At 36.8% G+C, this 144179-nt stretch overlaps 1 long non-coding RNA gene across 8 annotated transcripts; it reads right to left on the reverse strand.

Moving 5' to 3' along the window:
• Positions 1–16275: 16275 nt before the first annotated feature.
• LOC101708199 (uncharacterized) lies at positions 16276–105591 on the reverse strand. 8 transcript variants are annotated; one of them, XR_015453065.1, is made up of 9 exons: positions 105470–105591; positions 102832–102883; positions 99209–99315; positions 97079–97133; positions 87630–87670; positions 87134–87320; positions 57648–59155; positions 53421–53495; positions 16276–19979 (listed from the first exon to the last, which is right to left on the reverse strand). It is a non-coding gene; the product is annotated as an uncharacterized LOC101708199 (long non-coding RNA). The 8 variants fall into 8 exon arrangements; XR_015453066.1 differs by lacking the exon at positions 105470–105591 and adding an exon at positions 99467–99615 and having other exon boundaries at positions 102832–103196; XR_015453061.1 differs by lacking the exon at positions 105470–105591 and having other exon boundaries at positions 57648–57790; positions 59046–59155; positions 102832–103186.
• Between the last annotated feature and the right edge of the window lie 38588 nt (positions 105592–144179).

Genomic DNA, 144179 nt, shown 5'->3' on the forward strand with positions numbered 1-144179 from the left:
TCCAAAATAAATGCATCAACATTCTTATTTAGCACCACCTGCAAGAAAAGTCTATGGTCAGCGTTTGGGCTCAATAATGTAAAAATAAAAATTATTAGTTGGGAAATAGGTTTCAGGATCAGGTCTACAGAGGATAACCATAAACAACAAAAAGTTCCTCTTGGAGACAGATTCTTCAAAACACCTCATGAGCTTGCTATATTTGGAATTCATGTACTAGCTTAATTCCCCTTTGAGTTACACTCATTTTTCTAAATCAAATAGCTTTCAAATACAAACTCAACTTCATAAATTATGGAAATCTATTCTCTATCAGCTTTTCCCAACCAAAGTTCCACTCGAGAATAAAGCCTCACAGAAAATGATTTGAGTGACCATTTTCTCAATTCTCCTAAGAGAGGTACTTAAAGGTACTTTTCTAGATGCAGAGAAAATAAGTTAATTCATTATACACCACGGTTACTTTAAAGCACTGGGACTTAATTCTCCAGCAAACCTTGAGAAAGTCTTCTGGATGTTTCAAAGACCATAGAAATTTCATTATATACTAATTTTAACAATGTCACAAGGTTTTTTTGTTCTCAAATATTCCTAGTATAACTACCAGTATAAGAATTACTACTAGAAACAAGAAGAAGGCAAAAAGCAATTTAATCATACTGCTAACTATACACCAGTGTTGGTACTGACCATTTAAAGAATACAGTAGCAGTATGATTATAATCATATGATTTCATAATCATTTTGCGATTATGAAAACTAAAGAGATGACACATAAGCTAACTAGAAAAAGTCAAATTTGAACTTGGAGCTTGTGTGAGTCTTACCCATCAAGAAACAGATGAAATTGATTTTCCTGAGAAAGATGTCAAGGAGTATTAAGAATAGAGAGCTGATATCATGGAGGGGTTCAATACACCTGCTGAAACATCAGGATGGAGAAGGAGATCAAGATGGAAAACAGATTGGCTAGTGACCACAACCAAAAAGTTAAAATACAAAATGGAGGAAAATTTCAGAAAGAAGGCTAGGACTCCAAAGCCAGACAGCAATGCCATTCAGACCAAACACCAGGTACACTGAAAAGGCTACCATATATCAGGGTTCCAGGGCAACAGTCCAAGTGAAAATCAAAGAGGAGTTTGCAATGGTCACTGGATCCAATTTCTGTCTTGCAAGGAAAGTATAAAGCATTGAACAACCAAAGGGGATCAGAATATGCTATCCTGAAATGTAGCACTGTGATTATTTTAGCTGAAAGCTACAGGAAAAAAGCAGATTCAAGGAGAGCTTCCTGACTGTCCACTTTACTACCAAAAAGCAGGGCATAAATTTCCCATGAGAAAACTGCCCTGCCTGTACCAGGAACAGGACATATTCTTATTGCAGATGAGGGCGTCAGTGCTGAGATGAATCTATCCAAACCTATTAAATAAGCTTTATCTTTCACTATTCTCCCTCCATTATTTCCCAGTAACTTTCCCTCAATTTATTGCCCATATCTCAAACCCTTTTTTCTTTTTTCTTTTTTTTAATATCTCCACAATTTATCATTCATTGTTAAAATGGTATATACCCTCTTGGGCCTATCCACATTTTGAGGTCTTCATTTTTATATATCAATGTCTTTATATATATAAAGTAAAATATTAAGAGCAAATACAGTTTTAAGTTTTTCTCATGTTAATCAGTCTTTGGTCAGTTTGAGCCCAGCTACAGAAGCTAAGTAGGTAAAGGAAAATCTTTACTCATCACATAATCTTTTGCCATTTCCACACACAGCCTACCCTAGTCTTCTTTTGATGCTTAAGGGATAGTATCACAAATATGAATCTTCAAACACACCTTACAGGGCATAAATAAAAATGAAAAGAATGGGACAAATCCACCCAAAATATTGGAAGTAGCACCACATTGACTTCAAACTGACTACTAGAATTAAAAGCAGTGTTCAACTCACTGATTGACTTTTAAAACAAAAGAGTACTGTATATGTGTTACATTCTCTCCTCTGTTGAGGGCATTGTGGGTATTGAGGTTCAAGAAAAAAGTTCATGTCTATGGAAATAACTGTTTCCCTTCTTATCTGGCAATTTCTTCTATCAGTTTTTTCTCCAGATAAGGTCTTGTTTCTAAGATATAAGAAAAAATAAAAATCAATTAATTTCTAAAGAAAATAAAGGGTCTGAATGCTCCAAATGTCAAAATCAAATGTTCTAGATAGAGACATCCAGGAAGAATATTGCCTCTCTCCATTGAAAACCATTTCAATGGTAAACTATATTATTTTAATCCTGAGAGACTCGGGTCTAATTTGTTTAAAGTTCTGTGCAACATTATACATAGGAGTATTGGATATCATGGACAGGATACTTTTCCTTTTGTAAAATATTTTATTGGATGTAAGTTTTCATATATTAAAAGATGCATCATTATTTTGTGCATCAAACATAAAAGAACTAACAAATAAATGGCAGTTATTTAAAATATAAGCAAACAGATTGCTGCTTTCTACTTCAGGGCTTTGCTACCTTCTGCCTGCCAGGAACTGTTTCTTCTCTGCAGTGCCCCTCTGGAATGCTACCCTACCTTGGAGCCAGTAAAACATGAACTGAAACCTCTACAAACTGCTACTGAGTGAAGCTCAGCCAGTCCCAGCACCCAGAAGGAAGCTCCCCTGCTACCATACCAGGACCCTAGGGCCAAGAAGGTGAGCTGGTCCCAGCACCCAGAAGGAAGCTCCCCTGCTGCTATCCCAAGCTCCTAGGGCAGAGAAGATAGCCGCATGGGCGCCAGAAGCACCCCCCACCCATGGAAATGAGAAGACACGTAAACAAGTCTCAAAAACAGACTTCCAGATTACCTAAAGCAACCCCAAAGGGAAACGAGATGGAACACTCTGATACTGAACCACCTGGACTCTCTGAACTGGCAACAAAAGAGGATCTGGGAAAAATGAAATCAGAAATAATTACTCAGATAACACCAAAGATTTTGCTCATGGTGCAAGACATGATTAATAAATCTAGAGAGCACACAGATTAAAAAAAAATAGAGGATCTGAGGAACATGATGGAATCCCAACATAGGAAACAAATGGAATCCATAAAACAGATACAAACAGATTTCCAAGAGATTAAAAACTCCATCGAATGTCTGCTCAGCAGAATGAACCAATATGAGGATAGAATTTCACATATAGAAGATAAGATTGCAATTAGTGAGGAGGAAAAGAAAAATTGCTTTAAAATTGTAAGGCAACATGAAAAATCAATCCAGCAGCTGCTAGACAATGCAAAGAAGAATAACATAAGACTGATTGGAGTCAATGAAGAAACAGGAGAGAGAGCAGATGACATAAGAAAACTGTTCACAGAAGTGATGGCAGAAAACTTCCCAAGGAGGGGAAAACAACTTGACATACAGATAAGTGAGGCATATAGGACTCCAGCTAGCCTTAATCAAAAAGAAATCTACACATAGGCATATAATAGTTAGGATTCCAGAAATCCAACAGAAGAACAAAATTCTACAAGCAGTGAGAGAAAAGAAACAAATCACATACAAAGGAAAGTACATCAGAATTACAGAAGACTTCTCAGTCCAAACCCTCAAGGCAAGAAGAGCTTGGAGTGATGTATTTCAAGCCCTAAAGGAAAACAGCCTCCAGCCCAGATTGATGTACCCTGCAAAACTATCTTTCAAAATTAATAGAGAAATAAGATGTTTTCATGACAAAGAGCACCTCAGGAACTTCATGAATACCAAACCAGCACTCCAAAAAATTTTAGACAATACCCTAGGAAAAGACAATGAGGATCACGACCCCAGGAAACCCAACAGAATGAATCCATTGGGAGTGACAAATTAAACGCAAAGGGGGAGAATCCAACAAAAAGAAAAAGTCATGACAAGGCTTTTAAAACTTTCAACTTCATCTCCCTAATGAGTGTATAATTCAATCTTATTATTGTACTGATTAGTATTTTTCTGATTCTAGAATTGCACACCATTCCTTGTGCTATACTGGCTATTTATCATCTTCTTATGTCTACATTTTAATTGGGTTGTCTATTAATGAGCTCTAAGAATTCTTTATATATCCTGCTCATAGGTTACATGCATTGTAAATACGGTCTGTTTAAGGACTACTTTTCATTTTAATGATGTCGTTTAAAATAAGTTCTAAATTTTGATGGAATCTCATCAATTTTTTTCTTTTATGCATCATGTTTTTTATATCCTAGGTAGTTCTTGCCTAGCCTGAATTCATAAACATTGTCCCTTATAATTTCTTCTTAAAGTTTTATACTTTTAGGCTTTCTTATTTAGGTTCATAGATCCCTTCAAGTTATTTTCATGTATGGAAAAAAAAGGTTGAGGTTAATTTTTTATATACGGATTCCAGGTGTTCTAGTGCCATTTGCTGAAGACACTATCTCTTCCTCGGTTCTTGAATCGAGTTTATATTCTATAAAATGCTAATGTTAAAAAATCTTTCAAAACTCAGTGGACCATATATGTGTGGTTCTATTCCTAGATTCTCTGTTTTATTCAAATGATCTATATGTCTTTCCTTACACCAACACTGCCTTGATTACTGTGGTTTTAGAAGAAGTCTTAAAATTGGGTGCTAAACATCTTTCAACACTGTTTTTGTTTTTGTTTTTGGCTTTTCTGGGTCCTTTGTACTCCTATGTAACTTTTAAATTTCAATATCCAATTCTTCATTTACAGCAAGTATGCACAGACCTGAATTTTTATATATACCTTGTGTTTTCTAATCTTGCTAAATTCAAGTGCAAGTTCTAGGGGGTCCTAAAGATTTCTTAGTATTTTCTCTGTAGATGACCATTTCAACTACATATAAAGATTTTGCTTCTGCCGTGCCAATCCTATCCTAATTGTGTCATTTTATTGCCAGGCTAATTTGGTTTAGACCTATGTTTCAAAGTCTAATGGACAGATGAAGAGTAGGCATATATGCCCTTGTTCCCCACTTTAGGAAGAAAGCATTGTATCGTCTCCATTCATAGAAGGAGTTTTTGTTGGAAGTATGGAGTACATGTCTTTGATCTGTTGAGAAGGTTCTGTTCTATTTCTAGTCTCCTGATAGCTTTTACCATGAAAAGCTGTAGGATTTAGTCCAATACTCTTTTTCCAACTAGTGACAGGATCATATGTCTTTCTCCGTTCCTCTGTTAAAATGATTACTTTTGGGGGTGGATCTTCCAATGCTGAACCAATACTGCCATCCCTATAACAAAACCACTTTCTACATACTGCCAGATCTGACTTCTAATAGTTTGTTTTGTTAAACAAATTTCTATCTATGTTCATACTTTTTTCTTCTATTATCTTTATCCAATTTTAGGATTAGCACAATGTTGCTTTCCTAAAATGAGGGGAGAAGTGTTCCTTCTTTTCTCTGCTTTAATTGTTTGATATAATTTATCAGTTATAATGTTTATGAGCCTGCTGTTGTCATATAGGTAGGTTTTCAAGCTAGGAATATACTTTCTTTAATAGGTGCTATTCAAGTTTTATATTTCCTCCAGAGTTAGTTTCATTAATTTGTCTTCTAAGTTACTTCTTAGAAGTTGTCAAATTTATTTCAAAACAGATTTTTGTAATATGCTTTCTGTACCCTTTTAAATTCTGTAAAATCTGTGGTAATGTCTCCTAGATCTTAATATTGTAATTTAAAAAATGTATAACTGATATTGTGTAACAGGAAGAAAAGGTCTAAAAGAACAGGGGAGTTGGGAGGGGTAGGGGAAGGGGAAGGGAAAAAAGGGAAAGGAAAAAATATGAGAAGGGGAAAAAAATGAAAACAAGGTCTTTGCAAATAGGGAAGGGTGGAGGGGGTGGAGGGAGGGCAAGGAAAGGGGAAAAAAAATGAGAACCAAGATACTCATGTAATGGTACAAGATCCCAATGATGATTGTAACTGTATTGTATACCTAAAATGTACCAATAAAGTTAATGGGGGGGGGAAACAACAACAAAACAAAACAAAAACAAAAACAAAAAAAGTTTTTTAAAAATGTATAAGCAACCACAAACTGAAAGAGAGATTTGCTTTTAGAGATGTTAAAATGTGGGAGAGAGGAGGCATCTCAGAGAAAATGAAATGTGACAACTCTTTGTCTTCACTGCACCTGCTTATATAGCCTACATACCTCAAGGGAGTTCGGGAGTTACTAGAAGTATAATTAAAATATACAGTTAATGTTTCAATTTTTAATTTTAATATAGTAAAAGACATGTTGCTATTTTCTCCCTCAAAATACTCTCCTTAACTTCAAATATTCTTATCTAATCATTCTTTCCACTTTCTGAAGCAGTTTTGGAAGTCTTTTTTCACGAGTGTGTTTATGAGATGTGATAGACAACACAGCCGCTAAGCACGTTCCAACAGAAAGGCAGACTCACGAAAACATGACAGTGTGTCCTCATCTACCTTATTTACCATATCTGTTCCTGTGTGACTTCTGGCTCTTCCCCAAAGTCAAAACCATTTGAATGAATTTAGAATATGAAGGCAGCCACAACACAACTAAAGACATTCACAAAAGATGACTTTCAGAACTGCTTCAGAAAGCATCAAGAATGATGGGAAAAGTGTATTCAAAGTGAGGGGGAGTGTTTTGCGGGAGATTAATGGCAATGCTACTTTTGCTGTAATTTTTTTTTATTTAACAGTCACCATATGTATCCATCACACCTTGTGCCTCTGTCTACTGCTTACTAGGACATCCCTGACAAGGACCTAACACCACTGCTACTTTTTCCCACTTGGAATTAGGTCTCATCCCACAGAGAATCATGGATTGTGCTCTGTAGACAGGAATTATTACTCACACTTCACGGAACAGAGATGCATTCAGATTAAGGAGCTTCACTCATCCGAGGTCATACCGTGCTGTTAGAAAAGCCTACAATTTCTTCCTCACAGTGCAATATTTTTTCCTTTCTCAGTTCCCACAATGTCAAGTCTGGAAGTTCCATAGAGTGTTTTTCTAACCATCTGGGGACCAGGGAGCGCCACCTACACTTCAGATTTGTTCCCTCAGTTCATGCATTTGTGAACACCCAAAGTATCTCAGGCCTACTTTCTCCGGGATACCTGCTCCCAGCTTTCTGCTGACCTTGCCTTCCTCCACTGTGAGCCTCCCCTATTTTACCAGCCAGGAAGCAAAAGTAGTCAAAGCAATGGGTATAGAATTTGCATTTTCTACTTGAATAATTTCTGAAACACACACACACACACACACACACACACACACAGTTTTAAGAAAAACAAATCTCCAATCTGAGTATCTGCTTTTCCCTTGTTGAATTGCAGAAGTGACAGCAACACTATAAAAAGGGTACAATTTCATGACCCCAATGTGCTTCTCTCTCTAGAAGGAAAAAATTAAGCACATTATCTTTTCACTGCTCATTCCTTGCCATAAAAGGGGTGCTTCACCAGCAAAACCAGAGCATTCAACCTACAAAGGTTTCGAGAAGAAGATTTTTTTAGAGGATGATTGCTTCTTGAGTCAAACCCTTTTTTAGCCCCCTCTCACTGGTTTTTCAGAAAAGGAGGGAAAGAATGTATAATTGGTAAGAGGGGTATCAAGCAGTATCGTAGGCATCATGGCTGCCTCACTGTGAGGATACACTGTCTTCCCCATTCAATAACAGAATATGCTGTAGAGTCTTATAACTCCTTTGGCCTGGGGGATGTTAAGCCAGGCTCATCAAGCACCATCCATGTGGAAAGATATGAATACATTTTTACCTGGCACATACATATTTCCTCTGCAGCTGCCTCTGTAGCCTTGCTTCCTACAGACTCATGCTCACCTTAAGCAAACAAAAGGAGAGAGGGAAAATAAAAGGATGGATTTTATTTGAAGAGCAGAGAAAAAGAGACTTCCAGTACCTGAAAAGATTCCAGCATGAAAGAGTGTGTAGAATTCTTAATATGTTTTATTTTGTTTTGTTTGTTTTCTCTTGGAAGATGAATTTTTAAGTAACTTCATTTTAGTAGGCCCAGCCAAGGCTTGTGATCACTTTCTGTTCTATTAATTGAGAATGATCAAATACTTTATTTCGATCACAACTTCATTTTAATTCCATTTTGGTCCAAAAGCACCAAACCCTTATGCCTATAAAGGAGTTATTGAGGCTTATAGGTGGAAGCCAAGTAAAAATACAAATCATGAATTCCATTGCAACACTAATTGTCAGATTTGTGTGGAAGACTCTAATTAAATCCCATAGGAAGAGAACACCAAGCAGTGGAAAAAGAAAAATCAGTCATTGAAACAATTCTGCTAAGAGCTTAAAATAGACACAGAAAAACATCCTAGAAGTGTTGTGGGGTTTTTTTTCCAGGCAAAGATAAGAAAAATTAAAAGCAGAGAAATAGAGTTGCACTGAAAATACCGAATCAGCCTGCTGCAGACGGGCAGGTCTGCGGACACAGTCCTGAGGTTGCCAGTCGCACGAAAAACACCAAATCAGGCCACACCCCGGCAGCAATCCACTGGACCCCCATCCCCGGCTCCTTTGGCCTCTTATCTTCATAGCCACCTGGTTCCACACTACAAAGACACAGAGGACACCGGACCGCCAGACCACTGTACTGGAGCTAATCAAGTTCTCAGCATTTAAAGAATTCCTGCCCAGATGTAGGGGCTTCTGAGCCACCATCACACTGCTCCTAGTCCAAAGGAAGGGGCTTCCAGGCCGCCAACCATCCTGCCGCTCCCGGCCCAGAGGAAGGGGCTTTCAGGCCACCATTCCTACTGCTGCTCCTGGCCCCTGGCCCACCTCTCCCAGCTCAGAGGAGGTGAGCCACACAGGTGCCAACAGCACCCACCTGCCCCCCTCCCCAGTCAAAATGAGAAAACATGTAAATAAGTCTCAAAGCCAGACTTCCAGGTCACCTACAGCAACCCCAAAGGGAAATGAGATGGAACACTCTAATACTCAAATATCTGGACCCGCTGAACTGGCAACAAAAGGGGATCTGGGAAAAATGAAATCAGAAATAATTTCTGAGATAACAGGAGAAATTGTGCTCCTAGTGCAAGACATGATTAATAAATCTAGAGAGGAGCTGAGAAACATGATGGAATCCCAATGCAGGAAACAAATGGAATCCATAAAACAGAGGCAAATAGATTTCTAGGACATGAAAAACTCCATTGAAAGTCTACACAGCCGAATGAGCCAATGTGAGGACAGAATTTCAGATATAGAAGATAAGATTGTAATTAATGACAGGAAAAGAAAAATTCTTTCAAAATTATAAAGGAACATGAGAAATCAATCCAGCAGCTGCTAGATGATGCAAAGAAAATAACATAAGACTGATTGGAGTCAATGAAGAAACAGGAGACAGTGCAGATGACATAAAAAAAACTCTTCACAGAAGTAATGGCAGAAAATTTCCCAAGCAGGGCAAAAGAACTTGACATGCAGATAAGGGAGGCATATAGGACTCCAAATAGCCTTGATCAAAAAAAATCTACACATAGGAATATAATTGTTAAGATTCCAGAAACAGAACAGAAGAACAAAGTTCTACAAAGCAGTCAGAGAAAAGAAACAAATCACATACAAAGGAAAGCCCATCAGAATCACAGAAGACTTCTCAACACAAACCATCAAGGCAAGAAGAGCTTGGAGTGACATATACCAGGCCCTAAAAGAAAACAGCCTCCAACCCAGATTGATGTACCCTGCAAAACTATCTTTCAAAATTGATGGAGAAATAAGATACTTTCATGACAAAGAGCACCATAGGAACTTCATGAATACCAAACAAGTACTCCAAAGAATTTGACACAATATCCTAGGAACAGACATTGAGGATCACAAGCTTAGGAAACAAAGCAGAATGAACCCATCTGGCATGACAAGAAATTAAATCTAGAGGGAGAGAACCCAACAAAAAGAAAAAGTCCTGGCAATGACAAGTCAATATGTTTCAGTTATAACCATCAATGTTAATGGTCTCAATTCACCAATCAAAAGAAACAGACTGGCAGAATGGGTCAAGAAACAAAATCCAACAATATGCTGCATACAAGAAACACACTTAATTCAAAAGGAAACTCATAGACTCAAAGTTAAAGGGTAGAAAACAATACTCCTTGTGACAGGAACCTGAAAAAAAGCAGGAGTAGCTATCCTCTATGCAAACCAAGTAGATTTCAAACCAACACTGATTAAGAGAGACAAAGAAGGACTCTACATCCTTGTAAAGGGAACAATCCAAGAGGAAGAGATGACAATCATAAATATCTATGCACCAAACACTAGTGCACCCAACTATATAAAACAAATACTAACAGACATGAAAAGTCATCTATGCACTAATACAGTTGTAGTGGGGGACCTCAACACCCCACTGTCACAAATAGATAGATCAACTAGACTAAAAATAAGTAATGAAATACTAGAACTCAATCAAACTCTTGAACAAATGAACTTACAGATGTTTACAGAGTGTTCCACCCCACAAAATCAGAATACACTTTCTTCTCAGCTGCACATGGGTCATTCTCCAAAAGAGACCACATACTCACACATAGAACATGTTTAAGGAAGTACAAAGGAATTGAAGTTATCCCCTGTATATTATCAGACCACACTGTGATGAAATTGGAGATCCATAGCAAAAGAAACTCAAAAAATTTCATAAACACGTGGAAATTGAACAACACACATTTGAATAACCAATGGGTCACAGAGGAAATTAAAGAAGAAATCAGACAGTTCCTTCAATTAAATGACAATGACAATACAACATACAGGAATCTATAGGACACAATGTAAGCAGTCTTCTGAGGGAAATTCATAGCAGTGAATACACATATTAGGAAAACAGAACAAGCCCAATTAAACAACCTGATGCTGAACTTCAAGCTTCTAGAAAAAGAATAGCAGGACATCCCCAAAGCTTGTACAAGGGAGGATATTATAAAGATCAGAGCAGAAATCAATGCAATGGAGACTAAGAGAACGATACAAAAAATCAATGAAGCCAAGAGTTGGTTCTTTGAAAGCATGAACAAAATTGACAAACCCTTAGCCAACCTTGTCAGAAAAAGGAAAGAAAAGGCCCAAATCCATGCAATTAGGAATGGAAAGGATGAAATTACAAAAGACCCAGCAGAAATCCAGAGGATCATCAATACCTACTTTCAGAACCTATACACCAGTAAGATGGACAACACAGAAGAAATGGACAGATTCCTAGATACATATGAATTATCAAAGTTGAATGAAAAAGACCTAAAAATTCTAAACAACCCAATATCAATCAATGAAATTGAAAATGTAATTAAAAACTTATCAACTAAGAAAGGCCTGGGCCCTGATGGCTTCACTGCTGAATTCTACAAGACATTTAGAGAGGAGCTACTTCCATGACTCTTTAAACTCTTCAATGAAATTGAAAGGGAGGCAATACTTCCAAATTCATTCCTGGAAGCAAGCATAACCTTGATCTTCAAACCAGAGGAAGACCCAACTGAAAAGGAGAACTATAGGCCAATCTCACTAATGAACATAGATGCAAAAATCCTTAATAAGGTATTTGCAAATAGAATGCAGAAGATCATTAAGAAGATCATTAACCCTGATCAAGTGAGATTCATCCCAGGGATGCAGGGATGGTTCAACATACCCAAATCAATCAATGTAATACACTATATCAATAGAGCCAAGGACAAAAAACATATGATTGTCTCCATAGATGCAGAAAAAGCATTTGACAAAATCCAACATGTATTTATGATTAAAAAAAAAACCCTACAAAAAATTGGAATAGATGGTCTCTACCTCAAACTGATAAAAGCCATTCATGAAAAACCAACAGCCAATATCATACTAAATGGTCAAAAACTGAAATCCTTCATACTAAAATCAGGAGCAAGACAAGGATGTCCACTATCACCACTCTTCTTCAATATAGTTCTGGAAACATTAGCCACAGCAATTAGACAAGAGAAAGAAATAAAGGGAATAAAAATAGGAAATGAAGAAGTCAAATTGTCATTATTTACAGATGACATGATACTGTATAGAGAAGACCCCAAGAACTCCACCAAAAGTCTTCTAGACTTAATAACCAAATTCAGTCAAGTAGCTGGTTACAAGGTCAACACAAAAAAATCAATAGCTTTGCTCTACACCAATGACAGACTCACTGAGAGAGAAAAAAGGCAAATAATTCCTTTCACAATAGCATCCAAAAAACTGAAATACCTAGGAATCATCCTAACAAAAGAAATCAAAGAGCTCTTCTCTGAAAACTATAGCACTCTGAAAAGAGAAATTGAAGATGATACCAGAAAACGGACAGACACCCCCTGCTCCTGGATAGGAAGGATTAATATAGTGAAAATGGCCATACTTCCAAAACTGCTGTATAGATTTAATGCAATTCCAATTGAGATCCCAGCAGCATACTTCATGGACCTTGAGAAAACAATCCAAAAATTCATTTGGAACAAGAAAAAACCCAGAATAGCAAAAGCAATTCTAGGTAACAGAGACATGGCAGGTGGTAGCACAATCCCCAACCAAGAACTATACTACAAAGTTACTGTGATAAAAACAGCATGGTACTCGCAAAGAGACAGACCTGAGGACCAGTGGAACAGATTAGAAGATGCAGAAACAACGCCAGACATACTCAGCCATCTCATCTTCAATAAAGGAACCAAACATCCTCACTGGAGGAAAGATAGCCTCTTTAATAAATGGTGCTGGAAAAATTGGGCTTCAACTTGCCAAAGATTAAAACTAGACCTATATCTCTCACCATGCACTAAACCAAAATCAAAATGGATTAAAGATCTAAATATTAAAATAGAAACTCTGAACCAGTTGGAACAGTGGTTAGGTAGAACTCTTGAAGACATAGGTGTAGGAAAAGATTTTATGAACAAAACCCCAGGTGCCTGTGAACTAGCACAAACAATCAACAAGTGGGATCTCTTCTTATTAAAAAGCTTCTGCACAGCAAGAGAAACCACCAGCAGTGTGAAGAGATAACCCACAATGTATGAAAAAATCTTCACCTGCTTTTCCTCAGACAAAGGTCTACTATCTCAAATCTATAAAGAACTTAGAAAGATAAGACATCCCAAATTTAAGGAGCCAATCCAAAAATAGGCATCTGAAATGAACAGATATTTCTCAGACAAGGAAGTAGAAATAGCAAATAAACACATGAAAAAATGTTCAACATCACTGGTCATTCGAGAGATGCAAATGAAAACAACCCTGAGATTCCACCTCACTCCAGAAAGAATGGCTGCTATCATGAAATCAACCAATAACAAATGCTGGCGGGACTGTGGGGAAAGAGGAACCCTGCTCCAGTGCTGGTGGGAGTGTAGACTGGTGCAAGCACTGTGGAAATCAGTATGGAGATACCTCAAAGAACTAGGACTGGAAGTCCCATTTGACCCAGCTATTCCACTGCTGGGGGTCTTCTCCAAAGAATTAAAAGAATCATACCACAGTGATATATGTGCGCCCACGTTCATAGCAGCACAGTTTGTATTAGCTAAAACTTGGAAACAGCCCAAATGCCCATCAACTGGAGACTGGATAAAGAAAATGTGGTTTTTTTATAAAATGGAGTAGTACTCAGCCATAAAAAATGAGAAATTAGAGATATTTATAGCTAAATGGATGCACATTGAGGCAATACTCTTAAGTGAAATAAATAGGACACACATGTATAAATACTGAATAGTTTCTGTGGTGTGAGAAACTGAAAGTGTAAATGGAGACTAAAATGTATGACAGGTAATGTGAAATAGGAAGAAAAGGGGCAAAGGGGAAGGAGGTGGGAGGGGTAGTGGAAAGGAAAGAAGGGAATGGAATTAATATGAAAAATAGGAACAAAGTCTTTGTCAATAGGGAGGAATGGAGGAGTTGAAGGTAGGGCTGGGCAAGGGTGAAAGATGGGAACCAAGAGAGATTATGTAAAGGTGCAAATTTCCAATGATTAATATCATTATATTGTATACCTAAAATGTACCAATGATTAGAATGAATAATCGATAGTGCAAAATAGGAAGAAAAGTTCCAAAGGGGTAGGGGTAGTGGGAGGGGCAGGGGAAAGGAAAAAGGAAAAGGAAAAATGCTGAGAAATGGAAAAAATGGAAATAAAGTCTTTGCAAATAGGGAAGGGTGGAGGGGGTGAAGGGAGGGCTAGGAATGGGGAAAAAATAAGAACAAAGATGCATTATGTAAAGGTACAAGTTCCCAATGAGAAATGTAATTTTGTTGTATACCTAAAATGTACCAATAAAAGAATTTAAGAAAAAAAAAGCAGAGAAATGTTGGGCTAGATAATAATATTCTAAGCATCTGAAAGGTAGCATCTATCAAAATTTTATGAGATGTGCTAAATTTATTCCAGACAAAAATCTTAATTGACTGACTGCCTATTAGATTGTCTTTATTGTCTTTCATCCTTTACAGGGCTGTCACAGGAAGATTCCTCCTGCTCAACAAATCGTGGAAGATTCTTTAAAAACCCCGGAGAAGAAAGAGATTGGTACATCAACATAATCCGTATAGAAGAAAATCCCTCCTCCAATTTACTGATGACAACCACCAAAAAGATAAAAAAGAGTGCTTTTGAGATGCACTTCAAGAGAACACATGGTAAATTTCCACTAAACACAAAAAACACTTCCCAAAAAGGAAAATCACTAAACTTAAATCTTCAGAAAATTGAAAAAGTTTCTCTCACCTGACAGAGGCAAAATGCTTTTTATCAAAAATATGAAGAGCCATCAAAGTCATATTCCTCATGATTCAGATATGCCAAGATTAGTGAGGTCAACTCTGCAATTTTCACAAAAGTGAAATATTCAAAAATCACAAACATTCTCCAAAGTCACCATGCCAGGTTTCTATCCAGAGCCATTCTCCATTCAGACCTGAGCAAAGATACACCTACTATGCTCTCCTCTACCCCATACATGGTATTTCAAGATTGGCTGGGATGTGATGAGTATGAGAAGGGAGAGCTGGATCCAACCAGTTCACTGGGCTCCATTTCCTTCTTGCCCTGTGCTCTGGGAAGCTCCCTTATACTACCCAAATTCCCCCAAATGGGTACAATGATATTTGTTTTTAAAATTCCATGTGCCTTGTGTTTTCTCCATCTTTCTTTCCCTGTACATAAATACCTATGTCATTATAAAGCAAAATGAGCTCTCCAGACCCAAATGGTCTCACCTTCAGCTCCACTGCATCTTATCATGGGACCACTCTTCTCTCCTTCTCTCAAGTTTTACTGAGGAGACCTCCCTCCTCCTGGAAGAGACTAACATTTCCATGAGAAGATCAGCCTTAGTGGGAATGATGCTATCTCTCACGTGAGCAATGGACATTTTCTTCTCTAATGCTTTCCCCTTTTCTGTATATATAAACACATAAGATTCTCCCACAGGAAGAACTTACATCGTTCCCTCTAGGTTGTATTTCTTCCCATATCTATCACCCTACTCACCAATTGTTTCACAGTTTTCAGTCTGTGTCCCTCAACAAGCTAGCTATTATTGACTACTCACAGAGCTCTTGCCCACATCAGCCCTTTACTTTTTACAATACAGAACTCTTTCCTTTCCTCCTTTCAGCACCTTCTCTAAGAATCTGTCACTTTTTCTGTCCCTTTGTTTGGAAACTCTCCTTTGAATTTCATAAGGTTTTGTCTCCTAGTTCTCCTCTAATTTCTCTGATTACTTGAATCTAAATCAGGAGACCAGGCCATTATTGTCATCTTTTTGTTTATGAACCTAAAAAGACCTTTTTGTTCAGAAACCTAAAATGACTGACTAATGAAGTTCAATAAATATGCCTGATTCATTCTTTTGACCTTTAAACTTAGATGTATCCCTGTAATTTTTTTGGCCAATGATGTGTGAGTGAAAATAAAGTGTGTCACTTTCAGGTAGAAGCCATAGATGTCTCTATGCAATTCATTATATTCTTTTACTTGTCTTCTGCAATACTTTCAGCAAAACTGCAGAGGAAGCACCATGAGCATGGGTTGTATGGTGAAATAATGCAGAGAAACAACCCCAGCCAATCTATATGCAATATGAAGCATGAGCAAACCAGACTGCTTTTTAACCCAACATATTTAGGTCTATATTGAATACTACATTTCTGTATTAACTTTCCAGGTGCTGGAACACAATGTCTAACATTTACAACTTAGATGAAGATTTGGCTCACTGTTTCAAAGACATTCAGTCCATGGTCAACTGGGAGGGTGTGGCAGAGCAAAGATGTTTAGTTCCTAGCAACCAAAAAGCAGAGCAGGTGAACAGTGCCAGAGAGAAAGTGGCAAGGAACTATATACAGACCCACAAACCATGCCTTCATGACTCACATAGACATACCCACAAGTATATTCCAGCAATACCTTGAGCAGATCTCAAAGCCAATAAAGTTGACTTTCTGCCTTAAACACTATAACCTCCACCAAATCTGGTGGCCTAAATCCCATCTAATTAGCTTGCTAGCTCTTGTGTTCATATTAACATGATCCAACATGAAGCAGTCTGATGGGGGGGTGCATTCATTTTCTATAACTACATAACAAACTACCATGAGTTTAGCATCTTGAAAGAACACCATTTATTACCTCAGTTTCTGTGAGTCTAGACCCCCGGAAATCCCTGACTGGGCCCTGTGCTCAGGAACACCAAAGCCTGAGATCCAGGGGTCAGCCAAGGCTGTGGTTTTATCTGGTGATTTGGATTGTCTTTCAAGCTCATTCAGTGTGGCTGGAATTTTTTATCTCGTGGCTGCAAGACTGAGACCCTCAGCTCCTAGAGTCGACCGTTCCCATTGGAATGTCCATCCACAAAGTGGCTGCATGCTTTCTTCCAGGCCAACAGACAAGACTCTTTCTTCTAAAGATACAACTTCTAAGGCCAGTCCTACCCAGAACAATACGGTTTTTTATTAACTGCAAGTCAACTGATTAGTGACTCGAATTACATATGCAAAACTCCCTTCACCTTTGCATATAATACAATCCCAAAAGTGACAGTCCATCATAGAACAGGTCCTGGCAATCTTCAGGGAGACCACATTATACAAGGGCATAAGCTACTGAACTCATCTTGGAGTCCTGCCAACCATATGAAGCCCCATTCTTTCTTCTCAATCTCATCCATTAGCTTTAGCTCTTCTTGACACTTTATTGATTGTTATGGTGTAATCTGGAATGCCCCCTCAAGCCTCATGTGTCCAGAGGTAGAGCTTGTGGAAGATGATCGAATCATGGGGGTACTATACTCATCAGTGGAGTCATCTACTGCTGAGTTCAGTAGCTGAGTATGCTGTTAGGACATGATCTGGAAGGCCTCTCTCTCTCTCTCTCTCTCTCTCTCTCTCTCTCTCTCTCTCTCTCTCTCTCTCTCCAGCTCCTTTTCCCTCTTCTCTCCTGGCTGTTATGATGGAGCAGCTTTCTTCTGCCACACCCTTCCCTCATGCCTTCCTTGCCTTGGAACAAGCCAGCTGTGGACTGAACCCTTTAAAAAGTGTGACCAAAAATAAATTGCTCCTCCCTTAAATTGTGATTGTTGGTTTGCCCTGGTGTCAAGAAAGTAACTGAGACACTTATATCACTCCCCCCCCACTTAATTGCATAGTCTTTTCTGTCTACTATGAGAATCTCAATATTTCCATCCTTTAGTCCTGCAACAGCATTCTCCTCTTTTAAAAACCTCCCCTAGGACTGCCATTTATATGCAGAGACTGCATAAAGTGCCCCATTTCATTCTTCTTTTGGAGTCCCAACCACATACACAAAAGGGCATAAATTCTTACAGTCTTTACCTACATACCACATGTAGCAAGACAATGGAAGTCAAAAGTGATGCACCAAAGCTCAGTACCTATGAAATGCCAACATGAAGAGCCAGGTGCAATGTTTCAAAAGAAGTACTAACAATAGGTTTCCTAAGTTAACAAACTTTCCCACAAAAAGAATGTGAAAGAGCGAGAGAGTTGGAATTGTAGAGGAATATTTTGGTGACAGCTGTTTCATAGCCTCCAGCCTCCTTTCTTGATGATGAGAGTGGAGGCTTTCTATTAACCCCAAGCCTAGTGAGAAGGCATTTGTAAATCACTGGGAAGTCTCATGTGCTTCTGCAACTGGACACAGAAGTTTGCACAAAACCCAAACCTAAGGAACCTGAGGTAGTCTGGGCGCACAGCTTACAATAGTAGCAACCAGGAGAGAACTTTCTTATTCCTCTCATTTCCTTCTAAAACTTCAGAGTGGCCTGAAATGAAGTCAGAAAGTGAAGGAGAAGTTGCCTAAGGAAGAGCTAGGGAGGGCAGATTAGAGAAGGTGAGGACGTATCTCTGAATGAATATTGAAATGTGGATTTGGACCGGGCACCTTAACTTACAAATAGAGGCTGTTTTATTTTTTCTTAATGTGGTCATTGGACTTTCATAACCTCAAAGTAAGTGAAAAAGTCATGTAAGACTCTAGTTTTTACCCAACGGTAGAGAAAAAGTTTCCTCATTGAACAGATTCAAAATGGAAAGTGGGGACAAAAATAAAGTTGTTTTTAGGGCTCTCCTCCATGAATGATGTTTGGCTATGTAATATGTACTCATCTGGCACATCTATCTCTTCTTGTGGTCGTAAGGTCTGTCAGGAGCAGGCTATGCTGCCAGGCACCAAGTAAGTCTTTAAGAAATACTTAATTTTTAAGCCCAAAGTCATACATTAATATACGTTTTGTTATTTTTATTGAGAACCAAACTATGGTATTTCTTGTCTTTTCTGAAAAGAAGCTGGCCAGATCTTAACACACACACACACACACACACACACACACACACACACACACACTTCTGTTTTATTGAAAGGAGTCAGTACAATTCCTAGAACTCCATGTGGAGCCATTTGCTTCTCAAGCAGACAATTCTTGATCTTGAAGTCAAGGCTGCACTAAGCCTCTCTCTGGAGCAGTTCTATTCTGATACAGGTTTTGTGGCTACAGGACTGAGCCCCTCAGCTCTTAGAGTCCACCATTACCACTGGGAGGTCCACAAAATGGGGATTCAGGGGACTTCAAAGTGGAAGCCAGAAATGTTATAAAAATGTGCTCCCTGTAACTCACTGTAAGAGACCAATCTACTTAAGATACAACATTTTTCAGAGGTCTGAGTGAAGAAAGGAGGAAAGTAGGTGTCCCCAATATTCATTGCTTATGTTGCAGCCATTGTGTCATCTATAAAGCCCCACTCCAATAATTGAACCTATTGAATAAATAAATAATGGGCTAATTCAGCACTCACAAACAATTAAAAAAAAAAAGTCAGTATGTGTTTCAAAAGTGACACAAAGGAAACACATTTACACACAAAGCCAATTAATATATACACACATACATATATTAGGCTCTTTCATTATCATTATCTTACAGATGAGGAAACCAAAACTCATAGAGAACAAACAACTCTCCTAAAGTTGGGTAGATATCAATTGGTGAGGCCGAGTCCAGAGCTCATCCTAGCTCAACTCCGGAATCCATACTGTCAATTGTAATAGCACTCTATGAACTTACAAGGCCTTGGATCACCCTGGGACTAGAGCAATGCCAGCGAAAATAATGGGATCACAAGGCCAGGTGAAAGTTTAGTGTGAAAAAAGGAGACGGAATGCATAATTCCTCAAATATGCCATCAAGATCATGCTCCCTGCCACTGTGTGGGGTGGCTCTTATAGAAAAATCTTTCTCCTTGCTCCCCCTCAACTCCAACTTCTGCCTTCATTTTGCAAGTGACCACTCCATTTTTCTTATCCCTCAGCCACTCCCTCTTGGTGCTTATCTTCTATCTTTATTGTACTTCTGTTCCCATATGTTGTATTACAGGATGTGCTTTAGATACGTCTTTGTCAGGAACATCTGAAAGGCAGAACCAAAATATATAAGATTAATCTCATTTAATTGTCCTAGATCTTGGCTCAATGCTGACACATAATAGGCATCCATAAAATAAATTAATAAATAACTATGAGGCTATTAAAAGTTAATACTGTAATGAAAAAACTAACTTATTCAAATGAAAGCAACAGAGAAGAAAAGGCCAAATGTTGTACTTAGGTTAAGATCATAATCATTGTCTTAATCCATTTTCTGTTGCTGTAACAGAATACCTGAATCTGGCTATTTGTCGTGAATAGAAATTTATTTGGCTTATGAAGCTAGAAAATCCATGAGCTTGGTGCCAGCATTTGGTGAGAGCTTTCACATATTATCCCATGATGGATGATAGAAAACAGAGATGGAAGGTAGAAAAGGGGTCAGGAGGCAGGAGAGGGTCAAATTTACTTCTGTGAAGAACACACTCACCCAGTAACTAACCATTCTTGTCATAACAACATTAATCTCTACCCTCATGACCTAAATACCTCTTAGCAATTCCACTTCTTGATACTGTTGAAGTGGGGAACCAGTCTCCAATGCAAGAATTTTGGGGGATACAAGCAGAGACCCTTCACATTGTAGTTAACAGTGAGACTCTATAGGCTTTGGGACAGGAAATGACATGCCCTTCAGTGTTTGGTGAGTTGGGGTCGACCCTGGCTACAGCATGGTTGGGAGGCAGAAAACCATCAGGGAACTCACTGATTAAAAAAAAAAAAAACAGACCAAGTCTCATTAGTGCTAAAATTCAACTGGCTTTATCCTTTTCTTGAGCGTCACACATAAGTTTCACCCAGTCCTAGGTTCAACTTCTGGATATATATTATATGGATATTAATTATATATATATATGTATATTAGTAGACATCAACATTTCTGTCATTGCTGCCTTGATATCCTGATTCAATAATATTTACCTTTCATGGTTATTTTGACTTTGGGGAAGAGCAAGAAGTCACATGGTGCTAGAACTGGTGAATAAGGTAAATGAGGACACACTAATGTTCCTGGGAGCCTGTCTTTCTGCTGGATGGCACTCGACGGCAGCAGTCACTGTATTTTTTTTTATCACACCTCATAAACACACTCACAAAAGTGAATTTCCAGAACTGCTTAAGAAAGTGGCAAAAACTATAGGATAAGTGTGTTGGAATCAAGGGGGAATATTTTGAAGGAGATTCATAGGTTTGTATCCTTTACGGCAATAATTTTTAAGTTAAATATTTGTCTTATTTTTATCACCTCATATGTGTGCAGATATATAGATGAGGAAAAGTTAAGCACAATTATTTGTTATATGTATTATAATTTGATCATCATGACTCTGAAAAATACTCTTTTATTATATTTATTCTATAGAGGGCATAACTGACTGGTCGTGGTTACTCAGCCACAAATAGTAGAGGCTGCACTAGATGCCTGACAACCTCTCTCCAGAGATGAGGATTTCTACCACGGTACTACATTGCTACTTGGATATCTCACAGGCATCTCAAATTTATTTCCAAAAAAGAACTCTTAATTTGCTCCATACTCCGAACTCATTCTTTCTTAGCCTGCACCATCCCAGAATATAGCACTATAATATCCTAATCACTGAAATAAATAAAAAACACTCATAATTCATTCTTTTATTAATATTACCCCTCTCCTGCATAACTGCTAGCAAGCTCTGTCAGTACTGCTTTCAAAATACATCCTGAATGCCTGTTCCACTGGTTATAAAAACCTGTCCATTCTCACCTGACAAAACCAACTGAATCTAGATCAATATCCCTGTTTCTTGATGTATTAGTCAGCTGTATTTTTCTGGAACACAATATAAAACACTCAGATCTTAAAGGCACAGAGGCTAAATTTGACTCATGGTTTCAGGGATTCAGTCCATAGCCACTGGTTCAAAGGCAGAAACATGATAGCCAAGGGGCCTAGCAGATCAAAGCTGCTCAACTCTTGGTGACTGGGAAACAGAGTGAGGAAACAGGACCAGAGAAAAAGGGGAGGAGACAAGATACGTACACAAAGGTTATGCCTCCATGACCCACCTAAACACACACAGAGATACAGTGTACTTTATTAATCTGATGGCCAGCTTCTAAGCCAATCAGGTTGACAATCTACCTTAACCATCATGTTTGTCCTGTGCAATCTGTTCTTCACATAGCAGCCAAAGCACCATTCTAAATATTGTAATAAGTCACATCACCACTTGTTGAAAATTATTCCATAGCAGCTCTTGCTTCTCTTGGTCCTGACCAGTGGCATTTAGTTTTCTCATTCCCTAGAATGTCCTTCTTTGAATAACTGGTTTCTCAGCTACTGTCACCTTTGAGAGAACTTCCATGACTACCCTGTCTAAAGAAGCTACCCATGCCAGGTACTTGCTATCATACCATAATCATACTTACAACTTCTGTCTCCAATTGAAAATGTCTTCTTGGTTCTGTCTACTTTTATATGCCTAGGTATTCCAACTAAAATTAAATTCACTGAATAGTGACCTTTCTCCCCCTCTCCCTCCTCCTCCTCCTTTTCTTTTTTATCTCCTTATGCCCAGTAACTAGAACAGGATCTGGAGGTGATTAATAAACATTTGTTGAATGAGTGCAAGGAACACTGACCCTGTTCCATATTCTTTGTGTAACACAAGGTAAAAGATTTGGTCTGTACGATCTATCCCATACATTGGTCATGGAATTGATATAGTATATGGTATATGAAGAGCATATGCTGCAGTGTCCATGTGTCAAGAATTCAGTTGTTTTCTGCCCCTTCTTAAATGCACAGAATGTGTATCCATGTGTTCTAATATTTTCTTTATTATTTTTTCTACAGCTTACTTCTGTTATCAATAATCACCTCTCCTGCTTAACCAACAGTTCTCCTACATGATACTTCATTATCCCTTGTTGTTTTACTACCATCTGTCCACCATGAACTGTTGCTGCTCTGCCACTCTGCCTCAGAGGCAGCCAATTATAGACTGAAACTTCTATGAACTTGAGGATGGCCAAGTTAAGAAGATAAGCCTCCAGGAGGCGTATGGAACACGGTGAATCAGCCTGCTGGAGACAGGCAGGTCTATGCACACCCTACCGAGGTCCTGAGTCATGTGGAAGACCCCAAATCACCCCACTGCAGACAGGCAGGTCTGCCCACGCCCTACCGAGGTCCCCAGTCGTGCAGAAGATGCCAAATCACCCCTCTGCAGACAGGCAGCCACCTGGTTCCACACTACAAAGAGGCAGAGGACACAAGACCATCAGACCAAGGTACTGAGTTCCGCTGCTCCTGGCCCAGAGGTAGGGGCTTCTCAGCTGCCATTCCACTGCTCCTGGTCCAGAGGAAGGGGCTTCCCAGTCACCATCCCTCCTGCTGCTCCCAGCCCAGAGGAAAGGGCTTTTGGGCCACTTTCTGCCCTGCTGCTCCCGGCCCAGAGGAAGGGGCTTCTGAGCTGCCATCCCACTGCTCCTGGTCCAGAAGAAGGGTGTTCCCGGCCACCATCCCTCCCGCTGCACCCAGCCCATAGGAAAGGGTTTTTGCGTCACCATCCCTACCGCTGCTCCAGGCCCCTGTCCCACCTCTCCCAGCTCAGAGGAGGTAATACATGCAGGCGCTAACAGCCCCCTGTCCCAGACAAAATGAGAAAACACATGAATAAGTCTCAAAACCAGACTTCCAGATCACCTACAGCAACCCCAAAGGGAAATGAGATGGAACACTCTGATACTCAAAAACCTGGACCCACTGAACTGGCAACAAAAGGGGATCTGGAAAAAATGAAATCAGAAATAATTTCTCACATAACAGGAGAAATTGTGCCTCTAGTGCAAGACATGATTAATAAATCTAGAGAGGAGCTGAGGAACATGATGGAATCCCAACATAGGAAACAAATGGAATCCATAAAACAGATGCAAATAGATTTCCAGGATATGAAAAACTGAATTGAAAGTCTACACAGCAGAATGAGCCATTGTGAGGACAGAATTTCAGATATAGAAGATAAGATTGCAATTAGTGACCAGGAAAAGAAAAATTGCTTCAAAATTATAAGGGAACATGAGAAATCAATCCAGTAGCTGCTAGATGATGCAAAGAAGAATAACATAAGATTGATTGGGTGCAATGAAGAAACAGGAGAGAGTGGAGATGACATCAAAAAATCTCTTCACAGAAATAATGGCAGGAAACTTCCCAAGCAGGGGAAAAGAGCTTGACATACAGATAAGTGAAGCATATAGGACTCCAAAAAGCCTTGATCAAAAAAAATCTACACATAGGCATATAATTGTTAAGATTCCAGAAACACAACAGAAGAACAAAGTTATACAAACAGAGAAAAGAAACAAATCACATACAAAGGAAAGCCCATCAGAATCACAGCAGACTTCTCAACACAAACCATCAAGGCAAGAAGAGCTTGGAGTGACATATACCAAGCCCTAAAAGAAAACAGCCTCCAACCCAGATTGATGTACCCTGCAAAACTATCTTTCAAAATTGATGGGGAAATAAGATTCTTTCATGACAAAGAGCACCTTAGAAACTTCATGAATACCAAACCATCACTCCAAAGAATTTTACACAATATCCTAGGAACAGACATTGAGGATCACAACCCCAGGAAGCAAAGCAGAATGAACCCATCTAGCATGACAAGAAATTAAATGTAAAGGGGGAGAACCCAACAAAAAGAAAAAGTCATGGCAATGACAAATCAATATATTTCAGTTATAACCATCAACATTAATGGTCTCAATTCACCAATCAAAAGAAATAGACTGGCAGAATGGGTTAAGAAGCAAAATCCAACAATATACTGCATACAAGAAACACACTTCATTCAAAAGGAAACTCATAGACTCAAAGTTAAAGGGTGGAAAACAATACTCGATATGACGGGAACCTGAAAAAAGCAGGAGTAGCTATCCTCTGTGCAGATCAAGTAGATTTCAAACCAACACTGATTAAGAGAGACAAAGAAGGACTCTACATCCTTGTAAAGAGAAGAATCCAAGAGGAAGAGATGACAATCACAAATATCTATGCACCAAACACTAGTGCACCCAACTATATAAAACAAATACTAACGGACATGAAAAGTCATATATGCACTAATACAGTTGTAGTGGGGGACCTCAACACCCCACTGTCACAAATAGATAGATCAACTAGACTAAAAATAAGTAATGAAATACTAGAACTCAATCAAACTCTTGAACAAATGACCTTAACAGATGTTTACAGAGTCTTCCAACCCACAAAATCAGAATACACTTTCTTCTCAGCTGCACATGGGTCATTCTCCAAAAGAGACCACATACTCACACATAGAACATGTTTAAGGAAGTGCAAAGGAATTGAAGTTAGCCCCTGTATATTATAAGACCATAGTGAGATGAAATTGGAGATCCATAGCAAAAGAAACTCAAAAAATTTCATAAACACATGGAAATTGAACAACACACTTCTGAATAACCAATGGGTCACAGAAGAAATTAAAGAAGAAATCAGACAGTTCCTTCAATTAAATGACAATGACAATACAACATATTGGAATCTATGGGACACAATGAAAGCAATCTTACAAGGGAAATTCATAGCAGTGAATACGCATGTTAGGAAAACAGAACAAGCCCAATTAAACAACCTGATGCTGAACCTCAAGCTTCTAGAAAAAGAAGAGCAGGACAACCCCAAAGCTCATAAAAGGGAGGAAATTATAAAGATCAGAGCAGAAATCAATGCAATGGAGACTAAGAGAACAATACAAAAAAATCAATGAAGCCAAGAGTTGGTTCTTCAAAAGAATCAACAAAATTGACAAACGTTTAGCCAACCTTGTCAGAAAAAGGAAAGAAAAGGCCCAAATCCATGCAATTAGGAATGAAAAGGGTGAAATTACAAAAGACCCAGCAGAAATCAGGAGGATCATCAATACCTACTACCAGAACCTATACACCAGTAAGATGGACAACACAGAAGAAATGGACAGATTCCTAGATACATATGAATTACCAAAGTTAAACGAAGAAGACCTAAAAACTCTGAACAACCCAATATCAATCAATGAAATTGAAAATGTAATTAAAAACTTATCAACTAAGAAAAGCCCGGGCCCTGATGGCTTCACTGCTGAATTCTACAAGACATTTAGAGTGGAACTGCTGCCACTACTGTTTAAACTCTTCAATGAAATTGAAAGGGAAGCAGTACTGCCAAATTCATTCCTGGAAGCAAGCATCACCTTGATCCCCAAAGCAGAGAAAGACCCAACCAAAAAAGAGAACTATAGGCCAATCTCACTAATGAACATAGATGCAAAAATCCTTAATAAGATAATGGCAAACAGAATGCAGAAGATCATCAAGAAGATCATACACCCTGATCAAGTGGGATTCATCCCAGGGATGCAGGGATGGTTCAATATATGAAAATCAATCAATGTAATACACTCTATGAATAGAGCCAAGGACAAAAAACATATGATTATCTCCATAGATGCAGAAAAAGCATTTGACAAAATCCAACATGCAGTTATGATAAAAACCCTACAAAAAATTGGAATAGATGGTCTCTACCTCAAACTGATAGAAGCCATCTATGAAAAACCAACAGCCAATATCATACTAAATGGTCAAAAACTGAAATCCTTCACACTAAAATCAGGAACAAGACAAGGATTTCCACTATCACCACTCTTCTTCAATATAGTTCTGGAAACATTAGCCATGGCAATTAGACAAGAGAAAGAAATAAAAGGAATAAAGATAGGTAATGAAGAAATCAAATTGTCATTATGTGCAGATGACAGGATACTCTATATAGAAGACACCAAGAACTCCACCAAAAGTCTTCTAGACTTAATAACCAAATTCAGTCAAGTAGCTGGTTACAAGGTTAACACACAAAAATCAATAGCTTTCCTCTACACTAATGACAGACTCACTGAGAGAGAAATAGGCCAAACAATTCCTTTCACAATAGCATCCCAAAAACTGAAATACCTAGGAATCATCCTAACAAAAGAAATCAAAGACCTCTTCTCTGACACTCTGAAAAGAGAGACTGAAGATGATATCAGAAAATGGACAGACATCCCCTGCTCCTGGATAGGAAGGATTAATATAGTGAAAATGGCCATACTTCCAAAACTGCTATATAGATTTAATGCAATTCCAATTGAGATCCCAGCAGCATACTTCATGGACCTTGAGAAAACAATCCAAAAATTCATCTGCAACAAGAAGAGACCCAGAATAGCAAAAGCATTCTAGGAAACAGAGACATGGCAGGGGGTATCACAATCCCCAACCTGCAACTCTACTACTAAGCTACTGTGATAAAAACAGCATGGTACTGGCAAAGAAACAGACTTGAGGACCAGTGGAACAGATTAGAAGATGCAGAAACAACGCCAGACATACTCAGCCATATCATCTTTGGTAAAGGAGCCAAACACCCTCACTGGAGGAAAAATGGCCTCTTTAATAAATGGTGCTGGAAAAATTGGGCTTCAACTTGCCAAAGATTAAAACTAGACCTATATCTCTCACCATTCACTAAACTAAAATCAAAATGGATTAAAGATCTAAATATTAAAATAGAAACTCTGAACCAGTTGGAACAGAGGTTAGGTAGAACTCTCGAAGACATTGGTGTAGGAAAAGATTTTGTGAACAAAACCTCAGTTGTCCATGAACTAGCACAAACAATCAACAAGTGGGATCTCTTCTTATGAAAAAGCTTCTGCACAGCAAGAGAAACCACCAGAAGTGTGAAGGGACAACCCACAATGTGGGAAAAAATCTTCACCTGCTCTTCCTCAGACAAAGGTCTACTATCTCAAATCTATAAAGAACTTAAAAAGATCAGACCTCCCAAATTTAAAGACCCAATCCAAAAATGGGCATCTGAAATGAACAGATATTTCTCACACAAAGGAGTATAAATAGCAAATAAATACATGAAAAAATGTTCAACATCACTGGTCATTCGAGAGATGCAAATGAAAACGATGCTGAGATTCCACCTCACTCCAGAAAGAATGGCTGCTGTCATGAAATCAACCAATAACAAATGCTGGTGGGGCTGTGGAGAAAGAGGAACCCTGCTCCAGTGCTGGTGGGAGTGTAGACTGATGCCACCACTGTGGAAATCAGTATGGAGATACCTCAAAGAACTAGGACTGGAAGTCCCATTTGACCCAGCTATTCCACTGCTGGGGATCTTCTCCAAAGAATTAAAAGAATCATACCACAGTGATATATGTGCAGCCATGTTCATAGCAGCACAGTTTGTAATAGTTAAAACTTGGAAACAGCCCAAATGCCCATCAACTGGAGACTGGATAAAGAAAATGTGGTTTTTTTATAAAATGGAGTAGTACTCAGCCATAAAAAATGAGAAATTAGAGATATTTATAGCTAAATGGATGCACATTGAGGCGATACTCTTAAGTGAAATAAATAGGACACACATGAATAAATTCTGAATAGTTTCTCTGGTGTGAGAAATTGAAAGTGTAAATAAGGACAAAAAGGTATAATAGATAATGTGAAATAGGAAGAAAAGGGGCAAAGGGGAAGGAAGTGGGAGGGCTAGGGGAAAGGATAGAAGGGAATGGGATTAGTATGAGAAAATGGAAAAATAGGAACAAAATATTTGTAAATAGGTAGGAATGGAGGGGTTGAAGGGAGGGCTGGGCAAGGGTGAAAAATAAGAACCAAGAGAGACTATGTAAAGGTGCAAATTTCCAATGATGAATGTCATTATATTGTATACCTAAAATGTACCAATGATTAGAATGAATAATCGAAAATGTAAAATAGGAAGAAAAGGTCCAAAGGGGTAGGGGTAGTGGGAGGGACAGGGGAAAGGAAAGAAGGGAAAGAAAAAATGATGAGAAATGGAAAAAATGGAAATAAAGTCTTTGTAAATAGGGAAGGTTGGAGGGCATGAAGGGAGGGCTAGGAATGGGGAAAAAATAAGAACCAAGATGCATTATGTAAAGGTACAATTCCCAGTGAGAAATGTAATTGTGTTGTATACCTACAATGTACCAATAAAAGAATTTAATACAAAAAAAAAAAGAAAGTAGAAATCAGTCTTCAGGTTTGAGAGACCAGAAGAAGAAAGTTAGCCCTCAGCTATTTATTGTAATTCCCTCTCCAATTCAGGAACATTAACAGGAAGTAAGGAACAAGAGCAGAAAAGGCTGTGTCTGGAAGCACTCTCAGCTGGGAGAGATAAAACCATATTTCAACAAAAACATCCGAGAAAAATCCACAGTCTTAAAGTTTCATGTTACCAGTGTCTAATAAAGTCTTACAGAAAATCAGAGAAATCCTGTCTTGCAATTATTGCACATTGTCTGTGAGCTCTATTGTCTCACATCCTCATTCCCTTCACCGCTCATCCATCTCACTTGTTCTTTTTTCCTCTGAGGTTTATATTTTATTTTGAGATTTGGGAACCAAGAAATATTGAAAGAGACCTGTTAGGAGACCCCTGTCATTCCATCACACATCATCAGAATGTCACCTACCCATCAATTTCCTCTAACTGGCAAACAATCACCAGGGGCGCTGCCTCATCCACCGAAAAGCAAAGACTGCCCTCTACCTTGCAGACCGAAGTATATTGGTTCAGTTTGAGGATCCTGCTCACTCTCGTGCCCCTTGGCTTCTCCAACCTGGTGTCCACCTTGTCCTCATCTTATGACCCTTATTAATTCTTCTGTTCACCTCCCAACCGTCTCTGAGCTTTCTCCAAAACCACAGTTCCTCTAGAATTGTTTCACTTAGCCTTCCTTCTCTCAATGCCATTTCAAAAGCCTCTCTCTCAGTTTTTAAACAATTTTGGAAATCCCATTTTCCAATTATCCTTTCTATAATCAAAGAAATACCCTGCAAGTTGCCTTAACCCCATAAATATACATATATATAGGCTAAAACTACCTACCTCCAACTACCTGACTTCTACTCCCCTAAGTCCGTTATTTACTATATTTAGCTTTGGTTTGCCTCTGAATCCCATCATTGCTGCATTATCTATCTTGGCTAAGAATTTCCTCTGCTGTTTATGTGTTTCTTAACACAATACTCTCTGAAAACCTATTCTCTATCTTGGAAGGCACGTTAGGGAGTAACGAATATAGTATCTACTCAGCTTTATTTCAGAGTAAGAAGGGGCCTAGAACACTGAATCAGATAGTCAGGATTGGAATTCTGACTTTGTGATTACATGCTCTGTGTTTGAGGAAAGATATGTCTTTTCTCTGAGTTTCATCTATAGAATGAAGGAAATGTATACTTCATAGGATTTTTTGTAAAGATCCAATTCTATGAGATAACATGCAAAACTCCAGGAACAGTGACAGCTTAGGTCAATTACACGCATCCTCCATTCAGCAGAGCACTAAATTCAGAGCTATATGCAGTGAATTTTTCTGATAACAAAGATGAAATTACCAAGACTTCGGGTTAGAAGTTCAAAACACTAGCTGCACAATAAATTTACTGGGTAAGTACAGATATTCTGATGCTTGGGCTGCATCACAGACAAGTTAAATCAGTATCTCTCGGTTTGGATCTGACATGTAGTATAAGAGGAGACTCCAGCTGGCTGACCTTAAGGATAGGATTGAGGAGAAGGAAGGGGGAAACTGCCTCTACAAGTGCTTAGTTCAATAATTTCACTCAAAAATAAAAATTCCTTATCCAAATGCATGTTTTCCCACACAGATGGTAAATGTCTAAATGGCCTATTTTCAGTCATTATGCTTTGTTGAATAAAGCTATGCTAAAGCCAATAATGAACATCAAGGTATTCTCATTTTATATGACTTCATTTCAAATAAGCAAGAATATAAACCAGGACAATGCTCTTTTCTGATCCCCCCAACACACACAAACATATGTGAAAATACAAAATGTAAAATGTTTTAATATTTTAATATCAAGTAATCTGGATACTGAAAATTTCCCCAAAATAAGTTTCTACTAATCCAAATATGCAAAACTTAATGTAATTTTTCACAAGCTAAACCATCAAATCCAACAAAACACAACTTAGTTCTTTTTTCTTTTTCAAAGAAAAAAGAAGCCAAAAATAGTATTCTTGCAAGAAACATAAATGGTATCACTAGAAGTATTTATCAATATCCCCTAGGACTCACTTCAGTCTGTTTTCTTTTTTTTTATTTAATTTTATTGGTGCATTTTAGGTATACAATATAATGACATTCATCATTGGAAATTTACACCTTTACATAATCTCTTCTGGTTCTTATTTTTTTCCCCATTCCCCTGCCCTCCCTTCAACCCCTCCATCCCTCCCTATTTAGAAAGACTGTTTCCATTTTTTCATTTTCTCATAGTAATTCCATTCCTGTTCGTTTCCCCTCCCCCTCCCCCTTCCCCTTCCCCTTTGCCCTTTTTCTTTCTATTTCATGTTATCTATTATACCTTTTAGTCCTTATTTACACTTTCAGTTTCTCACACTAGAGAAACTATTCGGTATTTACACGTGTGTCCTATTTATTTCACTTAAGAGCATCGCCTCAATCAGCCTATTTTAAGTGCTATATTTTTAAAATTTTGTTGCATACCTCCCTCTTAGACAAACTGAACTGAACATTCTAAATTCAAATCACTTAGTGATATGAAGTTGCTTGAAGATATATTTCTAAGAAATATGTACCTTTATCCATCATTATTGCTATGTGAATACCTAGGGAAGAAATTATTCACAAATCCACTGTCCTCAATTTAGAATTTCTTGTGTTATTATATCTAATTGTAAATCAGTTATTGCTCAAATGTATTTAGTCTTGCCCTCCTACCTGTTCCATGGAATAAAAAGTATTTTTCTGCCTCTGGACCCAGTTATATGACATGCTTTTCCAATGGAATATTACCAGATATGTGGTGCAAACAACAGCTTTAAACATGCTCATGAAGGTGGCTTTCCCTATTTCCTTTCTCATATCAACATGAGAAGAGTTTTGACTCAAAATGAATGAACAGATATGGAACACACATAAACTCAACATGCAATGAGGATCTGGACCTAGTCAGTTTTATAGTTTAAAGCAGAAACATTCCACCAAGCCCAGCCTAAATTAGCTAACTGCCACACAATCCACAATTACTCAAGTGAGAATAAATGACTTTTATTTTAAGCAAATGTGTGCTTGGCATGGTTTGTTACAAAGCAACAGCTGAATTGTATATATAGTAAGATTTGATATTCAATAAACAAAACCCTGAAAGATATTTTAGAAAGAGATAATGAAGACCACAATTCCAAGTGCACTAATAGAAAGAAGCCACCAGGCAAGGCAAGCAATTAAACAAAGGAGAAAGACAGGGAACCAACAGCAGGAAAATAATATGACAAGGATAATCCAATACATATCAGTAATAACCATCAATGTAAATGGTCTCAATTCACCAATCAAAAAATTCAGATTGGCAGAATGGATCAAGAAACAAGATCCAGCAATTTGCTGCACATAGGAAACACATTTAACTCAAAAAGAAATTCATAGGCTGAAAGTCAGTGGGTGGAAAACATGTGACAGAAACCTGGGAAAAAGCAAGGGTAGCTATTCTATTTGCAGACAAAGTGAACTTCAAGACAAAACTGATCAAAAGAGAAAAAAGAGGGCCAGGGATTTAGGTCATTGGTTTCACCGCCTGCTGCTCAAGCGCAAGGACCCAAGTTTGATCCCTGGTACCAAAAAAAAGAGAGCGACAAAGGTCACTACATACTAGTTAAGGGAAAACTCCAAGAAAAGATCGCAATAATAAACATATATGCACCAAAAACCAGCACACCCAATTTTATAAAACAAATATTAATGGACATGAAAAATCAAATAAGCACTAACACCATTGTAATGGGGGAACCTCAATATCCCACTATCACAAATGAACAGGTCAACTAGACAAACAAATATCAGAACTGAACCAAACCTGTAAACAAATGGACTTAGTAGATGTCTACAGAGTTTTCCACCCCACTACACCAGATTACACATCCTTCTCAGCTGTACATGGTATGTTCTCCAAAATAAACTACATACTAGCCCATAGTACATGCTTAGGCAAATGCAAAAGAATTGAAATTATCTCATGCATATAATCTGACCATAGTGCAATGAAATTGGAAATCAATGGCAAAAGAAACCCCAAAAATTCATAAACACATGGAAATTAAATTACATCCTCCTGAACCACCAATGGGTCACAGATGAAATTAAAGAAGAAATTAGATAGTTTCTATAATAAGTAATGTCAATAGAACATACCGGAACTTATGGGAATGCAATGAAAGCAGTCCTACGAGGGAAATTTTTGCAGTGAATTTTCGCATCAAGAAAACTGACTAAGCTCAAATAAACAACTTAATTTTGAACCTCAAAATTCTAGAAAAAGAAGAACAAGTCAACCCCAAAGCCCATAAGAGAGAGGAAACTATAAAGATTAGAGAAGAAATTAATGTGAATTAATGAGACCAAGAAAACAACACAAAGAATCAATGAATCAAAGGGTTGGTTCTTTGAAAGATTAAATAAAATTTGTAAACCTTTGGCCAACCTTATCAAAATAAGGGGAAAAAAGACTCAAATCCATGCAATTAGTAATAAAAAGGGTGAAATCACAATGAATCCTGCAGAAATGCAGAGCCTTTATTCTAATAAGATGGAAAACATAGGAGAAATGGATAATACATATAAATTATAAAATTGAATCAAGAAGATATAAAATTTCTAATAATGCAATAACAGTCAATGAAATTGAAGAGATAATTAAAAATCTACAAACAAAGAAAACCCCAGGTCCTCATGGAATCACTGCTGAATTCTACAAGAAATTTGGAGAAGACTTAAAGCCACTACTCCTCAAACTCTTTAATGAAATCAAAAGAGAAGCAATACTCCCAAAGTCATTCCTGGAAACAAGTATTACCCTGACACCAAAACCAGAGAAGGATCCAATTACAAAACAGAACTACAGGCAAATCTGTCTAATGAACATAGATGCAAAATTTCTCAATAAGTTACTGGCAAACAGAATGCAGCAAATCATCAAGAAGATTATACACCTCGACCAAGTAGGATTCATCCCAAGGATTCAGGGATAGCTCAACACACACAAATTAATAAATGTAATACACCATATTAACAGAGCCAAGAATAAGAATCACATGATCATCTCAATAGATGCAGAAAAAGTATTTGACAAAGTCCAACACCTATTCATGATAAAAACTCTATAACAAATTGGAATAGATGGTCTTTATCTTAATTTGATAAAAGTCATGTATAACAAACCAACAGCCAACAACCTACTAAATAGTTAAAACTTAAAGCTTTCACTCTAAAATCAGGAACAAACAAGGATGTCCACTGTCACCACTCCTATTCAATATAGTTCTGGAAACATTAGCCAGAGTAATTAGACAACAGAATGAAATAAAAGAAATAAAGATAGGAAAGGAAAAAGTTAAATTATCATTATTTGTGGGTGACATGATGTTCTACATAGAAAATCCCAAAAACTCCACCCAAAGACTTCTTGATTTAAGAACCAAATCCCGTCATGTAGCTGGATACAAAGTCAACACTCAAAAGTCAATAGCATTCCTGTACACAAACAACAAACTTACCGAAAGAGAAATTATGGAAACCATGCCTTTCACAATAGCATCAAAATAAATGAAATACTTAGGAATCAATTCAACAAAGGTGATAAAAGTTCTTTACATGGAAAACTGCAGTACTCTGAAAAAGGAGACTGAAGAGGATTATCAGAAATGGAAAGATATCCTTTGTTTGTGTGTAGGAAGAAACAACATAGTAAAAATGGCCACACTCCCAAAATTGTTATACAGATTTAATGCAATCCCAATCAAAACACCAATAGCATACCTCATAGAAATAGAGAAAATTTATGTAAAATTCATTTGGAACCAGAAGAGACCTAGAATAGCAAAAACCATTCTGGGCAACAAAGACAAGTCAGGGGGCATCACAGTCCCTGACTTGAAATTATACTACAGAGCTACCGTGATAAAAAGCAGCACGGTACTGGCAAAAAAAAAAACAGACCCAAGGATCAAGGAACAGATTAGAAGATGCAAAAGCAACTCCAAACACACTCAGCCATCTTATCTTCTACAAAGGGCCCAAACGGCCCCCGCCCCCGGAAGAAATATAGCCTCTATAATAAATCGTGCTGGAAAAGCTGGTTTTCCACATGCTGAAGACTAAAACTAGACCCATGTCTCTCACCGTGCACTAAACTAAAATCAAAATGGATCAAAGGTCTAAATATTAAAACAGAAACACTACATCTCCTGGAAGAGAGAATAGGTGGAACTTGTGAAGACATGGGTGTAGGCAAAGAATTTATGAACAAAACCCTGATCACATGGAAAATATTACAAAGAATCAACAACTGGGATCTCATCTTATCAAAAAGCTTTTACACAGCAAAAGAAATCACCAACAGACTAAAGAGACAACCAACAGACTGGGAAAAAATTTTGCCAGCTGTTCCTCAGACAAAAGACTGATATCTGAATATATAAAGAATTGAAAAAATCAATACCCTCAACTTAAAGACCCAATCCAAAAATGCATATCTGAGATGAATACACACTTCTCAGATGAAAAAGTACAAATGACAAACAAATATATGAAAAAATATTTAACTGGTGCAAATTAAAACAATGCTAAGATTTCATCTCATTCCAGAAAGAATAACTATTATCAAGAAATCAACCAATAACAAAGGCTGGAGGGGAAAATGGTGCCCTTCTCGACTGCTGGTGGGAGTGCAGACTAGGGCAACTACTGTGGAAATTAGTGTGGAGATACCTCAAAAAACTAGAAGTTCCATTTGACCTAGCTATCCACCTTCTCAGTAGGTTCCCAAAGAATTAAAAGCGTCATACCACAGTGATATATGCATACCCAAGTTCACAGCAGCACAGTTTGTAATAGCTAAATCTTGATAACAACCCAAAGACCATCAACCAATAAATGGTTAAAGATGTGTTTTTCTTATACAATGGAGTACCACTCAGCCATAAAGAAGGGTAAACTTGAGACATTTATGGCTAAATGAATGCACCTAGAGACCATATTCATAAGTGAAATAAATCAGATACTCATGTAAAAAATCACATTGTTTCTCTGGTGTGAGAAACTGAATATATAAATAAGGACCAAAAAGTATAATAGATATTGTGAAATAGGAAGAAAATTTTCAAATGGGAAGAGGCACAAGGGAGGGAAGAGAAGGAAAGGAAGGAATGGAAAAGAAAAAAACATAAAATGGTAAAAAAAAAAAAAAAAAAAAGTTTTTGTAAATAAGAAGGGGATGAGAAGCAGAAGGGGGGAATGGGAAAAATGAGAATGAAAATATATCGTGTACAGCTACACATTCCATACAATAAATATGAACATTATGTATATTTAAATTTTGCCAATAAATTTAATGATTTAAAAAAACATAGGAAAAAACAAGTTTAGGGACCCACTACTTATAGCCAACTGAAACTAATATTTTTTCTTTTTTTTTTTTTAAATAGGGTCTTGCTATGCTGTCTAGACAAGCTTTGAACTTTGGATCCTCCTGCCTCAGCCTCCCAAACAGCTGGGATTATTGGCATGTCTCACCACACCCAACTACAAATACTTTACCAATATCATCTCAAAACACTACACTAAAGTAGTTGCCATTGTGATTTATGCCCATTTTGGAGATGAGAAGATTGAGGCTTAGAATATTTAAATACCTTGCCCAAAGGTACCAGGCTAGAAAGAAGCAAAGTTAGAATCTGCTGCACATCTGTCTCATTGAAGAGCCAAACTTCCACTATTGCCTGTCAGAGTTAAAAAGACAAATGTGTAAAGGGAATGATGCATTAAGAATAAAGTCGTTTACATGGTTCTTCTCCAAGGAAGGATGAGTCATAACATAAATCTCTCTGACAAAATGCGGCTCTTCTGTTTCTGCTCTTCTACTGACCATCTTGAGTTAATGTCTCAGATGTAAATATTCAGTGCAATTAAACAAATATTTCTTTGGCCTTAATAGGTACCAGGCCTCCTCTTATGCTCAGGCTCAAAATTATGGTTCAGTGTAGGACACAGTTCTTTCATTTTAGGAGCTTTCGGTCTGGTAAATAATTGATACTGCAAAGATCCTAACCAAAAGTCCCAGTGTGAGCTTGATCATGTTCTAAACACAGGGTGAACAGATGTTCAGACTAATGATTGCTGGGGTGGGAAGTGGGCGAGGCTGGGGAGTTCGTTCCATTTACTCACTGAGAATGCTCATTCCTTTCTGAAGGCAGCCAGCCTCCAAGAAAGAAGACAAATTCTAAATGAAAGGAGAGATCAAGCTGTGCAAGGCTGCTGGTTAGAGTGAGAGCTGAAAGGGAACGACACAAAACCCTGTGCTCCAGTCGATGGTGTCCGACCAGTAGTTGACAGGATGCCTGGTGTCTCAGATGAGAGCGTTGTTGGCCAACAAACAATAAATTCAGATGGGGAAAAAGCCCGTGGTTCTGTTAGGCATTGTAGGACTCTCTCTTAAATACAATAATTAAGAGTTTATTAAATCTAAACCAATTGCTTAATTCAAAAACAGAGCTGTAATATAGTGTTACTACAATTCTACCGTCCAAATGGGTCAGTGGTCAACTGGTCCAAGACTTTCGAGACACAGACATGGGACTGACGCTCTTCCCCCAACAAACTGATATTGCTCAACTGCTCATTTTCATCTGAGCTTCACCTGCACTGCCCTCACCCATCTATGTCACTTGGGAAGAACAGGTCCCTCCCTAACCCATCTCATAAGTGGGATATGAAATGTCACAAGGAATTTATCATGGAGGGAAAGCATCCAGAGTTCCATAATTTTTCCTCACCAATTAAAAATAAACTATTTTAATCCTACTTGTTTCATAAGCAATTATCATCAGAGTATACTGATAAAATCCTGCACAGAAATCCCAGGAACAGTTATCAAATTCTGCAAATGATCAAATACTGTATTTCTCTTTACAGAAAAAAGTCGAATGTGTTCCAAAATTAATTTTGTGTATAATTCTCTTTCCAAATATGATATCATCCCAGCAATGTCACTTGCTACCTTATATAAGTGAATCTTGGCTTTTTAACATGTCAAATACAAATTTTAAAAACCACTGAAAAAGTTAGAAGGATCAGACGCATAAGGCATCTCTGCAAGACACAGAGGAGGAAAAAGTCAATGAATTGTAGCTAATATAATTGTTATTATTGACACTGCTCATATTTAAAATTCTATTATTGCTTCTGTATCTTAATTATTTTTGTCATACACATTGGTAAGTCTTTTCTAAAGATAAAGTTTGGAGAAATCAATGAGTACATATCACCTTCTTATAAAATGTTTAGGATTTTAAAATGGTGCTGCCCTTAGCTCCTTTGCTTGTGTACAAGTAACTGAAGTTCACAACATCCAGGCCACTAATAACAATGAGTTCAAGTTGACACTGGAGTTGGGGTATAGTTCCTCATAGAACCAGCCTCATACCAGAGAACTAAGTCATACCGTCCTCATAGAACCAGTTAACTTACTGTTTTGTCTCAGCCTAACCTAGAAAAACTTCAACGAAAGGAAAACCAGTATAGTTAGAAAAATAATCCAACATTATGTTCTCCTGATGAATTATGTTTAAAACATTTTTTCATTCAAACTCCTAATTTGTCTTCTTAGAAAACACAGACTTTTTTTGGTCTTTCTACCTAAGGAAGCACTCAGTGAGTCACTGTATTTGGAATCTATCATTTTCTTACCCAGCATCCATACCTCCCTTTTTTTGGGTAGCAGCAGCAATGTTTCCTTTTTGGATCATGAGTAGACTCAGTGGGACCATTAGTCAAGATGCTCTGCTCTGCTCTCCAAAAACTAACTCATCCATTCTCTTATTGATGGACTTTGAATTTTTCCCATTTTCTGCTATTGTGAACAGAGCTGCTATGAATAATCTTTTTGAGCTTAAGTTAATCAGAGAGTTTGTGTTGCCTGCAACCACAAAATACTAAATGAATTACGTGGGAATACAGAAAATCCCCTTTATCGTTTGTCATTATTTGCAGAGATGGTGTAATGTTCCTTATTAGGTACAAATTATCAGAAAATTACAGATTGTTAAGAAATTCCCAAGGGTACTGTAATATATTGTTTTGCCTTCACAAAGAGAAGATCAGCATTCTTAGCTTTTGGTCATTTATTTATCCATCAGTGGTAAACTTAATTACAAATATTTTAATCAACTGACTTTTCTTCTTCTTCAAATGAAAGCTGACTAGATAGCTACGTTGCTATTTTTTTTACAAAGCCAGCATGACATAAACTACTAATAAATGTTTACAAAGATGCTCAAATTCATTAGCAATCATGGAAATGCAATGACCACATTGAGATAACATTTATATGCTAGATTAGCAAAAATTATGACATCTAATGATATTAAAGATTGAAAGGTATGGATTTTTGAGAATTTTTATTTATGTAGATTTGTGGTAAGAAAGCAAACTAGTACAACCACTTTGGAAAAGACTGTGGCATTATATTGTAAAATTGAACATTCATACACACTGCAACCCACGGTAATATGCCAGAGAAACTTTACTCATGTATTTCAAGAGACATGAAAAGGAATATCCACAATAGTTCCGTTCACAACAGCAGAATCTGGGAAATAATTCAAATGTCCAACCCTGGAAGAATAGAATAGATTATAGTATAGTCACCAAATGGAAGATTATAAAACAGGAAAAATAAATGGACTAGAATCTCATGAACACCATAGATGCATCTTAGAATATTAAATAAAAGTAGCAAATTCAAGCTGACAATGCAAGATTATATACTTTTTTTTTTTGGTACCAGGGATCGAACCCAGGACCTTGCACTTGTGAGGCAGGCGGCAGCACCGCTGAGCTAAATCCCCAGCCCGATTATATACCATTTTTATAAATCTCAAAAAAAATTTAAAAACAAATCAACACTCTGTATGTGTGTGTGCATATGTGTGTGTGCTATGTGTGTCGTGTGTGTCTGTGTATCCATTCAACTAATTTTTAGTAAAGCAAGCAATGTTAAACATACAGTTCATCCCCAGGCCTAGAGGAGGCAGGGGCATGGAATATGTAAGGATTATATAAGCAGTTATAATGACGTTTGTGGTTCTAAATTTGGGTCGTGAGTTCATAATTGTCAAATTTTATTCTGTCATTGCTTACATATATGTTGCATGTATCTTCACATTAAATAATATAGTAATTTAAAAATTAACCAAAAGTAATAACTTCATCCATGAATATGAGAAGTGACTATTGTACGTATCTTACAAGGAATATTGGATAGTTTAGGTATATTCTGAGTTTCCACTCTCCCAATAGTCCAATAACCTCTTGCACTCTGATTTTATTTTTATACATTTTTTTAGTTTTTGAATCTAACTCATTGTATGTCCTTCATGAGACACTTCCCATTGGAGCACACCACAGCATTCTAACTACTCACTTGTTCTATAAACTGAGATAGGTAGAGTGAAAAGGTAGCCAATGTCTTATAATTTTGCAAGTCACATACATTTAACACGTACAGAAGAGGCCATTTTCTTCATAACAGAAGAGCCCATTTCTATCAAAAACATGGGGTTAATGTATTTTCTTCCCTGCCATTCTCCCAACCCTGTACACCACCCAACCCCTCTGGGAAAAAAAGCTTTTATCTTATCAGAGTCCTGTGCTTTGGGGATAATGCAGCAATATTTTACTATTGCTGCTAATATGTGCACGTGCCTAGAGGTGGAACAATAGGCAGAGAACACTGCTTTGTTCTATATAGTCTTAAACCTACACTGACCAACTTAGTGGCTTGTTTCTTTCATCAGCTCCCTTCTCAAAGATCTGGAATTGTCTAGCCCTAACAGTAGACCTTTGGAAGAGATTCTTGACCACCAAACAGAAGAGAAAAGAAAGATATCTCCATCTAAAGCTGCTATGACTTGAACTGTTCACATCCATGATTTTTAAAAGAATGAGAAGAGCCTTAGTCTCTCCAAGTTTAAAAAGGTGACAAATTGTTAACAACTCTAATGCCTGGGATTAAAAATGAGTCCAAGAATGGATTAAGTGGTCTGACATACACAAAAATGTGTTTTTCTGGCTAAATCTGTCTCAGCTACTCTCCCACTCATATCAAGTATACCTCTCACAATAAAAACTTGGACTGGAGCACTAATCCATATTTATATTATCCTGTTATGTTATGCTGAAAGCAACCCAATTTGCTAATAGCTTGTTATTCTCTAGCTGCATTTCCCCCAGGCCTAATACCATTCAATTCCTTCTCAGGGCTGCTTTCTCCAAGGAATGCTGATTGAGAGCTGGACCTCCTTTAATACATTCAATTTCCGAAGTATTTCCTCAAACGCCTTCTTCCTTGGGAATAAAATAAATAGGAAACAACAAAAGCAACATGAAGTGAGTAGACAGTGCAAAGTGTGTAGTGCATCCCCGAGGGATTCTAATATAAAACCACTGACTAAAAGTCCATCCTATGAGTCTATGACTCATCCTATGAGTCTTTTTGGAAAATAATTATTTCCATGGAGTTTACTCTCATTATGGGGAATTTTTTAAAAAAATTATTTAAAGATATCCCAGAGATAAAGAATTAGTCAGAAAGGAGCATGTGAGGCTTCAGTAACAAATGAAACCACATATCTCTGTGGCTTAAAATACTGTGGTTTATTCCTGGCTCTAACTGGGCACCCACGGGCTGAAGTCTCACCTCCGTGTCACACTACTCTGGAACTCCGATTTGTAGAGCCTACAGCATATGAAATGTTACCAACTGCTAAGGCTAGAAAAGAGGGTGAGATAAGGGATAGTCACATAGGTTCTTAGCACTTACAGAAGTAACACTCAAAACACTTTCTCTCACACTTCATTGGCCAGAGCAATAGCCACTCCTAAAATAAAGAAAGCAAAGAAATATCCTATCAACTGCCTGGAATAATAAAAAGATAAATATTTGGTGGGTATCTGACACTGAAATAGAGCCTAAGAATGCTCAGAAAATTAATCCTTCCAAGATGGAGGGTAGGAATGACTTTTCAAACAGGATGACTTTTAATGCTTGCTAAAGCACATGTTTAATGCTGATGAAAAAGTATGGAGCAGATGGAGAGGGCCATTACATCAGAACCAACTCTGGAGTTGACATTCTGAATGGATGGTTACTTCTTGAGGACTTTTGTACAAGGTTTACAAAACAGTTTAATGATATGAACCCAAATGATACTGGCAATTTTCAAATTCTAGTAGTAGACTTTTCATTTCTAATGTGCAGACTGGAGTGGGCATTTTCAAAAGAAATTTTTTCTTCCAAATTAGCATATACCAAAATATTTCAAGCTATGGGTGCAGAGCAAAATTATTCATTATTTTCAAAGAGCCAGGAAAAGAAAATGTTGTAATTTGGAACTTTAAAAGATGAATGTGAAAAGGTGGAATGCTGTAAATGTTCTCTATATGCCAGAAATGCCTGAACTTTTCATTTTTACTAAATTACATCTAATGTAAGCACATTTGACCTTTTCCTTCCTTCCTCATACTATGATATTCCAATCAAACCATTTCAATATTATCTAAATCCTGATCCAATACTATTATCTCAACCAGAATCTCATTTTAGAGCAATATAAGCTTTAATGAGATATATGTACAATGGGTATGAGTAGCGATATACCTACAAAACTTTTACCCAGAAAAGGAAGTTACATTTAATGTAGTATTATTCTATAATCACACTCACAATACACTTGCTAGGAAATAGAGCCAATAGTCTCTAGTAGTGGGTAGTTCTGCTGCAAATTTCCTCCTTTCCTTCTTCTTTCTTTTACATAGTACTGCATTTTCCAGGAGAGAAGCAAGAGCAGTGGAGGTCATGAAATAACATTAAAACCTCCCCTCAACCCTGGGAGTAGTCATCAAGGGGAGGAGGGAAATCCCATCCAAAGAATATTCCCTCCAGCACTGCTAGCATCAAGCATTGGTCCTTACTCCCAGAAGATCAGGAACCTTTTTTTAAAGGGTAAGCTGGTAAAATTTTTGTTTTGTAAGCTATGGGAACTCTCTTCCAATTACTTGATTCTGCCACTGTAGCATGAAAAAGCCATAAACTTTATGTAAAGAAATAGGGGTGGCTGTGTTTCAGTGAAATTTTATTTATGCAAACTTGAGGCTGGCTATATATATGGTCCATGGGCTATAGTTTGGTGACACTCACTCGAGGAAAGAAATACAGCCTAGAGCTTGGATCTTACATATGACCATCAGTCTGTCTGCCTTCTCATGCTCTTTTATGTAGACCTACGTTCCTATTTTTAAATATAATAAAACCTATGCCTATAGCTCTCTTCAGATGCTTTTCTCCTTCCAGAACTATGACTACTGTTGAATTTTATAAGTGATGTTTCAAGAAAGAAAATTTTCTCTTTTATTGTCTATAAATGGATGCATATGCCTGTTAATCTCATCAATTAGCATCACTTATTAGCTAGTGATAGGTGGAATGTTCTATACAGGTCCTGAGAGCAATAAAAAAAAAAAAGGAACTAGCAATCAGCATTTGTCTCAAGCAACTAACACTTTCAGTGGAAGTATCATGCAAAGAAGTAACTGGATTTCTTTGACAGAAATATGACTATGTCTATAACCACTCCTGTAAGATGAGTAATGTCAAATAGATGTGCAGAGTTAGAAAAGTAACCCAGGGCATTTATTAATAAGAGATAAATGAGAGGGGCAGCACGAAAGTAAAATGGCTGGAAGGTCCTTGGAACACATGGAGGGAGAGAATTTGTATACAGAAGAGAGAGAGAGAGAGAGAGAGAGAGAGAGAGATACGGATTCAAGCATAAGCTTCTAGCTCTCCACTCCATTCCTAACTCTCCACTCTCTGCTTCTTCACCACAACTTCAAAGAGGAAAACAACTTATTGAATCTAGGCAATTAACACTATCCAGTCCAAGCACCAAGCCGAGATGGAGGTGTGGAGAGTCAAGGTGCACAGAAAGGACATTTATAACTCACAGGTGGTTGTGGTGCTCTCTTTTAAATCCCTTATTTGGCTGTTCCTTATGGAGTGCTTTCTCTATCCCCCCCCCGCAACCTCTCCTCATGCTGTGAATGGCATGGAATTTCTCCCACTTGGAAGAAGGTACTTCTAACCTCTGCTCAGATTAGATCCAGGAAAATAGTAGCAATGGTCCAGTTACTTAGCTTTGTCTAACACTAAACTTAGGAAGCTCATATGGGATAGCCCAGAACACTGAGAACAGAGTTCCATATGTCATTTGGTTCAGGAAAAGTGCTATACAGTATATCTAAATGGTGAGCTTTACCTGGAATCTCCTCCAGGTCTTCTCCTTTGAACAGAAATTTCATTCCCTTTCTCTCACAAATATGACAAAATTCAAAGATCACTATTTCACACCGATGTGTGTCCATGCCCAAGGAAAACATTTTCAACATGTTTCTCCAATCAGATTGCTAACATGGTAGCATAGCTATGACAATGAATTGATAGGGAGAGCTACTAACCACACCACGAGCTGTGTGACCTTGGAAACATATTTAACTTTTCTGAGTTTCTAAATCCTCTGCTCTAAAATGAACATTATTAGTTTCTTGTGCAACTTTATAATTAATAGTAGGATTACCTAAAAATTTCTTGTGAATGTTTTATAAATGGAAAAGTTATTAACAATCTGAAGAGATCATAATTACTATTATAATTAACATAAATTTTTACAACTAAAAGATAAAATTTTTGTTTTAAGCACTGAGGAGAATAATCTTCAACTAAAATTGAAGCTCCTAATAGATTAGGATAATATTTATCCAACCAAGAATGCAAACCATTTCTGTTAGGAGGTTAATAGTGATGCTATTACAAAGATATTCCAAGGGATTCTATAAATATGACAGTGGTGGTACCAGCATAGTTGTTAGATCTTCTAGAATCCCCACATAAAAATTGTCAGAGCAACTAGATAGCAAAGCCAAAAATTCATGGACAACTTTAACAAGAAATTTAGATAACAAATTATTCCCACAAATTTCAAAATAAAGCAAGCAGAAACAAACCACCAATAGTGTCAAAACTATCATGCTATCATCCTTGCGCTTATAAAGCAATGAAGTGAGGAGAAACCTAAAACTGTCAACTGGTATTCATTAGAAAGCTCAGAAGACTAGTGTAAAAACAGTAGCTGAGCCTGGAAGAGGCCTGGCCCACTTCACTAGCAGGTGAGTTTAAGAGGTCTTCAGGTTGGAACAGAGTGGAACAAATGAACTCTCAAAACTGATCCTTCAAGGCTTTCTTCTGATGTAAAACCCCACATTGAAAAGGAACTACTAGTACAGTAGAGAAATAAGGCTCAATCCTTCTCTTTTCCCTCTGACAGCCAGAACTGGGCATAACCTAACTGGCAGCTGTCATGTTGCTCTCCCTCTTCCCTCTTTCCTTCTCTGGGGTAGCCTGGGTTGACCAGTCCCTAGGTCCCCCCATAACCTCTGGGATTGCTTCCATGGACCCCCTAGGCTGAGCTGACAAGAGCTACAGCTTGGCTGACAGGGCAAAGATCAGGGAAGGCTTGGGGCACTTTGCTGATATCCCCCAAATCTCCAAGCCCCAATGGGCAATGCTCAACACAGCTGCAGAGGTCGCAACTTCAGCCTCACTGTATTCCTGGAAACGCAGGAGCTGTCAATCAAGCAGCTTCTCCTGAAGCTCTCCAACCAGTCGCTATAACAGCTGAGGCTGTCCTAGATGACTCTCAGCTGCTCCAGGATATAGTTGTCTTAGCCACAGAAGACTGGAAGCATGGATCTCTCCTAGATAAATCTTCTCTGCAGCCACTCCTGATAACTCTGACCTGTAATATCCAGATGACCTATGTGCTCTCTCATTCTTCCAAAAGTCCCCAAATTGGGGGTAAATTAAAGAAAATAGGCTGGCATGGCCTGCATCTCTGTATAAGCAGTGCTTACTCGCACTTCTTGGGTCAAAGAGATCTCCCTTGTGAGTGCTACCCCATTGTGCTGCAGCGCAGGTCCCAACAAAAGCCTTGCCTAAGAAATCCTATAGTCTACTGATGATTCTTATTTCAGGTTGAGCAGGTTACACATAAGAATTGGTAACACAAATGGCTAAGAGCCCTCAAAAGTTCTAGAGAGTGACAGAAATCAGCAGCAACTGGCCATTACTGGCAGTGACTAGAGGCAATTGGCAGAGACTGACATAGGTCTGCAGTGACCTGTGGAAAGGACCACTGAGGCAGCAGAAGCTCCTGGAAGAACTTCTGGTGGCCACCAAGGGGGCTAGAATTCTCAGCTGCATAGCTGATAGGAGTGGCTAACAGCACTAAGAACTGTAACACTAAAAGGTATAATAGTAAGAGGCAAGACTCATGGGTACTCAAAGCCTGGAGCTGCTAAAATCAAATGAGTTTCACTTTACTAGTTCATGATTTCTATCTGAATTTAGTAAAAGAACCCTCAGGCCATTGGTGATACTGCACACAACAGAGATAACTGAGATTTTAAAAAATGTCTGAAACAAAAACAGAGAAAAACAAAACCAGGAAATCTCTGCAAACAAGTCACAACATTCTTAATACTATGTAAAATCAACTGAAAAGAGATATTTTTGACAATAGGAAAGCTATCTGAATCAAATCTCCTTCTAAAGTCTAGGAAAAAATAATTTCACATTAAATCATCTGCAGAAAAGTATTAAAGTTAGATTCCATTGAAAGTTGCTGTAAGAAAAAGTTATTGCAAGAATAAAGGGAAGAATATTATTACTACAGAAAACAAAATTATGCCAAAATGATGTATTCAAAGTAGATAAAAATAGCATATTATTCTAAAATGATCAGAAATGATACAAGACATGAAAAAAAGGAAGGAAGAAAGGAAAGAGAGAGGGAAGGAGGGAGGGAAGAGAAAATCTAGGTCCCTGTATTTATTTGATTTTAAATCCCATTTGGCCAATTTTGTCTCTCAGATCTGGGGAATAATTGCCCCTGGGTATAGTGTTTGTTATCTGATCTGACTTCAAACAGAAATTTACCCTGTACAACACAAGGCCAAGGATACACAGCTTAAAACACTTCTGGTGTTTTGTTTTGATCTGTTCCTCCATCACCTGTCTCATGTGAGCAGTGACCACGTACTACATTTTTAACTAACACCAGGACTAAGCAACCTTTTAAAGGTAGTCAATTTTTACTGGCTGACTGGTACAGTTCATTTTCTATTGGGATTTCCCTTTAAAAAAAAAAAAGGGAGGCCGGGGTTTTAGCTCAGTGGTTCCAGCGCCTGCCTTGCAAGTGCAAGATCCCAAGTTCGATCCCCAGTACCAAAAAAAAAAAGGATGTGTTGGAACTGTAGGCTGATGGTGTCGTCTTTTAGAAGTGTCTATTAATGTTATGCAACTCTAAGGTCTGAGACCTTAGTGAATGAATTCTTGAATGCTGCCTTGGCCATTTGATCCAAAATCTGTCTCCTGTCACAAGGCCACCTTGAGGATGCTGGGGAAAACCCATCCTTGTGGACAGAATATTAAGTTGAGATCTGATGAATTCATAATGAATAAAGGAGAATGGTGTTTTCAAGTAAGAACCCAACAGTTACAAATATACTGTAATAAAAACCAAACAGTAGCTTCTAACACACAGCCATCAACTATAAAACATAACAAAAAATGTACAAAGGAAACTGATCTCTACTACTTCCTCACCTACTGAACAAGCTGCCAGTGGGGTTAGCAGTGGTGCCAGCATCAGGGCCGCTGTGGAAACAATCAAAGCCTTTCTTTCACAACGTCATGGCTAGAAAATCATTGAAGAAGGTTTTTTTCCCAAACCACAAAATCAAATCAGACAACACCTAGCCCTCCCAAAGACATTAGCAGTCATAAAATTGCATGTTAATAGAGGTTGATTTTAGATTTTGTTCCAGTTATCCATTTGTGCCTCTAATGTGTAAATAATGTATTATAGATCTGCCTGTCTAGAAGACTATATGCTAAACGATGTTGTTCATCCGAATCATACTGGTCCGGTTAGTGTATACACTTTTACTCTCCACCCACCCCACTCCCCGCCAGGACCCATACCCAACACAACGAGTGAATAGTTCTATATTTTCCCCATCAAGATTCAAAGGATTTTCTATTAAGAGCATTTGAAGTTGGGTGATTCCAGGCATACAACAGACCCAGATAGATGAGTTTATGTATCAATAGAGGAGCTTAGGGTTTCTATAATTTCTGGTTTTACAACACAGTATGCTGGTTTCAATAAATAATTATTGAATTTTACCAAATTGATCTTTTACTTAAAGCTTCCCTCTATATAAAATTCCAGAAAAATGTTTGTGGGAACAGAAAAATGCCAGAAAACGCAACTATATAAATGAAAACAAGTAAACCACCAAAAAGCCATCGTGCTGATAAGAAAAGCACATAATCTTGGTTTGAATATCTGGCTGGAAAGAACAAATAAGGTAAAATTCTTCAAGGTAAATCTGTGCATTGTGGACACTAGTAAGCCAATTCCCCATCACCAAGGTTTTATGTGTTCTTTTTTCCTTCTAATAGGTACAGAATCTCAAGGTAGTAAGGCAGTTTCCCTTTACAAAGTAGAATTAGCTATCCATCCTCGTCCTGCCTCCCCCGCTAACCATCTCCCCAGCGGCTACACACAAGAACCGTTTATATTTACATTAAAAATGGCTTGGCCTGTGTACACTACATTGTTTGACAGGAAAGATGGATGTTCACTTATAATTAAGTTTCAGCATAAATGACATCATTCAGGAGGACAAGCATTCCCTTATTCCCTCGCTGCTGTTTTCCTCATATGGTATTATGGGTTACATGCAGACCCGGATGATTTTCCTGTGCCTTCTCATCAATGCCCACTACTGCAAAAACTCAGTGACTTCTGAAAACCTGAAGGATATTTTATACTACCTCAGGCCTGAGCTCTCTTGGTTCTTTGCTTTCAGACAAGGAGCAGGAGGTATCAAATCTCATTGCTCAAAATAAGGTCTGTGAAGGGGCCATGGCAAGATCTCCAGGATGTTTATTGGAAATCCAGGATTTTGTGGTCTGTCAGAACTGTGGGATCAAAAACTATATTTTAAGGGGCCGGGGATTTAGCTCAGTGGTTTCGCCGCCTGCTTCACAAGTGCAAGGACCCGAGTTCGACCCCCGGTACCAAAAAACAAAAACAAAAACTATATTTTAAGATTCCTCATACACTGAGAGGTTGAGGCAGGGGCATCACAGGTCTGAACCCAGTCCAGGCAACTTAGCAAGACACAGTCTCAAAAAATAAAAATAAAAAAAGGCCTGGGATGTAGCTCAGCACGAAGGCCCTGGGTTCAATCCCCACTACAGAAAAAAAAAAAAAAAAAAAAAATCCCCAGGTGATTTTTCTGCATATGACAGTTACTAGTGCAATGGTCATAATTTTTACAACAATCAGTTTCATGGATAAGATAGGTTATTTGAGGGTTTTTTGCCTTATATGTCAGACAAAGAGTTATGTTTTCAAATTTTCTAATATTATTTTTCCTTACTATAGCAAGAAAACTATAGAATTATTATTGTTATCATATAATTCTTACATTACTCCACATATGTACCTAATAATTGTTCTTACAACCATACCAAAATAAATCACTCCACCTTTATTGTGTACTGAATATATTTAAGATATTGTATTAGATATTAACAATGTGGTGTTGGTGAGATGTATAGATGTCATTCCTGTCAACAGTAGCTGTTTGTTTATGTGTTTCTTGTCCTTCATCATCACGAGACTAAATATTCCAGTGCACAGGCCATGGTGTTCACTATGTGTTTCTTACCAAAATGATTAGCATGTGGTAGATACTTGCTAAATATGTTTAAATAAATTAATGACTCTATAATACTGTAGAAAGTTAGGTGCACAAGTATCTAAAGCCTAACATAATAAGTACTTACATATATATATACTTATATATATATATAATATATATAGCAGCATAATCCAGACTTTCCTCCACTTCAATAAAGCTGATCTGCCTAAGAAAGAACTGAACCAATCTTTCACAAAATTTCTGAAGAATAGAAGGGGAAGGAGCAATTCTTAATTCATTCTAGTAGACCAGTATTCAGGTAGGCAAAATATTACAAGAAAACTACAGACTAACAGACCTTGTAAATATAAACACAAAATTCTCAATACAGTGTGAGCAGATCAGACTCAGAAATACATAAAAAGGATTGCACAGTAAAATCAAATGGAATTTAGTCCAAAAATACAAGTTGGTTCAATATAAAAATCGATCCATATAATATGCCTTATTAATAAGTTCAGGTACAGAAATCATATGATCATTTCAACAATGCAGAAAAGCATTTGACAAAATCCAACAACACACTTTTATGATTCAAAAAGCACACATACAATAAACTAAGAAGAGAAGGGCACTTCCTCATCTCAACAAATAGCACCTACAAAGAATCTACTACTAACATCATAATTATAAAACATGGAAATCTTTCACCTTAAGAACAAGAATAAGTCAGAGGTGCTTACTCCTATTTTTCTTCATCATTCCACCTGAGATCTATTCCAGGACAATTAGGCAAGAAAATATACAAAACACATGTAGTTTGGAAAATAAGAAATGACCTCTTTTTACAAATTACATGATCATGTTTACTGAAAAGCCCATCTACAAAATAACTATTAGAACTAATAAACAAGTTCATCAAACCTATAGGATCCAAGATCAATAAGCAAAATCAGCTGTATATATCTATACACTAACATTGAACAATCTGAAAATGCAATTATGTAAATAATTTCATTTATAACAGAATCAAGGCAAGTAATATGCTAAGTAATTAATTTAACCAAAACAATGCAAGACACAAACTGAAAACTGTAGCTTGAAACAAACAAGACTTAAATAAATAGAAAGTAATCCTGTGTTCATAGATTGGAAAACTTAATATTATTAAGAGGACAATGTTCTCCAAATTGATCTATAGATTCACAGCTATCAGATCACAGCTGCCTTTTTTGGAGAAATTGGCAATTCATAGACAAATTCAAGAAACTAGAATAGCCAAAACAACCTTGAAATGGAAAAAGTAGAGGACTCACACTTCCTTATTTCAAAATTTACTATAAAATCCTAGTGATTAAGATTGTGTGATATTGGAATAAAGTTAGACATGGAAATGAATGAAATAGAATTGAAAATCTAGAAATTCATGCATTAATAGTCAATTGATAAAAGTAGATCCCTATCTCACATCAAAGACCTCAGATAAATCAATTTAAAGCCCTAAATGAAGAGCTAAAACTATGTAACTCTTAGGAGAAAAAATAGATATAACTCTCTGTGATCTTGGATTTGGCTGTGGTTTCTTAGACATGACATTAAAACACAAGCAATAACAACAAAAAATAATAGTTAAATTTGAATATGTTGAGATTAAAATCTTTGTGCATCAAAAGAAACAATCAAAAAAGTGAAAAAATAAAGAAAGTGAAAAATAAGCACTTTTTAGAGTAGGAGAAAATATTTGAAAATTATATATTTGATAAGGGACTCAGATCCAAAATATAGGAAACATTTACACTCAACAATAAACATCAAATAACCCAATTCAAATGAAATGTCCAGAGTAAGCAACTGAGAGATTCAAGAAATTGATTAGTTGTTACCAGGGGCTTGATAGAGAGGAACTATGTGTAACTGCTAATGTTAGAGTTTCTTTGGGGGGGGGGGTGATAAAAATAATCTGGAATTATACAGTAATAATATACTTTGTAAAACCACCAAAACTCAGAAACTGTACAATTAAAGTGTATATTTTATAAGTGAGCTATATATCAATTCAAGTAAGATTTATATGAAAAAATATGACGACTTTTCTTTCACAGCTACTCCTCTTCTACTTTATAAAAGAATGGCACTTCTCTCTCATCCATCTTGCTTTTAAGGTACATTTCCTGAAACACACTACCAAACAAAGAAATGATTGAAAACATCATCATCATGATAAAGTGGGTGACCTTAACAAATTCTTCAATAAGAAAGTTAGATTCCTACTACTTGATATCAATTAAACAGTATGAAAAACTAATCAAGTTGTCAAAGTATATCAATTTAAATAATTTTCCTGCTAAACCACAATATGATTTTTTAAATAACTCAAAATGATTTTAAGGAACAGAGTCCCAATATTGTTATAAAATTCTTTTGGTTCTTACCTATTTATATGAACAAGTCTTCTTAAATTTTATGTCTATAACAGTAGATACTAAAAATAAAATTAATTCTGAAATCATACCCATTCCACTAATGATATTCTTCCACAATACCTGAACTAATTGAAAAAAACCTCCATGCAGTTCATTAACAGATGTGTTTCAAATAAATTTTACTCCTTTGGTCTAATAGCAGTTTTTCAAATTTTGAAATAGATTTTATTGCTTTTGTTCAAATTGGGTACAATAGTTGTTTATAATATTAACTAAAGCAGAAAAAAATATTTCAATATCTCAATCTTTGTGGTTATAGAAAATTTTAAAATAGTCTTTAAATTTATATGCATATTTTTGAGACAGAATTATAAAAATTGTAAAATAATAAAACATTACATTATGATAAAATTCTTTATGGGGAAATGAAATATAAATATGAGTTCAAATAGACTTGTGACAATATAAAATTCTAACTCTTAAAGAAGAGCTAGTGCCTGTATTTTTAAATTTATAAAGTGTGTGTGTGTGTGTGTGTGTGTGTGTGTGTTAAGTGTGTATCGGAGAGAACCGAGTAAAAACAGGAAAAAGTTTTTTTTTCGTATCAAAAATTCTAAACATTGATAGCCTTAGCCTGAGACAAGAGTTTGGGCTAAAACTATGCAGGTTTAGATGTCACCCTTAGGGTGTAATGCAGGTAGTTCATTTTAGGAAGCTATGCTAAGAAACAGGAGAAGATCAGCAAACATGTAGGAGTAACACTCTGGTGAGAGTGTGTTAGCCCATACCATAGGAACTGAGGGTGCAGGTCCAGTAGGCACTGGCGAGGAGCCATGTAAGATGAGCTTCAGAATTGTTCAGCTGTTTCTGTCTCCTATTAGTCAAGGACTGTCCCAAGGAATGTTAATTTCCTCACGCTTTGAAATTTGTTGGTGCCTCAGAACGGTGTGAGAGGAGTCTGCAGAGCTACCATGGAGCAGGACTGACCTGTGCTGGAGTTGAAGTCATAGCTGCAAGAGGTTCCCTGTCACAGCATTGGCCCCAAAGCATGTATATCTCTGCCTGAAATAAAGGAAACAGTGATATGATGAACACTGATGTGCCCAGCATCCACCATTGACAATTACCTGGGCAATGATACATACGTATTTCAGCCCAGATCTCTGAAAGGCAAGGACTTTTTTTTTTTATAGTAAAATCCCAATGATGGTGGGCTTAGAAAATTTTATTTACTCTGCCCTCTGGAAATAATCAAAAACAAGGAGCAACAATAACGACAATAAAAGACAAGCAAACAAACAAACAAATACCTTTTAGATACTTGAATAGGAAAATATAGAAGAAACAAAGTATCAAGGACCACATTCTCATTTTCCCCCTCAGAAAACAATTGAATGTTTCCCATAATTAGCTGCTGTTAGCCATGTCCCAATATTGAAGAATTGTTATTAAGTACTTGGATTTTAATATTTTAGATAATAATGTTTTGGGGGGTTATTTACTTGGTATGCCTCCCAACCTTCTGGTTCTAATTCTAAGGAATATCTCTGCATTTATACTCAAAATAAAATACCATCAATATAATTTTTAATGAATTTGGATGCATTCTGAGATTTCCTGTATATTCGACTTTTGTTTTCTATCCCAGATCTCAAGATGTCCTCTGGAGGTATACCCAACTACCTATTAAGAATGAGAGTATGTATTTCATCCAAGTTTAGAACCCATTCCATAGATATAGGGTTACAAACCAACTTGAATCTTTTGGTGTTCAACTTTGTTTATTCTTGGCAAAGCTCAAAAACCTTAACAGGGCTCAAAAGATTTCTTGGACATGGACTTTAAGAAAAAGGGTTTTGATGAGTAAAGCATAAATGAACCAGAACCCATATGGATCAAATTTTCCTCAAAATACACATGGGTTTAATAATTAATGGAAAAAGTGCTTCTAGCATGCATTTGGGGTTTTATCAAACCCCAAATATTTGGGGAAAAGTAGTTTGATAGGTTCAAAGAACTCAAACTCTGATTTGATGCACCCACATTAATATTTCTTGATGTTGAATAAAAATGAGAAGTATTTAGGTGTAATAGAAAACAGATACTGAACTTGTTCAAAATTTATATGAATGAAAGAAAATAGCATAGCACTTCAAAATTTATCTGTGTTCATATTTTTAATGTCTTTCAAATAATCTCTTAACTATACTTTACCTCAGCATATTAAGTTTTGAAAGAAATTATTGATTGCAGTTGAAAAAATGAAAAAGAAAAACTGAATGAATCCTTTGAAATGTATAATGTCATGAAATCATCTAAGTTATTTGCAAATATTTCTGTCAGAATCAATAAACCTCTAACATTACAGGATAAATTGTGTTAATTAAAGAATGGCAGTATTTATTTAGAATTTTCTGGAAGCTGTTTTTAAATTCACAGTACTGTTCCTGTACATGTGACTAAAATTTAATTTTTATCTCTTTTATTCTAAGACTATCACAGTCAGCTCTAGGATATTTCCTATCAGAGCTTGAACATTAGGGTTTATGTACCATTAGTATGTTCGTATCTCAAAAAACCACTATAACTGACAAAAATTATCAATTTCTATTGAGTACATGAACACTCTAAGAATCTTGAATCAATCAGAAAAATATCATGTTTTCTTTATGTAGACTTGAGAGCTACTATTTAAAATAATAATCAGTGCATTTTTCAGACAAACAATGTGCAAATTTAACGTGGTTTTCAACTAAATATGAGTAAGGTAATTCAGACCAATAAAATTAATTTTGAATTATCTCATCCTTCAGCCCTTATTGAATTTTACCGCAATTATTTCATGTTTAGTATAAATTTCACGCAAAATAATAACGATCTCTCCTTTTTATTTACACCTGTTCATCTGTAAAATAAAATGAATAATTTAATGCTGTATCAAAGTATACTGATCTGAAATAACTTCCTAAAGAGACATAGTACTTTAATCATGAAAAAATAAATGATAGGTGTTTTGTAATTACTATTTTTTTAAAAAATAGGATAGAGAAGGGAAAAAAGTATTCTCTTTCCTAACAGGAGTGAAGCTTGGGGTTTTATTAAGGACTCACATGTGGGGATGTTTTCCTGAGATTTTCTCTGGCATATGAGTCAGCAAGTTAGCTACGAGAAGACTTAAGAAGGAAGATCTCAGCAGGGATTTCCTTAAACATGGAGGAAGGACCAGACTGCTGGAATACGGTCACACTATATTCCAAACAAAAACAGTTGCTTGGAACCATTCATAAATAATCCGTAAATGGAACTGAACACCACAGCCACAGACACAAACTACTGTAAGACAGCCATGCACATAGGTTGCCAGAAACCCAGCAAAGCCATATTAATGATAAGACCCTTTAAGATAAGCACTTATTAATAATCAGTGTGCCAGTGATTTAGCTCAGTGGTTCCGCCGCCTGCCTTGCAAGCGCAAGGTCCTGAGTTCAGTCCCCGGTACCAAAAAAAAAAAAAAAAAAAATTCAGTGAATTAGGTTACTGACAATTTGGCCATTAGTTTGCTGTTTATAAATCGTATTTTCCATGTATAGTAACCACAAGTCTTTGACGTTCATAGTAGTGTTGAAAGAAACAAGTTTATTAAAGAAAGAGAAAGAAAAAAAGATTGTTCCTTTAAAGTTCATCAAATTGTACATGTCAACCACGAAGTAAAATTCTACACTTGAAAAAAAGAAATGCCTGGTGTATGGGATAGGAAAGTACTGTGTGTATTCATTTCACACGTGCAGCAAAGAGAAATCTAAGTATTCCAACCCTTAAAGAAACATAATCCAGAGTTTATATCAGATGGTTTATGGGAGTTTATTGGAATATACAACAGGGTTCATGTCGTGTGTCACAAGGTGAAGCCTGTTCATGGGTGATTTACAAGCCGCATGTGCCGGCGCTACTGTAATTTATAGGACGCAGATGGTCCTGCTGACTTGTAGCTGAATCAGGACCTAAGCCCTGTGTGTCATCTGCTCTGGGTACCTCAGGCTCACTTTCCAAAATTATGCACCAACATATTTCTGCTCTTAATTGGTAGATACCAGAGATCCTTACATTCTTATAAACTCAGCTTTAAAATGTGAAATTATAGAGAAATGGGAAAATATTTAGGCTAGAAAAACACGATTTTCCCTCCTCTGCCCAAAGAAAGGTGCTCTTGGTTTCTTAACTTCCTTTAAGTAGTGTAAATTGATAGGTTTGTCATATTATGTTGGTAATAGGCGAACAAAAGGATACATTTCTTTTTTAATGTGTCTAAACAATGGATCTCTGCTACCCACCCCTCCAAAGAATTCTTAAAAAGGAAAGAGGAAAGCTCTATTTTTTAAATTATGTCTCTTTCAAATACAAAGGCCCCTTCATCTCTAGCCACCTTCAAAACTGTTCTATAAATGTTTCTCTCTTACAAATTCCCTTATAACCTCAAAGGATGTGGTTCTAATAGATGGTGTATCAATGTGAGATGAATGTTTACAGAATTGAATGTAAATAGACTGACCTTTTTCCAAAGATTGTTTTATCAGCACTTTAATCACAGATTAAGGTACACGTGTTGGTTTTGAACTTGCTTTCAGAACCTTCATTGGAAGAGTACAGCTCTTGTTCTGGTGCTAACATATTTCTTGATACATTTGAACCTCTGTTGGCCAAGGGGCAGTTGGAGAAAAAAAAAGGACCCTTGAAACTCCAGTCGTGTTGCTCAGACATCTCCCTTTGAGCCCTTTATTGAGAAATTGAATTGAACAATCCAGCAATCGCAAACATGTGCTGTAGTAACTCTTTCCAGCACCCTTGCACACTGCCACCAAGAGCTCCTATTTCTCTATGCTGGCCAACTCTTGCAGCTCTTTGGATGACAGAAAAGACAAAAAAAATGACATTTCTAGCGTGTTCTTTATTAATTTAGCAGGAAACATGGTACCTCACCTTTATCCAGCACTGCCCAATAGAGAAATGTGAACCACATATGCAATTCTGTTTTCTAGTATCCACTAGAAAGAAAAAGGAAAGAAGGAAGGAAGGAAGGAAGGAAGGAAGGAAGGAAGGAAGGAAGGAAAAGAAAAATGTTTTACACAACCCAATATATGTAAAAAAAATGCTTCCCAATCAATCAACATCAAAGCATCACTAACATTTCTTTTACCTTCTCTTTTTGCACTATACCTTCAAAATCTTATGTGTATTTGGCACTTTGAGCACAGCTCCATTCAGACTGCTTCATTTACAGTACTCCACAGCTACATGTGCCTGGTGGCTGCTGTGCACTCATGGAATGCTTTTCCGCCAAACAAGTTGATCTGGAAAAACTGAAGCAGGTAACAACCCTTGTGACCTTTTTCATAAGTGGCCATTTATACATGTTAATGCATTAAAAATATGTGTATGGTATGTGTGTGTGTGTATATATATATATTGTTTTCCTATAGAGCAAAGGAAAATAAAAAGTCAAGAGAAGAACCAGAAGGAGAGCTGTAATAGAAATAAAATTGACAGCCTCTCAAAACTCAGGTGGCACTTTCCTTTTCCAGTTAATTACGGTTTTAATTACATGGCTTCTTGCGACTCCTTGATACCTAATAAACCAGACTCTGCGGGGCAGCCAAGTTGGGTTTTGCTTGAACTGCAGGTGTAAGACTCAGCATGCAACATAAATCAACTTCTTAAACATGTTCCCAGGGTGGATTCAAGCTTTTTCTTCCTGTTTGCTTGTAAAATCACATCTTTTCAACATTGTTGGTAAAGAAATGATTGAAGAAGCTTTGGGTTGAATAATAGCTTTGTGTTTTTGACTCACTTGGCCTGGCATAAAACATTTTGCCTTAGATGAAATAGACTAGCAGAATACATGATGTGGGTTCTTTTTTTTCTCTTTCAGTCTTATAAATAATATATATGCCTAAGTATTGACCATTTCATATAGAAAAATAAATGCCTGTTAGAGAAAACAAAAATGAAGGCCCTGGGAATACATTGAGATTTCTGGTTTGATTATTTGGAACCCCTAAGACCGTGGAAGATAAATTTATTCCAACAAAGTGCTGTGTTAGGTCAATCAAGTTCAAACAGGGGAGAGTGTGTGTCGACTTTACATGCATGTTGGGGGGGTTGCTGCATGACAATAGAAAACAGCAAGCAAAGAGAGCATTCCCAAAGTTCTCATTGGCTAAAATCCCTGCAGCATCTGATGGCATTATGAGCAGCTTGCAATTTAGCCTCAGCAGCAGGAAAATCTGCAGTTGATCAGCTCTGCCACAACTAGTAAATGTCACCATGGTAAATGTGGATTTCAATAGAAGGTTTTGCAGTGCCTAGTGATAATTCTGCCAGTTCTCCTCCCTTCCCTCCTCCATCCATAAAGAGAAAGTACAACATATGGTATTTGCATGTTATCACAAAATATGAGATACATGGTGAAATAAATTACATGTGAAGGGGGTTTAACCCATAATTTCTAGTAATTACAAAAACATGAAAATGGCTTTTGAAGTGGGAGAAAGGGCCTTTATCCTTGGGGGGGACTTCAAAACACATGACATACTATATAAACACAAAAGCACTCACCTTGCCCAGGCCTCCTTTCTTCTCCTCAGGATCCTGTCTAATTGTCAATGGTGTCTGTGTTCTAACAAGTGGCTTCCTTTTTCAGATAGGGATGATTTGAATTCAAGCTCCTTAATAGTAAAATGTTGTTATGAATAGGAAAGTTCAAGGGAGGTTGGTAAGGGAAGGATGTTGCTGCAAATTAATCATGATCTTCTTGTAAAAGGAGATCCAAAGTTGGTTCATGATTTGTTATTGCTCCCACCAAATTCCCGTCCACAATGCTAAATCCTAAAACATGCTTTTCTTGTCTCCAGTGCTCTGTATTTATTCTACTTCTCAAATTCATCTTTATATACTGGAGATTCCTACAGACATCAAGGATCAAATTCATAGTCCCAGCATAGAAAACATGATGAAACCCTTTACAAACTCTCATGTCTGTCTCCAAATGGCCCCAAACCTTTTTTGCATTTTGAGCAAAATATGTGCAGGATGTATTTATAGGCATACACAAACTCTGGGCAACCAGGCATGCACTTCTTTATATTTTGTTTTTATATTAATGATGAAGAACTAGAACCCAGACTTCACAGAGTTTTATTACAACTGCAACCAAAGGAGCTAGTGGATATAGGTTTTCTGTTCACCAGAAGTCTTTACTTATGTAAATATAGGTTAAAAATATATAAATATGGGTTAGGGTGCACACTAGTTAGCTAACAAGTGTTTGTGAAATCTGTTCCACTGTGTACTCCAGGGCACTGGTAAATTACACTAAGCACCCAGTACAAGGCCTGGAAAATAGCTGATGCACAATAACTACTGGTTGAACATAATAGAACTTAACTGAATTTAGTGCTTTTCATCATTTCTGGATAGATTAAGATACAATGAGGATCTAGAAAACCAATTCCATAGGTAAGTTTCAAGTCCAGTTGGTGCACAATTAAAGTGTTCATGAAGTTGTAGGAAAAGTTAGATAGACTGCAGCTTAGACCTTTCCTGAATTCCTCATAGTTGTTTCTCAGTTAGTGTTCCTGGCTGGCCAAAAAATGTCTAAGGAAATTATCTACCCCTTAGTGTCAAAGTCATCTTCTCTGAGGCAATAGGGTTAGGGGGGAACAAGAAAAATACCATATAGTAATCACTAGCATGTGGATGGCCCTGGAGTGCTTGAAAAGCACTCTCATATATCTTTTAATGTTAATGTGTGTAACAATCTTAGGCAGTGAATATCATCATCTTCATTGTATACATGAGAAAACTGAGGCTCAGATAAATGTGCCTGAGATCACAATCCTGATAAATAATAGACTGTGGATTGAAACCCAAGTTCTAACACTAAAAGACTAAGTCCTATTTTAAATAGTACTATTAATGACAATGTACTATGTATGATAGCTTTTAAAATACCTATTATTAAAAATATCTTTGCCTCAACCAAATCATTGTTTTCTCCCCCAAAGTAACTATTGTCTATAAGTACTTTAGCATTTTTAAGGAAATTTAAGTATATATACAAACATATATATACACACACACACATACAAACAGGGGCATAATACCCATGCTCCTCTAAAAATGCCTTTCTGAGAATTGATGAGCATTTATATAGATTCTCATTACATACAGAACTACAAAATTGTTTTTTAACTTTGTAAATGTATTTTTACCACTTTTCTATTGGTAGATATTTAAATTTTTTCTAGAAATTTGTCATTGTAAATTATGCTGAAATGAATATCCATGTACATGGTGGCAGTCATTCGTTTTCTTACAAGATTCCTAATAACTGGTTATCCATGAGTGCCTTAAATGCCCCAGTTTGAGGTGACAGATCCAGGGCCAGGACTCTCACAGCAGCTGTGTAACTAGGAAGGAACCCCTTGAACCTCTGACATTCAACTTTCTCTGATATAAAACTATATAATACAGTAAGGTCTCGAGAACTAGAGGTGTTCTGTGTGGTGGAAAAGATCTAATGTAACTGCAGGATGGCTTCTAGTCCTCACTGTACCAGTAACAAGATCATTGGTACAAGATTTGATATAGCCTCTTAAAGTCTAGACGACCAGTAAGACCATGCCCTCCCTCTTCCAAAAGAGTCTATGGGAGAAAGAATAACTTTTTTGTTCATAATGTTTGCTGGCAATGCATAATCATCTGCATAACAACCCTATGGGATAAGTATGTAAACTACACTTGAATAAACTCCATGATGGAGCCTTCCTCATCCTTGCCCTCTTTCTTAGACACTCACATCCTCCTTTGTTTTGGGAAACACTGCAGCAAGTTGGAGCTTGTGACTAAGGCATGAGTTTTTCAAGATATCTCATTCCCCTGGTCATAGTTTCTGGGTCTGTCATGGGTATACAAACAAGTTGGATCCAAAAGACACAGAGACCTTCTGGGTTAGGAACTTTCTTACTTTGTAAGAAAAGTAATTGTAATTACTTTTGTAGTTACCAGTTCACACCCACTTCCCCAGCCAGTCTACCATGCCCTAATCTCCTGCCTCACCATGACTCACATGTGTACTTCTTCAGTTTAGCACCATACTAAGGTACACTGGGAAGGACAAGGTTTGCCTCTAGTGCCCTGCACTTCAGAATCCTCTTCCCTTGGAGACAACCAGAGCCTTTGACGGCCTTAGCCTGAAGCAAAAGGCTATGCTCTGACATCTGCACTTACTGGATTTGTGGCTTACTCTTTTGCTGCTAGTCAGCCATTCAAATTTTATTACTAATGGATTAATAAATTTTTATTATAAGCTTTTCCCAAGTGCATATTTGTATTTTACCAGAAACTTTTGAAACTTTCACTCCAAAGAGAGACTAATAGAAGACAGTCTAGGTACCAGGTGCCCTGGGAGATAGGTAGATGCGATTTGATTTTCAAATTGTTCTTATGCAACTACACAGACCACTGACAAGAGTAAAAAGACATTAAATTCACACTGTATGAACTGAAAATTGGTCAGTTCATTTGAAGTACAGCAAAAATGTACACGAATATATGTAACCTAAAAAAATAAGAAATGATTAGCAAGAGAATTATATTTGCATTACTAAATCAGAAGTAATTAACCCTTCTTGAACATGAATGTGCCAGACTGTTTATAAACAACCATACACACATACATATATACATGAGCACACATGTATATATCATATGCATATAATGCCAACAATCTCTTTTCCCTACTTAGCTGATTAATTCTTAGAAAAAGCTCATATTAGCCTGGCTATCCATTTCCTTGTTTTTATCTTTCCATGGCTTAACTGCTTTTAGATTGACTCCTTCCATATAGCATTGTTCTCATTATTGTGCTTTATCCATATAAACAGAAGGAAAGAAGGAAAAAAGGAGGGAGGAAGGGAGAAAAGGGGGGACAAACCAATGGAAGGAAGGAAGAGAAAGAAGGGAAAAATCTAATTAACATCAGAAATAAGTTGTTTAAACATATTTTCAGTAATAATATGAAAATTGCAATTACATTTCTTAATTTTCCTTCCTGCCATAATTTATACTTCAATGTTTTATTAAGTTGATTACTAGGAAGAAATAAAAGGACTTCACCAATAATTAATTAATTGTGCAATTAAAATCACACACCTGAATCTTCCACAAATGTTTAAATAAGTCATTTTTAAAAGAATTAGTGCGTAGCTGCCTTTCCAGATGTTTCAAAGGCAAACAAATGTGTTAATTAGCATACTTTAGGACTTGAACTATATTTAAGTCTCTCCCTTATAATTTTGGCTTTTATTTCTACCCTAAATTCCTTGAGTAGAAGGAGGTCAGAACCTGGCTTACTACCAATAATTAATATTGGAAGAGTAAATGAATGTTTTGTGAATCGATAATTAAATTTAAAGGACAAAGAAGCTATGTATTATTTGCATGAATTAGGAAAATCTACCAAAGTTAAAATTATAAGAAAATCAACCTACTGAAATAATAATGAGCACACTTTTTTAAATAGCCACAAAAAACTTTTGACATGTATTAGCTCTCATAATCTTCACAGATGGCTGTAGAAGGAAAATACTATTTATTATTTTCATTTGTGATTGAGGAAATTGAGTGAGAGTTTGCCTGTTTTCAGTTAGTGTGTTGCTGAATTAGGTTAGCACTGAATCTAAAAACTCTGAATCCCATGTATCTTGTTTTTACTACTCAGCTCTTTCTCCCAGAAAAAATGAGGATTTCAATAAATCAAAAAAAAAAGCTTAGGAGAGCTATGTGAAGGAAGACAAGCAGAAAACTTTCTCATAGCAAGGAATGAGGATGTAAGAAATTATTGGACAAGCCTATGAAAACCCCATGAATTAGGATGGAAAGGAGGAAAAGCTATGGAGTTTTAAAATAAAGATTTATTGGGCCAGGGATTTAGCTCAGTGGTGCTTCTGCCTGCCTCACAAGTGCAAGGTATGGAGATCAATCCCTGGTACTGAAAGAAAGGGAGAGAAAGAAAGAAAGAGAGAAAGAATGAATGAATTATTTTCTGGAGAAACAAGCTGAAATTGGCTTACTTCAGCAAAAATGATTGCCGGACGGAGGGAAGGAAAAAGGCCAGCAGAATGAAATCTGCTCCACAGGGCTCTGAAGGTCTCCACCGTAGTGGGAAACTGTGGGTGACCAAAGGGTAAGGGGACACTTGCTGACCTACAACAGTGCAGATGAGACATCTTTTCCAATATCACTTCATTAGAGGATGATTAATAAGGTTGTTATCAGAAGAGAAGTTGTACAACAACAATCAGGAAAGAAAAAAAATTGACATAAAGACCCAGTGGTCCAAATCCATCATTTTTTTTTTTTTTTTTTGTACCGAGGATCAAATTCAGGTCCTTGTGCTTGCAAGGCAGATGGTGGAACCACTGAGCTAAATCCCTGGCCCTCTATCAATTTTTTTTAATCAAACACACAGGCCCACTGCTAGAACACAGCAAGAAAAGAACCATATTCCACAAAGAAGATAAATCAGAGAGTTAGCAAGACATTCTTGTATCAGAATTGCAACACCAAAGATGTGGGTTAACAGACTAAGAACTTGCCCTAGAGACTCCAGAGGACTTCCTTTCCAAGAAGTCACAGGTCAAAAATCTAAGTCCAAATTTATTTACACATTCAGAAAATTTTTAAATCTATGAAAACTGCTGTCTTTTCCTTCAAAATAACCAGAAGAAGAGGAAGAAGAAGGAGATAAAGGAGGGGGAGAATAAGGAGGAGAAGGAAGAAGAAGAGGAGGAAGACAGCATGGAGAATCAGATAATATCTAGAGAGGCAAGCAGTCACATTTGAAGGAAAAATACTTTCTTTGAAATATTTCTAAATCCTGGCATAGATATTTCCTTCATTCCTTCATTTCCCTACAAAGAAAAAATAACCTGAAATTACAAATACAATTATCATTTTTAAAATATGGACATCAAGGGGTTCAACCTGACCAAAAACACATAGGAATTAATAGGCAAAGAAAGAATAGGGAAGACGACTTGCGATTTTTCTGCCTGACTTGCAATCACTGCTAAGCCTGTCTTCAAGAGGAAGTAAGTAAGGCTCAAAGAGAGATGGGCCCCACTCAGAGAGAAGGAAATTTCAAGTCCCCCCCCCCCCCCCCCGGCAGACAAGGAGTAAGACTTACAGAATGTACAGAAGTGGTCTGCACTTGATGTACATTTTCAATGCATCTGTCCATTTTTCTGTAGTGATATAGTTTAAAAGTCTTGAAATGGATTTAGGAATTTTGTCAATTAAATTACTACTGCATTTGCTAATGTCTGTGAATTTAGTTGCCTAGTGAGGAATACCGTTAGCAAGGATATTCTGTTAAAAAAATAAAACCCTCTCACTCATCTCCTCTGGTGTTCCCCAGTTCACAAGGACTCCAGACTTTCATTTGCAGACAATTTCCAAATTCTCTCATTTTATGGCAAAGTTATCCCTGGGCCAACTCTGAGTTCCAGTTTAGTTCTTCACAGAAATAATCCTGCTTTTTTTAATTATCAGAATTCAATAACACAGTTGGTAATGGAGATAGCAGGTAGACTTTTATAGAAGAGATTATGAATAGCTATCAAGCTTCCTTTAACAAAATTCATCTTAGAACAATTAAACACCAGTAGAACAAGGCTTTGAATTCTTTAAGAACACAAGATAAAGAAACCTAGATAGCTGTAAAGACTGTTACTATGTATAGCCATAATATTGTTGCTGAGGAATAAGGAAAGTATTTACAGTAAAGACAAGGGAAAATCTAAGGCATTTGGCAGGCATTGATAACAATTATTTGAAAAAGTGAGGAAAAAGCCCTGGAACATTTAAAGAGAATTATAAAGGATTTTTTTTCAGACTCAAAGGGAAAGAAAACTCCATAGTTAGTTGGAGATGTGATGGAGAATCTGCAAAGTGGTTACCCCAGACAGAGCAGGGCACAGCAGAGCTGCCTTGATGGGGAGCTCACTCTGCGGCCCCCTCTGATGGCTTTCATCAGGACTTTGAGGATCCCTTGGCAAAGTGACTTACTTGGCACTACAGTGTATATGTTGCTTAGAGATAGTCTTAAATGTGGAGCAAATGTGAAAAGGGGAGAGGCAGTTAACTGAGTTGAGAGAATTGAATCCACACCTCTGCTATCTGAATGACTTAAATGACTTGGGCTGAAGAAAAAGAAAGAAGGAAATGAGCACTTTTCTCTCCTCAACTGGGTCTGTCCTTGAACCCGGGCCCTTCCTGGTCACATAACCTGTACTTATACATGGCACCAAGCTCAGAATGGCTCAGCTGTTGCTTTAGTGCCCTGCTGTCATCATCTTGAAATCCTAAATAAGTTTTGAGCATGGAACTTCACATTTTCATTTTGCATTGGACTCTCAGCTGACATTGTTGGTTCCACTCTCATGACACAGGCAGATATGACACTGGGCACTTCAGACCTGTCACTAGCAGGGCGCAAAGAAACATGGAAGAAGTTGAGATTGGTGATTTTATCAACAAAGTGAGAAATTCAAGCAGATAGGATTGTTTTCTACTTGGAAAAAGCTTGACCAAGGATTTATTTTCTCTTTTTTAGCAACATTATATCTTTTTTAAAACTCAGTAGGACTGTGCTTTGACATGGTACAATTTAAGAGACAGGATTGTGATCTTCAGGCCAATAAGAGGGAAAATGCCCCATTAACTTGATTTTATATGAATTAATCTTTCTGCCAGGAAAAATTTTGTTAGTACCCAAAGTTCTGCTGTAGTGGTCTTTTTAGAAGAAGCTTAACAAGTTCATTGCCTTGTAGAAAAAAAGCACCAACTGGTTGGCTACAGGCCAGGCCATATGTTTCATATGGGAGGAAGTATTCAAGAAGTTGGTCTAGGAACCCTGAAGGATAGATCATTCCTGGGTTGCTTTAGATTCAGATCCTGTTTAATTCAGATCCTCACTTGGTAACTTTCTGGCAACATCTTCACAAAAGAGCACACTGCTTCTGTAGCACAGAAGGGCCATATAAATATATTATGTTTCAATAAATAAGTAATATAATTAAAGATAATCTTTTCCATATCCCAAATTCAGCACTAAAATTAAACAAGCCCGCACATATTCCAGAGACAATAACTGAAGGAGAGGTGGGGACTAAGGAAACAGATGAAAACAATATAAAGACATGCAAAACTGCTATTAGCTTGGGATAGATAAAAGAATTTCAAAATTATAGCTTTTGGTAATGTTTAAATTGAGACTTTAGTAATCTTGGTGCAATTGTACTTGGGGGCATTTGTTCTTTGTGTAAAAAAATAGATTAAGAAAAAAAATAAAATTGCTAAGCTCACCACCAGAAAACAAATCTTCAGAGGGCTGTAGCCCTTTGAAAAAATATATAAAGCCTATCACCTCAGGGCTGCCAAATTAGGATACCCAGCCAGAGCCTGACAGACATGTTTTAGAGCTGGAAGTAAACCTAGAAATCATTCACTTTTGTTTTACTGGTGCTGTTTTCTGGTAGGAAAGGTCTTTCATGGAAAGGCAACAGGAAGTAAAGAAGAGTGAAGGAGGTTTGTGTGGTTGACACTACCACTGCCCACCTGCCTATAGTGGCTGCTAATAAGGCTGAATCACCGTAGATGGCCCAGAGAGCACAGGACATTCCAAGATCACACAGCTTGGAGTGGACCTAGTGCTTGAGCATAAGCCTGCCAACCTACCCCAGGCCTTCCTAACAGAGAGGCACCAGAAATATGCCAGGATACCTTGCCCCAGAGAAGTAGAAGTGAGTCATCTATCTTCCCCTCACCTAGATAACCTGAGGCCACCTTGTGTCACAGCCCAGGTAGGACCATCGTTGTTCTATGAAAATTTGGGCATCCATGTGAAAGTTTTTCAGGAATGTGGATCCACATTCTGTATGAGAAAGTTCTTAGGAGCCACTCCTGTCCTCCTTCCTGGTTATCATAATCAATCCTAACTTCTATCCCAGGATCACAGACAGGCACAAATCAGTACATAGTCAGTTTCATTGTGACCAATTTTCTATACTGAGAAAATACTCCATGAAACATGATTGTCATTTTAAGAACCCCAGACATTAGCGTATTTGAAATTCTGGGGAACTGAAGTGCTAGAAACCAGTAGTTTAAAAACTACTGCATCAAGCTCCATCCCAGGTTCCTAGGGCAGAGAAGCTCAGCCGGTCCCAGAACCCGGAAGGAAGCTCCCCACCTCCATCCCAGGCTCCTAGGGCAGAGAAGCTCAGCTGGTCCCAGCACCCAGAAGGAAGCTCCCCACCTCCATCCCAGGCTCCTAGGGCAGAGAAGGTGAGCCGGTCCCAGCACCTGGAAGGAAGCTCCCCAACCACCATCCCAAGCTCCTAGGGCAGAGAAGGTGAGCCACGTGGGCACCAGAAGCACTGCCTCCACCCCATGAAACTGAGAAAACACATAAACAAGCCTCAAAAACAGACTTCCAGATCACCTAAAGCAACCCCAAAGGGAAACAAGATGGAACAATCTGATGCTCAACCACCTGGACTCTCTGAACTGGCAACAAAAGAGGATCTGGGAAAAATGAAATCAGAAATAATTACTCAGATAACACCAAAGATTTTGCTCATGGTGCAAGACATGATTAATACATCTAGAGAGGATACAGATAAAAAAAAATAGAGGATCTGAGGAACATGATGGAATCCCAACATAGGAAACAAATAGAATCCATAAAACAGATACAAACAGATTTCCAAGAGATTAAAAACTCCATCGAAAGTCTGCACAGCAGAATGAACCAATGTGAGGATAGAATTTCACATATAGAAGATAAGATTGCAATTAGTCACCAGGAAAAGAAAAATTGCTTTAAAATTGTAAGGGAACATGAGAAATCAATCCAGCAGCTGCTAGACAATCCAAAGAAGAGGTAACATAAAAATGATTGGAGTCAATGAAGAAAGAGGAGAGAGTGCAGATGACATAAAAAAACTCTTCACAGAAGTGATGACAGAAAACTTCCCAAGGAGGGGAAAAGAACTTGACATACAGATAAATGAGGCATATAGGGCTCCAGCTAGCCTTAATCAAAAAAAATCTACACATAGGCATATAATAGTTAGTATTTCAGAAATCCAACAGAAGAACAAAATTCTACAAGCAGTGAGAGAAAAGAAACAAATCACATACAAAGGAAAGCCCATCAGAATCACAGCCGACTTCTCAGTCCAAACCCTCAAGGCAAGAAGAGCTTTAGAGTGATATATTTCAAGCCCTAAAGGAAAACAGCCTCCAACCCAGATTGATGTACCCTGGAAAACTATCTTTCAAAATTGATGGAGAAATAAGATACTTTCATGATAAAGAGCACCTCAGGAACTTCATGAATACCAAACCGGCACTCCAAAAAATTTTAGACAATATCCTAGGAAAAGACAATGAGGATCACAACCCCAGGAAACCCAGCAGAATGAATCCATTGGGCGTGAAAAATTAAACGCAAAGGGAGAGAATCCAACAAAAAGAAAAAGTCATGACAAGGCTTTGAAAACTTTTAACTTCATCTCCCTAATGAGTGTATAATTCAATCTTATTATTGTACTGATTAGTATTTTTCTGATTCTAGAGTTGCACACCTTTCCTTGTGCTGTACTGGCTATTTATCATCTTCTTATGTCTACATTTTAATTGGGTTGTCTATTAATGAGCTCTAAGAATTCTTTATATATTCTGGTCATAGGTTATATGCATTGTAAATATGGTCTGTTTAAGGACTACTTTTCATTTTAAGGATGTCATTTAAAGTTCTAAATTTTGATGGAATCTCATTTATCAATTTTTTTTCTTTTATACATCATGTCTTTTGTATACTAGTAGTTCTTGCCTACCCTGAATTCATAAATATTTTTCCTTATAATTTCTTCTTAAAGTTTTATAGTTTTAGGCTTTCATATTTAGGTTCATAGATTCCTTCAAGTTATTTTCATGTATGGAAATAAAGGTTTGAGGTTAATTTTTTTATATACGGATACCAGGTGTTCTAAGTGCCGTTTGCTGAAGACACTATCTCTTCCTCGCCTCTTGAATTGAGTTTATATTCTATAAAATGCTAATATTAAAAAATCTTTCAAAACTCAGTGGACCATATATGCATGGTTCTATTTCTAGATTCTCTGTTTTATTCAAATGATCTATATGTCTTTCCTTACACCAACACTGCCTTGATTACTGTAGCTTTAGAAGAAGTCTTAAAATTAGGTACTAAACGTCTTCCAACACTGTTTTTGTTTTTGTTTTTGTTTTTAACTTTTCTAGGTCCTTTGTACTCCTACATAACTTTTAAATTTCAATATCCAATTCTTCATTTATAGCAAGTATACACAGACCTGAATTTTTATATATACCTTGTGTTTTCTAATCTTGCTAAATTCAAGTGCAAGTTCTAGGGGGTCCTAAAGATTTCTTAGCATTTTCTCTGTAGATGATCATTTCATCTACATAGAAAGATTTTGCTTCTACCTTGCCAATCCTATCCTAATTGTGTCATTTTATTGCCAGACTATTTTGGTGGGGACTAGGTTTCAAAGTTTAATGGAGAGATAAAGAGTAAGCATATCTGCCCTTGTTCCCCACCTTAAGGAGAAAGCATTGTATCTTCTCCATTCATATAAGGTGTTTTCACTGAAGTATGGAGTACATGTCTTTAATCTGTTGAGAAGTTTCTGTTCTACTTCTAGTCTCCTGATAGCTTTTACCATGAACAGCTGTAGAATTTAGTCCAATACTTTTTCTCCAACTAGTGACAGGATCATATGGCTTTTTCCTTTCCTCTGTTAAAATGATGATTTTTGGGTGTGGATCTTCCAATGCTGAACCAACTCTGCCATCCCTATAACAAAACCACTTTCTACATCCTGGCAGATCTGACTTCCAATAGTTTGTTTTGTTAAACAAATTTCTATCTCTGTTCATACTTTTTTCTTCTATTATCTTTATCCAGTTTTAGTATTAGCCCAATGTTGAGTTCCTAAAATGAGGGGAGAAGTGTTCTTTCTTTTTTCTGCTTTAATTGTTTGATATAATTTTTCAGTTAAAATGTTTATGAGCCTGCTGTTGCCATATAGGTAGGTTTTCAAGCTAGGAATATACTTTCTTTAATAGGTGCTATTCAAATTTTATATTTCCTCCAGAGTTAGTTTCATTATTTTGTCTCTCAAGGTACTTCTTGGAAGTTGTCAAATTTATTTCAAAAAAGATTTTTGTAATATGCTTTCTATATCCTTTTAAATTCTGTAAAATCTGTGGTAATGTCTCCTAGATCTTAATATTGTAATTTTAAAAATGTATAACTGATATTGCATAATAGGAAGAAAAGGTCTAAAGGAGCAGGGGAAGTGGGAGGGGTAGGGGAAAGGAAAAAAGGGAAAGGGAAAAATATGAGAAGAGAAAAAAATGGAAACAAGGTCTTTGCAAATAGGGAAGGGTGGAGGGGGTGAAGGGAGGGCAAGGGAAGGGAAAAACAAATAAGAACCAAGAGACTCATGTAATGGTACAAGATTCCAATGATGAATGTAACTGTATTTTATACCGAAAATGTACCAATAAACTTAATGGGGAAAAAATAAATAAATAAATAATAAAAAATAAAAAATAAGAAAACAAAAATAAGAACTACGGCATCAAAATACTCTGGAACTTGTTAAACATAACACTTGGACCCATCTCCAGAGATTCTGATTCAGCAGGTCTAGGGTAGGGCAAGAGAATTTTTGTATTCCTGACATGTTCCCAAAGGATGCTAATGCAGCCAGTTCAAGGGACTGCACTTTGACAGCTTTTGCCATAAACTCCATGTGAAGAGATCTTGGCTCCACCAAGCATAGCCTTTGTAGTGCTACAAGGCTGAATGCTCTTCCCAAAGAGATGACATCTGTCACCTTGATGCTCTGTTAAAATTTTCTAGAGTTGTCCTCAACATTAACATTAAGAACAAGGCTTGTTAATAGCCTTCACAATCGCTTCTCGGTCTTTTGGCTAAGATCAAGTGTAATAGCCTTCCTCTGATAACTTCTACCCAGGTTCTTTTTCTCTGTCCTGTAAGTTGATTTGAACAGAGGATGGTGTCAGGGCTCCAAAAAGATTCCCCTATTCCTCATAGGGTGTGAAATAAAATAGCTGGGCATGACATGATGGCTGTATCAACACCAGCAAGACCAAGGATGCTGACAGATAATTTGAGGAGGAAAGGAGAGCACATGTAACTATGCCTGAAGGAAAGAGGGTGGGATTGGCTTGAAATTTCTACATCAGCTATTTCTATGACCTCAAATCACAAATTCAAGCCCATGTGCCTTTGCTCAGCAGGAATCAGTAAAAGATTTCACTGAAAGAGAAAAATATAAAGGCAGAACACTTGTCTTTAGAAATGATAAAGCTGGTGTTCATTACCATTTAAAGAGGCAGTGCTTTTTTATATTCCAATAACTCTTTTATTCTTTTGGTTGAATTTAACAGACAGATTTCTCCTTCTAATTGTGTTTCCTATGAAAATAAGATAATTGCTTTCAGAGAACTGTTATTTACAAATTAGTTTATTTTCCTATTTTTATTTTAATTTTTTGCTTAGTTCTGGTCACAAATTCTATAAGCTATGCATTTTAATTTATAATTAAATAACCAAGTAATAAGAGGACATTACTAATATGCTTGTCATAAAAAATGAGTACTTTAAAAGAGAAGTATAATATACAGAGGCAAAAAATATGAAAAAATATTGTAATACATGTTAATTTAAAGATGAAATTTAGTTCCTAATTTGCCATTATTATACTTCAACTCAATTTTGTAATTGCCTAGATGTGTTTTAGACACTGTGGGGAAACTAATAAGCCAATAAACATGAAAGAACTTCATAAACATCTAAATGTGAAAAATGCCATTATAACTAACAAAAGTATAAGATGATGTCTTTATCCTTAAAAGAGTTTCATGTGACCCTAACATCCAGCCATCTGAGTCAACATTGTCATAACATGAGCATTTCTTCCACAGCTCTGTTGACAAGGGTCATCATGCCCCACTTAAACCATTTCTAATGCTAAAAATGTGGAAACATTACACACTGATGGACACATGGAGTAAAGCCAGTAGCATCTGCTATGGAAAACCAATAGAAATAGAGACACAGCTTCCATATCCTCCCCCCATCTTCTCAGCTGTAGATTCCACATTTCCAGCTGCATTATGGGTCTCCAGAGAAAAAAAAGAACCAATACAAGGGGGGGGGTGCACATGAGAGAGAGAGAGAGATTTGTTTTAAGGAATTGCCTCACAGAATTTGGGAGATGACAAGTTTGAAATTTAGGGGATAGGTAAGCAGGCTGGAAATTTGAGTAAGAGTTGACATTATAGTCCTGATGAGTATTTGTTCTTTTTTGGGAAACAGTGTTTCTCACTAAGGCTTTCAACTGGTTGGATGTGACCCACTCATATTGCTGAAGGTCATCTGCTTTACTCAGAGTCCACTGATGTAAATTTCATCACACCTTCACAGCAGTCTCCCAGTTGGTGGGCATCATAGCCTAGTCAGTCTGATACACAGATGTAATCACTATATCAGTCCTTCTACCGCCTCACCCTACTAATATGTCTTTTAACATCCTGGCTATGGCTAAGAACAAGGGCTTCCTTCCTTGGCTTTATTTGTCTCTAGAGTCACACTTTGGGCCTCTCTCTGATTCATTCCTCCCCTGGGAGAGTGCCAAGTCTGCCTGATAAGTAAATCCAGCAGATGTCATTGAGTATGGGCAGGGGAGCAGTCCTCGTGGGCCTAAAAGGCTCTGCTTGGGAACTGCCTGTAGAGGCTTACTTTCTCCCAGTGTATTGCCAGCTTACTAGCCAGGATTGATTCCTCACAGGTAGATCTGCAGTTCTGAGGCTCTATTTATGCTGGGGCTAGGGGCACAGGATTAGCATGGCTGCTTATCCTCAACACAAGTTTCCTCTGGAAAAGCTGACATTTGGATTTCTATTTTTGAGTATTCCTCATTTAGCTCAATAATCTGAGGAGGAGATACAAATGTGATTGTTATCCCTAAGTCTTCATCAACCTCCCTTTTCATAATGTGCTCTAATTTTTCCATAACATCTCAGAAATGGACCCACAAAATGGAGCCACTCTTCCCTTTCAATCTCATATTGCAGAATGAAAGCAGAAGACCCCTCCTTCTATCTGTGACCTTCAGAGTCACCAGTCAGTGCTGTCTCTTCCAAGTTGTGTGACTTTGAACATGCATCTAATCTCCTTTAGCCTTATGGTCCTCATTCACAAAAGAGGGCTTTTATCACCTACTCTATATAGATGTTGCAAAGGTTAAATTGGATGAGGTTAGAATTAAGGCATCTAATAAAAATGTCCAGCAGATACTAGTTGTTCAATAAATGGGTAACAATCATAGCAAATTTTTAGACATCTGCTATCATAATCTTGGCTCATTTTAAACTTTCAGACAAGTTCTCCTACAGTTTGTATTTACTTAATAAACTTCTTAGCTCTAAATGTAAATGTTACACTTCATCAGTTTCAAAGCTGAATCATTTGAGTGTGTTGCCTACTGAAAACCCCTTTCCAAATTCCATAGCCCCTCTATGTTACTTTGCGTTATTTCTAATTCCTATAAATCACATTTATTTTCTGATTTTGACTTCCTTCTCTAAATATCTTGGGAAGAGTTTTATTTCTACTAGCTATAAATCTACCTAAAATTATAATATTTTCTAGGTTTATTGTGTCCCTAATAGTCATATAAGAAATTTTGTTATATTTAGGCTTTACTCATTTGTTTATTCAGTAAGCATTTATTGACCTTATTCCTATATAAAAGATCCTGGACTAGGTTCAGGAGTTGCTAAAATAAAAGATCAAGTCTATATCCTCAAAGCTGCTACACCAATGGGCCACATGATCACCAAAAAGCAGGTAAAACAGCATGGCTAATGTTGTAGTGGGAATCTATGAGTGTCAGATAAGTATTAAAGGGACAATCTAGCTCAAGTTAGAGTTCAGGACAGCCTTCCCAGAAGACATGATACCGGAGTGCAGTGCACAGAAAGAAATTTGAACCAAGCAAAGAAAGCAATGTCTTAATGTCAGGAGAAATAACCATCCAAAGGCACAGCATGAGGAAGAGTACAGGCAGCAAATGAGGGGAAGTGTCAAGCTTCTTAGGTCTGACCCAGGTTACCTAAGGGATAGCAGATGCACAGTGAAGGACCAGGAATGCCTGGCAAATAGGAGTATCTTACTTCACACTCAAGAAAGAAAGTCCATGGCATGAGATTTCTTTGTATGAGTGCTGGGTTTTAAAGGTATTACAAGAAGTAGAAGAGGTTACAATGGTTTCCCAGTAAAAGAAATAAACAGAGGGCCAAGGATTTAGCTCAGTGTTTCCACCACCTGTCTCAAAAATGCAAGGATCTGAGTTTGATCCCCGGTATCAAAGAAAAAAAAATACAGAAAACAAATAAACAGACTCATGGACCTAAGAGCTGGGTGGAACCTCACAATGCCACTGGACCTAGTCCCTGCTTTGATGTAGGAACTGGTTATATAGTTCACATGGCACAGCCTTCCCTCATTTGCCTCAGGTGACTGGTTACAAGATGCCTGTGGACATCAAAATCTGCACATGCTCAACTTCCTTATGTAAAATAGTGTACTATGTACATGTATCCTACATATATCCTCCTGTATATTTTAAATTATCTCTAAATTTCTATATCTAACACAATGTAAATGCAAGGAGTTGTTACATTTAATTGTTTTAAGAATAATGAAAAGAAGCATGGACCAGAGCTGCACGGGCATACACAGATCCAAGCAGGGCCCCACCTTGAAAAGAGCTGCACAGGTGCACAAGCAACACCCAGAGGGCCATCAGATCTGAACAAGAACCCCATGCGAACCAGGGCTGTGGGGGGGTACACAGGTCCCAACCAGGGCTGACCCAGACCCCAGCAGCTTGGGCCCACAAGCACCACCTGGAAAACAGCTGCACAGATGCACAAGCAACAACCAGAGGCTCACCCCAATACCATTGCTAAGTACATAGAGACCCTAGCCAGAAGCTTACTCGGACACCAGTGACTTGGATGCACGGTGCCCACCAAAAAGCCCTCCCAGGCAACAGCTATGCAAGGGGGCAGGCCTCAGCCAGAGGCACACCCAGATATCATCCCAAGTGTACACAGGCCCCAGCCAGAACCCGGCCCAGGCAACAGATCAGCTCATGGATCCAGAAGGCCACCATTCTGAACCCAGGAATTAGTGTCCTGCTGAGCAGCAAAGAAAAGGCTGCTCAGTGGCTTACTGTGAATTAAAGACCACTGGGTGAGCAAAAAGTTGCCTCAACACAGGCACAGCAGGCTGCATCTGTTGAAATAAGAAGACACATAAACAAGTCTCAAAACAGACTTCCAGATCACCTAAGATAACTGCAAAAGGCAACAAGATGAAATAATCTGATACTCAGCTACCTGAACTCCCTGAACTGGCAACAAAAGAGGATCTGGAAAAAATGAAATCAGAAATAATTTCTCAGATAACAACAGAGATTGTGCCTATAGTGCAAGAAATGATTAATAAATCTAGAGCAGACACAGATAAAAAAAAGAGAAGAGCTGAAGAACACGATGGAATCCCAAAATAGGAAACAAATGAAATCCATAAAACAGATGCAAACAGATTTCCAGGAGATTAAAAATTCCATTGAATGTCTATGCAGCAGAATGAGCCAAATTCTGAGCAAAATTCTGTGAGGACAGAATTTCAGATATAGAAGATAAGATTGCAATTAGTGACCAGGAAAAGAAAAATTGCTTTAAAATTGTAAGGGACCACAGGAAATCAATTCAGTAGCTGCTAGATGATGCAAAGAAGAATAACATAAGACTGATTGGAGTCAGTGAAAAACAGGAGAGAGTGCAAACAACATTAAAAAGCTATTCACAGAAGTTACAGCAGAAAACTTCCTAAGCAGGGAAAAGAATTTGACATAGAGACAAATGAGGCATATAGGATTCCAACTAGCCATGATCAAAAAACAAAAATCTACTCCTAGGCATATAATAGTTAAGATTCCAGAAACCCAACAGAAGAACAAAATTCTACAAGCAGAGAAAAGAAACAAATCACATAGAAAGGAAAGCCCATCAGAATCACAGCAGACTTCTCAACACAAACTCTCAAGGCAAGAAGAGCCTGGAGTGAAGTATTTCAACACCTAAAACAAAACAACCTCCAACTCAGATTGATATACCCTCCAAAACTATCTTTCAAAATTGATGGAGAAATAAGATACTTTCATAACAAAAAACACCTGAGGACCTTCTTGAATACCAAACCAGCACTCCAAAAAGTTTTGAACAGTATCCTAGGAAAAGACAACAAGGATCACAATGCCAGGAAGCCAAACAGAATGAATCCAACAGATACAACAAGAAATTAAATGCAAAGGGAGACAATCCCACAAAAAGAAAAAGTCATGACAATGATAAGGCAGTACGTATCACTTATAACCATCAATGTTAATGGTCTCAATTCACCAATCAAAAGAAATAGACTGGCAGAATGGGTCAAGAAGCAAAATCAGGGCCGGGGATTTAGCTCAGTGGCTTCGCCACCTGCTGCGCAAGTGCAAGGACCTGAGTTCGATCCCTGGTACTGAAAAACAAAAGAACAGTCTAGAAGCCTTTGGTTGGGAATTTAGCTCAGTGGTTTCACCGCCTGCTTCGCAAGCACAAAGACCTGAGTTTGATGCCTGGTACTAAAAAAAAAAAAAAAAGAAGAAGAAGCAAGATCCAACAATATGCTGCAAGAAACACACTTAATTCAAAAAGAAACTCATAGACTGAAAGTTAAAGGGACAATACTCCATGGGACAGGAACCTGAAAAAAAGTAGGAGTAGCTATCCTCTTTGCAAATCAAGTGGATTCCAAATCAACACTGATTAAGAGAGACAAAGAAGGTCACTACATCCTTGTAAAGGGAACAATCCAAGAGGAAGAGATGACAATCATAAATATACATGCACCAAACACTAGTGCGCCCAACTATATAAAACAAAGACTAACAGACATGAAAAATCAAATAAACACTAATATAATAGTAGTGGGGGACCTCAGTACCCCACTGTCACAAATAAATGGATCAACTAGACAGAAAATAAAACAACAAAATACTAGAACTCAATCAAACTCGAAGATGTTTACAGAGTGTTCCACTTTGCAAAATCAGAATACACATTCTTTTCAGCTGCACTCAGGTCATTCTCCAAAACAGACCACATACTTGCTCATACAAAATGTTTAAGTAAGTGTAAAGGAACTGAAGTTATCCCCTGTATATTATCAGACCAGAGTGCAATGAAATTGGAGATCCATAGCAAAAGAAACCACAAGAATTTCATAAACACCTGGAAATTGAACAGCACACGTCTGAATAACCAATGGGTCACACAGCAAATTGAAGAAGAAATCAGACAGTTTCTACAATAAAATGACAATGCCAATACAACGTATCAGAATCTATGGGAAACAATGAAAGCAGTCTTACAAGGGAAATTCATACCAATGAATACTCATACTAGGAAAACAGAGTAAGCCCAATTAAACAACCTGATGCTGAACCTCAAGCTTCTAGAAAAAGAAGAGCAGGACAAACCCAAAGCTCATACAAGGGAGAAAATTATAAAGATCACAACAGAAATCAATTGAGACTAAGAGAATGATACAAAAAAAATCAACAAAGCAGAGTTGGTTCTTCAAAAGAAAAAACAAAATTGACAACCCTTAGCCAACCTTACCAGAAAAAGGAAAGAAAAGGCCCAAATCCATGCAATTCGGAATGAAAAGGGTGAAATTGCAATGGACCCCGCAGAAATCCAGAGGATTATCAATACCGATTTTGAGAAACTGTTTGCCAATAAGATGGAAAACACAGAAGAAATGGACAGATTCCTAGATAAGTATGAATTACCAAAGATGAATGAAGAAGACCTAAAAATTCTAAACAACCCAATATCAATCAATGAAATTGAAAACATAATTCAAAATTTACCAACTAAGAAAAGTCCAGGGCCTGATGGCTTCACTGCTCCATTCTACAAGACATTTGGGGAAGAACTACTGCCTCTACTGTTTAAACTCTTCAATGAAATTGAAAGGGAAGCAATACTCCCAAATTCATTCCTGGAAGCAAGCATCACCTTGATCCCCAAAGCAGAGAAAGACCCAACTGAAAAAGAGAACTATAGGCCAATCTCACTAATGAACATAGATGCAAAAATTCTTAAAAAGATACTGGCAAACAGAATGCAGAAGCTCATTCTGAAGAAGATCAAATACTCTGACCAAGTGGGATTCATCCCAGGGATGCAGGAATGGTTCATCATACACAAATCAATAAATGTAATACACTATATTGATAGCACCAAGGACAAAAACCATATGATCATCTCTATAGTTGCAGAAAAAGCATTTGACAAAATCCAACACATATTCATAATAAAAACCCTACAGAAAATTGGAATAGACAGTCTCTACCTCAATCTGATAAAAGCCATCTATAAAAAACCAACAGCCAACATCATACTAAATGGTCAAAAACTGAAATCCTTCACACTAAAATTAGGAACAAAACAAGGATGTCCACTAACACCACTCCCATTCAATACAGTTTTGGAAACATTGGCCACAGCAATTAGACAAGAAAAAGAAAGAAAAGGAATAAAGACAGGAAAGGAAGAAGTTAAACTGTCATAATTTGGTGATGATATGATGCTCTACATAGAAGACTCAAAAACTCTGCTAAAAGACTTCTAGACTTAATTGACAGATTCAGTAGAGTAGCTTGATATAAGGTGAAAGCTCAAAAAACAATAGCCTTTTTATATACAAATAATAGACTCACTAAGAGAGAAATTAGGGAAACAATCCCTTTCACAATAATATCCAAGAAAATGAAAAATCTAGAAATGAAACTAATGAAGGAAGCAAAAGACCTCTACATTGAGAACTGCAACACTTTGAAAAAAAGAAATTGAAGAGGATATAAAAAAATGAAAAGACATCCCTTTTTCCTGGGTAGAAAGAACCAATACAGTGAAAATGGCCATACTTCCAAAACTGCTATACAGATTCAATGCAACCCCGATTGAAATCCCAACAGTATAATTCACAGAACTAAAGAAAAAATCCAATAATTCATTTGGAACCAGAAGAGACCTAGAGTAGCAAAAGCAATTCTAGGCAGCAAAGGCACAATCCCCAACTTGAAACTATACTACAAAGCTACTGTGATAAAAACAGCATGGTACTGGCAAAGAAACAGATTTGAGGACCAGTGGAACAGATTAGAAGATGCAGAAACAACTCCAGACACACTCAACCACCTCATCTTCAACAAAGGAGCCAAATACCCAGCCTCTTTAATAAATGGTTCTGGACAGTTTGTAATAGCAAAAACTTGGAAACACCCCAATTGCCCATCACCTGGAGACTGGATAAAGAAGATGTGTTTCATTTTTTTATAAAATGGAGTACTACTCAGCCATAAAGAATGACAAGTTAGAGACATTTATAGCTAAATGGAGGCACATGGAGGAGATGATACTGTTTAGGGAAATAAACAGGACACACATGTGTAAATACTGAATGGTTTCTCTAGCGTGAGAAACAGCAAGTGTAAATAAGGACTAAAAGGTATAATAGATAATGTGAAATAGGAATAAAAGGGGCAAAGGAAGGGGAAGGGGAAGGGGTAGGGGAAAGGAAAGAAGGAAATGGAATTAATATGAAAAAATGGAAACAAAGTCTTTGTAAATATGGAGGGATGGAGGGATTGAAGAGAGGGCAGGAGAATGGGGAAAAAAATAAGAACCAAGATGGATTACGTCAAGGTACAAATTTCCAGTGATGAATGTCATTATATTGTATACCTAAAATGCACCAATGAAATTAATTTTTAAAAAAATTTTAAAAATAAATACATGGTGCTGGAAAAATTGGGTTCCAACCTCCCAAAGATTAAAACTAGACCTGTATCTCTCACCATGCACTAAATTAAAATCAAAATGGATTAAAGATCTAAATAGTAAAACAGAAACACTAAACCGGCTGGAAGAGAGGTTAGGTAGAACTCTTGACGACACTGGCATGGGAAAAGATTTCATGAACAAAATCTGTTGCACGTGAACTAGCATAAAGAATCAACAAGTAGGATCTCTTATTAAAAAGCTTCTTCACAGCAAAAGAAATCACCAACAGTGTGAAAAGACAACCCACAATGTGAGAAAAAAATTTTACCAACTGTTCCTCAGACAAAGGTCTACTATCTAGAATATATAAAGAATTTTTAAAAATCAGAGCTCTCAAATTTAAAGATCCAATCCAAAAATGGACATCTGAAATGAGCAGACAGTTCTCAAAGAAATAGAAATAGCAAATAAACATATGAAAAAATGTTCAATATCACTGGTCATTTGAGAGATGCAAATGAAAACAACTCTGAGATTCCACCTCACCTCAGAAAGAGTGCCTGCTCTCTTGAAATCAACCAATAATAAATGCTGGTGGGGATGTGGGGGAAAAGGAACCCTGCTCCACTGCTGGTGGGAGTGTAGACTGGTGCAACTACTGTGGAAATCAGTATGGAGATACCTCAAAGAACTAGGATTAGAGGTTCCATTTGACCCAGTTATTCCTCTGCTGGGTATCTTCCCAAAAGAATTAAAAGAATCATACCACAACAATGTATGTGCACCCATTTTCATAGCAGCACAGTTTGTGATAGCTAAAACTTGGAAACAGCCCAATTGCCCATCAACTGGAGACTGGATAAAGAAAATGTGTTTTTTTTGTAGAACGGAGTACTACTCTGCCTTAAAGAATGATAAACTAGAGACATTTATAGCTAAATGTATGCACACTGAGGCCATATTCTTAAGTGAAATAAATAGGACACACATGTGTAAGTACCAAATAGTTTCTCTGGTGTGAGAAACTGAAAGTGTAAATAAGGATCAAAAGGCATAATAGATATTGTGAAATAGGAAGAAAGGGGCAAAGGGGAAGGGGAAGTGGGAGGGTTTGGGGACAGGAAAGAAGGGAATGGAATTAATATGCAAAAATGAAAAAATGGAAACAGTCTTTGTAAATGAGGAGGGGTGGAGGGTTTGAAGGGAGGTCAGGAGAAAGGGAAAAAATAAGAACCAAGATAGATTATGTCAAGGTACAAATTTCCAATGATGAATGTCATTATATTGTATAACTAAAATGTACCAATAAAATTAATTTTTAGAAAGAATAATGAAAAAAGAAGTCTATATATGTTCAGTACAGTTACAACCAACAGAGTCTTAAGTTCAATTTCTATCCACAGCTGTTGAACCCACAAATATGGAAGTCACAGATGTAGAAGGCTGACTTTGTGGCCAAGTTACCTGAAGCAACCAGCCCAGTCATAGAGCCCATGACAGTCTGCAGAATACCAGGGAGCAGGTGTCTGCTCTGCCCAGAGGCCCCTGCCCACTTCATGGGTGGAAACAGAAGAGACTCCAGAGTGAAGAGTCATGGAACAGATACCTGGTTTCTCACTTCAAATCCTCTGGAAACACTGCACTATGTCTCTTTATTACACAACCATTGGCTCCCTTAGATTAATACTTCTCTACTTAAAAATACTTTGCTTAAAAAGTGCTCAATAAAATAATGCTTTGGGCTGGGGATTTAGCTCAGTGGTTCCGGCACCTGCCTCGCAGCGCAAGGACCTGAGTTCAATCCCCGGTACCAAAAAATAAAAATAAAAAATAAAAAAAATAAAATAAAATAATGCTTGGAAATGTGATATTGTAATGATTAGATCTTTGTGAAGTCTCTAAATTATACATTACAATGTTTGATATAACCAGTAATATGTTTCTCTTATTATCTGAAATATTTGTGATGAGTATATTGTACATGATAAAATGTAGCTTCTTATTTTGAGAAGCAATATGACTCTGAGTCACAAGGGGTAATCAAAAAAATACTTTGAATGTTTAAATTTTAAACCACTCTACAAGATCTCATCTACCTTTTCTTCCTCTCCCCAAATTCATTAGCAGAAACTAAGGTATATAAACTTTAGTTACATACTACCACACAGTCTTGTCAACAATGGCCCTCCCCCATTTTTCATTTTCTCTATTTTGAAATAATAGCAAAAATTTAAGAGGTTTATTTTAAGAACAGAAACAAGTTAAGAGGTTTCTCTTATTTTCTCATAGATTTCTAAAGAGGATCGGTCTTCTGAAGCATTCTGGGTAATTCCAGCATGTCAGGAAGCACAGATACTAATTCCAAAGTAATCCACCTTTGAGCCATGTTCCATATATGTTCCAGCATATTGTAGCATCCTACCTTACAAGGACCAAGTCAGAAGAGGTCAGACTTGCAGCTGAAGAGCAAGGGAAGCATTCTTGTTACAAAGGAGGATATGAATGACGTGAAATATGAAACTTGTAAAGATGGACAGATATGGTCTCTTGTCAAGAAAAACAGGAGAGGAGATGATACCTATCAATAGGCAAATGTTTTGTTTCACTGTTTAATAATCATTGCAACTATTTATATAACATCTATGACATGCCAGTCATTATTCTCAGAACTTAACACATATTAACTCATCAGCTACAACAACCTTATGAGAGGGATACAATTGTCCTTCCCATTTTGCAAATGGGAAAACTGAGACCTGAGGAGGTGAACAATTCATCCCCCACCATACAACTAGAAACTGAAACTGGGAAAGTTGGCTTTCAACTTGATGCCAAGAATTGCATTTAGCTGTATTTTGTTCTTGTAGATTTTATTAATAGCAGATTCAAACAGGATATTAAATCATTTGTTTTAGTTGCTTTTAGTTGAATCAAATTGTCCTTAATTCACACCTTGGGGGATTTTACTTTTAATTTCTTGATTGGCTCTCTGGTGGCCAATATTATTTTCAAAAGTATGACTGGAAGATATAAAATAGTAATGAATACTGACTTTTGTATAAACATCTACTTAATTTAGGCAACACAGATCAAATTAAGGCTGAAATCTCTTGCTTACAAAAATTTCATATATTTTACATGTAAGAAATTGTTTCTGTTTGTGTTGAACTCCAGAATTTACAAGTATACATATTTATTTGGTTTGGCTTAGGTCTCCTGTGTGTTGCTCGGTCTATATGTCCTAGTATATTATATCTCTTAATTTTCTACACATGCAAGTAGAGACTTCAGTGATAAGGGCATTAAAAAACTCTAAACAAACAATAAATTCTTGCTATGCAATTCCATATCGATGCAGTGCTTAGTGCTTGGAAATATGATGTTGGAATAATTAGATCTTTGTGAAGTCACCAAATTATACTTTTCAATGTTTGATATAAACAATAATATTTTTTCTCTTATTGTCTGAAATAGTTGTGATGATTGTACATGATAAAACAAAATACCTTCTTATTTTGAGAAATAAATCTTATTTAGAATCATGAGGGGTGATCAAATAATATTTTGAATGTTTAAATTTTAAAATATTTATTACAGCAAGAGATGCATTGCCAAGAAAAATGGAATGAGTGTATTCTAAGCAAGGGAGGGCATTTTGAATATTTTGAAAGAATTAATGGCAATGTAGCTTTTACTGTAATAAATGTTTTTATTTAAATAGTCACCATAAGTTTTGAGCTCGCTGATCCAGTATTTACTGTAATTTCTGTCAAATGAAAACATTACAGTATTTCCTCATTCACTGGACTCCTTATTCAATGGATCCGGCACTATGCAACTTCTGACTCAACACAAAAGTAAAAATAACTATGAAAGGCAAACATTTTGAATCCATTCAGGACTCAAGGTAGCTATGACAGAACAAGTGAAAATATTCACAAAGGCGGACTTCTTGTCAGAAAGTGACAAGAATGATGATATAAATGTGTTCAAAGTAAGGAGGGATGGATATTTTGAGGGGAATTAATGGCAATGGGTCTTAATGTAATAATTTTTTAATTTAAAGGTTCAATATATTTTATCACACTTCAAATACAGCTAGAAACCATGATATTTGCCTCCAAATCCTAAAGCTTCAATTGTGAGCTCCTGTTTTTTGTTTGTTCTTTTGAAGTTCAGACTCTCCCCTTTGTGTTTACTGAATACCCTCACAGAAAGCATCCCTGAATTTCTTCTTGACACCTACATCAGTTAGTGCTCACTAGCCAAATGAATTTAATACAATATATATAATATGTCAGGATTTACAAGATAGGCTTACAATGGCCACCTGCAGAGTCGGGGTGCAAGAATGCAAAAGAACTTTCTATGCACTGGAGATCCATGGAATCTAGTCAAAGGTTAAAGGCCTTGGGCTGGGGATTTAGCTCAGTGGTTCCAGCGCCTGCTTCACAAGCGCAAGGTCCCGAGTTCGATCCCTGGTGCAAAAAAAAAAAAAAAAAAAAAGGCCTGGAGCTCACTGTAGAGTACCATGCGAGTCTGTATCCAGAGGTCAAAGGGTCTGTGCTAGAAGGCTGATGAGTCTGTGCTGAAAGCCAGGAGATGATGATGTACAAGGTGAAGGTGAAAACTGGAGCTCCTTTGAAGAAACAGAAGCAATGCTTCCTTCTTCATTTCCCTTTTATTCCATTGTGTCAAGCCTATTAGTAGGTCTTCTGTCTTTAGTAATTCCCCTCAGCCACACCCAGAACTATGCCTATCCAACTGAGCTGGGTATTTCTTACTCAAGTTGACACCGTCAGTTAACTCTGACAATACCAGACCTGGAGTACTCAGGTGACATGTGGTTTCCATCCTTGGTGACATTTGCCTTCTTTGGCATCTAGTACCAAGGGCAGCAGGACAGTAACACTTCAAATTGCCAGTAGTCTTAACTAGTATAGAACTTAACTTTAGCTTATTTTTCTATTCAGGGATTTTCTCTTTTCCAGATATTGTCAACACAATTCAGTCACTTAACATGCATTTATTAAGCACCTATTATGTTCCAAGAAGTGAAGAAAGGAGAGTAAGCTAGAAAGACAGAACTGATAGACTAGAAGGGAAGATACAATAACAAGAAAGTATAAAAGATAAAAGCATAAGATTCAGTGAAATGCACAAAAAAATATAAGTATTGGAAAAAAATACAGCGATCTGTTGAAGCAGGTCATGAGTGGTGGGACTTCAGTTAATTCTTTCAAATTAAATATCCAATTTCAAGGTCCTTTCCAACTTTAATGAGCAAAATTATGTTCACAAACAGAAATTTTTAAAACTACATTTTAATCTGTTTTGAGAGGTTTTTCTTTTTCATTTATTAATATCTAAAATTTTCATACTAATTTGGTCATAAAGTAGCATTTTTCAGACACTGACTCTAATCCCATTCCACCTAATTAAGCTCTCGCTTCAATTACACCACCATTAGATAAATACCCTTTGAATTTAGAAAGGTGTCCAGCAGCCCTCACCTCCACATTGCCACTCCAGGAAGTGCCATCTGACGTTTCCTTCCCTAATTTCATGAACATCTACTAAAGAACGTGAACTTTTAATCACATAAAATTTTAGAATTTACCCTTTGATTCAGCAGCTCCAATGTAAAATAAATAAATAAATAAATAAACAAACAAACAAACTATATTCATTTCTATAAATCAGTAGGATTAGTCAATGATAGCAAGATAGAAGACCATGGTTATTTCCAAATACCAAGGTGATTTGGAAGAAAGCCAGCCTGAAAGAGCAACCAGTATCAATACAGATGCTCCATTGTTGAGGTCTATTTGATAGGCTTCTCCCCTAGTCTGAAGGTTAAAGTCCATGGTCTCCATTTCTTTGTAGTCCTAAAAGCAAATTAAGAATAACTTCTTCAAGTGTTATATACATTTTTCTAATAATAAAAGTAGTAACACACATATGGTAGAGAGAACTTAGAAAAGATTGGTAAAAGCTATAGAAGAAAATAGCTTCCCACATAAATTCCACAACTGAAAAGATGAAAGTTGTCTACATTCACCTTGAAGTCTCTGTGTACTATATGCTTGGAATCTTTCATTATATTTTTTCCAAATGTTTTCATGGTTTTTTAATACTCTAATGAGAAGATATATAGCTTAACTAGTCTCTTATTTTTCTATGTTTACATGAATTTTATTTTGTACTATTGTGCTATAATGAGTGTCTTTTTTAAATAACTTATACAGATACCAAAAGGACTCATAATTATAAATCAAAACCAATTCTAAAATTTGAAGACATTTAACACATTTTATAGGTTATGAATCACAAATTATCTTTGTGCTTTTTTTACATGACCAACTAAATAACAAATATATTTATGATTTTATTTCTACATGACAAACTAAATAATACCTGGATTTCTTGTATGGCAACATCTTATGGTATTTATTTTCTAATATATTTAATATCCTGCACAAATTCTTAAAGGAAACCTGAAAGCTTTCACCTCTTTACTAGAATGTGTATTAGTTATCTTTGCTGCATAACAAGTCACCTCAGCCCCGAGCTTAAAACAATGAAAATCTCACTCTGTCTGTATGGGTCAGATATCCAGGTGTTGCTCAGTTGAGCTGTTAGTGGAGCTGCAGTCGTCTCATGGTCCAGGAGCTGGACTGTTGGCAGGCTGTGGCTCCTCACTGGCAGTTGACCAGAGGCCCATTTCTCATTTTTATGGGTCTCTCTGGAGAACTGCTCATAATATGGCAGCCACTTCCTCTAGTGTGAGAGATAAAAAGGAGACAGAAAGTGAAAGGACGTCAGAAACAGAAAAAAAGGTTAGTTTTTTGTAACTTAATCATGTCATCACTTTGAGCATATTCTATTAATCACCGGGACCAGCTTTGGTATAATGTGAGAGGGGACTACACAAGAGTAAAAACACCAAGAGAAAGGACTTAGATATTATATTAAAACTATAAAATCTGGAGACTATCACATATAGTAACTTTCATGAAGATCCAAAATATGTATTTAATAATCTGTCAAAAAGTTCTTCAGAAATTGGCTCAGTGGTAGAGGACTTACTTGCCTAGCACAGGTGAGATCCTGGATTCAATCCTCGGGGCCTAAAAATAAAAAACAAAACAAAAAAATCCTTCAAGTATTGTCACTTAGAAAAGAGCTTACCATAACCTAATAAATGTGGATATTCATATAGGTTACAAAAGAGGGTTCTACTGCCAGTCTTAACTTCCTAAGACTCTTCCGGTCTTTCACACAAGCACCAAAGCATATATACAATAATGTTCTCCACAGCAGTGTTTGTATTAGTAAAAATAAACAAACAAATGAACAGTCCAGGTCCCCATTAAGAGAAAAAAAAACAAATAAATCCTGTGGTGTTGATAAAATGAAATGCCATATAGCAGTGACACTGAATGAACGCACATCAATCCAGCTGCATCCGTTAAGTGCAAAGAGCAAGTCACAGAAGACATATATATGTATGTATGTTTCTATTACAATTCCATTAACATAATATTCATAAAAGATAAAACTAAAGGGGCCAGGGATCTAGCTCAGTGGTTCCGCCGCCTGCCTCACAAGCGCAAGGTCCCGAGTTCGATCCCCAGTACCCCCCCCAAAAATTAAAAAGTAAATAGCATACTGTTTAGTGATACATTTACTAGAACTAAAATTATGAAGTTAAGTAAATGTCTGATGATCACATTTACTAGAACTAAAATTATGAAGTTAAGTAAATGTCTGATGATCCAAAGGTGGAGAGAATACTAACTCCCTAAGGAGAGAGTACTAAAGAGAGCATGCAGGGACCTCAAAGGAACTGGCAACCTTGTATTTTTTAACTTGGGATGAGGTTTGTCTTATTATATTTATTTTGATTTGTTTATTTACTGGTGCTGGGTATTAAACCTAGAGCCTCTCACATGCTAGGTATCTGCTCTACCACTAAGCTACACCCCAACTATCTCATTATTTTAAATCTGGATATTTAAAACTCTTTGTAGGTACAATACATTTTACAATAAAGTATATGAAAAATCACAACATGTAGCAAAAATATTTCAATATTACTTCCATCACAAAAACAGTAATCAATATACATAAGCACTTTTATTGTAGGTACTGTGTGATAAGTATGTTGGATAATTTTTTTATTTAATTCTTAAAACAGGTGGAAGGTAAAAACTATTCTCTCTTTTCTTCAATTGACAGATGATAAATTTTAAACTAAGGAATGAAAATATTTGTCCAAAGTCAAGCAGTCAGCATGTCGTGGCACTGGGATTTGAGCCCAGGGAGCACAGTTCTGGAAGTGGCCATTCTAATTGCTAAGCTAAACCTACAGCTTCTCCCCAGATTTAGCTCCAGGTGACAAAGTGAAATACTCAACTCCTGAAGTGTTGGTGTGATGCCCAAAGTGGATAAAGTAGGCCTTACATAGGTGAATGGGCCAACTCTCACAGGCTTGTGAAGCTCCTCCATCTTTCCACATGATTCTCTGAGGATAAAATGCTCCTTGCCTTTCTACCAGGAGCCCAGGAACCTCTCAGAATAATAAAGCATGTTTATAAAGCACCTATCATAAGTCAGGCATGTTAACTCATTTGATCTACATAATCACTGCCTGCTCTGAATGAGACAGAGGTACCTATCTCACAGGTGAGAGAAGAGGTTCTGAGAAAACTACTTCCAAAGCTTACACTTCCGACAGGAGGAATAAGCAGCAGCATTTAAACCCAGGCATGTCACTTCAGAGCCTATGATCACAGAGACTTATGTTGCCTGCCATAAAGCACAATCCTTAGAGAAAGGGTAGAATAAAAATGTCTCCTTTTCTAATAAAATATTGTATTAAATATAGGTACTATCAAATACAATGCTTTAAAGGATTTCCATTCTCAGACATTATATTGTTAGGAAATGGAATACATGTGCTAGGAGAAAATATGGTGGCTTCATCCTGGGGAAGGTAAGAACAACATAATTGAACTTGAGTTTTTAATTTAAGTTTCTTACAAGTTCACTGCCTTTATTATCTTAAGCTAACAGGAGTTGAGTCACTTGATTCACAAGTGTTTTAAGCCTTTTTAGGAGAACTGTTACTTGCATATTGGTGAAAATGTGTAGGGTTCCCATTATATATGAGGTCTTAACAAGATATCAGGCTGAAAAAGATAAATTCACTGCCCATGGGGAGTCCACAACCTAGTGATAGAGAAATACAATAAAATGAATGCCACAGGTCATGTTAAAATGTAAACCAGACCTTCCTAATGTAACTTATACTCCCTTAAAAAAAAAGATGACTTTTGAACTGGGCCATGTAAGGCAAGTGTACACTCACAGAATGGAATTAGAAAGGATAGGCATTCCTGGTAGAGGGCACAAAAGAGTCAAGATGCATAAAAGAGTATCATGTGTGTTTGTTTGCTCCTAGAGTATGAAAATTGTTTAAAGGGCATAGTAAGAAATGACCCTAGAGAAACAAGCTGGGGAGAGATGAAAGTTTTTGCCTGATTCCATAGTAACACTAGAGGGCACAGGAAGTTTTAAGAGGCCAGCCAGAAGTTTATTTCAATAGTTTAGTCAAACCATACCAAGGGTCTGAATTAGGCTATCTTATAAAATGAGTTGTATTTAAGACTCATTTACAGATGAGAATATCATTTTACAGGGGAGTAAAGCAACATGTCCAGTGCCGCACAACTGATCAACCAGAGCTCAGCCAGGCTGAATGATGATCATGGCAGGTCAAACAGCCAAGAGCAGAGCAGCTGAGAGTCTTTAGCTTGAGCTATTGAGTAGAGGGCATTCCCACTGATCACCACACGGTCAAGAGGAGAAGCAGTCCATGTAGAAAATCAAGAAGTTCAGTTCCAGACATATAGACAGAGTTCTTTGGGTGCCAGGCTAGCATGCCAGGCAGCTGCCAAGGTTGTACTCAGGAGAGGTGTGGCTGGAGAAGAATAACCTGGACAGAAAATATCATTGCTAAACAGACCTCCTTCCACCCATGCCCCTCATCCTAAAGATGAAGAACCTAAGGCTGAGAGGCAACTTGGAAGACAGCTTTAGAGATAAACCCATCTTCAAATGCTCAGCCTACCTACAAGTTCCTTTCCAAGTCAGGTTTATTTTTTCCATTATAAAGCAGAAACTGTAACCCTTCATTTACTATTTTTTGAAAAGATGAAAATGAATATCTATCTAAAGCACCTAGTACATTGCTTTCCAAAAGTAAGTACTCAATGAATGGTAATAATGATTCTTATCACTATCATCACTTAAGGGAATTGTTGAAGGTGAGGCTAGAGTGTGGGCAACACTCCAAACTCCTGCCCCAATTACTGTCTTAGCAATTGTTTCCCATAACATTCTCTACCCTACATAAAATTTTCACCAATTTTTCAATCCAAGAAAAGATGCTCCTTTTGAGGAATATAAATTAGCTTGTAAAAAATTAGCTAAAAGAATAATAGAGAAATCATATAAAAACTATATATAAGTAGATATTATAAAATACTTTGATAAAATGCATCAACTGGAAATAAATTGTGTGTCACATCTTCCTGAAGCCTTAAATATCCAAGGCAAATCTTTGGTGTGACTCATTTCATCTAAAGAAGAATCAGGGCAGGAGGATGATAAACAGTATTTCCTTGGCCAGGACCATCTTGCTCAGGGTTTTCAACTGTAAAAGTGTCTGTGTTTCCAAAGGGCACATTCCCCTTAGCAGGTCAGACTTTTGGGAATCACAGAAAATGTTGAGATCTAAAATCCCAACAGAAAGTACTTGGACAGCGCAATAAAGTAGAAGCCTTAAAGACTGAAGGATATGTAACCATCTATTCATCACTTTGCCATTCAGAACTCCTTAAGACATATTTTCTTTGGGATTCAATGTGGTAACTAACAACACAGTAATTTAGTCAGAGACCTTGAGACTGAAAAATTACAGCGGAGAAGAATTTCTAGTAAAAATGACACATCACATGCGCGCGCTCACACACACACACACACACACACACACACATGTGGGCACACCCAAAGGTCAAAACAAACAAATACACTTAAAAAGAACAAAGAACATTGGAGATAAATGAAATTTATTGTTTAATTTGATTTCCTCTAAGATAATATGTTTGCTAAGGATGTGAATACAAGCAATGTGGAAAAAATAAAATACATGAAGGGAAAGCAGTGCCAACCTCATCTATTACAAATAGGAAAGATGTTTCAAGACAAAGTTCTTTTATTTTGCTTTCCCACTAAGGATTCTTGGCATCTTCTGCTCAGTTTTCTCAGGACATTGCTGCAGAGTCTCAGATACTGCTGGTTCTCCCTCCTTCCATGTCCTTATCCCTGCTTGCGCTTATCTGAATATATAAGCCTGCCCTTTGCTCAGATTTATGGGTCCAGTCAGGGCTGTGTGTATTTACAGTGTTCTGACCTGAAGACCCCGGGCTGAAGGAGAAGAGGAGGAAACTGGGACCCATTCCATAAACAGAGACAAATATGAGGGGGAGGTAGAAGGCTTTGCTAGCACTTAACATTTTTAACTATTGGCCAAGCTTAAGAATTGGCGATTAGATTACAGTAAAGGGAAAACGAGAGATGTGAGTGCAGACTCGGAGAGAGTAAACTGTATATCTTCACTCCAGTCTAGTTGCTGGGAGGTTCTGGGTTTGGGGGTGGGGTGGGATTAAATTTAATGCAGAAGGTCAGAAAGAAAATTGATAAGTCAGTTACAGAGGGAGCTATAAAATGCTTTGAGAAAGCAGAGGGTCTGCAAAGATGAGGATATAAACAACATTTAATAAGTCAGAAAATTTCTCCAACCACACGTTGTACTCCTTGTGTGAAGCAAGGCTAGTTGCATTTTTTAAACTATAATTGGTTGTAGAAGAAAAATCTCCTGCTTTATGCTTAAATGAGAACATGTTGCTATAGATTACCAAACTGCAATCAATTATGAGCTGAAATATTTTCCTTAGGGCCTGGTGGCTCACTTGAAAGAAACTCCATTTTCAGATAAGACAGCTTCATAAATGGGCCACCCATATAGGAAACAACTTGTACCTCTGAGAGGTGCATGAACCCATTGAAATGAAAAGTAGAGAGCAGTTGAATCTTCAGCAGTGCTTTGCACCCCCAAAACTAGATCTCTCTTCCCTGGAGCCTTATCTTTGTACTAAGGCAAAAGATAAAAGCACAACTTCTATTTGGGGCTCTCTCAAATAATCTGCTTGCTGGAAAAAAATTGAGTTCATAGGGGAAAAACTCTGACCTACCAACTAAATCATAAATAATCCAGTCAGAATCGTAAGTGAAGGATACAATATTTACTAGAGAACTCATAAGCAAAGCAACAGGACAACATAGCAGGTAGAACATGATTGCTTTATACTAAAATGGGTATAAAGAAATAATTTGATGATATCCTCCACAAACCAACTTATATTGCAATAGAGCAAAGAACTGCAATGTACATGATTAACAATGTGATTGGAAAATTTGTGAAATATCATCAAATTGCTTATTTTACCCATTTTAATGTAAAGTAATCATGTTCCCATGATGTTATCTCTTAAAGCTAAAATGATCTGCTATGATGATATCATTGGATTAGAATTTTTTGTTTTAACAATACTTTGTAGCTATTTTGTTTAAAATATACTGTGGATAATGTGTCTTTGAATTATTACTAATAATTGCATGATAAAGCATATATGGCTTAACACTGTGTGTGGCACACACAGTGTAAATGCTAAGTTGTTTATTAGTAATATATTATTATTCAAATCGTTTCTCAAGAAGCTAAAAGAAAAATTAATTCCACAACTGAACTTTGAAAAAATTTATAATACTAAATTCACATAAATGCATTTTCTTTTCCACTTATGTGTGCAATTTTATGCTTAAAATCAAACATAAAATTCAGAGTAGTAGAGTTAAAGAAGGCATTTGGTTATTATATCGGTACAGGCTGTCTCTACAACGGTGAACACCAGCGAAAAATGATGAATAGCAAAGAGCTTTCCTAACAAGGTTGCATTTCTAAAGTGAAATGAAATACATAATATTCTAGGAAACTAATTTTTCTATTGGTATCATTTTTGAACTTTCCTCTAAAATAATGAAACTTCTGCTTTGTAAATAATGCATGCTTAGAACAGATACAACTGCATAAAGAGTATTTAGGAGGATTTGGGGGGGCAATTACATTGCAGCTAAAATGCTTCCCTGTGTCAGTTCTGTTCAGATGCATTTGCCAATGAAATTTTTTTCTCTACTATGGTGTGGATCATAGCAACAGTGGGTTCAGATGTAACCATTTCGGAGCAGAGACCTAGCTCAGTGTGCCAGGAAAAAAAAATGCACGCACCACAAAGAACATTGAGATGAATGGCTCTATTTTATGAGCCATAAAAGTTTTATTCATCTTGACACTGAAACAGGTTTAGGCAGTGAGTTGACACGCCTTAAATAAATAAGTGGAATTAATTCTCCAGCCCTTGAAACAATAGCAGCATGCATGTAGCAGGGAGAAATGCCCCATTGTTTCCTGTGGCTGCCTGATATTGATATTATTTGTGTTTTTCTGTGCTGCTTCCTCAGGGGCCTGGTTGATCCACTTCAGATTCATCCCCTGTTTTATTTGAGGTTGAAAAAGGTTCAGGACCTGGTTGTACCACAGCTCCCACCGACAGCTAAGGAACCAGTTTGGCGTCTGGTTTATCTGTTGTTTTACTGCTGACCTTCAAATCAACTTTAACCCCTGACCTCTGGAAACATCTATCATGACAAGAGGCTGTTTAACACAAATGGTGCCCATTTATAAGGGAAGAGACTCAGAAGATTTCCTTTTTATGAAGAATTTAGTTTTTCACCCCTCTTTTCTCAGTCACCACAGGTGAAATCCCTCTTAGCAGCTGGCTTATGAAATAATCTGAAGGGAGGCCTTAATGAGCAGAAAGCACCCTCAGCTGGAGATAAATATATGCAAATGAGATGCACAAACAAAGGAGCCTGGACAGAGAAATATCTGCAATTCCAGCAAAATGCTGCCTGCAGCTCCAAGATGAACAGCTTTGATAAAATGGTAACAAAAAGCACCTTTTTATCCTCCAGCGTGTTTTACATTGCAATAGACCATTGTCATTGCAACCCAGTGGAGCATGCAGAGGTTTTCTGCACTGTTTCAGAAAACTGTTTAAACATTTGTTTTAAGGCATTCATGAAATATAATCAATGGACTGCTTCTTTGTTGTTGTTGTGATTTTTTTTTTCCTGAGTCTGTTTCAGATGTTACTGTAGTTATTTTACCTGTTGGTCTTTTTGTGGTTTAATGTTGCTATCTCACAGAGCTACTTCACATTTTGGTGACTGTTTCTTCCACTGGTTAGAATTATTCTCTTTTTTTTCAATTTCAACGGAGAGAGATTTCAAGTTAATAATTAGTAAGAGTCGGCTTTGAGCAGCACCCAAACAACTAGTTTTAATGATGGCAATCAAGTGTGTAGAGCTAATTCAGAGACAGGCATGTAACATGCTGATTTTAATAAGCTTTAAAAAGGCAATCTCTAACTTTTAAAAGTCTCTTTTCAATTTAATCGTCCTTGGTTCATATGATTCCAAAACAAACAAAACCATTAAAATATGTTTTCAATATGTATTCACAGTGTTATTTGATGATGTTTTAAATTAGCATCATGTTGGTAAAATATTGATTTGATGAACTTTAAAAATGGAAAAGCTGAAATCATCAACCTATTTGAGGGGAAAAAGAACACTATTTGCTAAAAATGAACAAAGCTTCAGTCCAAAGATCTTACCAGAGAACAACTGGACTCATGACACATAAACTGCCACATCTGAGCCTGTCTATTTTGTTTAGGTGACTAATCAAAGCAGCTAAGGTGAGAGAAGAAACATTATGCCCTTCACATGAGGCAAAATAGTATCACTCTAAAAGCTCAGCAATATTTGGTTCTTTCATTTATAACACAATCCTAGCCTTTTGCAGCTGAGATGTATGAGGATCTTTACATTTCCTTTACCTAAATTATTTCATCTTGGTAGCTAGGATCACAGTGGAGACATTTCTTGTGAGTACTGTGTAGCTTTCACATTTTATGTGCATTTCATCAGGCAAATGTCAAATTTACTAATAACAAGAAAATCTCATTTTTAATCATGCCACTCCTGTTGCATGGGATGGGGTGGGGGTTGGAGGGGCAAGCAGAGAGTGGAGAAGGGAGCATAAAAGCATTTAACATTGTGACCAAAGAGAAGAGGGAGAAAAATGCTTATTTGGGCTTTAAAACCACACATGCACAGTTATCTCAACGTCTGTACCAGTGCATCATTAAATTCAGAATTTCAGGAGTTAATAGAGACTTGGTTATATTAGGGGTCCTTTTTCAAGCCCAGGTTTGAAGCAGCATAATTATGTTCAACCACTGTTGTTTGAAAGGGCAAACAGCATCTTAGGCACAGAACAATGAAATTACAGTTGAGATTCAGGTTAGCAAAAGCCGTCTTCTCCGGGCTTTTATGATTCATTATTTCCCATTAAATACAGTATTAGAAGTGTACACTAGATAGCTCATGCTTGCTGCTCTCGGAGCACATTATCTATATTACACAGGTCTGGGGAGCAGAATTAGAAAACTTTGGGGGAATGAGCAATATGTGTTTGCTGATAGAAGTACCATATGGCTCATCTTCTTCAATTGCTTTCATTGCGACTCTGATGCTGGAGAAATTAAAGTTTTATTTGATGTGGCACAGCTTAATGAACTGTCTTCTGTTAGGAAAATTGAATATGTTTCCTGTTATTTGAGCACAGAGCCTCCATGGTTTGGCTGATGAGGGATGCATTATGTATTGTTTATTTAGCATTTTGAAAACAAAAGCAAGATATTGAAGGTAAAATTGATTACTGCTGGATTGCATTATATAATCAAGTTTTCTCTCCTTAAATTTCCCTTTACAATCTTCTTGTAATGTTTTAATATAAGATTGTTCCAGGTTTTTGTTTTTCAAAAGACGCAGAGTTTGATTTTATCAAAATACATTTGTCAGAGAGTTACATGAAAGTCTAAACCCAGAATTGTTATATTTATAAAGTTTGAAGAAAGATGTTTGGGAAAAAAGAAATTAATTTTATTTTTGTGAATCTAACTGCAAAACTTCTAGTAAGCCCCTAATTAGTTTTGACGGGATCTAACCTTATGGCTGCTAGGAAAGAGTTGTCATTTTCTTTTGTTTGAAATAGACCACTTATGAACATGCTGGGAGAGGACCATAAGAGAAGGGAAAAGATGTTTAATGTTTAGAAATACAAACTTCAAAATATAAAGTTTTAATTTTTTGAGTTAGTTGTCAGTGAATGTAAAGCTGGATTTGACCTGTACATTAAAAAGAATGAAGTATATGTTCCATGAATTTAGTCTTTTGTTGAATACACATAATTAAAGAAAACATACAATCAAAAACATACTTACATGTTAGAAAACTAGGGTATCAGTCCATGTGAATGTTCCCCACTCCCTGAAGAATCTGTAAAGAGATACACCTAACATTTGTTTAATTTCTTAATTTTTGTTCTGGATTCGACTTTTTTAAGAAAATAAAATTAAAAATCTGAATAATCTCTAAAAAGACAATGTAAAACAATGTTCTAATTGCTGCACTGTCTTTCTTTCAATTTTCAGTGAGAAATATGCCTCACATGTGCTGATGGCTGAGGCATCCCAATCTGCATGAAGCAAGCAGGATAAAAAATAAAGGGAATCAACATTTATCTGGAATATACGGCCTTGACCACCCCCCACCTCCCTCTCCCTAAAAAGTCATTTGTCTTCTGAGTTCTGAGATGTTTTGAAGATTCTGGCAAATATGGCAGTTATACAAACTTCTTGCACAATCTAAATACTGTCTGTTCAAGAGAGGCTTCCTCTCTTGAAATGTTCATACTCCATAAGTAAAGGGAAAAATAAATCTGGTATTTAACCAAGAATAGTGTTCTTGAAAATGTCTGTGAACAACGTGTTTAAGCACAACTTTGGCCCCAGATAGTCTCGATTCCTTATTCTTCCTCTGATTATTTTTTCCCGTGAGGAATGTTCATGTGTCACATCTTGCTCCTTTTCTTGAAATTAATAAAATAATTTTTTTTAAAAAGAACACCTGACTGGGAGATCCGGTCACATAAACTTCCTTTCAAAACAGTTGAGAAGAAAACATCACATTTTTATGAAACCCATCTCCTGACAGGGGCCTCAGAGGAGGAACACCATTATGCATTGTTATCAGCGTGGTGTAATTTGACTGTTGACAAAGTATCTGTGGCAGTGAGAATGAGCGCAGTTAGGAGTGTGGCGGATTGTAATCAAGAAGATGCTTAGCTGTGCAACACTGCATCTTGAGCAGATTTGAATCAACATTGCCTTAAGGGGACACACACACACACACACACCCCAAAAGAAAAAAAATCCATTAATTTTTAGAGGGAAAATTAGAGTGGCACTTGATGAAGTGAAATTTGACATGCGTTAATTGCTCTGCAGCTCTCCTAATTAAAGATTTTCAAATTCTTTTACTGCTGTCACCGTGATGGCACATTGTCTTGCTGGACAAATACTAAAATTACAAATGAGTTTGATCAGGAAGTTTTGCATACAAAGATCGGACTGTATGCCCTGAACCACTTCCATGAGGTAGACAGCTAGAGAGCAAAGATGACTGTTAGCTTTACCTCCACCCTAGATACAAAAACAAGGCTAATTAAAATAGTTTCATTATGAGACTTAGTGTAAAGGAAGCAGGTCCTGATGCGATTTCCTTAAACAGATGGAAATGTTCCTCTCATACTCATGGCCTCTGCCTCATGAAATATTCCAGGTGGGAAAAAGAGCCTGTGAAGTGCTACATTATGTAGAGATTCTCGTATTTCTACTTATATTCTTCAGAAATTGGAAAGAGGCAGATTTTTCTCAAAGGCCATGTCACATCTTTCCCAGGTCTGAGTCTAAGGCAGTAGGACTCCAGGTTTTCCCTTCTTGTCTGAAAGTAATTATACTGCTATTTGCACCCCAGTTTGTCACCAAATATGATACCATAAAAATTTGAGTTTTCTTTTTTTAAGCCTTCTTGTCGAGTCCTTTAACTTCTCTTAATTCATTAACATATTGAATTTTTTTCAATTTTCCATTTTCTCGCAATAACAATATTAATGCCGAGGTGAAAGCTTGATTGGAGCTAAATTACTTGTTACCTGCTGGCATTTATTTATATGGCATTGAATTATAAAGCTTTGCTATTGTCATGCCTTGGGCGAATTGTTTATGACACCAGTAATAGGAGTAATTGTTATTGTTGAAATTACCTGTCAGCTACCCATAGCAGTGGCCCTTGTCCCACTGACAAATAGTGACAAGGGAGAGGTATCCTCCATGCATCCCCCTGATGGCTTCTCCTCTGATAATAAGAAGTGCAGGGCCTCTGATAATTTGCCTGTCACTGTTGAGTGCAGCTCAGAGAGAGTTGGCCAAATTGTTGTCATTCACTTTGACAAAGACAGCAAAATGCTCCTGTGCAGGAGGAGGATTATCAAAATAAATGAAATCACTTACACCCCCTTTGTTTGTTTGGCTCAAGAATTGCCTGGCTTTGTATGAGGCTGTGAAATCAAGGTCCAGTTCTTATGAGTGTGCTTCTGCTTATTCTACACTGAGGATCCCTGGGAAAGAAAAGCATGTTAGAAGACTTGCTATTCTGCAGTTTGCGTTGGTTAGAAAAATTATACTCAAATATAAAGTCAATAAAATTATAACAAGAACTCTAAACATATGACTAAATGCATTAGTTGAAAACACATGTAAAATTCACACCTTTTCTCTGCTTGCCTCCTTAAATCCCTCTCATTTTTTTGGCCGGTGCAGGCTTTCAGATTCCAAAAGCTTTCAAAAATGCACAAATTTTCCATTTGCAATCAAGTTTTCTGTAAAAGTTGATAATTCTGCATCCCTGTCTCTTCTAGCTTTAAAAGATTATATAGTCAAATTTAAGATTATTATTTCAAGTGGTCAGTTCCTTTCCATAAATTACCTTTTATTTACATACTATCTTCACATGTAAAGAGATAAATGAAACGTAGTTCCAGATATGAAGCATCAATTATCACAGGCTTACAGAGGAAGCAAAATGGCCCTGTTATTTCCAGAGCTCAAATATAAATATTTGCATTTTAAAACTCCTTGGTCGCAGCCTGTGAACCTGTCATAGAGGGAAGAGGGGTGGGGGAGAGGGCAGCAGCAGGGGATGGTGTCCAGAAGTGTCTATGTCTGAAAGAAATGAACTTTAAGCTAATCAAACCTTTCTTCTTGTAAAAGCCAGAATCATTCTCACCTTTCTACAAAAGGCATCATTTCATGCTAGGAAAATTCTTATTTTTAAGGTGCCTGTGAGGATATTCCTCACAGATTTTCTTGACAAATACTTGCTGTTAGAAGAAGTCAAAGAGAAAAGGAAAAAATAACTAGGATAAATGTAAAATATTGGCTCCTTATAGGTTAGTAATCAGTTGTTTATTGGTCTCTACCAGACAAGTAATGACCAACCACAGTGTTAAGTGCCAGCAACGTTGCCTTGGGCCCTTCTCTCCTAACACCTGCCATTATCTGATTAGAGAACCTCCAAGGAAGTCGCTATTGCATAATTTTATGGGTCTTAACAGTGCAGGTTGGCTGGCAGAAAAACTACCTAGGAGGGTTGATAAGGCAACAGTGAAGCATGATGTTATTTACTCTACTTCCACCTTGCTCTCTGAAAGAGCATATGAGTATCTCAGATACTGGTGGGTACAGAAGACACCTAAAATTGCCCTAAATAGGGATTGTGTGAGACAGGCGGGAGGCAGGAGAATGAAAATGATCTGCCCCTTAAAGCTTTCCATGGGCAACGCAATTTGAGGTTATGAGCAAAACTGTTTCAGGCATCTAGACTCTTTCTTAGGTGTTATGTATTTAAAGCAAGTAAATAGGTTTTTACTAGTAATAATGCCACACATATGATAATATGATAGGAATAAAATGTATTTCTCATCCTTAATAATAATATATTCTTCTAAAGCCAACCACTCCATAGTTAACTATGTTGAATGTTCCTGATTAACAAGTGGAAGGCAGTGACATAATTAAGAGGTTATCTGCAGTAATAAAAATGCTCAAACCTGTCTTGGAATGTGATCCCTTCAACAGATAATTTTTAAGAATGTGGCATGTACTTGCTTTCTCTGTCGAGACACACATTAGTGATCCCAGGAGGGGAAATAAACATACATTTTTAAATGAAGATATTTAAAATGTACCCCATATTTCAATGTGTTGAGGTAACCTGGTCTTCTTTATGTTCTTCCTATGAAACCTAAATTAAGCCTCTTAGGAGTGGTTTTGTTGCAGGTTTCATCTAAAAACACAATACATTTTAAATGGTTCCAGTACTTGAGTGCACTTTAACGTGGAATCACTAATGTGTATCAGTAATGTGTATTCTTCTTTCCTCTTCCAACCACCAGCTTTAAACAACAAAACAAAGAAGCTTCTTTAAAATTCAGCTTCATTTGAAATGTAAACTTTTAACAAATAATAATTGCTCCTGTTAGCCCCATTGATGAAGTGACTGGCAGCAAATCTTTCCTTTCTCTTCGGTTTTTTTTTTTTCTCTCTGTCTCTCGTGTAACATTTTGAAACACCCGTCAGTGTTAAAGGAAACTGAACACATCCCCTTTGCTGCTCTAAATAAAGCTCAGCAATGTTAAGAAAAATGTCAGAAAAAGCTCAGTGGATTAAAGGAGCATTCCTGCACCATGTCAGGGAGGATGGCAGGGCAAACCGGGCTGCATAATTCTCAAAGATTTTTTTTTTTTGTAAAATGCTTTACATGTGAAAGGAGATTTTTATTTGGAAGGATTTGATATTGTATTTGGGTAACATACAACCTTCAGCTGTTCTAAATCTTGTTATTCTTTAATATGCCTTTGGTATATATATTTTTTTAATTAGAGCAATAATACATTCTTCTTTCTCTGGAATGTTTTTTATCCCTGTACAGCATGAAAATACATTTCAGTCTCTTCCATGTATTTCTCTTTTCTTTCTAAAATTCCTGGGATATTCACTAAAGCAGAGAAAATGCTGGGCTTTTTTCCATGCAAATTTATTGAACTAATCAGTTCTTTTCCCCCTTAGATAAAATTTATACATAGCTTTGGAGATTTATAGGCAGTTCATTATATTTAAAAAAAGCATTTACATTGGATTTGTATATTAAAAATAAATGACTGGTATGAGGTTTGAGTTTGTTCCATTCTCTTTTTCTAAAGAATATTTAATAATCACAAAATTGTATGGCTATAAAATATCCCATAGTGTCATAGCTATGTATACTAGATATCACCCCAGAAATTGCAAGATTCATTTACACAGAAACAAGGTAAATCTCAGCTGATTTTAAATATAAACTTTTCCAAAACAGGTTAAAAATGAATTTAGACAAATTCGGCTCTTAACCTTTAAAGATTTCCTGCCTGTTTCTGTATGTCCTTTATTACATTAATTTTTTATTTAAATTACACCATTAACTGGATATGAATTTATCAAGAATACATGTATTGATTTATAAAACAGTACCATTAATTATTATAATAGCTAGATGTAGCTGATATTACAAAGCCATTTAAAGGTTTTTAATATAACTTGGACTTACATAGATAGATAGACATTATGGACAAGACTACAATTTAAACTGGCTACCAGCAGTTAATGAAATCCTTGATTTATATTCTAGTTTAGAGATTGATTATATTGTTGCTTTGTAAAACTATTTAGATTATGCCATTTTTCAAAGGATGTCTCAATAAAAAAAGCTAAATAAAATATTTAGTCAATTCCCAAAGCAGATTTTGTTTTCTATATTTTAAGTGCTAGTGAAAATAACTGATTGTGTGTGTTCCAAGCTTTGTCATTTCCATTCCTGAGGTGGCTTTCCTGATGGGAGCCTCTTTGGCATATGCACACTTTCCATACACTTTTGATCCTTGCAAAAACAAACCCCTTCTCTTTACTTCATTATCTCCTCCCTCCCCAACAGACCCATGTATATTTCACAAAACCCACACATCAGGACACATAAGTCTTTTTGGCATCTTTTATGTTATGCATTTTTTTTCTTAAGGTTGTGGAAAACTGGGACTTACCCCAAAGCCGCAAAGCAGGCAATCACGGAGAGTATTTGGGTAAGAATGCAATCTGAAGAGCAAAAAAGAAAAACAGGAAGCATATAAGCAAGTAACAGTAACACTTTCAAATTACTTTTCAAATGGTAATTAGCCAGCAACTAGATTGAAAGTTAAATTCTTTTCACATTGAACTTGGTTTGGGTCTCCTTGTCTATTTATATCACTTTTCCTTGCTTGGCAACATATGTTACCGATTTATTATAGTATTTTTACTGTGAGCAGACAAATCTAAAGGCTAGCTGAGAAGGCTAGCTTCATCTGATGACTTTAACAACTACTGCAGGGCATCCTTGAGGGTTAGCCAATAGGCTTTTTTGAAGCTATAATACTTTTAACCATTTTGATGCCGAAATATTTCTTAGAGTTGGTTCAGCCTTTTTGTAGGTATCTCAGCTTTTACATATACAAAAGTTTAATATAAATGAATTGTTTTGTAAATATTTCAACAGTCTTCCAAGGACTTTCATCTGTGTGTCTCAAGCCCCCTAAAAGCCATGGGAATGCACCAGTTTCTTTTTTCCCCTGCTTCTATAGGACACTGTATAGCACATGTTTATAAGCAAACAGCTACCAAGCGTCAAGTTAACTTGCCACCTCACCTTCCTCCTCCCATGCCATTAATTCTTTTCTCTGCTATTAAAAGAAACAAATATCTTCTGGCATTTAAATGATCACATTTCTCTGATACATGTACACTCCGGGAAAGTAAAGTTCAATCGAGAGTCTTCTTAGCTAAGAACCTGAAATTACTTTCCAAATTAGAGATGCCGTCTATTAAGATCATTTTAATAGATATGTGACATTAGCTAAGGGCTTATTATCCCTTTTAATATGTCCAGATGGAATTGTGTGCTTGAGAATTGTATTTGTTGATTAAAAATACCTATCTAAAGTTACCAAATAACAAACTTCTATTTTTTTATCATTTGTAATTTACCTCAATGCAAATTATCCTGTTGTTTTAATTTTAAATTTCTATAAATTTTTTTTCTCCATTTAAATGTCTATGTGCTCTTCACTGACAATTTCAGGAAGATTTTGTGGAATTTCCTTTGAACATTCTTGAATGGAAAATTTAGACATTAAATCTCAAATATTAGAAGTCGATATTTCTTGTCTAAAGAGCCTCACTAAGCAACTAAAATTAAACATAATTTTGATATTCGAATTCAATCAATAAAAAAACAAATATTCATAGCAATCTTGGGGGTCTGACTGTAGAAGTGAGTTCTGAGGCCTGAAATGCCCTGGGTACTCCTGAGATCCAGAACACACTAAGACGTATTATCTGTCCAAACATATCTAACACAGGTTTCACAGGCAAATCAACAAGCCATAGCTCTCCAACACTGAAAACACAGTTGTACCTGGTTTTAGGATATTTATGTGCAAAATTTGACTTCATAAAAATAACTACCATCTGTGTAGTCTAATTCTAATTTTTATTAAAAGTCTCAGAAAAAAAGTCTCAGATCTTCATTTATACTCTAATATACTTCCCACAATCTTACAGTAGAAGTAACTATAGTAGCCCCATTCATTCCTTCAAAAGAATAATGATAATGAGAAGTAAATTTTGCATTCATTTTTACAGGCTTATCTTAGTTTAATTTAGTCTAGTAATTAGTCTAATTATTTAAACGAGCTTATTGTTTATATCTATTAACAGTTATCTATATATGTTTCTAGTTTTGTCCTCAAGAACTATCATATAAAAACTAATATCACACAAAAACTAATTTTAGGTTAAAAGTAATTATGATCAAAAGGATTTCAGCTTCAGAGAATGAGGTCAATTTTTTGAAGGCATAAATATACTATAATTCCAAAAAGGGTCACATATAAGGTTACAAATACCCAACTGACTCAGTGTTAGTTCTGTCACTCTATGAATGAATCCATCATAAATGAACTGATTAGGATAAATTAGTTTAAAAATACTAATCTTTTTAGAAAAATGAGTGGAGACAATGTTGGAGACCCCAGAATTTCTCTTTATCAGAGAAGTATATTTGTGATCCAAAATTGACTCTTCAGCTGCATTCAATCCCCATATTTAGCAGCCTGCTAATTGTGCATGTGGGCTCCTAGCTCTTTCAAAACAGCACTGGATTCTGGCTGGCACCTCCCTCCCATACTTATGACATTCATATTCATTCCCTCTCTCTGTCTCTTCCTAAAACAGGTGTCTTTTTAAGGCGCGAGCCTAAGTTTCCCTTGACTTCCTGGCTCCAGTTCCATCATAATCATTTTCTAATGTATCTACAGCCCCCTTCCAGTGACCACTCAGAGCCTCAGCTGGCTCTCTTGCTATCCCCACTGCTCCTCACCTTTGCCCCAACCCCCATGTCCACCCCCTGCTTTCTGTTTTGTCCATCACCTTGGTTTCTCCCCCACCCTTTTTGACCTGCACTTTTTCTGGCTCAGACACAGGCAGGTTGGGATATAATGAGAACCAGATGGACATAGTGCAGAAATTGCCCAAATGGGTATGAGAATGTGGGGAGCTGTCAGGCATGGAGAGAAGCTGGAATTTTTCAGCAATAAAATGGGATTTATCGCCACTCTACCACAGTCATTGCCGACAACCGTTTACCTTGACAGAAACCCCATTCCAATAGGCCACGCCGATGCAGATTCTTTTTTCCCAAAGAGTGATGATTGGTATTTGTTCTAAGGCTCAGATGGCCTGCACTAAAGGTGAAGCATTAGGCCAAAGTCCTGTATTCCCCACTGAGGCAAATGAACCTGCTAAAATAAGTTCCTTCCACAATGGCTGTGTAATTGAAACCAGAGAGTGAGAGAATTTGATAAATTGCTTGACCCTGAAGGAATGTTAAGGTCATAAATTTTCATTGCATTTTTTCTCTCTTTTTTATTTTTATATATTGATTATATTTAGTATTTGCCTCAAAATTCAACAAGCTTACAGATCATCGGTTGTGGCCCCAGGGGAAAGCACGGTAAATCATCAATTAAGGGGGCAGGAGGTACCCTGTCTTGTAGAAAAGGATGTCAGATTCTTGGTATTCCAAGGACAGTCATGGAGTTGTCTTACACCTCAGAATTATTCCAACTTAGCACGTAATTTGTCCTGGCATGGACAAAGTAAAAGCTACTGAAGGGATTTTTCTCAGAAGGGTGCAGCTCTGCTTCTATCATTTAAGAATGATGAGCTGTTACGAGGCTGCCATCCATTTGCGGCAATCACACCCATCTACCTTCTCCCCTATAACCTAAAAAGAACAATTGCATTTTAGCTACAAAGGTGATCCTCATTCCAAGGTAAATTGAAAGTGTGCCTATGTGTGCGCAAGTGAACACATACACTTCTGAATGCTGGGTACGGCAAGTCTGTTTCAAAATTATTCAATTGTTTTTTGATATCCGAATTGCCTTAACATGAAAATAAAGCATGTCATAAAAACGGGGTAAGCCATATATTATATAATGTAAAATAGACTAAAATATGAAAGTTATCACATAATAGAAAATTTTTACACATCTTAGGGCAAGAGTTTGCTTGTTTTTCTAAAAAATGAATGAACTAAGATTATCAGCATATTAATTTGGCTGTATTCTCTTCCAGTCTTCTGCAATGATACATTCTGATGACATACACTCTCTCAACCTAAAACAGGTTAAGTGATTGGTTGATAGGCAAAACTCCTTGTCTTTGAAAAATTTAAAGAACAACATATCTTCTGTATACATGTGTGCTTGATTTATTGGGCCAATTAAACAAAATCAGAGGTAATTTGACCACTGACGTATCACTTTTATGTTCAGAATTTTCAGAATTTGAGAGACCCAAAGTGGGATATAGGTTAGAAATTCTGATTGGCCAAGAAGATAGTTTCACTAATTGAAGAAAGATCCCTTCTGATTTATTTTCAATTACTAATTACCAGCATAAAGGTTGAAACCAATATGAACTCTAGGATGCAGACGTATTAAATAAGCATGTAAATTTTTCCTCATAAGCAGCTGAATTTTGTATGAAAAGGATACAGTTTATGTTGCATTCCACAAAATATGATCAGTAGGAGTGAAGCTAAATAACTTGTAGTTCTATGTTCCACTTTCTTTTGTTCAGAAGAAAGTTAATGACCAAGGTTTACTAAGAGTATTTATATCTCAAAAAATTGTTTGCAAGTGAGAGTATGAAAGAGAGTCCATAAAAGTAATAAATCCCAAATCCTTGTTATTCTAAAATACAAAAGCAGGGAACTTTTGGGTGAAAGTAAGTAGTACTGAGGCTGTCAAAAATCTTGGAATCTGGCACTGAAGTAAAAAGAAAGATGGTAACCATCATATGTTATTGCTTATATGTTTATAAATACTCTCATAAGAATTCAACCATAATATATCTTCCTCATATAGAGGGGAGATCATGATACACATATGATCTGTCTTTAATCTAGGAGTTTCCCCACTGTTAAAAATGTGGTTTCATTCCTCTGGACTTCAAACTTTTGTTGCAAGGCTGTTTCAAACAAACAAAAAATAAATATATGCATATGTATGTATGTATACATATATAAGAATAAATAAAATATGAACAGAAAATGGATTCAATCACTAATATTTTTGCAAACTAATGTTCAGCTGATGCAACTCAATTTTATTTTGCATCACATTAGTGTCATAATGATAATGACTAGCCTTTATTCACTAACAGTTTGAGTCAGCAGTTTAAGACATTTTCAAATTAGGTCATACTGCACATTTGTGGCTGATACAAAGGTTGATTAAGAGAGCTGCACAATTGTAAAGTGATGTGGTGTGAGTTGAATTAAGTTTTCTCTGATAGTTACGGGAAATGTGAGTCACTATAACTAAGCAGAAATAATGTATGAGCTATGGGGAAAGAAGGGGGAGAATATATTTCCACAGAGTGCTTGGAGTAATACTCATTTACAATTTAACAAAGTCTTCTGTCTGTTAGGGAAAAATTCTATCTTGAAGCTTGGAAAGAGGAAGGAAATACAAATAAAACTCTAGACACCTGGTCCCCAGTTCTGTTTCCAGGCAAGTCAGTTCTGTCTTTATGTCCCTTTTGATCTTCTCAATAAAGACCTTTTTTTCCTTCTAGACACTGTCTACAGCTTTTCTGAAGCCAAAATGATCCCATGTCACAACCAAACCTTTTACCCATAATGTAACAATTCTGAAGTTAAATCGCTATGCAAGCTAGACTGGAAGGGAGAAAAAAGTCTATCCAAGGTGATATTGTCATGGCAAATCTACAAGCTCATCTAACACTCAAAGGCAAAGGATTTTCTTTAATTCAGCCAGCACTTCAAGTAAATTGTAAACATAGCTCCTGAAAGGCAAGGGTATCTTTTAATTGAGTTTAAAGAGAACAAAAATAAAAGCTGGAACTTTAACTGTTAGCTTGTTCAAAAAAGGCAAAAATAGTGGTTGTTACAATGTATTCACATCATATTGCTCTCTCCGTAGAATAATGAAGTCATAAAAGATACACACACACACACACACACACACACACACACACACACGGTTTCAAAATAAAGGAACCTGGACAAAAGTTTAAGCACCATGCAATTGCAATGACACTGAACCAAAAGAAAAGTTCCTTGGCTTAGCACTTTTGGTCCCATTGACAAAAAGGAGCTCCCCGTACTTTATCATGCACAACATACTTCTTGCATTCTATGAATTGAGATATTGAAATATACATTTTTAATGTGATCAGATCACATTTTACTTCATGCCTTTGATGAGTTTCTTAATGCTTGCTTCCCAGGCAGAACTTTCTGCCATCAGCATGTATTCCCAGACAGAGTCTCTCGCCATGGGTGCTGGACAGTGTGAATCACCCACCCCAGACTGGTTACCTTCCACTTATTCTCAATTTCTTTCAAATTCCATCTGAGTTTTCAGAGTTTGGCAGAACTTGTTCTCTGATAAGATGACTAGGCAAAGTAAGAGGATGTGTTCGGCTAAAAAAGAGGTATACAGCTAGGGATTTAGCTCAGTGTCACCGTGCCTGCCTTGCAAGCGCAAGGTCCTGAGCTCAATCTCCAGTACCAAACAAACAAACAAAAAGAGGCACACATATTGATTTAAAAAGTAAATGCACTAAATTAGAAGCAGGAATTTGTAATAGCTATATTCTCAATATTTTTATTTCCGAGACTACGTAATTATAATTTTCAAAAAATAAAAGGAAAACAGCCTTCAAATTTTGGAAGAAATATAAACAAGAACCCTTTGGAAGGAAAAAGAGAAGAGATTTATTTCAGCTCTTTCACTCAATTTTAACTAAGATGTTCTCTTGACTCACTCATTCCTCTTGACTGATTTCTGTCCCTCAGCTGCAAATGACCACAATGAATGGAATGGGATATATAAAATCACTTCAATTTTGATATTTTGGGCTTTTTGTTACTGAATATAGTCAATATTTTAATAAGCTGTAACTTGAATTTGTATAGCCCCCATCCCCTATGTTGTCGCTGAGCTATAGAAAATGCTTTGCTCAGATCTGATTATTTATTGCAAAACAATGGTCCTGAGTATCTTCCAAAGGAAAGTCCAATGACTAGGATTAAAAGAAAAATATCTCTGGATTCACAGTCTCCCAATTAATTCTGGAAGTAATGGTGCTAGGGTAACACAAGCCCAAACCTTTTCGTTTTGAAAAAAACCCTTAGTATTTGTAATCACTTAATTTACATCCTCAAAAGGTCACCGTACTTCTAGCTGGAATCTATTGCATTATTTTATTTATTGTGAAGTAGGCTAATTTGCCTAGCCAGGGAAATGCACCTTTCTAGCCACTAGGATGGTGCAAATCTGGATCAACCATAATATCACAATGAATACATAAAAGCATTTTTGCTACTTTCTTAAGCAATTAAGGGAACACTTGAGTTCTCTAATAGTTTAATTTAGTAGATGGGAATATCATCCAGTGAGTTATATTTATTAATAGTGGGGTTTTTTATTGTTGTTTTGCAGAATGGATACAGCAACATTACAAGGGTACAATATGACTTTTGATGATCTGGTATGAAGTGATTAAATAAGGTTAATCCTCATTTTATATGCTAATAGGGTATTTATAATCTCTACAGAATATCCAATTTAACAATTTTATTCTCTGTTGTTTGGAAAGTATTTCTTATTAGCTAAAGAAAATATCCTTACATTCACCACAGATGCTAGTTTAATTGGGCTTGAGTGCATTGTGTATAATTAGTCCACTTCTCTAATATTTCATCTATAATTACACAATGAACAATGTGCTTAAATTTCATAAAATTGGCAGGTTCAAAAGAAAGACTTAAAAAATGAACATTCCACTGTCAGTGTTTCCCAAGCCCTACTAACAGCCTGATGAATACAGGCCTTGGGTCAATGGGAGTGTATTGAATGAAGGGCTGCCCATAGGCTAAGGCTAAAAGCAAAAGCAATGCTCCCTTCCAGCTCCACCCATCTACCCAATGACAATGGTCATGGCAAAGTTGTCTGGATCAAACCCATCTGATACTGGCAAAGCAGGCTAAAAGTCCTCACATAGTATTCCCAAGATCCCTGTGAAGGTCAGCCTTCATGGTCATACTTTGGACCACAAAGCTATTTGGTTTGAGATTTGGGTTCTCCTCACATTCTGGTCTCCCCCTACCCCAGCATTTCGAGCTCTTTCAGACAAACTGATTCTAGTCAGCAGCCAATGAAGTTTTATCATGGTAACCAACTTCTGCTTTTGTTAGGGGCTGTGACCAAGTAGAGAAAATGGGAAAGAAAGAGAAAGTGAAACTGGCTTATAACTTTGGGTGTTCTTCTATTGACAGAAGTTAGTGGCACTGCTGAGTGTGTATGTATGCACGGCCCATCTTTAGTCCAAATGAAGCTATTTTTTTTAAATCAAGGCTTAAAGAAAAATGGATCATGTAGTTTTAGCAGAGTTTTCCCCAGGGCCACAGGGAGGCCTCATTGTTAGCGTTGCCCAGCTCAGGAGTTACCCAAGGTCTACAACATACCCACACTGCCCCTTCCAGGCAACTTCTCTTGCATCCCTAAAATGTCCATCCTATAAACACTTTGGGGGTGTCTTCCTCACTTCACCTTCCAACATGCTTGCTTCTTTTTTTTGTAAAAAGAGAACCAAATGCCAAAGTGACTTCTTATGACCCAGAAACCCACCCAATGGCCAATGGACAAATGAAGGCCCCTCAAACAATTCAAGCATAACCTTTTATCTTTGGGCCAATAACACCTAGAAAAAAATGGAACTGGCCTTTTAGTCAGGGACTATGTGGAAAAATAGAATCACTACCAGGTAGCTCAATAGAGGAAATTAAACCAGGAAACTAATTACAAAGGTGACAGAAGAACTGAAATCTGATAGGGATGGTGAGGCCACCAAGAGTTTTGCAACAGCAAGAAGCCACTGCCATGCTCCACTGGAAGGACAAGGAGAAGAAAAACATTTGTGGCCTCAAAGAAAATGCAGAGATAGTCAGCACTACCTCCAGAACAAGCTGGAGGGTGAGAGGTTGCATATTGCAGCTCCTCTCATCATTCCTTGCCAGTGTCTGCCTTTGACAAAACTTTCTAGAAGCCACATGGCAAGGAGAACTTTGCAGGGCAAAACCCCCTGTAATATAAAAGATCAAGAAAAGGAGAGGAATGGGTAAGAGTACAAACAGATGAATGACTGGCATAGTCCCTTCTCAGTAACCTTAAGAATTCGTGTGCAGAAAAAACCCTACAAAAAGCTTGCGTGCATTCAGTAGAAGGAAATTGATATTTATTTTGGTTTCAAATTCCTGAGCCACTATACCTAGGAACACCAACTAGAAAAATGGCTATCATGTTGAGAATTAATTTTCAAGCAAACTCAATATATTTTAGCTAAATGGATTAAACAGAGATACAAGTACTGAAAAAGTGAAAGCCACCCTCTTTCCAAACACCTTGAAGTGTTTTGCAAGAGCAATGTGTTATTTCCCACATCAGTGTGTCCCACTGGCAGCACAGTGAGACACACATAGAAGGCCAATCTTGACTTTGAATTTCCTGGTTTCCACAGATTTTGTTACAACCAAAACTTTGCTTGAACAAGAGTGGAAGATTTTGTTCAGGGAAGAATCATGGTGCTTTGATTAAACAGTGATGAATTGCTAATGATATTTCATGACCCCATTCATTGCACTGCTATTCTGTAGCCAGATCAACTATTAAAAGATACTTTCTCTGTCTTTCTTTACCCTCCACAATAGTGGGGCTCAAATCCAAGGCCTTCTATGTGCTAAGCAAAGGCTCTGCCACTGAGCTATATCCCTAGCCCTAAGACTTTTTTCCAATGTCTTCACATTCTTTAAGCTGTTCTTTCTTGACACCTGCTCATACCATGGGGTTTGTTGTTCAGGCTCTTGTACAATGCCACCTATACCCTTGAAACCTAGACATAAGTGCACTTTTCAAGGTTTAACTTCTTATCTTCTTACAACTCTATAAATGCATGGTACATTTAAAAGAGATTTGCATTTGGTCCTACAAAATGAAGATTTTATAAGTTGATTTTTTTTCCTTCTGTCCAGAACCATATTACTTGGAAAGGGAAAGGCCAAGTGGAAATTATTGCTATTTTAGACAGCAGCATAAATTTTCTTCCTATTTTTACCCTAGCTTTTAATTTAATAAGTTTTATGACCCTTATATTAAGTACATATGTTTTACAAGACATTGTGTCCCTTGAGTCACCCTGAATTTGCTCTACTGTACCAGAGTTAAATGAATGAATACTGTGTTTCTGATTTTAGTTCACCCTGTATTTGATCCTTATAAGATGCCTGATAAACCTTCATAAAAGCAGAGAGCAATAACACAACTTGAAAGTCATCTAAAGGTTAGCACAGACTGTTTTAAATAAAATGAATAAACTTGTCATTTAACAATATTTTAAATTCAGATTTATCTCTTACTGCTTTTTGTGATGATTAAGGACAGACAAAATATTGGATATAGTCTCTGGCCTTGAGAATTGGCAACTAAGCATGTACAAAATGTTTTTATGTTTATTCTAGCAGACAGTGCAAAGATAGTTTCCCCTCAAATTAAAGCTCAAATCAAAGACAATTGTGTCTCTTTGGAAATCTGAAATGATGTTCATGTTCTTACAAAGATATTCTATCAGCCTCTGTGCACGGTTGTTTGAAAACATGTATGGTGCTGTTTAAGCATATAAAGGGTTTCACCAATCCTGAAAGAAAGATTATTTGAAAAACTTTATGGTTATTTAAGAAGAAAATGTTGAGTTCATAGCAGAATGGACAAAACCACCTATACCAATGGCAAGAAGAAACAGTTTTTCCTAAGTTGTGTGGCAGGGAGATAGGGCTGGGAGGAGAAGAGGCATAGCTTAGCTCTCAGTTGTGTGTTTAAAACTATACAAAAATGTGGCAGCCTAGTATTGATGATGAAATCTTTTCAAGTTTTTAAGATGTAGCAGATTTTTAAATCAGATCAAAGTACAGAAGCTATTGATTAGCTACATACTTAACCAGAAAATCTTTATAATGAATAAAATTTGTCTCAAAATATGCTTCATAAATTTGCTGCTTCAATTCTGATTTTAAAAATGGTTTCCTTACACATGTCAACATCTAGCAAAGCAATAGGCTTCTAAAAGTGCTTTTTGGGTCACTGGATTAAGGGTGGCACAAACTCAAGATGGAAAAGTTAAACTTTACATCACAATACCAGCCTAAGTGCCAGACTATATAACTGTTCCCTTAAGTTTACTAATGTATGAAATCCAATTCAAGAAGCCATTAATTTCTTTCCTATTCATTTCGTTTGCTTTTGTTCCACTTGAGTGACTTTGAAGGACATGACTTTAAAATATAACTGGTTATTGAGTAGAACCTCCCTCAAAGATTTACATAAGAACTGATGTTTATTTCACAAACCCATACAGGCTCCAAATTGATATGTTGCCCTGTGATTTGATTGTTAGAGGAAACTATCCATTATTTTCAAAAGCAAAAAATCTCAACCATTCTATATTTCATTTCAAGACTGAGTGATCAAAATATTTGACCTGTTTGAAATCTATTTAAATATTTGGCACCTTGTAGGGTATTTGCATTTAAAAGGCTTTTTTTGGTTGTTTTTAAGAAAGAACATATGAGTCCTTAATATCTAAAAATTCTCGGTCAGGCCAACTGTCTAAGTTAGGACACACTGCTGAGAAGCACCGGTTAGGACAGAATTTTGGTATTAGGTTCCATGAAAACGAGAGCTGACCATTTTAACCCGTCATAGAGAACTCCTGGTCACCTCCCAAGGGGCAAATTGATGTCAAGTTCTGCTGTCTGTCAGGATTAAGTGCCTGTTTGCTTTTTCACTAACATGTGGTTTGAGAACAAAGCAGCTCAAATCTCCTCAGTCCCTAACAAAGCATCTCAAATTGCTGAGTAAAATTCCTTAATCCCCCATCTTAATCTGAAAACACTAGCAGCATGGTAGAACACTGTGGTCTCTTTTTGTAGGTCTTCTACTCCACTCACCCCCTTTTCCCCATAGCTGACCACCTACTCCTCATTTCCATGTACATCTCCCCGGCACATAATTCTTCAACAGAACATTATCAAATCAGAAATTCTGGTAACTTGGTCCAAGATCAGTCTGGCTCTAGACATTTTTATTCCTCATCAACTTCATTTAAAAAGGAATTCATTGACCACTTTCACATAACCTTGAAAGTCATGTGTCATACGTTTTAATCCATAGCTTTTTAACTGCTTGTTTACAGTACTTGTTAATTCTAAGTCAGAAGTCAAAGGATATGGGGACATATCTTACACCTTTTTACTAATGTAAGAGACAGAAGCAAAACTAACCTGTGAATGAAACTATGAAAGGAATTTTTGCTAACAGGTGGCAAAAGAATAAACAGTTGGAAAATATTTTCTATTATTTGCATACATTCATTACATATTAAGGATAAAAAGTTTATCCATCACTTGTTATTGTTCAGTTTTATCTGTGGAATAGAGTTGAAAATCTCTAATTTTTTGTTGCTTTAATTTGTGAAATGTTGAACTCTACAAGTCAAATTACATAAAATCTTATCTTTCTTTTTCTTTCTTTTTTTTTGGGGGGGGGGGGTACCAGGGATCAAACTTGGGTCTTTCTGCTTGCGGGGCAGGCAGCGGAACCACTGAGCTAAATCCACAGCCCTAAAATCTTACTCTTAAAAAACATATTTCTCATGATTCCAACACATTACTTGTAATATCTTTCTTTACAGATTTTAGTTGGAAATGGTGTTGGTAGATTTTTTTTCTTTGGGAAGATTTTTTGGGCAATTGTCAAATTGAGTTCTGGTTTAAGGAAGCTGAAACTCAAAATGGATTTTTTTCTATTTTTTTTATATTAGTGATGAACAAGATTTACCATAATAAATAAAATCAGAAAACTCAACTTCTTTACTCTTAAAATTTCATTCAACTGATGCCAAGTTGAAGATCTATCCCAGTGGAGTAGTTACACACTCTCACAATTTTCCCTCAATCTAAAACAAATCAAAGGAGTAAAACTCCATTCCCTAGTAATATTGGACTCTTTTATAATATGTGTATCTCTGTGAAATGATAATAAAGCCTCAGAGAGAATGTGAAAAACAGTACAGCAAAATTTCCCTGACACCTATCAAAATAGCCATCTGTGCTGTTTTTAATGGTATCACTATCCTCATTTTTCTTATTGGCAGTTTTACTTTCTATAGGTTGAGTGAAGGAAAAAGGTAAAAAGAGAAGAAGGAAGTGCACACAGGCATCCTCTTTCTAGTTAAAGTCTTTATTAATAAACCAGCAACTATCTCTTGGAGAATCCAGGGCCTCACACATGCAAGATAAGTACTCTGCCACTGAGCTATTTGCCCAGCCTTAAATGTCAGATTTTTAAGTTTGCCATTTATAATGTTAAAAAAAATTGAAAATCTGAGTGGCAGTGGCAGGTCCTAATGCATAAATTTTCAAGCACGGGCCGGGGATTTAGTTCAGTGGTTCCACCTCCTGCCTCGCAATGGAAGGACCCGAGTTCAATCCCTGGTACAAAAAAAAAAAAAAACAAAAAAACTTCAAGCATTGTGCTAGTTACCTTCCTTGTTGCTGAGACAAAATACATGACACCCAAAGTTAAAGGTGGAAAGGTTTATTTAGTTCACAATATGTAGAGGTTTCAGACCATAACTGGCAGTTCCAAGGCAGAGTGGTACATGGCAGAGGGGCAACAGTTCATGGCAGCAGAAGACAGCAGAAGCAACAAGAAGAAAGACAAGCCTCTTACTGTCCTTTATATTGTATCCAGGCTTTCAGGATTAGGGTGATGCCAAGCCAATCAGTGGACTGATGTAGTAATCACACACACTTAATCCTAGCATCACACACTCTAGATTCAGCCACCTCTGAAAAAGCTTCATCTAAGACTACATGAGGCTTTGAGGGGACATCTGGACACAAACCATAACAGGTGTGAACCTTTTCATCCCAAAGATTGGAAGCAATGGATTTGGATGACCTAAATTGACCAATGATCCAAAGTCTTCATGATTGCAAGAGGAAGAACATAAAATACAGCAAAGTTGTTTGTATTTAAATGTAAGTTCTTCCCCTTCCTACCTGTGTGAACTTGGGAAAATTACTTAACTTTTCTGTGCTTACTTCACCTTTCCCAGCAAAATGAGGTACAAAGTTGTACCTAATTCATATGAATACAAGATAAGCTCATATTTAGAAAATACAACACTATCTCACTTTGAATACATGTATTGTCAATGTTTGAGTTTTTTAAATTTACACTATTCCAACTTAGCTTGAAAGTAAGATTTTTTTCCCTACTCCTTTCAAAGAAAAATCATTATGAGTCTTAAGCTGACATCATGGGAAGAAAAGAAATACTGTGATAGTACTGTGGCAGAGTTTTTCCCATTCAAATTAGGGAGGAATAGGCAAGACAAAAAAAATTACAAATAAATACAATACATGAAAAATATATATTTACTAGTTTAAAGGATTTGAAAAAAAAAATGATGATATGTTTCATAACCAATAGCTTTTTGAGAAATCTTGATTATTCTACCAGGCAAATTATTTTGTGAACTACAGTTTTAGATATTTAGGCTACATCTACCTTGGCAGTACGTATTACTAAAACTTAAACCTCAGCAAATAAATATCATATTTTGGAACTGCTCAAGGGTCTGAGTCTATATCCCAAAACAAAAAATTTTTTTTTGGCACCAGGGACCTAACTCAGTACCTTGCACTTGCGAGGTAGCACCACCACTCAGTGGTAGCAACACTGAGCTAAAACCCCGGCCCCAAAACAAACATTTTCAATATAATTTACTTTATTAATTTTGTTTCATTAAATGACCTGCTCATTTTAAGCATTAAATAAAATAGGCTTCTGGGTGAATGTGTGCTAAAAGTTTCTACAGAAGTTTTTACATGCTTTTCATATTATTTCAGCTGTTGTTTAAACCAGCATTCCTAGTTGCCTTGATTGAAATAATCACAAAAGTGGTTTTTTTCATTCACTTTTTCAGAAAGTATTCCCCAACTACCTGCCTGTGCTGAGCCCAGGGCTAGTTGCTGTTATACAGTGGTGAACAAAACAGATACAGATGCCCAAAAGCATATGATTTTCAAAGACTCCCTGCTGGCTAATGTTGCACATCTTAAATTTATACAATTTTATTTGTCAATTATACCTCATTAATAACCAGGGAGGAATAAGAAGAGTAAGTTCACTCAGTAATGCCATCTGTGACACATCAAGACTCAAGAGATCTGGATAAATTTCAAGGCATTAATCTCATTTTACTAGAATCAAGATCTCCAAAGCTAAGCTTGAGTGAAAAACAAGGAGAAAGTCTTTTCATATACAAGAGTTAGAGAAAAAGAAGACTGTGTGTGGGATAATTCAGCATAGCACCCTGCTGGTCATGGTTCATGTATGCAAGTGTCTGCAAAGGATAAGTTTTGAAATGGGGGTGCTACACACTGCACAAGCACTCCTATTGCATAGTCATAGTATTTAAAGAAAGAAACTTAAAACCTTCCTTGGGCTGTAACTCTACTACACAGTGATTCTACAACTGAAATTCTTTCTCCAGTTGTATACTCATGAGGCTAAGCCAAAGATTCAGTTCTCATGCTCACTTATTTTGTCACATTACACAAGCAAAACTTGTCCTCAGTCCAGTCTTTCTAAAAAGAGGTGGCTGTAGTCACACTCAATCAAGAAAAATGTACCAATAAATCAGCTTAAATATAAATTGATGAGTCAGTTAAACTTCCACTATACATCCTTTTAGAATAAGAGCATTGTCTCTGTGTGAATGCACCATATATTATAGGTTTTTTAAAAAAAGTCTTTCCAATCATATTTAATTGTAAACCAAAACAGTACCTAAAGTAAACTTGAAAACTGAATACTTTATAACAAAATGAAAGTCCAGTTAACACCTAGTTTTCAAATTCTTTACAAAGCATGTTAAAAAACAAAACCCAGTGAGATCCTGGGTCATACAAAGATGGATGGAGTTTCAGTTTTCTATAATAATTAAAAACAAAAACTGAGAATGAGCTACAGATCCATCAATAGGCAATTGACTACATAGCTATTAAAACTTACTCTATGTATTTGCATATATTGGTTGTTGGCATTAATAGGATGTTCTTAAGTATAAAATGCAGGTTACAAGACCATACACATAGTATAATTTCATTTAGAAGAACATATCCCTTTTTTTTTTTGCTTAGGAAGTCTGAGACAACAAAAGAGTTAATAGTGGTTGTGTGCTGAAGGCATTTTCTTTTTTCATTACTTTCTCTTTCCCACTCATGTTTTATTTTTATAATGTGAAAACTTACTATATAAGCCCAGGTAGGCACAGCCAAAGTGCCAGCTGTGAACTTTTTGCCCAAACAGATACCTTCATTATGTCTATTAGGTTTCAATTACACAGAAATCTACATACAACTACTAGCCAACAAATCTCACATAAAGTAATACATAAATATATGCATTCTCATATACAGACTTGCATACAAACACAGGAAAGCATGAATTGTTAGAATAACTAGTAATAATCACCCATCTCAGATGAAATATCTACAATACCAATAGTTCTCAAACTTCAGGCAGCATGAAAAATCACCTGGAAAGCTTGATGAAACACTGATTCCTGGACCTGCCTCCAGAATTTTTGATTCTGTAGGTCTGGGCTGGGGCCTGGGAATTTGCATTTTGGACAGGGTCCTGGACAATGCTAATCGTGCTGTTAAGAGAATCACTTGTGAACTACTGACACGCCAATGCTATTTTTCCTGAATGATGTGGGTCTGACAGTGATTTGATATCTCTCCATTTAGATATGTTCAATTCTGCTCTGGGAAGATGGTGAACAGCTCTTCTTTCTCCTCACTAGAGAGAAGAGAGGAAATGGAATTAACCTGCAGCAGAATGATTTAAGTTGGCTCTAGAGGAAAAAATGTCCTTACAAAAGGGTTATTAAGCACTAAGATGGGCTTAGAGGGTTATGGAGAGGAAGTTTTTGCTATCTGTCTCTCTGGGGAATTGTAAGAATTTCCAGATCTTATTTGAATGGAAGAAAAAGAGAGATAGTATAAGGGATACCAGTTATTTTCAAGTGGGTCCAAATCCATTATACTACCAGTAGTAGTATGAGATAACTAAATATTTTACCTTTCGTTGTCCCCTCCTCCAAGTGATAAGGGATTTTTCTTGTTTTTTCTCACCTGAGTGATTTAGACTCACAGGGGATCGAAATAAGTTCATTTATACCTTTCCTCAAAGCAGAAGAGATCAAGCAGGGAATCTTATCTTCTTATTCTCCATTCTGTGCTAAAAAGGCACCAAATGAAGAGTTTACATCAATCTCCTTTGAGGAAAAAGCCCACATATCAATGCAGTAAAACTTACCCAAAGCTTGCTTTCAGAATAGGTCCAGAGTTCCAGAAAAAATCTTTCGAAAATGAAAATGAGTTCAGTCATGTAGCCAACAGAACAAATTTTCTTCAGATTAAAACATTTATTCTCAGCTAGTGCCAATTTAGAGGTCAAGGCCAGACAGTCTACAGCTGACTATATCCCTTCATTGCTAGACACATGAACTTTTCCATGGTTTCCATCATGGAACTTGGAAAACAGATACCCTGCACTCCCACCCCCTGCGGGAGCTTGGACTCTGGCAGTGAGAGACCTAGGTTCACAGCTCCCGTCACCACTTCCCATGACCTTCACTGTGATCCTCCTTTGTGCAATAGAGACAATTATACCTGCGTGCCTGGGCTGCCTTGGCAACTAAACGAGTTGCAGTGCGAAGAAGACCTAGTCCAGTGCCTGCCTCACAGAGGGGGCTGCAAAAATACTGGCTTTTGTTCCTCCTTCAAAACCCTGCCCAAGTTGGGGAGGTATCTCAGCAGTGCTGTGTCTGCCTGGCGAGCACAATGTCCTGAGTTAGATTCCTGGTACCAAAAAATGAAAGAAAAACCCAGCCTAGGAGGCAGAAGTGGTCCAGACAGAAGCCATCTTGATGGATTCAATCTAATTCAATATTACTAAGACAGTTCTGTGCTTGTACACACAGATTTTGCCTATCTCAAATCTCCCATGTCAGTGCAACTTTGCTATAATAAGTACCTCTGAACATCTCCTAATGCATACAGTAGAAAACTCCTCTTCTGTACTGGAGTATTAATAAATTAAATTGTTTTGGATGAAATGACACAAATAATTCCCAATCAACCTTTCTTTTAAAACCTATCATTTTCTTTAATATGCAGTGAGAAAATAAAGAAATATCTTTGGAATCAAGATATTGATTCTGATATCCAGATTTCTCTGCCTTATTACAAAAAGCAAATACTAATCCCCAACTCTTTTCAAATTGAGAATTATTCAGATCATAAATACAAAAACCAAAATAACTATAAAATGGGAATCACATGAAAGAATGATTATGTGTCTCAAAGCATCAGTGAGGATGAAGTGGGATAATGCATGTAAAATACTTAGAGTTTACAGCATGTAGTTATCTGTAATTATTGTTATTATGATGACGGTTTTGAGTATTTGAAGATGAAAGTCTTCAGATCTAAAATTCAATGGTTAGAAGGAATTTAATCCCTTGTTTAAAGCTTGTTTCACTCTTTCACTATATACATACCACCTTCATACACTAACGCCTTTATGGATTATGTAACCATATCCTCAGCACATTCCTCCTTGTGTCATAGCCTCATTCTTTTTGCTATTGTTGTTGTTAATGTGCAGAAATGGACGTTTATGGGAAATTTCTAAGTATACTTCTTTCATAAGTGAATTATGTATTCCATACTGTTGCTCCCAGCCCATTCCTATACACAAGGAATCATTTGGAATTAATTGTCTAATCTGCTCACCTTTTTTTTTTAGTTCATTGGTACATTTTAGGTATTCAATGCAGTTACATTCATCATTGGGATCTTGTACCTTTACATGATGTATCTTGGTTATTTTTTCCCTTTCCCCTGCCCTCCCTTCACCCCCTCCACCCTTCCCTATTTCCAAAGACTTTGTTTCCATTTTTTCCTTTTCTCGTATTTTTCTTTTCCCTTCTTTCCTTTCCCCTACCCCTCCCACTTCCCCTTCTCCTTTAGACCTTTTCTTCCTATTTCACATTATCAATTATATACTTTGATCCGAATAGTTCCTCTGGTATGAAAAACTAAAAAATCTACTCATCTTTTTATATAGAAAACAGAAGTTCACAAATCTAGGCAATGCTACAGAGCCCCTAAACCAGCACAATCTATTGTCAGATCAGTAACACAGGTCTCCTCTCCTCTTTTAAGAGTAGCGCTAATAGATTTTGGATATTTGTTGTGTGAAGAATGTGTTTTGATTTTAATATCTCCAGGAATTGTTTTATTTGCAAGTGATAGAAACTATCTCTGGGATACTTTAGCAGATCAGGGTTGCACTAACAACTATAATGCAACTCAGACTACAGAAATTCTGGGCACAAAATCAAAACTTTTTACTAATCTCCTGATTTTTTTTTTTTGAGGATTGATTTTGTTTTCTCAGGCTGACCTCTACAAAGCCACCTCAATGAGGAAAAGGATTTTAACCATTAGAATTGTGTCCTGCTGAATAAGACAAGAACTTTTTCACCATAGCAAAACCACATAAAGGTTTTATTTTTCTAACACAGCAGAAATTCTGAAATTGAAGAGACAAAGGCTGAGACAGCTCCTTGAGCCAGTCATATTCCAATTCCTGCCCCACATTTCCTAGCAGGCTTCAGAGCAGTCCGTGGTGAACAAGTCTCAAGCAGAAGGGAAAGTAGGAAGGGCAAAAGTCATTTGTTGACTGAGTCTGAGTCCCCTTTACTAGAACAGTGATAGCTTGCCAGAAACCCCATGTCATAAACTTCCATTTATGTCAGTGTGGTCAGAATTGGAGAACATAGTCATGTTTAACTTCAGCAAGATGGATATAGTATTTCCAACTGGAAACACTGCAGCTCAAAAAAAAGATTTTATTAATAAGGGAAAAGGAGAGAATGGATAGTGGGCAGGCAATTTCTCCATTACAAGGATGCTCTTTTATTCCAGTCAGACAAATCCTCAAAAGAGCCATTCATGAGCCCCCTCAGTCCCCACACTCACCTTTGTGGCCAGGACAAAGATATTAAAATGCACAGCCCCAACTAGAAAGAAATGGGATTCTTAGCTAGTAAATAATAACTTTGTGTCCAAACTGCATGAAGTATAACTGTAATTCAAAAATTTGTTCAATGTTTAAAATCTTGACCAGGATGATGAAATTTGAAAAACATCAAGGATTTCATCAGAAGGCAGCAATGTATCCTAAAGCCATAGAGAAGACTGTAGTAAAAGGCAGGTTCAAATGTGAAAAATCTAAGACTGCACACCCATTTGTCAGGTGCATCATTTTATAGCCTATGGGTGAGCAATAGGCGAAGCCTAGTTATCTGCTGCTTCATCCAGTGATATTATCTTCAATCATGTTAATTAAATTAATATGACCTGCACTAATGAAAACTGCAAAAACCTATTTTGGTTTCTATCAGCACATGCATTTTGATAATTTAGTCCTGTCAGACTAGTATGCCTCTCAGTACCAGATTCAATGCTCATAATATCAGGGTAATCATAAGCATTTTCTATGCAAAACTAACAAAGAAAATGATTTGTGAAGTAAATTTCATTTTGGGTGAGCAGTAAACCAAATCATGAATTAGAGATTCATGATGGCTCTGCTGAAGCATCCAGTTTTATCCATCTATCTCTCTTTCTTAACATATATTCCACTTTGACATGTTTTCTAAATGATTAGCCACCTGAGAAAATATTTAAATGACCATATCACAAGGTAAAAAATTTATGACCTAAATTACATTAACAAGTTCAATATGCTATGCATATGGAAATTAGAAGCTTTCAGATTACATTTTTGGTCTTAAAATACTTAGTTCTTGTTTGCAACAGTATTATTTTCTTTTCCTTGTTCATCTAATGGCAGATCCTCAGAGTAACCAAGCGAAAACAAATGGCTTAGTCCTTGGTTCAGAGAAATAATGGGTTACTAGCATAATTAATTTTATGTTTAATTACTGTAGAATGAAACAATTCAACAATATCCAATCAATCCTTGAAATGACAGAACAGAAGGTCAGCAGTTGCTAAGTCAATTGTTTTGAAAGAAAAATTTATGTTAGGTTCTCTTTTATGTGCTATGGAAAGAAATTGGATAAAAGTGGTCAAGCAAACATTAATTAATTGTATAAATATAATCTGGTTGTCACACTAAATCATACAGGCAGGGATACAGTCTCAGAATGGGGGGCCTGCATTAACTACTGATTTCCATGACATACTATGCCCCACTCCCACTTCCATGCCATCCGCAATTGAAAGCCTTTGAGTCAAACATTAACATCTCTCAAATTATTCTTTGAAAGTTTGAGTTGACAACCCCTTGAAAATGAGTTGATGGTTCCAGTCCATTTCCTTCCATGCCAACCTATCAGCATAGGGGCTGGGACTTACTGACCTCCTCTCCCCCTCTGCCTCTCTTTACTCCTTGCTATTCATCAATATCAAGAAAGAAAACCCAAACTGTTTCACAGGGCAATTGTTCTGGTCATAGCATTGATCACATTTGGGGACTCACAGATGGTAAGACTAGTGGATATAGAAAGAGGTCCACATTAGCTTTTGACATTGATAGAGTTAATTTTTTGAACTTTCCTTCTGGCTACAGACTTCCTCAGCATTTAATGCATTTAAATCTCTGCTTATTTGACTCAGAAAAACTCAGCTTTTCACCTGCTGGAACTACAGTACCTGTATCAACACAACTGTGTACTCCCCTCAGGGTAATCCCCTTTGCCTCTCCTACAAACCCCTTTGGGAGATGGCCCCCAAAGATCCTCTTTTATTTCTTCTCAGTAGTCCATTTCTGAAAGCAGAGTATGGAGTAGCAGTCACTGCAAAGCCATGAAGGTGAAAACTCACACCTGCCTCCCTCAAGGTTTTTCCATGAAAAACCTGTCACATCTACCAACTCTGTGAAAAGGGTTTTGAGAAAGACAAGAATGAAGTTATCATCCCTTCTGTATTTCAGTTGCTTCTAAAAATGAGGAAGAGTCAACTAATGGGACTGAGCAGAGTGTTGAGCAAGCTTATTTGCTGAGATTAAAATGAGTGAAGTACTGAAGTTCCTGTTGGAGTGGCTGGGTTGAAGGGACACAAGCGAGTGTCCAAAAGAGCTGGAAACGTTCTGACTTCTTTATTAGGATGCTGCTCATGTAGGAACATTCAGTTAGTGAAAATTCAGTAAGCTTATCATTTGTGTGCATTTCTTATATAGACATACATATATGTCAAGAAAAGGTACTAAAAAATGAAATGAAAAAAGGTCCTAATCCTCTTACCAAGTGAATCACCTAATATACACAGTACCCAGCCATCTGAGGCAAAATGTTTTTCTCTAAAAGGTCCTTGGACTCATTACAGAAAATTGTGCAGACAAGTCTATTTTTTCATGAAACAATTAAGGTTCTTTGCATATGCAGAATTGCTATTTAAGAGTTGCAACCTAGTTCAATTGGCCCACCTGGGCATGTATTTATTTTGCCCATTATTAGTGATACTACATTCAGCACCTAAAAACTATGTCTCTGAGAATTTTCTTATACAAGGCCAGAATAACCCTAAGTTTCATGAAAACTGTATATAGTTACCAGGATATGTGGATGTACACAGATGGCGCCATGTACAAGAACAGGTATCTCCTGAGGACATGAATCCACTTTCTACAACAACATTAGGAGTACCCAGACTCAATCAGAATGTAGAAGCAATTGTTCTTTTTGAGTCACTACAGATTTTTCCAAGAGGTGAATGCAACTAGTTTCAACATCCTTGAATGCAAAGAAATTGTGACTATAAAACTTGAAAATCTTCAGAATAATCTGTGAACTATTCCTTCTAATAATAAAATTGCTCAGTAACAAAATGGGTTATCCTACAGAAATAAGCTCCTCAAACTGACTTCCAAGTTGAAATACACATTACCTGAGATTTGAAAGTATTATTTCACATAGTAAAACTGGTTTGACAATCTGAATGGAGCTATACTGGAAAGTTGGCATTCTCTTAAAAAAATTGACCAAAAATAAGAAATTGAAATGACTTACTAGATTTAAAACATTAAATTATATCTCTTTAAGGGACACTTGATAAATCAGCCACTAGTATTTTAATGTCTAGCTTAATGTTGCTTATTTATCAAGAGGTCTTCTATCTTCTATGTTATAAAGTCTTGGGGACTACACATCTAATTTCTTAAGCTGACAAATATTCAATTCCAGAGCACTCATAAGAAACTACATCCCTTTTATTATGGATTACTCATGGATGAGCACATTGTAGTGTAGGGTAATATTGCATTGTTCAGCATTATGCATCCTTGAAACTAAGAAGCCATTGATTATAAGAATCACTGTTATTTTATATGACACTAAGAAAATAAAAAAATACTTTAAATTCTAAAAATCTCCTGGCATTTCTTTTAAGATTCTCCTTTATTTCAGGTGCTAAAAGATAAAAATATGCGTCTCAGAAGTGAAGAAATAAATTTTCTTCTGTCAAAAAGAATGGAGAAAAATTTCTAGCTAATTTTAAAATTCAATAGCAATCACCAATACAAAGCAATTTTTTGGCTTTGTTTTCAAACATATTGCATTGATTATAAGCCTTTTTATGATTTTTATGTAGAAAGGATAATATTGCTTTGCTTCTTTTGAAAGAAAAAATTACTGTCTTTTGCAAAATGAACATGAGGTCACAGTTCTCCATTTTCTGTGGTTGCTTTTACATGGCTAATGAAAATATGATGATATAAAATTGAGTACATGAGGTTTATGCAAACTGTAATTCATGAAATGCACTTTCTCAGTATTTCCTTTAAACACAACTCTAAAGCAATTATACAGCCACTTCACAAGACCTTAGACATGTGTAATTACAGATGAGAAGTGCATTTGCAACACTAAATTCAACCAGATTCTCTTAAACTTGATCTCCACATGTCCACGGTGGTCATAAAACCATTATATATTCCCCAGGAAATGTTTTTTGAAACTCTCTTTTCTTTCCACTTTTAATTATAACATTTTGCTTTCAAGAGACTAAGTAAAATTCTAAATTAAAGAAAACTCAGTTTTTTAAAAAATTGTAATTCATTATGAACATTTTGCTCAAAAATTTTCTTTTCATGGGAAAGTTCATGATTTTTCACCTCTCTTGAGTGAAGCTAGGATGAATCCTCTAGACTTATAGTTATTGTGAAAACTTAGAACAAATCACACAATGAGTCTATGAGATCAAAGTTTTAAAATTATTACTAGGTAATAGTATTTTGCACTTGCTCACCAATTTACAGTAAAATAAAAAAGAGATCAAAAAATACTTTAGAAAAAAATGAACATTAATGTGTATTATAGGCATTATTAGTGAGATCTACTAGAAATACTTTGGGACGAGACATAACTAGCACTTTATCAGGAGCCCTTTCAGATCACTATGAATCAAACTTTTGTCCTTCCATTTTTACTCTTCATAAAATTCTGTACAAACATATAACAGCCAAATGCAAAATGCGGATGTTAATTGAATTCTGTGGGTTTTTGAAAAAGAATAACTTTAAAGCACATAAGGAACAATTGGGGAAATCAAAATATGGACTGTGTATTAGGCTATATGATTGAATTGTTAATACTCTTAGGTTACAATAATGCTATTTTAAGTATACTACATAGAATAATGTCTTCATTCTTAGGAGATTCATGCTAAAAGAAGTGAAGTATCATGATGTCTGTAACTTACTTTAAAGTTGTGTATATACAAATGAGATGGAAGAACATAAATGTGACAAAGTTGTAGCAATTTGTGAACACAGGTGGAAAACACATATATGTTAGTGGTACTTGGTTTTCTATTTTTCTGTAGGCTTGAAATTTTTCAAAATGAGAAGTTGGAGAAGAGCTTGTGTAAATACATAGGTAATCCATTTCTTTGAAAAATGAGTTCATGTACTTTTCACTCTTTCCGTGAACAATAGCTAATTTTAGTGCATGCTTCATCAATGCTCCAATAAAATACTTCTGAAGAATGGCAGGTCAGCAGGCCTTGTTCTAAGTTTATTAACTGATAACCTATTTTCAATGGCAAAAGAAATGTAACCTAGGCCTGTTTCAAAGCAGGGATTGTCAGCTTGCATAGTTAATATGTCATGCAAGGTACACTTCATTAAAGAGTGAATTACTTCACTTGTAATTTGAACTAAATGAATGTCAATGTCAGGTTGTATAAATCACAGGTTAAAATGTCTCACTAAGTGCAATAGCGTGTTTTGCCCTCCAAAAACACCCCACATCAGGGATTATCTCATACACGTTGTCCAAGTGGCCCTAGAAAGTCCCTTTCCTATCACAGTGTAGTAATTTCCCTGCCCTTTAATCCACTGCAGTGGTTAAGTGTAGCATTCAACATTCACGCTTCTCCTTGCTACCCTTTGAACTCTAGTAACACTAAAAATTACAACCTCGCTATATCTGAGGATTCATTAACTAATCTAATCAATATTCATGTAATAAGGGAAACAAAGAAAACTCTCTGAAATGGAAAAAAAATGTAGTTCAGTGGGAAGGCCCTGGGTTCAATTTCCACTAACAAAACAAACAAATAACAACAAAAAATAAAGTCCAGAAGACAAACCAGGTTCTCAAAAAGTGGGAGTAATTATAAATTGTATAAAAGTAATAAACTTTATTTTTCAAAAATATGAATGGTTGAGCACCCGGAAGGAAGCTCCCCCACCACCATCCCACACTCCTAGGGCAGAGAAGGTGAGCCAGCCCCAGCACCCAGAAGGAAGCTCCCCCACTGCCATCCCAAGCTCCTAGGACAGAGAAGCTGAGCCAGTCCCAGCACCCAGAAGGAAACTCCCCTGCCGCCATCCCAAGCTCCTAGGGCAGAGAAGGTGAGCCGGTCTCAGCACCCAGAAGGAGGCTCTCCCACTGCCATCCCAAGCTCCTAGGGCAGAGGTGAGCTGCGCAGGAGCCAGAAGCACACACACACAAACACACACACATGGAAATGAGAAGACATGTAAACAAGTCTCAAAAACAGACTTCTGGATCAGCTGCAGCAACCCCAAAGGGAAATGAGATGGAACAAACTGATACTCAACCACCTGGACTCTCTGAACTGGCAACAAAAGAGGATCTGGGAAAAATGAAATCAGAAATAATTACTCAGATAACACCAAAGATTTTGCTCATGGTGCAAGACATGATTAATAAATCTAGAGAGGGCACAGATAAAAAAATAGAGGATCTGAGGAACATGATGGAATCCCAACATAGGAAACAAATGGAATCCATAAAACAGATACAAACAGATTTCCAAGAGATTAAAAACTTCATCGAAAGTCTGCTCAGCAGAATGAACCAATGTGAGGATAGAATTTCACATATAGAAGAAAAGATTGCAATTAGTCACCAGGAAAAGAAAAATTGCTTTAAAATTGTATGGGAACACGAGAAGCCAAACCAGCAGCTGCTAGACAATGCAAACAAGAATAACATAAGACTGATTGGAGTCAATAAAGACAGAGGAGAGAGTGCAGATGACATAAAAAAAACTCTTCACAGAAGTGATGGCAGAAAACTTCCCAAGGAGGGGAAAAGAACTTGACATACAGATAAGTGAGACATATAGGACTCCAGTGAGCCTTGATCAAAAAAAAATCTACACATAGGCATATAATAGTTAGGATTCCAGAAATCCAACAGAAGAACAAAATTCTACAAGCACTGAGAGAAAAGAAACAAATCACATACAAAGGAAAGCCCATCAGAATCACAGCAGACTTCCCAATGCAAACCCTCAAGGCAAGAAGAGCTTGGAGTGATGTATTTCAAGCCCTAAAGGAAAACAGCCTTCTACCCAGATTGATGTACCCTGCAAAGCTATCTTTCAAAATTGATGGAGAAATAAGATACTTTCATGATAAAGAGCACCTCAGGAACTTCATGAATACCAAACTGGCACTCCAAAAAATTTTAGACAATACCCTAGGAAAAGACAATGAGGATCACAACCCCAGGAAACCCAGCAGAATGAATTCATTGGGCATGACAAATTAAACGTAAAGGGGGAGAATCCAACAAAAAGAAAAAGTCATGACAAGGCTTTGAAAACTTTTAACTTCATCTCCCTAATGAGTGTATAATTCCATCTTATTATTGTACTGATTAGTATTTTTCTGATTCTAGAGTTGCACACCATTCCTTGTGCTATACTGGCTATTTATCATCTTCTCTTTTTTTTTTTTTGTACCCGGGATCGAACTCAGGTCCTTGTGCTTGCGCAGCAGGTGGCGAAACCACTGAGCCAAATCCCCAGCCCCTATTTATCATCTTCTTATGTCTAAATTTTAATTCAGTTGTCTATTAACGAGCTCTAAGAATTCTTTATATATTCTAGTCATAGGTTATATGCATTGTAAATATGGTCTGTTTAAAGACTACTTTTCATTTTAATGATGTCATTTAAAGTTCTAAATTTTGATGGAATCTCATTTATCAATTTTTTTCTTTTATACATCATGTTTTTTGTATCCTAGATAGTTCTTGCCTACGCTAAATTCATAAATATTTTCCCATATAATTTCTTCTTAAAGTTTTATACTTTTAAGCTTTCTTATTTAAGTTCATAGATCCCTTCAAGTTATTTTCATGAATTGAAAACAGGGTTGAGGTTAATTTTTTATATACAGATACCAGGTGTTCTAGTGCTCTTTGCAGAAAACACTATCTCTTCCTCGGCTCTTGAATTAAGTTTATATTCTATAAAATTCTAATGTTAAATAATTTTTCAAAACTCAGTGGACCATATATGTGTGGTTCTAGTTCTAGATTCTCTGTTTTATTCAAATGATCTATATCTCTTTCCTTACACCAACACTGCCTTGATTACTGTAGCTTTAGAAGAAGTCTTAAAATTATGTACTAAACGTCTTCCAACACGGTTTTTTGTTTTTTTGTTTTTAACTTTTCTAGGTCCTTTGTACTCCTACACAACTTTTAAATTTCAATATCCAATTCTTCATTTATAGCAAGTATACACAAACCTGAATTTTTATATATACCTTGTGTTTTCTAGTCCTGCTAAATTCAAGTACAAGTTCTAGGGGCTCCTAGAGATTTCCATACATTTCTTCATACATTTTTTTTGCTACCGGAGATCGAACTTGGGTCCTTGCGCTTGCGCAGCAAGCGGCAAAACCACTGTGCTCAATCTCCGGCCCTCCTAGAGATTTCTTAGTATTTTCTCTGTAGATGATCATTTCATCTACATATAAAGATTTTGCTTCTGCCTTGCCAATCCTATTCTAGTTGTGTCATTTTCTTGCCAGACTATTTTGGTGGGGACTAGGTTTCAAAGTTTAATGGACAGATAAAGAGTAAGCATATCAACCCTTGTTCCCCACCTTAAGGAGAAAGCATTGTATCTTCTCCATTCTTATAAGGCGTTCTTGCTGGAAGTATGGAGTACATGTCTTTAATCTGTTGAGAAGGTTCTGTTCTACTTCTAGTCTCCTGATAGCTTTTACCATGAACAGCTGTAGAATTTAGTCCAATACTTTTTCTTCAACTAGTTACGGGATCATATGGCTTTTTCCTTTCCTCTGTTAAAATGATGACTTTGGGGGGTGGATCTTCCAATGCTGAACCAATACTGCCATCCCTATAACAAAACCACTTTCTACATACTGCCAGATCTGACTTCTAAGAGTTTGTTTTGTTAAACAAATTTCTATCTATGTTCATACCTTTTTCTTCTATTATCTTTATCCAGTTTTAGGATTAGCACAATGCTGAGTTCCTAAAATGAGGGGAGAAGTGTTCCTTCTTTTTTCTGCTTTAATTGTTTGATATAATTTATCAGTTATAATGTTTATGAGCCTGCTGTTGTCATATAGGTAGGTTTTTCAAGCTAGGAATATACTTTCTTTAATAGGTGCTATTCAAATTTTATATTTTCTGCAGAGTTAGTTTCATTAATTTGTCTTCCAAGGTACTTCTTAGAAGTGGTCAAATTTATTTCAAGACAGATTTTTGTAATATGCTTTCTATATCCTTTTAAATTCTGTAAAATCTGTGGTAATGTCTCCTAGATCTTGATACTGTAATTTTAAAAATGTACAATTGATATTATGTAACAGGAAGAAAAGGCCTAAAGGAGCAGGGGAAATGGGAGGCATAGGGGAAAGGAAAAAATAAAAAATATGAGAAAAGGAAAAAGTGGAAACAAAGTCTTTGCAAATAGGGAAGGGTGGAGGGGGTGAAGGGAGGGCAAGGGAAGGGGAAAAAAATAAGAACCAAGATAGTCATGTAAAGGTACAAGATCCCAATGATGAATGTAACTGTATTTTATACCTAAAATGTACCAATAAACTTAATGGGAAAAAATATGAATGGTTTTCAGTTGAATAGATCACTCTGATCTGGGTCTCAGTAGATCTTAGTGCAAATTGGAAGAATAGTTCAGGGCATGTATGAGTGAATTGGAAGTATTCAATAAGGCGCTTTATATATAACCCACAGAGCTAGAAATCTGGTGTGTTACTATGGCATCTTATCACTATGAACAGCTCAACAAAGAGCCCATTTTTCCGACTGGGAAGAATGGTGGGTAATGAACCAACACCGCTTTCTTTCTGTTCCATATACTTATCTTTAAATGAGAGTTCCCAGCCTTTGGAGAAAGAGAAATGGCTAAATGATATTTCACAGAAACCAAGGGATCCACTCAACAGTAGCTGGGATTACTTCTGGAGGTGAGAATGAATGTGAGAGAGTAATATATGACTGAGAAATCGGCAGAGAACACTTGTCCATACCCAGAATGGGGCTTATTTAGAAATTTAATAAGTAAGGCCTTTTGTTTTTTACTAATCTCTACATGCAGTCTCCTCTTTGTGGAGTTCCATCAACCAATAGCCATGCCATTTCACTACCAAATCACTTTTCCTGAAGAAAAAGGTCAGCAAAAGTAAAATGAATTGAGTTTTCTCAGGACCAATGTTGTTTTGTGTTGACTTGCTCCATAATATCTTGTCTCTTCTAGATATGTGGAAATAGCATGTTGGAAATATGATCTTTCCTCTCTTGGAAAAGAAGTAAGATCGGAAAGAAAGGACACAGCCTACGACCAGACATATGGTAGGTGCCCAGTAGGTAAACTTGGGAGAAATGTGTTAGAAAACTTTCCTTCAGCTGTAAAGCCATAAAGATGAAGAGTCATTATCATCCCACAAATAAAGAATCATCAAAAAGCACCCTTTGGAAAAGCACTCTGGCCATGCAAGTTTCCATTTTTTCTATATTAACAACCCTGACGTTCGCTAGAAGGTCAAGACAGCAGCTAATAAAATCAGTAACTGAATTTAAAATAAAATGTCCTCCCCCAGCATAGGAAATTCTTTAGTTTGCCTTCTCTTTCTGTCATAGCTTGCATGAGAATTTCTTTAGATTTTTCAAAAGTGAAAGTGGGAGTAAATAAGATGTGCGATTGGAGGCTGAGATGTGCTAGATGTGTTTTTTAAACAGCTCTTTAGATGAGCGAATACAGCAGCTTGATTAAGAGGTGCATACCTTGATCATCTGTCATCCACATGTCTTTAATCCCTGAGAGATAGTTTGTGCCAGAAGGAAAAGAAGTATGCCCCAAGAGACTGAGGACAGCACTACCTGGTAATCAAAAAAGAGAAATGAACATGGCATTGAAGAGACTTAAAGAGGCGGGCACAGAACTCATTTGTTTATCCCCTAATATAAATTTCCTCACAGATCTTGTTCAGTTCTGCTATCCTTCTCCTTTGCTTGAAAAGAAATTGCATCATTTCTCTTCCTCTGCTTCTACATTTCCATTCTCCTGGGGTGTCTTTTGCATCCTCAAGCATGCCAGATGTGAGCGTTACCACAGCTCTGGACCATGTCAGCATGATTCCTGGTCCAGAGAATATTTATAGATTTTCATGGGATAAGGGCTTACTCACAGGATTTGAGATAAAGGAACTTGGGAATCCAGAGAAGAGGGATTCAGGTGAGCCCAGGCTGACTTTGAGAGTTTTGATTTCAGCCACAACTGGCCCTGACCCAAGTGTGGCTTAGGTCTTCCCTCCAGGACTGCACTGAGGCTCTGTACTCATTCAGTCTGGTACTGCTGCTCCTGGTGGGTTTGTGTCCATCAGATTTTGCTGCATTTCCTCTGGAAACTGACTACAATTCACTGTGGGCATTTTCCCCTACTTTTAATTTTGTATCCCACATTTAATAAAGTGATTTTTTTTCCATCCCCACCTGGCCTGATACCTACTCCAGAGCAATAGGTGTAACAGTGTCAATAATTACTTTGTAGATGAATACATGAATTATGGACTTATTTGAGAAAAAGGACAGCATTTATTTAAAATCCTGTGCTTCTCATCATTAATTAGGTGGACACAATACTATGAATTTGTTTCAGAGTCAAACTTTAATGAAAATTTGCCTGCTAAGAGCAATTCATAGAATTTAAAAGTTTTGCAATTAAAGGACATCCCCTTCCGCATCTAACATTTGGCAACTGGTGAACATGAATTCATATTAAAATTTTAAAGTTTAATGATTTAGAGAATGAATCAAATATAATCTTATTTTTATTGATTTTCACTTACATTTATTGTAGTAAGTTTTGAATATATAAAATGCATATATAACAGTATAAATAATACTTTTAGAGTCATCACTCATCTTAAAAAATTAAATATTGCAAGCATAGTTGTTATTCCTTGTATATTCCTCCCAATTGCCCTCCTCTCCAATTCCTACTATCAGAGAATTCTGATTCTGAATTTGGAAGTTATCACCTTGAAGCCTATACTTTTATACATATATAAATTTCCCTAAACAAAATACTAAAATCACTTTGCATATGCTTTCACTAAATGAGATCTATTGTGCATATGTAATTTGTGAAGAGTTTTACTGGATACACTTTTAGATATATCCACTTTGATACATGTTACTCTAGTTTATCCACTTTTTACTGCCACATGTACTTTAGTTTATTGACTCATTGAAAGCCTTGCTTCAAAAGAGGAAAAAAGGCTCGATGTGGTGGTGCACACCTGTAATCCTAGCACTCACGAGGCTGAGGCAGGAGGATAGCTGCAAATTCAAGGCTAGCCTGGACACATAGCAACACCCTATCTCAAGAAACAAACAAAAAAAGAGGAGGAAGAAGCTGAGTATGACAGGAAAACAAAAAGCAGTCAGTTTATGTACATCATTTTACACAGATCATGGCTCCAAACCATGGCTTGGTTCCACGAATAATTTTCTCTTTGCTGCTGAGTGTCATTGTCTGACAAAACGAGTAGAGCAAAACTATTAAATGAATTATCAATATGTAAAACAAATGGTGACAGCCCAGTGCCACTGACTAATGTCATTCTTCTCCATTGCAGTCAAAGGTTGTTTCACTGTACCAGGGATTCCAAGGAATACCTGCAATAGCCCACATATCACCAGCTGGACATTATTCATGATGCAACTACTACCTTTCTAGGAAGGTCATTTATTTGTTCACTTCACTAAAACTGTACACATATTTAGAACAGAAACACCTGTAGGATGTGTTTTTCATGTCATATTCACCCCCCTGGATCATCCAGGCTCACTCTGCTCAGTAACTGAATTAGTCATTTTTGCATTTCTGGGACAAAATGCCTGATACCTGAATCATAAAGAAGTTTGCTTTAGCTCATGGTTTCAGTCCATGGTCAGCTGGCTCTGAGGCAGAACCATCATAGCAAAAGGGCATGGCAAGGAAAATTGCTCAACTAATGGCATCTAGGAAGTAAAGAGCAAGGAAAGACCCTGAGAGGAAGAACCAAGGACCAGATATACTCCCTAAGGTCATGTCCTTACGACACAGCCAGACATCTCTAGATGTGTTCTTTACTAATCTGGACATCTCTCAAGCCCGTCAAGTTGACAATTAAGATTAACCATGTCCCTGACCAAAAGGAAGATCACTTGCCTGTCAAAGACAAGTTCTAATATGAGCAGTTCCCTTTCCCTTCTGTCCCAACTACCTGTGTTGCCTGTCTTGATCCTCAAACTAGCAAGTCTGAGGACAAGAAAAGAGCAATGCACTAAAGGAGGACGCTGGGCACCTCACCTGCTCCAGTGGAGTCTCTGCTACCTGGTTAAGTATTAAAAACTGACACCTGTATGCCAGACACAACAGACAAGAACACTGCTTCATCTTGTAGTACTTAGCAGAAAAATCAGGCAAGGGAACTATTGGACAATGATATGTATAAGACACTGAATTAGCAGTGATAGAAACAGTAGTATGGCTTTGGCCCCTGGGTGTGAGAGCTTGAAATTGATAGCCCAGTGTCTGGAGGGCAAGGTTGGTGGCTAAGATGCTGTCAAGGATAGGACCTCTATTGACACTAAGAGGCAGGAAGAAACACACACACACACACACACACACAGTATGTCACTAAACAAGGAGAAAATCGATAGGTAATCAAGCAGTGAGGTCTCAGTACACATCACTTCATCTGCAGTTCTACACATCTCTTTAAGCAACACAATTCTGATTCATATTTTGAAGAAAGACTCTTTCATGCCAAGCTTGTGTTTAAAAATCACATTGATCTACACAATTAGATAATTCTCAGCAGTACAAATTACTGTTACACAAATCATCATGGATAGTGGGGCATGGCAGTTGATTAGAAAGAGGAACCATGAAGCTTTTTGAATGATAGAAATCTGTGAATGTCAGTATTCAAACAGACCATTAATATCTGTGTATTTTTTTTTTTGGTACCGGAGATTGAACTTGGAACCTTGAGCTTGGGAGGAAGATCTGTGTATTTTATTGTAGGTACATTATAATGCACTTTTTAAACGGCATGTGAAAATTAATAGATAATTGAAATCAAACCAATGATGTGTTTGAATAGGAAAATCTCCATAGAAAACACGAACTCAGGGAAAATCATGTGAGATTGTTCTCATGTGAGTCCAACATCAACCCTTTGCAGGCACAGATTGGCCTTCTCTTATCCAAAATATTTGAGATCAGGAATGTTTCAGATTTGGAATTTTTTCAGAATTTGGAATATTTGCAAGTACAAATTGAGATATCTTGAGAATGGGACACACATCTAAGCAGAAAATTCATTTACATTTTATGTACACCTTATAGCCTGAAGAGAACGTCATACAATAATTTTAGTGTGCCTGTGTTCTGAGACCTGCCTCATGAGTTCACACATAAATTCTTCACATGCAGCAAGCATCATGTAAGCACTCGTGAAATTTCAGATTTTTGAGTATTTTGAATTTTTCTATACAGGATGTTTAGCCTGTACACATCTCTAGATAACTTCTGAGGCTGTGTTGTTTTAATAGGTCTGAGGACTTCTCCTCTGTTTCTTCATATTTCTCCCTTCATACCACTTCCTATTTCCTGATGTACATTGATACATATGTTTCATATGCTGTGCTCTTAATAATTGTTTTTAAATAAATGAATACATTAAAGGAAATTTTTAAAATAATTATCTATTTGACCTCAGAGATTATTTGGTCCAAATGCAATACTTTACGGATGAAGACACGGAAATCCTGAGAGGTTAGATTTTTTTCTCCATCACAAAAATATGAATGTCATGTGGGAATGGGCCATTTCCCAAATTCTGTTTATATCTCCTGAGCAGGGTCACAAATAATACCTGCCATGACCAAAATGATTAGTTTCTGTTTCATCTCACTTCTTTGCTATGTATGTTCATAATTATTCAAATTTAATGAGCCATCAAACATAAAGAATGAGACACAAAATGAACAGGCCATTCATATTTGCCTTAAGTCTCTTACTTGCAACATAAGAAGTGCAACATTGTTGCTAATGTCCCAAGTATATCTAATCTAAAATGACATTATTTGGGAACTTTCTACTTAAACAGTAACTTAAGATTCTGAATATCTGATCTGTACAGAAAAAGCACCATGCTAGTTCTTCAAGGGACTAGGAGTATTCTAAGACAAACAACGTATAAGAAATACTTTGGGCCACATGGCTCAGTTATGTAAGACAAGGCAAATACTAGAACCTCAGGATCCAGCGCACCTTTACTATTTCACCACATGTGATGAAACCCTAAGTAAGGACTGAAGAGCTGTGTAAGATCCCAGGCATCAAGCAAATAGTTGCCTTCCCTGCATTCCTAAAATTGTATTATTTTTCTGAAAGATGCTGGCCTTCTTTATTTTCAAGTGCAAACTGCAAACAGTTAACAGTTTATCTACAGTGATAGCAACAGGTGAGATAACCCTCAAGACCAAGGCCAGGAAGTAGTAACAACTTCTGTCCTCAAACAACTTCTGTCCTTTCTGCGCCATTAGCCGCAACCACCTGCCAGCAAGGAAAGGGATTGACTTGTCCAAAGAATGAATATTCTATTAATACTGTATTCTCCTCCTTAATACACACACACACACACACACACACACACATACACACACACACATTCACAAATATTTACATTTTAACAATTAATGATTGTTAGCCCAAATAGCTCTATAATTATAGAATTTCAGACAGGTAACAAACTGAAGTCAGATTAGGTGTACAATATAATGATATTCATCATTGGAAATTTGCACCTTCACATAATTTCTCTTGGTTCTTATTTTTCACCCTTGCCCAGCCCTCCCTTCAACCCCTCCATTCCTCCCTATTTACAAAGATTTTATTCCTATTTCTCCATTTTCTCATATTAATTCCATACCCTTCTTTCCTTTCCCCTACCCCTCCGACTTCCTTCCTCTTTGCCCCTTTTCTTCCTATTTCACATTACCTATTACACATTTTAGTCCTTATTTACACTTTCAGTTTCTCACACCAGAGAAACTACTCGGTATTTATACATGTGTGTCCTATTTATTTCACTTAAGAGTATTGCCTCAGTGTGCATCCATTTAGCTATAAATGTCTCTAATTTCTCATTTTTTATGGCTGAGTAGTACTCTATTTTATTTTAAAAAAACACATTTTCTTTATCCAGTCTCTAGTTGATGGGCAGTTGGGCTGTTTCCAAGTATTAGCTATCACAAACTGTGCTGCTATGAACATGGGTGCACATATATCACTGTGGTATGATTCTTTTAATTCTTTGGGGAAGATCCCCAACAGTGGAATAGCTAGGTCAAATGGGACTTCCAGTCCTAGTTCTTTGAGGTATCTCCATACTGATTTCCACAGTGGTTGCATCAGTCTGCACTCCCACCAGCAGTGGAGCAGGGTTCCTCTTTCCCCACAGCCCTGCCAGCATTTGTTATTGGTTGATTTCATGAGAGCAGCCATTCTTTCTGGAGTGAGGTGGAATCTCAGCATTGTTTTCCTTTGCATCTCTCGAATGACCAGTGATGTTGAACATTTTTTCATGTATTTATTTGCTATTTCTACTTCTTTGTGTGAGAAATGTCTGTTCATTTCAGATGCCCATTTTTGGATTGGGTCTTTAAATTTGGGAGGTCTGATCTTTTTAAGTTCTTTATAGATTGGAGATAGTAGACCTTTGTCTGAGGAAGAGCAGGTGAAGATTTTTTCATACATTGTGGGTTGTCTCTTCACACTGCTGGTGGTTTCTCTTGCTGTGCAGAAGCTTTTTCATAAGAAGAGATCCCACTTGTTGATTGTGCTAGTTCATGGACAACTGAGGTTTTGTTCACAAAATCTTTTCCTACACCAATGTCTTCAAGAGTTCTACCTAACCTCTGTTCCAACTGGTTCAGAGTTTCTATTTTAATATTTAGATCCTTAATCCATTTCTATTTTAGTTTAGTGCATGGCGAAAGACATGGGTCTAGTTTTAATGTTTGGCAAGTTGAAGCCCAATTTTTCCAGCACCATTTATTAAAGAGGCTATCTTTCCTCCAGTGAGGGTGTTTGGCTCCTTTATCGAAGATGAGTTGGCTGAGTGTGTCTGGCGTTGTTTCTGCATCTTCTAATCTGTTCCACTGGTCCTCAAGTCTGTTTCTTTGCCAGTACCATGTTGTTTTATCACAGGAGCCTTGTAGTATAGCTGCAAGTTGGGGATTGTGATACCCCCTGCCATGTCTCTGTTACCTAGAATTGCTTTTGCTGTTCTGGGCCTCTTCTTGTTCCAAATGAATTTTTGGATTGTTTTCTCAAGTCCATGAAGTATGCTGCTGGGATCTCAATTGGAATTGCATTGAATCTATATAGCAGTTTTGGAAGTATGGCCATTTTCACTATATTAATCCTTCCTACCCAGGAGCAGGGGATGTCTGTCCATTTTCTGATATCATCTTCAATCTCTCTTTTCAGAGTGCTATAGTTTTCAGAGAAGAGGTTTTTGATTTCTTTCATTAGGTTGATTCCTAGGTATTTCAGTTTTTTGGATGCTATTGTGAAAGGAATTATTTGCCCTATTTCTCTCTCAGTGAGTCTGTCATTGGTGTAGAGGAAAGCTATAGATTTTTGTGTGTTGACCTTGTAATCAGCTACTTGAGTGAATTTGGTTATTAAGTCTAGAAGACTTTTGGTGGAGTTCTTGGGGTCTTCTATGTATAGTACCATGTCATCTGCAAATAATGACAATTTGTGAAGTCAGATTAATATAAAAATGTGAAACTGGCAAACAGGAGGGTATCAAGAGATCGACCCCTAAAATCAGTGATTCAAATGTGTTTTTCACTGTTTCTTTCTTTAATTTTCATCTGAACCACATTTTAAAACAAAAACAAACCCACAAGGATTTTATGTAAGAGTTGTGAGTGGGGATGAAGACAAAGAAATTCCATGGCAAGAATAAAGGAAATCATCTCTCAGGGTGGAAGTTTTTAGGTTAGAGATTATCCAAATAGATTTTTTTTAGACTTTAATATTCCAAGAACTTCTTGGTGACTAATTATCAAGCAAAGAGTTGAACACTCTTGGTTGTGGATGGAAAGTTTTTGTGCTTCCCAAGTTCATCTAACAGGAGCACTGATCCCGGTGCGATGTACATATTTGGAGATGGGCCCTCTGGGGGGAAATTTGGATTCCATGAAGTCATGAAGTGGGGGTTTCCTGGTAAGATTAATGCCTTTATGAGGAGAGAAGAGACAACTTCTTCTCTGTCTCTCCTTTGCTTAAAGAAGTCACTTGTGCACACACCAAGCTGATGGTTGCCGACCAGTCAGGAGAAAAAGTCCCAGAATGAAACCCACTATCCTGGCACCTTGATCTTGGACTTTCAGCCTCCAGAACTGTGCGAAATACGTTCTCGTTTCAACCACCCAATCTACAGTATTTTGTTGTGCAGTGCAAGCTAATACATCCCTATTCTATTTGGTTAAATCAGAAATGATAATTTGCTCTAATTCCTGATTATATTATTTACCTTCTCCCTTATTCTCTCCTTGGCCAAAAGACATTCTCATTTTCTCTCTCTCTCTCAAAATAACTACAAAAATAAAATTGCCAAAAAGAACATATTTTTAAAATATGCTATGCATACCATATATAGCTTCAATTGAAAAATGAGATAGATTAGCTTGAAGAATTTTTTTCTGGTTGCTTTCAGTCATGTTTTGTGATGAATTGCTGAAAAGTTTTTGTGACTAGAGACGTAAATAAACCCAGCCTATCTTTAACACTCTCCTCCTCCACTTATTTTTTTCCTCTGATTTAGGACTTACTAACACCACTCAAGCCCTCTTCAATATTTTGCCAAGTTCAGTGGGGTTTATTTTTCCTGCAGAGATCCAAGCATGGTGCTGACGGTCTCCCAGTGAGAACCCTGTCAAGCAGTTGCTAGCCTGGCAAGTAAGTTCATAAATTGAGGAACTCATTTATCTTCCAGAGTAACCACCTTCCCCCACCCCCCAACCAAATGCAAACTACTTAACCCATCAAAACTGAGAGCTGCTAAAGGCACTCTCCTCTGAAACTGTGACTACTTCTATAGTCTAGTCAGAGTAACAAAACTTTTCAATCTAATGTACTCATGATTGGTTTAAACTGTTAAAACCCAGACTACCTCTACATTCAGGTTTCTCAGTTAATCACTAGACATTCTATGTACATGATTTAGGAATTAGAGCTGAAGATAAAAATAAGTGAGTAGTCACATAGTATCTTGTTCATTTCTCAGGAGCTTCAGACTTCCCAGATAGGGTAGAGCATTGCAATATACCTTATTTTCACAGGTTCTCAAAGTGGATGTTAAATTTTATAATCAAGAAAATTTTACTTGTACAGGAACCCAGGGGTTTAAAGGAACTCTAGAAATGCTAATGAGAATGACCTGCTACATTAACATAGCTAAGAATTTCTCTGCCTTTACTACCATTCTGAAACATGCTGAACAATGCGTAAAAGGTTTGATAATGCATTTTTCACTTCTCTCACTGTGTGTTTGGAATCTTTAATCACTGATGATTAGTATCTTCATCCATTCATCTGTTGGCATCTTTATTCAGTCACAAACATTTACTGTCAGCTAAGATATATTTTCAAGAGAATTAATTGCAAAATGTTTAATACTATCAAAAATAGAGGAAGAAATTAAATATTCTCCCATAGAAAGTTAAATAATCCCATTCAGATCCAACAAATCCATCCGGATGATCCAGGTGTGGAATAACATGCAGCAGACAAAAGGAGTAAGGCAGCCCTAAATGTCTTTCTCTTCGAGTGGGGAAATGTGACTATGCTATGTTGAGGCGGAGGCAGGGGGCAGATTTCAGAGTGGCATTTGGTTTTAAACTAAATCGTGTATATGTATGAGTGCATAGCCGTATTTTTATGAGTTAATAAATATATACCAACTTGTCATACTATTAAAAACATTTTTTACAGATGCAATCCATTAATCTCTTCAGCACATAATAGCATTTCTATGTCTTGGGAGCCTGTGGAAAAACTGCACCAGGACTCCTTCTGGTAGGGTGTCACCATGTGACTGGATCCGTCTAGGGAATCATGAGCAAAAGCATCATATGTCATTTCCAGGTGGTATATTTAACCACTGGTACAAGATCCTCCCAAGCTATCTTTTTGTCACACAACCCAGCAATGTTTGAGATGGTGGCTGCTAACTTCACCTAGCTCCCGAATCAGAGAGATGTGAAGCAGAGCCCTCACCCAATCTACAACAGAAATGTAATAAAAGCAAGTAATAAATCCTGTTAGAAATCTTTAATATTTGGAGAGTTTTTGAAGAGTTACCTAGACTAGCCTAAGCTATATATTTATTTTGTTTAAAATAGAGAATTGCTCCTCTGAAAAACAGCATTGTGAACCTGTTAATTTTAGCAAAACAAACAAAAAACAGTATTCTGATGAGTAAGTCTTCCAATTTTGTTCTTTTTCAGAATTGTTTTGGCCATTCTGGGCCCTTGAATTTTCATATATATTTTAATATTAGCTTATAAATTTTGGTCAAAAGAAAAATAAAAGGCACTTGAAATTTGGATAGGGATTGGGTTGAATCTATAGATCAATTTGGGAATATAACTATTTTAACAATATTAAGCCTTTCAATCTATGAATATGGAATATCTTTTGATTTATTTAGGTTTTTAATTTCTTTCAATAATGTTGTTTGGGGGAGGGGGGTTTGTTTTTTTTTTGTTTTTTTTTTGGTACCAGGGATCGAACTCAGGACCTTGCACTTGCAAGGCAGGCAATGAAACCGTTGAACTAAATCCCCAGAGGTCAATAATGTTTTATGGTTTTTACTGTACACATCATGCACTTCTGTTTAAAGCATTCTTAAAGACTTTGTTCTTCTTTATTCTATTGTAATTGAGTTGTTTTCCTAATTTCACTTTGGTTTGTTCATTGCTAATGTATAGAAATACAACAGATTTTCATATGGTGATCCTGTACATTACTACCTTACTAAACTCATTTATTAGATTTAAAAATTTTTGTAGGTTCCTTAGGATTTTTCTATACATAAGACTTTGCCATCTGTAAATATAGTTTATCTCTTTCTTCCTTTTCAGTCTGGATGACTTTATTTTATTTCTTTCTTAATTGCTCTGGCTAGAACTTGCAGTATAATGTTGAACATGGCTGGGGAGAATGGCCATTCTCACCCTTTTCCTGACCTTAAAGGGAAATCAATCACTCTTTCACCATTTATAAGTGACATTAGCTGTGAGTTTTTTATAGATGTCCTTTATTAGTTTGAGGAAGTTCATTTCCCCTAGTTGGTTGAGCACTTCTATCATAACTAAGTTGGAGTTTGGGAAATACTTCTTCTGCATCTATTGAGATGATGATCATGATGATCACTGGCCCTTTATTCTATATATTTATATACTATATGCTACACTAATTGATTTTTAAGTGTTGAAAGGAGTGCTTTATCCTTAGAATTTATGAATATGTCTACAGAAGTGAATTGGAAATTCATAGTTCCATTTCATCATCTACCTCTTGGTTCATCCTCTTGTATTTTTCAGGACAGACTAGAATACGCTGCTGCAACAAAGGACATAGTGGCATGACATAAGTAAAATCTCAGAAATTTAACATACATAAACTTACTTCTCACTCTTATAACAA

This window comes from Heterocephalus glaber, unplaced genomic scaffold (assembly GCF_053883595.1).
Source record: "Heterocephalus glaber isolate CG9 unplaced genomic scaffold, H.glaber_assembly_v1.0 deba00001457, whole genome shotgun sequence".
Lineage (NCBI taxonomy): Eukaryota > Metazoa > Chordata > Mammalia > Rodentia > Bathyergidae > Heterocephalus > Heterocephalus glaber.